Source organism: Homo sapiens, chromosome 11 (genome assembly GCF_000001405.40).
Source record: "Homo sapiens chromosome 11, GRCh38.p14 Primary Assembly".
Taxonomy (NCBI): Eukaryota; Metazoa; Chordata; class Mammalia; order Primates; family Hominidae; genus Homo; species Homo sapiens.
In genome coordinates this window covers 93,317,353-93,439,248 of record NC_000011.10, presented here as the reverse complement: position 1 = coordinate 93,439,248, position 121,896 = coordinate 93,317,353, and the positions used below count along the sequence as shown (strand labels likewise).

General features: G+C 37.2%; 1 protein-coding gene and 1 long non-coding RNA gene across 18 annotated transcripts, besides 3 other annotated features; one reads left to right on the top strand and one right to left on the bottom strand.

The window, feature by feature from the left end:
* Positions 1 to 778: 778 nt before the first annotated feature.
* On the bottom strand, positions 779 to 109,251 carry DEUP1 (deuterosome assembly protein 1). Of its 17 annotated transcripts, none has more exons than XR_007062456.1 (16): positions 108,477 to 108,507; positions 106,961 to 107,033; positions 83,707 to 83,878; positions 82,206 to 82,301; positions 74,955 to 75,089; positions 69,063 to 69,176; positions 67,969 to 68,211; positions 53,706 to 53,851; positions 50,124 to 50,229; positions 44,593 to 44,790; positions 42,924 to 43,010; positions 42,432 to 42,500; positions 30,822 to 31,018; positions 24,135 to 24,249; positions 4,209 to 4,455; positions 779 to 1,706 (listed from the first exon to the last, which is right to left on the bottom strand). XR_007062456.1 is itself a non-coding variant. In XM_011542631.3 (15 exons), the coding sequence occupies exons 2-15, from the start codon at positions 106,987 to 106,989 to the stop codon at positions 1,530 to 1,532; spliced, it is 1,884 nt and encodes a 627-aa protein (XP_011540933.1). In that variant the 5' UTR covers positions 106,990 to 107,033; positions 109,008 to 109,251; the 3' UTR covers positions 779 to 1,529. The 17 variants fall into 17 exon arrangements, 14 of the variants coding, with proteins under 14 accessions (XP_011540933.1, XP_011540932.1, XP_011540931.1 ...); XR_947798.3 differs by lacking the exons at positions 779 to 1,706; positions 4,209 to 4,455 and adding exons at positions 28,027 to 28,260; positions 41,899 to 41,990 and having other exon boundaries at positions 24,167 to 24,249; XM_011542631.3 differs by lacking the exons at positions 4,209 to 4,455; positions 108,477 to 108,507 and adding an exon at positions 109,008 to 109,251.
* Positions 17,333 to 17,972: an enhancer, noted in NCBI's record as "OCT4-NANOG-H3K27ac-H3K4me1 hESC enhancer chr11:93154443-93155082 (GRCh37/hg19 assembly coordinates)". NCBI's record gives its function as "activates a minimal SCP1, AML or CMV promoter by ChIP-STARR-seq in primed H9 embryonic stem cells {active_cell/tissue: H9 hESC(primed)}" and the evidence as "EXISTENCE:reporter gene assay evidence [ECO:0000049][PMID:30033119]".
* Positions 40,081 to 40,582: an enhancer, noted in NCBI's record as "NANOG hESC enhancer chr11:93131833-93132334 (GRCh37/hg19 assembly coordinates)". NCBI's record gives its function as "activates a minimal SCP1, AML or CMV promoter by ChIP-STARR-seq in naive H9 embryonic stem cells {active_cell/tissue: H9 hESC(naive)}" and the evidence as "EXISTENCE:reporter gene assay evidence [ECO:0000049][PMID:30033119]".
* Positions 88,533 to 97,474, top strand: LOC124902734 (uncharacterized). Its single transcript, XR_007062839.1, has 2 exons — positions 88,533 to 89,606; positions 96,159 to 97,474. It is a non-coding gene; the product is annotated as an uncharacterized LOC124902734 (long non-coding RNA).
* Positions 108,367 to 108,868: an enhancer, noted in NCBI's record as "H3K4me1 hESC enhancer chr11:93063547-93064048 (GRCh37/hg19 assembly coordinates)". NCBI's record gives its function as "activates a minimal SCP1, AML or CMV promoter by ChIP-STARR-seq in naive H9 embryonic stem cells {active_cell/tissue: H9 hESC(naive)}" and the evidence as "EXISTENCE:reporter gene assay evidence [ECO:0000049][PMID:30033119]".
* Positions 109,252 to 121,896: the final 12,645 nt, after the last annotated feature.

Below are 121,896 nucleotides of genomic sequence, written 5' to 3'. Positions count from 1 at the left end.
GCTGGGAGAGGGATAACATTAGGAGAAATACCTAATGTAAATGACGAGTTGATGGGTGCAGCAAAAGAACATGGCACATGTGTAACTATGTAACAAACCTGCACGTTGTGCACATGTACCCTAGAACTTAAAGTATAATAAAAAAGAAAAAAAAGAAACTGAGAGAGATACTTCCTCTCTGCCATGTGAAGATACATCAAGAAGGTGGCTGTCAACAAGCCTGGAAGTGGGCCCTCGCCAGACACCAGATTAGCTGGCACCTTGATCTTGGACTTCCCAGCCTTCTGAACTGTGAGAGATAAATGTTTGTTGTTTAGGTCACCCAGTCTATGGTATTTTTGCTATAGCGGGCTGAACTAAGACAAACCTCAAGAGCTATACAAATACATCTTTTCTTTTCTTCAAACGTCCAGAGCTATACAAACACATGTGGTCATGTCATCTGAAGTCTACAATGCTCTGCATTTTTCACATGAAAATGACACTTGGTATCTAATGGCATTTTGGTTTATCTTTCAGTATGATGAGATTGTTTCTTTAAAGGGAAATAGAGAACTGTAAAAGCTGTAGTAGGACTTACCTTCTTTCATAATCTCTCTTCATATATACATATATATATATATATAGAGAGAGAGAGAGACATATATATACACACACACACATATGTGAAACTCTTAAAGTATATTGTATTATTGCTGTGTATTTGTAACTCTGTTTTATTGTTCACAGCCATGCTATTACTGTTCTATACAGATTTAGCATTTATGCTTCAAGTCCATTGAATTTTACATTCCTTTATTGTATTAAAAACAGAAGTGATTACAAAGGAAAATGTAGCAACAGTAATGCTTTATATTTCCTTTATCTTGTTTGTGTCCATGAAGTAATTAGTACTAACAAAAAAGCGTTAATTTTTGGCACATATATTTTAGGTTTGTAAATTGCACATTCCATATACCTTCATTGTGTTGAAACAGACAGACATTATAAAGGTGAATGTAAAAACAATAAAGCTATAGCTTTTTTTTTCCAAAAAATTATAGAATTTTAGAGTGTTTACATAACTGGAAATACTTAAATATTTTTATTTATAAAATCCTTGAGTTTTCAAAACCAGTACAACTGAGCTGCCTTTGAGTCATTTGTATCTGGAATATAGCACTTCCCTTTCTCTTATTTTGTGTAGTTGCTGAGGAAATGGGTTTTCAGTATACATGATTCAAGTGGGGAAAAAAAACTGCATATTTGATTCCAAAATATTCCTTAGACTGGAAAAAAATCTCTTTTGGAATAGTCATGTTTATTTTATAGTAACTCTACAGCAGGACAATTTAGCATGTTAATGCAGAAATGTGAACAGCTTTATAGAACAAAATACTTACTATTTTCTAGCTGCCTTACGGAAATTATTTACTCAAGGAAACAGAACAGAATTTCTTGGTTTCATTAATCAGCTTTGTAAATATTTTGCCAGAGCTTTTTTTCTTGGCGGGGGTGGGGGGGGGAAGCAAATAAAAAAGTTTAAAAGCTCATATGTGTCTATTTTGTTTTAGCTTGGAGTATTTATTAAGAGTAAATTCTGTGTGTCTTTGCAGTTCATCAATATGTGTATTTAGAAGTTTTTCAAGTTCTTTTGCTCGTTTCTCTTCTTCCAGAAGGAAATGCTGTGCAGCCAAAGATGCTGGGAAGGACATATCTGGGGGAGACTAAAGAGAGAAAGAAAGAAAAGTGAGTGAGGAATACAGAGCTTTAAAAAATCTTCCCATTTCCAGGCATGCTTCATCCCTGACATACTGTCAAACACCGCAGCTCTTAATGAAAGAATACATCCTGGGCTGAATTCCCACTACTAGTGTAATTCAGTTACCACTAATGAAATCCTCAAGGAACTAAGTAAGACATCACAGCACCATTACATTAAAAAGCTCTACAAATGAGTGTTATATTGTCCAACTGCAAATGCAGGGACAATGCACTCACCATGGAACCTGCCTAAAACATGCTGCAATCATTTGCAAAGCCAATGATTTTCATTTGAAAATAGGCAACTCCAAAAAGCTAAAGTAAAGATTATAGTGGAATTGCACTAGACAGTTTATAGAGAAGAAAATAAGGATTGGCTTTGACAGGGAGAATCAATGCTTGGAGTTAGCCAGGTGAGAGGGCTGGCTGCATGATGTGTCTTGGGGTGGAGGTGGCTCCCTAGTAGGGAAGGCTTGATGCTGGCATGTATCTTGTTTGTCTTATCACAGAGAAGAAAGTATCAGGGACAAGTGCCCCAATTCCACCCTTCATGGTGACATGAAAATGCTATTTAATTGTTTGTGACCTGTTTAGTGCTTATTTAAAAAAAAATAAAAATCTGTGGCTAAAGAATAAAGGACAACATCAGATAATTTTACAATTCTTCGTTTTGAAAAGCCACATACAAAAATTAAGTAATTTTTTTTTGTTGGGGAAATCTGTACTTTAATTTTCCAGTTCTGTGGTTGCTATATTCTTCTTTGATTTTCATTTTGGTAGGAAGAATGGGACTTTATGTAGTGTTTGGGGAGTCGACAATCTGTATACATGTGAACCTTGTTAGGTGGATTTTGTTCACCAATCTGGCCCCTGCCAAAACTAGGGATCATGCAAATGATGGAGTACTGCACACTTTTCCAACCAGTAGGCCCAACTGTAGCTGCTGTGTCAGGGATAGTATCTCTACTAGAGAAGACTATCACAGCCTGGGGTAGATGGTATGCTACTATTGATCTGGCAAATGCATTATTTTTAATATTGGCAAATGCATTCTTTTTAATATCTAATAAAAAGGAGGATAGGAAGCAGTTAGCATTCACATGTGGTGGCCAACAATATATATCCATGGTTTTGCCCCAAAGTTATGTTAATGAAGCTGTCACAATAAATTCTGAAGGGGCCTAGCCCATCTGGACATTCCAAAGACTATCACATGGAACATCATATATTAACACTAACATCATGTTAATGAGACTTGATGAGCAAGAAGTGGCAAGTATGTTAAAGGGATGGAAAGATGTATGTACTCCAGAAGGTGAAAGATAAACCCCATAAAAGATTGGGGCTTGACACATTGTTTTTAGGTGTCTACTGCTATGTGGCATGTCAGAACATCCTAGGTAAAGCAAAAATTAATGCACCTTGAAAATGTTCCACCCTTGGATCAAATAATTGAATAATCTGATTCATTTATTGGGTGACACAGAAAAAATTTTTTTTTTTTTTTTTTGAGACGGAGTCTCACTCTGTCGCCCACACTGGAGTGCAGTGGCGTGATCTCGGCTCACTGCAAGCTCCACCTCCCGGGTTCACGCCATTCTCCTGCCTCAGCCTCCCGAGTAGCTGGGACTACAGGCGCCCGCCACCACTCCCGGCTAATTTTTTGTATTTTTAGTAGAGACGGGGTTTCACCATGTTAGCCAGGATGGTCTCGATCTCCTGACCTCGTGATCTGCCCTCCTCGGCCTCCCAAAGTGCTGGGATTACAGGCGTGAGCCACCATGCCTGGTGAAAAAATTATTTTGTGAGAAAGCCCAGAACTCTGGAAAGAAAGAGCTGTGTAGGAGGTTCAGGATAGGGTACAAGTAGTCCTGCTACTTTGGTCAAATAACTTGGTAGATCCCATACTAGAAGAATCTCTGGTAAAGAAAAATGCCTTGTGGAGCCTCTGGCAAGTTTCATCGGGAAAGCTGTGTTGCAGACCCTTAAGATTCTGGAACAAGGCTATGCTATCTGTAGCAGAAACCTATATACTATTTGCAAGACAATTCTTGTCATGCTGTTGAGTCCTGGTTGAGACTCCAGCAAGTGGACAGGATGATTTGATCCAGCCTTTGTCTTTGGCTACCTCAGTGGGAATTATGCATCATCCCAATACCATGATTTCCCCTTTCACCAAGGGTAATCCAGCTGCTATTGCTGTTGAATGTCTGACCTGCTTGCAACAGAAACCAAAGCTGAGCTCTTGATATGGCATCATCCCTCAAGGAGACCAGCCAGCCTCTTGGTGGCAACTTGACTGCAATAGGTCCCTAGCACCTTGGAAAGGGCAATGCTGTATGCTTATCAGAATGGATATGAATTCTGCGTGTTTGCCTTTCCTGGCTGCACCACTATCTTAGGGCTCACAGAATCACTTATCTGCAGACATGAGAGAGACCCTGCTTAATAGTAAAGGTACCTACTTTATAGCAAAAGAGTATGGCAGTGGGGGCACGACCATGGTATCCACTGGTCCTAACCACACACAGCACTATCCAGAGGATGCTAACATGATAGAGCTTTGGGACGGCCTCTTGAGGGCAAAGCTGAGGCACCAGCTTGGAGATTATATCCTGTGAGGTTGGGGTGCCATTCTTCAGGATGTGGTATAGACTTTAAACCGATGGCTGTTTTATGGTTCTGTGTTTCCAATGGGTAGAATACATGGATCTGGGAACAAAAGGGAGGAAGTAGGAATGGCTTCACTCTCTATCACTTCTGTTAACCCACTTGGAGAATCTGTGCTTTCTGTCTATGTATCTTTAGGCTCTGTTGTTCTACAGGTCCTGGCTCTTAGAGGCGGAATGCTTCTACCAAGAGACCTGTAAGAGTCCCACCAAACTTAGAGCTTTGGCTCCCATGTGGTCACTTTGGGCTCCTCATGCCAACAGATCAGACACACAGAGTGGAGTTCCTATATTGGCAGAGGTAGCTGACCCTAAGTCATCCTGAAGAGTTAAGATTGCTACTGCATAACAGAGGCAGTGAGGAATGTGTTTGGTACTCTGATGATCCTCTGAGGCATCTTTTGGTACTCTCATGCCCAATTTTAATTTTAATTGGCAAATACAGAAACCATATCCTAATAAGGGCATGGACATTAGGGGCTCACCCCAAAAGAAAAGCCACCTGGATCAACAGAAGAGTTGGCTGACGGGGAGAGGAATCTAGAATGGGTGAGGCAGTGATAGGTGTCAGCGACCAATTGCAGCATGAGGGGCTGTGGCTTATCTCACTAACTTTCCTCTCAACAGTTTTTCCAGAAATTATGACCAGCAAGAATCGTGAAGAAGCTATGCCTGAATGGAAGCTATGGAAGAAGGTGGTTCTGAGTGGTGCAACAGGTTGACCATGGTGGTTGGTCCCCTACCCGGATCCCCTTCCCCAGGCTGATGCATCTCTCCTCTAGCTGGGTGGGTGTTGGCTACTAACAGCTCACAGCTGGCTCCTTTGGGGAACTGCCCTCCACCGAACTGGAGGCTCCTGCCTCACCTGGGAGGCTGCAGTCCCTCCTCTGCCCATTTGCTATCCTCTCTGAGGCAATGACTGATTGATGGACACAGGGGCGTAAAATACCAAACTTTTTGTTTGGTGAGAACAAATGCTGTGGTGCAATTCATGTGCCAAGCTTCCTGGGACACCAGGCTATACTAGTTTGTAGCTCAGACCACATCTTTGCTTAATTTTCCTCCCCTTCCCTAGCCTGTCTCCTTCACTCTCCTCCTGAAAATACTAAAATACTCCCTCGGTAAATCGCTTTCACAAGAATCTCATCTCAGATTCTAGGAAACCTGATCTCAGAGAGATGACTTCCTAGATTCTGGCCTGAGTGATTAGTGACACTCATGCCATTTACTGAGAAAGAGAAAAAGGTAAAGGAAGCCATTAAGAGTAAGATATTCTTTCTTTCTTTTTATGGATTGATTGATTGATTGATTGATTTAGAGACAGTGTCTTGCTCTATTGCCCAGGCTGGAGCACAGTGGTGCAACCACAGCTAACTCTTAACTTCCAGCTCCTGGGCTCAAGTGATCCTCCCACTTCAGCCTCCTGAGTAGGTGGGACTATAGGCACACACCACCACACCCAGCTCTTTTTTAAAAAAGTTTTTATAGAAACGGAGCCTCATTATGTTGCCCAGACTGGTCTTGAACTCTTGGGCTCAAGCAATCCCTCTTGCCTTGGCCTGAGATTGTAGGTGTGAGCCACAGCTCCTGGCCTCTTACTTATTTCTGATTCATCAGGTTCTAGCACAGATTCTAGGCCAGTGTGTTTTCAATAAAATTTTTTAGTTAGTTTATGAATGAAGAAAATGGATTCAATTTTGAATAATAATGAGTTTGAGGTGACTTGAGACTTAAACAGACTCAAGTAAACAGTGAGATATGTCAATCTAGGACTCAGAATATAGGTCTGAATCAGAGAGACAGACTTGGAAGTTATAGATGACAAGGCCATGAGATTGACTGAAATTATCCAAGATAGGCAAGTAAAAGGAAAAAAAGAAGTTAAAAGATGGAGCCCTGAAGAATCCTTCATGTCAGGCATCCACCCACATAGCATGTCCTTGACACTATCATCAATGAGAACTGCATTATTTACTAATTGAGATTTAAAGCAACCTATCCATCATCCTTCCAGCATGCTTAATCTAGTACTCCCACGCCAGCATTTCTCTGACCTCATTTAGACTCTTTACTTTTCACTATCCATCATCTTCCTCATACTCTCTCTTCCTAACTCTGCTTATTCCCGTCCATCTCATAACCATTCAGCAACTTGTCCCTCCCTGTATCTTGTCTCTATCCTCATTACCTGGTAAACCCCTGTATCTTGTCTCTATCCTAATAACCTGGTAAAACCCACCCCTAATTAAGCTGGCCCATCTGCCCGGGTCTTGCCTACACCTGAGCAGCTGAATGCTGGAGCCAACAGGTTGGGGGTAAATTACTGCATGGACTAGTTTCACTTTAAATTCATGACCATAAATATCATGTGGTCAGTGAACACTGCAAGGCGATTCTATTGCACTTCCCTAGTATGTTCACTTTCTTACTCATTACGTTGTGGCCTGGCTTCCTCCTAGGAGTCAGAGGGGAGCTCCCTCATTATTCCACATCCATTTGTATCTGTAGCTGAATTTTAGGCCATCCTCCTGTTTCAGAAACTCATCCTTCCTCCTATACTGCAGATCCTATTTCTTCTTACCTCTCAGTGACTTTGTTTCTGCAAATGAAAGAGGACCCTCCTTGAGCCCCATCCTCTTCATTATCAAACTTTCCTCCTGTCCTTCAGGATTCCCATTAGGTCACTCAATATTATGACCCAAGGCTTTGTATTGGGATGATTTCTTTTTTATACTTCAGTATTTTCATCCAGTTCTATAGACTTAAATACCAACCATATGCCGATTATTCCCACATTTGTATTTCCAGCTTTGATCTCTCCCTCGAATATCAGATTCACATATCCTATTGACTATTTAATGTCTACGTTTGGGTGTCTAGTAAACATTTTAAACTTATATGCCCAACCTAGAAATCATGATTACTCCTCTAACCCTATTTCTTCCCTAGTCTTCCCATGTCGGAAAGTGGTATTAGCATCTACTCAATGCTCAGGTTGAAATCCTAGGAGTCATCTTTAATCACTCTTTTCTCCCACTTCCCATAAACAATTCATTGTCAAGTCTGGTCTACACACCAGAATATTTCCTGGATCTAATATGTTGCTCTATCTCCACTGCTACCAAGCCAGCATCATCTCTTGCCTAGGCTACTGAAATAGCCTTACAATAGTTGTCTCCTCTTCTACCCTTGCCCCTCTATAATTTATTCTTTATTTAGTAGTAAAAAGGATCTTTTAAAAATTTTAAACATATCTGTTTATTATTAGAGTAAAATAATTTGAAATGGAGTAAACAGACCAGTATTTTCCTAACTGAAACTTTAAAATGGCTTCCCATTGTTTTAAAATAAAATCCAAACTCCTTCCCATGACCTACTGTCCTCATATATCGGACTTCCCCTGACAACTTATCTGTTCCCTTTTGTTCCAGTCTCCCTCTTCCCTTCTAAGCTCCAGAAGGTCCCCCAACCTTTCTGGTTCTCATGCCTGCCAAACTCGTTCCTGCCTTATAGTTCCCTTACTTAAAACTCTCTTCTACCAGATCTTTGCAAGGCTGGATTTGCTGTTGTTTGGGTTTCACCTTAAATTTCCCTTTCTCAATGATAATTTTCCTGGCTACTCAACCTAAAGTAATCCCCCATACTTTCATCACTCCCTATCACATTACCTGCTTTTCTTTTCATCACAGCATTTATCACTATTTGATATTTTCTTTCTTTCTTTTTTTTTTTTTTTTTTTTGAGACAGTGTTTCGCTCTGTTGCCCAGGCTGGAGTGCAGTGATCCTATCTCGGCTCACTGCAACCTCTGCTTCCCGGGTTCAAGCGATTCTCTTGCCTCAGCTTCTGGAGTAGCTGGGACTACAGGCATGTGCCACCACGCCCAGCCAATTTTTGTATTTTTAGTAGAGACGGGGCTTCACCATGTTGGCCAGCCTGGTCTTGAACTCCTGACCTCAGGTGATCTGACCACCTCGGCTTCCCAAAGTGCTGGGATTATAGGCATGAGCCACAGCGCCTGGCCTTGATATTTTCTTATTTGTTCATTTATTTCCAATCATTAATTTTTCTCCTCTTGTTTGTTTTTGAGATAAAATTCACATACAATTAACCATTTCAAAATGAGTGGTTCAGTGGCATTTAGTACATTCACAATGTTGTGCAACCACCATCTCTATCTAGTTCCAAAATAGTTTCATTATCCGTAATGAAAACTCTGTACTCCTTAAGCCACTGCTCCTTGTTTCTCCCTCCCCACTGCCCCTGGTAACCACCAATCTACATTGTTTCAGTGGATTTCATTTACCTATTTGGCTATTTCATATACATGGAATTATACAATATAGCCTTTTGTGTTTGGCTTCTTTCACTTAACATGTTTTTGAGGCTCATCCACATTGTAGTAATTTTTGGCCTTTTTTGGCATAGCTGCTTTTAATGGCTGAATAATATTCCATTGTATGTATATATCACAATCTGATTATCCATTCATCCATTGATGAAGTTTCCTCTTTTTTTTTCACCATACTACTTATGTGTCTATCTTATTCAAAGACATGTTTAGAACAGGAACTGCCATATAGTTGGTGCTCAATACATGTTTATTTTATTTTATGAATAAATAACACTAATATTTAAGGGACAGAAATAGGAGGGAGAACCCTAGAAACAGGCTGGGAAACAGTAGCCAGAGGGTGGCAGGAGAATCAGCGGAGTATAGTGTCATAGAAGCCAGAGAACATAAGAGTATCAAGACAACAAGATTAAGAAAGAAAGATGAATACTTCAGAATGTGCATTTAATTAGCAACTAGAAGATCGGCAGTAGTCTTGATAGGAATGGTACTGATGTGGATGTCAAAATGCATTAGAAGATGGAAACCACTAGACCTAGAACAGTGGCTTCCCGTAGGATTTTTAAGGCCTCCATCACAGATTAGGTTCCCCATGCCCAGTTCCTAGAAGAGTTGAGAATTTTCTCTCCTGGTTACTCTGGAGGTTAGGAATTCCTTAAAAGAGTAATGTAGAATTTTAGAGATAGAAGGAAGCCCCATGTTATTAAATCAAATCAACAGATACTTCTGCATGTCTTTTATGTGCCTACTAGTGCTGACCCTATTTTAGGTGTTGGGTTACCACAAAAACAAAAATAGAAAACACCCCCTGCTTTCATGGAGCATACATTCTAAAGGAGGGAGGGCAAGCAACAAAATGTCTCATAGTGAAGTGCTATGAAAAAAGGCAAGATGAGGGGCAGGGAGTGAAGAGGAAGGTGCTATTGTGGACTGGTTGCTTAGGCATCTCTGATAAGGTGATATTTGAGCGGACACTAATTGTGATCCTAAAAATCCTAAAATCATCTGACACTAGCACAGTGGAGTATTTAGCAACTTTTTCCATTGCTTGACTGAAATATGTGCTTACTTTAAGTCCTTAGTGATCAAAGTTTTATTGATGCAGAATTTGCAAAGTCCCCTTAGAATTTCTCATAACTTAAATGAGGAATTTTATTTAGTTTACATTATTGGTATGTATTTTAGTCTGTTCAAATAATGTTGGCATTTTATGTTGAGATGAACACAAAAGAGCATTTCAGGGCTTTAGACATCTCTAATACTTCAAAAGCTAATGGTTTTAAGCATTCTTCTACCAAAATAGCTTAACTTTACTTCTAGTCTCTACTATTACAAGGCAAAACCAACATATAAGCAACAAAGGGCTTATATCAAGAATAGAAAGGATACCCATAAATCAATAATAATAAAGACAATCCAACAGAAAATTAAGTGAGGAAATTGAACGGATATTTTATAATGGATATCAAAATGGCCAATAAACATATGAATGGTGCTCAGTCTCATTATTCACCAGAGAAACATGAATTAAAACCACACAATAGGATCTTACTACACACTGACCATAATAGCTAAATTTAAAAAGGCCTATATTACCATGTGTTAGACAGTAGAGCAAGGACAACTCTTTTTCTTTTTAATTTATGATTTCACTTAAAATAACTTTTAATAAAAGGCTTATATATAAAAACAGGTTAATGATTGCCTATGACCAGGGTAATGAAATCAGTAAATACAAAAGAGATGAATTTCTTTTTCCACAGTGGTAAGGTTATTTCAAAATTAGATTGTGATTATGGCTGTCTGTAAGTACACTTTAAAAACTTGGAATTGTACACTTAAAACATGTGATGGTTTTGTTATAAAACTTTTTTTTAATTTTATTATTATTATACTTTAAGTTTTAGGGTACATGTGCACAATGTGCAGGTTTGTTACATATGTATACATGTGCCATGTTGGTGTGCTGCACCCATTAACTCGTCATTTAGCATTAGGTATATCTCCTAATGCTATCCCTCCCACCTCCCCCCACCCCACAACAGTCTCCAGAGTGTGATGTTCCCTTTCCTGTGTCCATGTATTCTCATTGTTCAATGCCCATCAATGAGTGAGAACATGTGGTGTTTGGTTTTTTGTTCTTGAGATAGTTTGCTGAGAATGATGGTTTCCAGTTTCATCCATGTCCCTACAGAGGACATGAACTCATCATTTTTTATGGCTGCATAGTATTCCATGGTGTACATGTGCCACATTTTCTTAATCCAGTCTATCATTGTTGGACATTTGGGTTGGTTCCAAGTCTTTGCTATTGTGAATAGTGCCGCAATAAACATACATGTGCATGTGTCTTTATAGCAGCATGATTTATAATCCTTTGGGTATATAGGGATCTAGTTCTAGATCCCTGAGGAATCGCCACACTGACTTCCACAATGGTTGAACTAGTTTACAGTCCCACCAACAGTGTAAAAGTGTTCCTATTTCTCCACATCCTCTCCAGCACCTGTTGTTTCCTGACTTTTTAATGATTGCCATTCTAACTGGCATGAGATGGTATCTCATTGTGGTTTTGATTTGCATTTCTCTGATGCAGTGATGATGAGCATTTTTTCATGTGTTTTTTGGCTGCATAAATGTCTTCTTTTGAGAAGTGTCTGTTCATGACCTTCGCCGACTTTTTGATGGGGTTGTTTGTTTTTTTCTTGTAAATTTGTTTGAGTCGATTGTAGATTCTGGATATTAGCCCTTTGTCAGATGAGTAGGTTGTGAAAAGTTTCTCCCATTTTGTAGGTTGCCTGTTCACTCTGATGGTAGTTTCTTTTGCTGTGCAGAAGCTCTTTAGTTTAATTAGATCCCATTTGTCAATTTTGGCTTTTGTTGCCATTGCTTTTGGTGTTTTAGACATGAAGTCCTTGCCCATGCCTATGTCCTGAATGGTATTGCCTAGGTTTTCTTCTAGGGTTTTTATGGTTTTAGGTCTAACATTTAACTCTTTAATCCATCTTGAATTAATTTTTGTATAAGGTGTAAGGAAGGGATGCAGTTTCAGCTTTCTACATATGGCTAGCCAGTTTTCCCAGCACCATTTATTAAATAGGGAATCCTTTCCCCATTGCTTATTTTTGTCAGGTTTGTCAAAGATCAGATGGTTGTAGATATGCGGCATTATTTCTGAGGGCTCTGTTATGTTCCATTGATCTATATTTCTGTTTTGGTACCAGTACCATGCTGTTTTGGTTACTGTAGCCTTGTAGTATAGTTTGAAGTCAGGTAGCATGATGCCTCCAGCTTTGTTCTTTTGGCTTAGGATTGACTTGGCGATGTGGGCTCTTTTTTGGTTCCATATGAACTTTAAAGTAGTTTCTTCCAATTTTTTGAAGAAAGTCATTGGTAGCTTGATGCGGATGGCACTGAATCTACAAATTACCTTGGGCAGTATGGCCATTTTCTTTTTTTTTTTTTTTTTTTCTTTTTTTTTTTTTTTTTATTATACTCTAAGTTTTAGGGTACATGTGCACATTGTGCAGGTTAGTTACATATGTATACATGTGCCATGCTGGTGCGCTGCACCCACTAATGTGTCATCTAGCATTAGGTATATCTCCCAATGCTATCCCTCCCCCCTCCCCCGACCCCACCACAGTCCCCAGAGTGTGATATTCCCCTTCCTGTGTCCATGTGATCTCATTGTTCAATTCCCACCTATGAGTGAGAATATGCGGTGTTTGGTTTTTTGTTCTTGCGATAGTTTACTGAGAATGATGGTTTCCAATTTCATCCATGTCCCTACAAAGGATATGAACTCATCATTTTTTATGGCTGCATAGTATTCCATGGTGTATATGTGCCACATTTTCTTAATCCAGTCTATCATTGTTGGACATTTGGGTTGGTTCCAAGTCTTTGCTATTGTGAATAGTGCCGCAATAAACATACGTGTGCATGTGTCTTTATAGCAGCATGATTTATACTCATTTGGGTATATACCCAGTAATGGGATGGCTGGGTCAAATGGTATTTCTAGTTCTAGATCCCTGAGGAATCGCCACACTGACTTCCACAATGGTTGAACTAGTTTACAGTCCCACCAACAGTGTAAAAGTGTTCCTATTTCTCCGCATCCTCTCCAGCACCTGTTGTTTCCTGACTTTTTAATGATTGCCATTCTAACTGGTGTGAGATGATATCTCATAGTGGTTTTGATTTGCATTTCTCTGATGGCCAGTGATGATGAGCATTTCTTCATGTGTTTTTTGGCTGCATAAATGTCTTCTTTTGAGAAGTGTCTGTTCATGTCCTTCGCCCACTTTTTGATGGGGTTGTTTGTTTTTTTCTTGTAAATTTGTTTGAGTTCATTGTAGATTCTGGATATTAGCCCTTTGTCAGATGAGTAGGTTGCGAAAATTTTCTCCCATGTTGTAGGTTGCCTGTTCACTCTGATGGTAGTTTCTTTTGCTGTGCAGAAGCTCTTTAGTTTAATTAGATCCCATTTGTCAATTTTGTCTTTTGTTGCCATTGCTTTTGGTGTTTTGGACATGAAGTCCTTGCCCACGCCTATGTCCTGAATGGTAATGCCTAGGTTTTCTTCTAGGGTTTTTATGGTTTTAGGTTTAACGTTTAAATCTTTAATCCATCTTGAATTGATTTTTGTATAAGGTGTAAGGAAGGGATCCAGTTTCAGCTTTCTACATATGGCTAGCCAGTTTTCCCAGCACCATTTATTAAATAGGGAATCCTTTCCCCATTGCTTGTTTTTCTCAGGTTTGTCAAAGATCAGATAGTTGTAGATATGTGGCATTATTTCTGAGGGCTCTGTTCTGTTCCATTGATCTATATCTCTGTTTTGGTACCAGTACCATGCTGTTTTGGTTACTGTAGCCTTGTAGTATAGTTTGAAGTCAGGTAGTGTGATGCCTCCAGCTTTGTTCTTTTGGCTTAGGATTGACTTGGCAATGCGGGCTCTTTTTTGGTTCCATATGAACTTTAAAGTAGTTTTTTCCAATTCTGTGAAGAAAGTCATTGGTAGCTTGATGGGGATGGCATTGAATCTGTAAATTACCTTGGGCAGTATGGCCATTTTCACGATATTGATTCTTCCTACCCATGAGCATGGAATGTTCTTCCATTTGTTTGTCTCCTCTTTTATTTCCTTGAGCAGTGGTTTGTAGTTCTCCTTGAAGAGGTCCTTCACATCCCTTGTAAGTTGGATTCCTAGGTATTTTATTCTCTTTGAAGCAATTGTGAATGGGAGTTCACCCATGATTTGGCTCTCTGTTTGTCTGTTGTTGGTGTATAAGAATGCTTGTGATTTTTGTACATTGATTTTGTATCCTGAGACTTTGCTGAAGTTGCTTATCAGCTTAAGGAGATTTTGGGCTGAGACGATGGGGTTTTCTAGATATACAATCATGTCGTCTGCAAACAGGGACAATTTGACTTCCTCTTTTCCTAATTGAATACCCTTTATTTCCTTCTCCTGCCTGATTGCCCTGGCCAGAACTTCCAACACTATGTTGAATAGGAGCGGTGAGAGAGGGCATCCCTGTCTTGTGCCGGTTTTCAAAGGGAATGCTTCCAGTTTTTGCCCATTCAGTATGATATTGGCTGTGGGTTTGTCATAGATAGCTCTTATTATTTTGAAATACGTCCCATCAATACCTAATTTATTGAGAGTTTTTAGCATGAAGCGTTGTTGAATTTTGTCAAAGGCTTTTTCTGCATCTATTGAGATAATCATGTGGTTTTTGTCTTTGGCTCTGTTTATATGCTGGATTACATTTATTGATTTGCGTATATTGAACCAGCCTTGCATCCCAGGGATGAAGCCCACTTGATCATGGTGGATAAGCTTTTTGATGTGCTGCTGGATTCGGTTTGCCAGTATTTTATTGAGGATTTTTGCATCAATGTTCATCAAGGATATTGGTCTAAAATTCTCTTTTTTGGTTGTGTCTCTGCCCGGCTTTGGTATCAGAATGATGCTGGCCTCATAAAATGAGTTAGGGAGGATTCCCTCTTTTTCTATTGATTGGAATAGTTTCAGAAGGAATGGTACCAGTTCCTCCATGTACCTCTGGTAGAATTCGGCTGTGAATCCATCTGGTCCTGGACTCTTTTTGGTTGGTAAACTATTGATTATTGCCACAATTTCAGAGCCTGTTATTGGTCTATTCAGAGATTCAACTTCTTCCTGGTTTAGTCTTGGGAGAGTGTATGTGTCGAGGAATGTATCCATTTCTTCTAGATTTTCTAGTTTATTTGCGTAGAGGTGTTTGTAGTATTCTCTGATGGTAGTTTGTATTTCTGTGGGATCGGTGGTGATATCCCCTTTATCATTTTTTATTGTGTCTATTTGATTCTTCTCTCTTTTTTTCTTTATTAGTCTTGCTAGCGGTCTATCAATTTTGTTGATCCTTTCAAAAAACCAGCTCCTGGATTCATTGATTTTTTGAAGGGTTTTTTGTGTCTCTATTTCCTTCAGTTCTGCTCTGATTTTAGTTATTTCTTGCCTTCTGCTAGCTTTTGAATGTGTTTGCTCTTGCTTTTCTAGTTCTTTTAATTGTGATGTTAGGGTGTCAATTTTGGATCTTTCCTGCTTTCTCTTGTAGGCATTTAGTGCTATAAATTTCCCTCTACACACTGCTTTGAATGCGTCCCAGAGATTCTGGTATGTGGTGTCTTTATTCTCGTTGGTTTCAAAGAACATCTTTATTTCTGCCTTCATTTCGTTATGTACCCAGTAGTCATTCAGGAGCAGGTTGTTCAGTTTCCATGTAGTTGAGCGGCTTTGAGTGAGATTCTTAATCCTGAGTTGTAGTTTGATTGCACTGTGGTCTGAGAGATAGTTTGTTATAATTTCTGTTCTTTTACATTTGCTGAGGAGAGCTTTACTTCCAACTATGTGGTCAATTTTGGAATAGGTGTGGTGTGGTGCTGAAAAAAAGGTATATTCTGTTGATTTGGGGTGGAGAGTTCTGTAGATGTCTATTAGGTCTGCTTGGTGCAGAGCTGAGTTCAATTCCTGGGTATCCTTGTTGACTTTCTGTCTCGTTGATCTGTCTAATGTTGACAGTGGGGTGTTAAAGTCTCCCATTATTAATGTGTGGGAGTCTAAGTCTCTTTGTAGGTCACTGAGGACTTGCTTTATGAATCTGGGTGCTCCTGTATTGGGTGCATAAATATTTAGGATAGTTAGCTCCTCTTGTTGAATTGATCCCTTTACCATTATGTAATGGCCTTCTTTGTCTCTTTTGATCTTTGTTGGTTTAAAGTCTGTTTTATCAGAGACTAGGATTGCAACCCCTGCCTTTTTTTGTTTTCCATTGGCTTGGTAGATCTTCCTCCATCCTTTTATTTTGAGCCTATGTGTGTCTCTGCACGTGAGATGGGTTTCCTGAATACAGCACACTGATGGGTCTTGACTCTTTATCCAACTTGCCAGTCTGTGTCTTTTAATTGCAGAATTTAGTCCATTTATATTTAAAGTTAATATTGTTATGTGTGAATTTGATCCTGTCATTATGATGTTAGCTGGTGATTTTGCTCATTAGTTGATGCAGTTTCTTCCTAGTCTCGATGGTCTTTACATTTTGGCATGATTTTGCAGCGGCTGGTACCGGTTGTTCCTTTCCATGTTTAGCGCTTCCTTCAGGAGCTCTTTTAGGGCAGGCCTGGTGGTGACAAAATCTCTCAACATTTGCTTGTCTATAAAGTATTTTATTTCTCCTTCACTTATGAAGCTTAGTTTGGCTGGATATGAAATTCTGGGTTGAAAATTCTTTTCTTTAAGAATGTTGAATATTGGCCCCCACTCTCTTCTGGCTTGTAGGGTTTCTGCCGAGAGATCCGCTGTTAGTCTGATGGGCTTTCCTTTGAGGGTAACCCGACCTTTCTCTCTGGCTGCCCTTAACATTTTTTCCTTCATTTCAACTTTGGTGAATCTGACAATTATGTGTCTTGGAGTTGCTCTTCTCGAGGAGTATCTTTGTGGCGTTCTCTGTATTTCCTGAATCTGAACGTTGGCCTGCCTTGCTAGATTGGGGAAGTTCTCCTGGATAATATCCTGCAGAGTGTTTTCCAACTTGGTTCCATTCTCCACATCACTTTCAGGTACACCAGTCAGACGTAGATTTGGTCTTTTCACATAGTCCCATATTTCTTGGAGGCTTTGCTCATTTCTTTTTATTCTTTTTTCTCTAAACTTCCCTTCTCGCTTCATTTCATTCATTTCATCTTCCATTGCTGATACCCTTTCTTCCAGTTGATCGCATCGGCTCCTGAGGCTTCTGCATTCTTCACGTAGTTCTCGAGCCTTGGTTTTCAGCTCCATCAGCTCCTTTAAGCACTTCTCTGTATTGGTTATTCTAGTTATACATTCTTCTAAATTTTTTTCAAAGTTTTCAACTTCTTTGCCTTTGTTTTGAATGTCCTCCCGTAGCTCAGAGTAATTTGATCGTCTGAAGCCTTCTTCTCTCAGCTCGTCAAAATCATTCTCCATCCAGCTTTGTTCTGTTGCTGGTGAGGAACTGCGTTCCTTTGGAGGAGGAGAGGCGCTCTGCGTTTTAGAGTTTCCAGTTTTTCTGTTCTGTTTTTTCCCCATCTTTGTGGTTTTATCTACTTTTGGTCTTTGATGATGGTGATGTACAGATGGGTTTTCGGTGTAGATGTCCTTTCTGGTTGTTAGTTTTCCTTCTAACAGACAGGACCCTCAGCTGCAGGTCTGTTGGAATACCCTGCCGTGTGAGGTGTCAGTGTGCCCCTGCTGGGGGGTGCCTCCCAGTTAGGCTGCTCGGGGGTCAGGAGTCAGGGACCCACTTGAGGAGGCAGTCTGTCTGCCCGTTCTCAGATCTCCAGCTGCGTGCTGGGAGAACCACTGCTCTCTTCAAAGCTGTCAGACAGGGACACTTAAGTCTGCAGAGGTTACTGCTGTCTTTTTGTTTGTCTGTGCCCTGCCCCCAGAGGTGGAGCCTTCAGAGGCAGGCAGGCCTCCTTGAGCTGTGGTGGGCTCCACCCAGTTCGAGCTTCCCGGCTGCTTTGTTTACCTAAGCAAGCCTGGGCAATGGCGGGCGCCCCTCCCCCAGCCTCGTTGCCGCCTTGCAGTTTGATCTCAGACTGCTGTGCTAGCAATCAGCGAGATTCCGTGGGCGTAGGACCCTCCGAGCCAGGTGTGGGATATAGTCTCGTGGTGCGCCGTTTCTTAAGCCGGTCTGAAAAGCGCAATATTCGGGTGGGAGTGACCCGATTTTCCAGGTGCGACCGTCACCCCTTTCTTTGACTCGGAAAGGGAACTCCCTGACCCCTTGCGCTTCCCAGGTGAGGCAATGCCTCGCCCTGCTTCGGCTCGCGCACGGTGCGCACACACACTGGCCTGCGCCCACTGTCTGGCACTCCCTAGTGAGATGAACCCGGTACCTCAGATGGAAATGCAGAAATCACCGTCTTCTGCGTCGCTCACGCTGGGAGCTGTAGACCGGAGCTGTTCCTATTCGGCCATCCGGTATGGCCATTTTCATGATATTGATTCTTCCTACCCATGAGCATGGAATGTTCTTCCATTTGTTTGTATCCTCTTTTATTTCATTGAGCAGTGGTTTGTAGTTCTCCTTGAAGAGGTCCTTCACATCCCTTGTAAGTTGGATTCCTAGGTATTTTATTATCTTTGAAGCAATTGTGAATGGGAGTTCACTCATGATTTGGCTCTCTGTTTGTCTGTTATTGGTGTATAAGAATGCTTGTGATTTTTGCACATTGATTTTGTATCCTGAGAGTTTGCTGAAGTTGCTTATCAACTTAAGGAGATTTTGGGCAGAGACAATGGGGTTTTCTCGATATACAATCATGTCATCTGCAAACAGGGACAATTTGACTTCCTCTTTTCCTAATTGAATACCCTTTATTTCCTTCTCCTGCCTAATTGCCCTGGCCAGAACTTCCAACACTATGTTGAATAGGAGTGGTGAGAGAGGGCATCCCTGTCTTGTGCCAGTTTTCAAAGGGAATGCTTCCAGTTTTTGCCCATTCAGTATGATATTGGCTATGGGTTTGTCATAGATAGCTCTTATGATTTTGAGATACGTCCCATGAATACCTAATTTATTGAGTTTTTAGCATGAAGCATTGTTGAATTTTGTCAAAGGCCTTTTCTGCATCTATTGAGATAATCATGTGGTTTTTGTCTTTGGTTCTGTTTATATGCTGGATTACATTTATTGATTTGCGTATGTTGAACCAGCCTTGCATCCCAGGGATGAAGCCCACTTGATCATGGTGGATAAGCTTTTTGATGTGCTGCTGGATTTGGTTTGCCAGTATTTTATTGAGGATTTTTGCATCAATGTTCATCAAGGATATTGGTCTAAAATTCTCTTATTTGGTTGTGTCTCTGCCAGGCTTTGGTATCAGGATGATGCTGGCCTCATAAAATGAGTTAGGGAGGATTCCCTCTTTTTCTATTGATTGGAATGGTTTCAGAAGGAAGGGTACCAGCTCCTCCTTGTACCTTTGGTAGAATTCGGCTGTGAATCCATCTGGTCCTGGACCTTTTTTGGTTGGTAAGCTATTGATTATTGCCACAATTTCAGAGCCTGTTTTTTTTTTAATTTTTATTTTATTTTATTTTATTTTATTATTTTTTTGAAGGTGTTTTGTTTATTTTTATTTTTTTCCCAGAAAATGGAAAACATGAGAAGGAAAATTTCTCATGCCAACATAAAGAGTAAAGAAGTCCAACTGTTGACATAAACACAAACAGTAATAGTTCTTTATACAGTACTTTGCAGTTCTTGAAAAACTTTAATATATTTAATCTCCTTTAAAACTTGAAACTACTCCTTAAAATGCCCCTTGAGATCGATTTCATCTCTGGAAACGGAAATGAGAAAGGCTAAATACCTTGTGCAAAGTCATGCAACTCATAGTTGGTGGTGCCTAGAAAATAAAACTAGGTGGTTTGACCCATTTCAATGTCAGCACCAGGGGAGGCAAAAGTGACTCCACTTTGAATGCTAATCTGCCATGTTGACTTCTGATTAGCCCCATGACTGCCTCCTGGTTTTCACTTTATTAATGTTTACTTCAACTAGCATAAGAACAAAGCAACCTTGATGCTATCATACAAAGTACAGGCTATGACACACAGCACATTCTTGCCTGTTCTGGAAGGTTGCCTTTAATTGTCTTGCTGAAGAGCGCATCTGCTTTCCTGAAGCTGTATAAGCCTTGGGTCTGAGCAGTAGCAGTGTGGGGATCTGCCTGTCTTGCTGCTATCCAAGCCACAGTTCTGTCTTTTTTTTTTTTATTATTATACTTTAAGTTTTAGGGTACATGTGCACAATGTGCAGGTTAGTTACATATGTATACATGTGACATGCTGGTGCACTGCACCCACTAACTCGTCATCTAGCATTAGGTATATCTCCCAATGCTATCCCTCCCCCCTCCCGCCACCCCACAACAGTCCCCAGAGTGTGATGTTCCCCTTCCTGTGTCCATGTGTTCTCATTGTTCAATTCCCACCTATGAGTGAGAATATGCAGTGTTTGGTTTTTTGTTCTTGCGATAGTTTACTGAGAATGATGATTTCCAACTTCATCCATATCCCTACAAAGGACATGAACTCATCATTTTTTATGGCTGCATAGCATTCCATGATGTATATGTGCCACATTTTCTTAATCCAGTCTATCATTGTTGGACATTTGGGTTGGTTCCAAGTCTTTGCTATTGTGAATAGTGCCGCAATAAACATACGTGTGCATGTGTCTTTATAGCAGCATGATTTATAGTCCTTTGGGTATATACCCAGGAATGGGATGGCTGGGTCAAATGGTATTTCTAGTTCTAGATCCCTGAGGAATCGCCACACTGACTTCCACAATGGTTGAACTAGTTTACAGTCCCACCAACAGTGTAAAAGTGTTACTATTTCTCCATATCCTCTCCAGCACCTGTTGTTTCCTGACTTTTTAATGATTGCCATTCTAACTGGTGTGAGATGATATCGCATTGTGGTTTTGATTTGCATTTCTCTGATGGCCAGTGATAGTGAGCATTTTTTCATGTGTTTTTTGGCTGCATAAATGTCTTCTTTTGAGAAGTGTCTGTTCATGTCCTTCGCCCACTTTTTGATGGGGTTGTTTGTTTTTTTCTTGTAAATTTGTTTGAGTTGATTGTAGATTCTGGATATTAGCCCTTTGTCAGATGAGTAGGTTGCGAAAATTTTCTCCCATTTTGTAGGTTGCCTGTTCGCTCTGATGGTAGTTTCTTTTGCTGTGCAGAAGCTCTTTAGTTTAATTAGATCCCATTTGTCAATTTTGGCTTTTGTTGCCATTGCTTTTGGTGTTTTAGACATGAAGTCCTTGCCCGTGCCTATGTCCTGAATGGTAATGCCTAGGTTTTCTTCTACAGTTTTTATGGTTTTAGGTCTACCGTTTAAGTCTTTAATCCATCTTGAATTGATTTTTGTATAAGGTATAAGGAAGGGATCCAGTTTCAGCTTTCTACATATGGCTAGCCAGTTTTCCCAGCACCATTTATTAAATAGGGAATCCTTTCCCCATTGCTTGTTTTTCTCAGGTTTGTCAAAGATCAGATAGTTGTAGATATGCGGTATTATTTCTGAGGGCTCTGTTATGTTCCATTGATCTATATTTCTGTTTTGGTACCAGTACCATGCTGTTTTGGTTACTGTAGCCTTGTAGTATAGTTTGAAGTCAGGTAGCATGATGCCTCCAGCTTTGTTCTTTTGGCTTAGGATTGACTTGGCGATGAGGGCTCTTTTTTGGTTCCATATGAACTTTAAAGTAGTTTTTTACAATTCTGTGAAGAAAGTCATTGGTAGCTTGATGGGGATGGCACTGAATCTATAAATTACCTTGGGCAGTATGGCCATTTTCATGATATTGATTCTTCCTACCCATGAGCATGGAATGTTCTTCCATTTGTTTGTATCCTCTTTTATTTCATTGAGCAGTGGTTTGTAGTTCTCCCTGAAGAGGTCCTTCACTTCCCTTGTAAGTTGGATTCCTAGGTATTTTATTATCTTTGAAGCAATTGTGAATGGGAGTTCACTCATGATTTGGCTCTCTGTTTGTCTGTTATTGGTGTATAAGAATGCTTGTGATTTTTGCACATTGATTTTGTATCCTGAGAGTTTGCTGAAGTTGCTTATCAACTTAAGGAGATTTTGGGCAGAGACAATGGGGTTTTCTCGATATACAATCATGTCATCTGCAAACAGGGACAATTTGACTTCCTCTTTTCCTAATTGAATACCCTTTATTTCCTTCTCCTGCCTAATTGCCCTGGCCAGAACTTCCAACACTATGTTGAATAGGAGTGGTGAGAGAGGGCATCCCTGTCTTGTGCCAGTTTTCAAAGGGAATGCTTCCAGTTTTTGCCCATTCAGTATGATATTGGCTATGGGTTTGTCATAGATAGCTCTTATTATTTTGAGATACGTCCCATGTATACCTAATTTATTGAGAGTTTTTAGCATGAAGTGTTGTTGAATTTTGTCAAATGCTTTTTCTGAATCTATTGAGATAATCATGTGGTTTTTGTCTTTGGTCCCATTTGTATGCTGGATTACATTTATTGATTTGCGTATATTGAACCAGCCTTGCATCCCAGGGATGAAGCCCACTCGATCATGGTGGATAAGCTTTTTGATGTGCTGCTGGATTTGGTTTGCCAGTATTTTATTGAGGATTTTTGCATCAATGTTTATCAAGGATATTGGTCTAAAATTCTCTTATTTGGTTGTGTCTCTGCCAGGCTTTGGTATCAGGATGATGCTGGCCTCATAAAATGAGTTAGGGAGGATTCCCTCTTTTTCTATTGATTGGAATAGTTTCAGAAGGAATGGTACCAGTTCCTCCTTGTACCTCTGGTAGAATTTGGCTGTGAATCCATCTGGTCCTGGACTCTTTTTGGTTGGTAAGCTATTGATTATTGCCACAATTTCAGATCCTGTTATTGGTCTATTCAGAGATTCAACTTCTTCCTGGTTTAGTCTTGGGAGAGTGTATGTGTCGAGGAATTTATCCATTTCTGGATTTTCTAGTTTATTTGCGTAGAGGTGTTTGTAGTATTCTCTGATGGTAGTTTGTATTTCTGTGGGATCGGTGGTGATATCCCCTTTATCATTTTTTATTGCATCTATTTGATTCTTCTCTCTTTTTTTCTTTATTAGTCTTGTTAGCAGTCTATCAATTTTGTTGATCCTTTCAAAAAACAAGCTCCTGGATTCATTAATTTTTTGAAGAGTTTTTTGTGTCTCTATTTCCTTCAGTTCTGCTCTGATTTTGGTTATTTCTTGCCTTCTGCTAGCTTTTGCAAGTGTTTGCTCTGAGCAAGGACAACTCTTATACGCTACTTGAGATATTCATTGGCTCCTACAGGAAAATAGTTTGGCGGTACCTACTAAAGCTGACCATATTCATATCCTATGACCTCGGTATTCCATTTTAGGTATGCATACCCAGTGGAAATGTATATACACATGCACCAAAAGACTCATAAAAGAATTTTTTGGCAGCAGTATTTGTAATAGCCCCAAATTGGAAATGACTCAAATGTCCATCCATAGTAGAATGAATGAATGAATTTTATTGTCATTGAATGTGGTATTTATATCCCATAGATTAGTATAGAGAAACAAAAATAAACTACAGCTGTATAAAACAATATGGGTGATGATCAATCTAAAAAACAAGGTTGAGAAAAAGAAGCCAGAAACAAAATAATATATATCATATGATATCATTTATATAAAATTTACAAGTTGGCAAAACAAATCGATAATGCTAAAAGTCAGGATAGTGGTTATGTCGGGAGCAAGCAGAAGTAGAGACTGGAAGGGAACATGAGTGGGGCTTCTGGAGTGCTGGGGATGTCTGATCATTACTTGGGTGGTAGTTACATTCCCTTTGTGATAACTCATCAAGCTGTCCATTTATGATTTGTACCTGTGTCTACACTTACGGCAGAGTCAATAGAAAAGATGTTTTAAACCAGTCCAAAAGATCACTGTAGCTCTTTAAAATATACGGATCCTTGAGGACTCATGGAATATTGAAGGGTGAGTCCCAAGCACTCGCATTTTTTTTAAAAAACACCATCTCCAGTAATTCTGGCCTGCATTAGAGGTTAATAATCATTGACTGAAACACTTTAGGAAATATTATGGATATCTTTTCCTTCTGTAGATAGGTATGGCCAAATGGCTCGCAGACCCATCTTGGAGTCCTATTCAAGGAGTGAGATTAAAAACAAACGAACTACTATGTACGTCAGTTTATTGACATCAGTGTAAGAGTAAAGCAATAACCCATTAAAGAAAAAAAAAGCCCACAACCAGCAACTCACCAGTGGGAATACATCATCATCACTAACCAAAGGACTTGTCATTTCTTTGGCTTGAAATGTCGAAGGTGGCAAGGGAGGCATTGTACTTCTGTTTGGCTCACAGTCATGACTAAGTCTAAAAGAGAAGAAATGGTTGTTGTTGTTGCTATCAAGGACACATGTTTATTTATGTAGCTAAGGATTTTAATCTCTCAGATGTCCAAGTAGGGGGAAAGCACAACAAAATGTTTGGGCTTGTTACCTGGGTGTTTCTTTGAATATGACTTTCCTGATGAATAATTTCTATTTCATTTAAAGGACTTAGAATGATTAAAAATGAAGCAGAAAACTTAACAACTGTTAAAAATATTTTGTGATCCTTATTGCCTATATTGCTTCCCTTTCTGTGTTATACTTTTCTATGTCTTTGTCATTTATTTTAATAATGTAAAGCAGTTTGAGAAAAGTCTCCAAACAGGTAATTACACTGTTGCCCTTGACAGTTCTAAATAGATACTCTTTTTCTATTCTCTTTTACACTTAACCTCACTGGCTTTCTTAACAGAATTATACTATTTTTTATGCTAAACAAGTCTTTTATTTTATTTATTTATTTATTAATTTATTTTGAGACAGAGCCTTGCTCTGTCGCCTAGGCTGGAGTGCAGTGGCGCGATCGCAGCTCACTGCAACCTCCGCCTCCCAGGTTCAAGAGACTCTCCTGTCTCCTGAGTAGCTGGGATTATAGGCGCCCGCCACCACGCCAGGGTAATTTTCTGTATTTTTAGTAGAGATGGGGCTTCACCATGTTAGCCAGGATGGTCTCGATCTCCTGACCTTGTGATTCGCCTGCGTTGGCCTCCCAAAGTGCTGGGATTACAGGCATGAGTCACCGTGCGCCCAGCCAACAAGTCTTTGAATAACTCTAATTTCTATAGATTTTGATAATTTAAAACATGCTTTCAATTTACACCATCTCCTAAGCTCCTCCAGTTACTAGTTGTGTGATCTTGAGCAGGTAACTTTATCTCTCTGTGATTTTAATTTTCTCACTTATAAAAGGGTTGTTATGAGAGTTGAATGATTAATATATGTAAAACACTTAGAAAACAATGCCTGGCACATAGTAAATGTTTAGTAAAGATTAGGTATTATTATTATTAAACTAATCTGATCTTCAAAATAACCCTAATACGCTGGATACTATCCACAGATGAGGAGACTAAGATTTAAAAGTTCAATTATTCGTCTAATTATTTACTTTTTAAATCAGAATAAATTGCTAGGAAGTGATGTCTTTAGATTTTGGACTCAAATCCAGATTTTCTTGACTTAAAAAACCCCACTATTTCAGTGAAAGTCATACAGCATGGAATTTGTTTGTGCTAAAACATAGGTTAGAAAATGAGACTGAAAACAATAACATTGAGATTTTGAATTTTGGTTTGTTGACTAAGCAAATGAATAAGAAAACATGTAACAAACCAATTTATCCTAAAGTTTTACAAAAAAGGTCCTAAAAGTATGGGCTGTTTGGGATTAAATAAATATCTTTCATGAAACTGAGGTTTAGATGTAATAAAATCATCAAAGAGGCTGGGCCCAGTGGCTCACGCCTGTAATCCCAGCACTTTGAGAGGCTGAGGCAGGCAGATCACGAGGTCAGGAGATCGAGACCATCTCGGCTAACATGGTGAAACCCCGTCGCTACTAAAAATACAAAAAAATTAGCCTGGCGTGATGGCGGGCGCCTGTAGTCCCAGCTACTCAGGAGGCTGAGGCAGGAGAATGGCGTGAACCCGGGAGGCGGAGCTTGCAGTGAGCCGAGATTGCGCCACTGCACTCCAGCCTGGGCGACAGAGAGAGACTCCGTCTCAAAAAAAAAAAAAAAAAATCATCAAAGACCATCAAAACGAAAATCCCTTCAATTTGAAATTATTTATTTTTACTAATGGTTCAAATTCTCCACAGGTATTGATTAGCCCTTTTCAAAGCCTTCATAGTTTAATTTAACCTAGTTAAAAAATTTTTCACATTACTTTTCTCTGGTCTTATCCAAAGACTATCTAATTTACAGACTTGTTTCTTATTATACAAATCATATTTTCAAAGCTATGCATACAAATAGCATTAAAAGTTAAGTGAGGCATCTGTAAATTAGTACACAAAAACAAATACAACATGTTTTCCATTTTTGCTTATCTTGAGATGTATCTTTTTTTTTTACTCATTCTCCCAAACTATAATTACCATGGAAACAGAACAGCAAATTAAACTGAAATAACATGGTTTATGATGTGCACCATAAGATGAAACATCTCACAATTCAAGTAGAATTATAACATTTGCATAGTATATCTGCATATAATCTTTAGCTGAACCTTTTGAGTGAGGTTACTGTCTATACTTCAAAGCACGGTGAAAAAAAATTAGTAGCGATTCAAGAAGTATATATCTCTCTGTTATCTCACAGAGATTTCAGGCAAAGTATTATTTGTGCTAAATTATCTAAATAATTATCTTAGTTATCCATTTTGCTTTGGATGTACAGATAAAGTTTTATGGTGTTAATTACTAACATTTATATAGGGACATTCTTTTTAGTGTAAGATCAATAAAATGTAGAGACGACATTATGAAGTAAAGTACTTTTGTTTTAAATCACCTTTATATCTGACAAGTTCTTCTTCAAGAATACAGCTATTCAAATACTTCATAAAACCACCTTGCATAAAGTGCTATGCATATCAATTTAAAAGCTATCTTAAAAATGATTTTGGAAGGCTTTTAATATCCTCTCACAAGCTGATCTGTTCAATGATCTTTTCCACAGGCCTATTCCAAGGCTGCTGCGTGATTTCACCAGGATAGCAGGCCCCAGTTGCTTTGCTGGGGAACAGAACTCTGTCCACTTGAGACTTGAGTCAACACTTCACAATTTTCAGCTTTGTTGGACATGTACATCCAGTCCTGTCCCTCCATTAATATTCCCCTTGGCCATAGGATAATGTCCTTAGCATGGAGCAAGATTCCTTCTTTACCTTTTTCCAGCCTCACCTTCCAACACTCCACTAAACTCCCTATTCCATGAACTGCTCATTGTTTCCTGTACTAGAACTGTCAACCTATGTTTTGCTCCTTATTGAGCAAAACCACAGTACAAACATTCTCAGATTCAGGCTTCTAGATGTCTATTCATTCCTTGACAAGAGATCTTGTGAGTGGTTATTACAAACCTGCTGACTGTGGTTTTTTAGTATTAGAAACTCTTAATTTATTAGCTAGACTTGAAGCCATTTTAATGATTGTTTGACTGCTAAAATCTGTCTAGTACATGATACAACTTTTAAAATCATAAATTCATTTTTAAGTATGTGTCTTATATAGAGATAAAACTCCATTTATTACAAAATTGATTTGTCATTAAAATTAGTTACATATTAATAGCTCTGGATACCACTACTCCAAATTAGCTTGTAAATTATCCTGAAACTTCAAAACTCTAACTTTTAAAAACAATATTTAAAACATCCACACCAAATTCAATCACCTCTCACTCATATTTTTTAAGAAAGTGCTAAGTAGCTGTCTTACTAGAAAGCAAATGCTTTAGAATATCCTAAAATGCTTCACATTTTAAGTGAGTGAGCATTAAAAACAACAAAACCGAGTTGCTTCAGAGTGAATAAAAGGTTAAGAATGTATTATATAAGTCTTCCTCAGTTAAAAGTAAGAATTGCCTTAAAATTAGACTATGAATCTTAACATTTTGTGGAACATTTTCTTCATACACTTTTATCTAAATGCTTTTTCCTTCCTCAAATACTTTAACAAGACCTCACTGCATTAGCCATTGATATGTAAAGATACTTTGTATGTTTTTGATTAATTTATGCCTAACAAATATACATACATAGTTTTTTACTGTTTCACTTCACTGAGCTGTGTTGTGAGGGAAAAAAAGATGATTTCATTTTTCAGTTGCTAGCATTAACAGAGAGATATCTGCTTTGCAGCTCTTCACTGGTGAGTTCACAGTGTCCTTGCATCTCAACAACTCTTTCCCCACAGTAGGATTTACATGGTAATAATTTATTCAGAACATTTGAAATACTGTTTCTTTTAAAAAACAGGTCACTGGAAAACACTGAAATCAGACAAGGCATTAAAACAAATTTAATGAAACTTTCAACAAATGAAACTGGCAGGACACAAGGCTTTGCAGCAGGAATAGCAGCCTAAACTGCTTATTAGGATAATCTCCTGCTGAGCATTTTACCTCTTATGTTGCTTTTTGTGTCCCCTACTGTCTTGTTTTTGTTAGATACTTTTAACACATTCTGTACTGCCTGACAAAGAGAAAAAAGGGGGCAACCCAAACAATAAAAATACTTTCTAAAAATAATAAAAGGCAGAGTAACTGTCTTTTTGTTTAAATAACAACACCTGGTATCTCCATCTAAAGCTTTCAAAGTTATTCTCAACTAGCACGAACAGGAAATAGTGTTCTGTACCCAGTGGGTGCTCAATACAGATCAGTGACTAACATACGCAGGTGACCCTTTATAGTGTTCTTCATGGGTTTGCTTTTCTCTCGCAATGAGGCAACTATATACAGTACATGGGAGTCATAATTTGACCAATGGAGAATGAATCCATAAGTACTCTGTAAAGCTTATTTATTCCATATTAGAACATATATTCTTACACCAAAATCAGGATTACACTCCTTTGGACAGATCTTCACATGGACACATTCACCAGAGAACTGGTCCATGGCCATGCCCAGCGACCTCTTTCATCCTTCCTACACTGCTTTTATCCTGCTGCTGCTGTCACTACCAACACCCCACCACAGCACCCCACCATGATGCTTTTTAGGGATGGCAGTCAGTCCTCCTTCATTCGCTTCTTTACCTGAAAAGGGTTTATTAATTTGGTACTTTTGAATGGTTACTGTTTCCTGCATGGGGCTACAATATATCCTTCTAATATACACATGGCTGAGGTGCTGAAAGTAGGACGGGGCTGTACTATACCCATAAGAATGTTGAACATCTGTTTTATGTTGAACATTTTTTTTTAATATATCCCATGGACCTACGGATTTATCTACCTGTAGAGCTGAGTATGCTTACTTAAAAAGATGAGTCTGGCACCACCTCTCCCCCACAGAACTATCTTTGAGGCTATGTCAGATTCAGCCATTTGTCTATTTGCCCAAATATACTTTTTATGTACCATAAGTTGTGGGAGAAATATTATTATAAATACTAACAATTTTGTTAGTAATAATGGTTAACATTTATGGAACTACAAGTTGTGTATGGTTTTTCTCCTATAATCCTTATGAAAATCTTACAATTATTAACCTTGTTTGTCAGATAGAAAATCGAGGGTGACAAAGGTTAAGAAAATTTTCCAGGGCTGTGAATATTATTTCTGTTATGTAACAACAAAATAGAAGGTTTTTCATGCTAACTATTATGAGCTTATGAGCAAATGTTGCAATGAAGTTGGGTCTGGACCTACTAATCTGCCGTTTCTTGGCACTATGAAATGAAATAATAAATTGATATCAAATATGTCTGGGGAGTGCTGCATACAATATCCCTTGTTGGACAATCACAGTGTAAGTTAACATATTAATGGCTCTGAGAAATATTGTATAAAATAAACTTGCTTATTTTGTTCAGCATTTTCCAAGTTTGGGAAAACAGTAAAAGGCTTTCAGAGACTTATGACTCCATAAATCTTTTATTAAAATTGAATAACTTAGCCTATTTTTATGCTTGATAGATTTTAATTTTGAATAAGACCTTTTACAGAGTATGGGAATAATGTGGACAGCCGATAATGATTTTCCATACACTTCTCTTCATTTGGAGAAAACCTCTTATACATCCATAGATTCCTTCTCTACAAAATGACCAATAATTTGTTGCCACTGCTAGAATGTCAATGGAAAGTGTATCTATTGGCTGGGTGTGGTGGCTCACGCCTGTAATCCCAGCACTTTGGGAGGCTGAGGTGGGTGGATCACTTGCGGTCAGGAGTTAGAGACCAGCCTGGCCAACATAGTGAAACCTTGTCTCTACTAAAAATACAAAAATTATCCGGGTGTAGTGGCGGGGGCCTGTAGTCCCAGTTACTTGGGAGGCTGAGGCATGAGAATTACTTGAACCCAGGAGGCAGAGGTTGGAGTGAGCCGAGATCACACCACTGCACTCCAGCCTGGGCGACAGAGCGAGACTCCATCTCAAAACAAACAAACAAACAAACCCCAAAAAACAAAAACAACAAAAAAAGAAAGTGTATCTATTATTGAAGGTAGGTGAAAAGTGACATGTTCCTACATTTTCTATTTTGTTTGAACAATATACCTATTAAAATCTAGTTTTCTCTGTTCCCATGACATCAAAAGTAAAATTACTTATCTGTATGTTTTGTATACCACCTCAGCTTCCAAAAAGATCTGAGATGACTAACAAACTAAAATCCACTGTAACACTCCACGCATTTCAAATCGACACAATTTCTTATAAAGCAATGTATCTAGCCTACATTATCTACTCATCTACTGCATTATCATTATAAATTTTAAACCACAGAAGAGAAAGCGTATAAAGTTATAATTTGAATTCTTTAAAAATAAATTTTAATTACATGTTTTTAAACTTATGCCCTTATATAATGGAGCCAGCATACCTCTCTTCATTTTGTTCCACTTTTATTTGGCTTTGATAGGCATATCTTCCTGTTTCTTCATAGGTGTTTTGATTAGTCCAGGTTGATTTTCCATTGACATGAAGTTTTGCAAGATCATTTCGGAGCCTTTCATTCTCATATTGCAGTTTATTAATAGATGTATGCCTTGACTGTTCCCTGTTAGTGAAGTCCATACTCTAGAGAATAAAATAAACTATCATTGAATAAACTGCCCCTTATAAGTAATGCATATTTTCTGTGTGTTTGGAGACTTGTGCTGGAAAGGCCCTTTCATTTGAGCCAAGTGATGTGGCTGTACTCTTGCTCACTTTCTAAATGCTCCTTTCCACCCCCTCACCTCCTCACAACAAGCAGATACCCAGAGGTAGCTGTTGTGGAACACATTTGCAATGATGTATGTATTGCATCATCCCCACTGTTGGATGGTGCAATACATACAATATTGCTCATGCCCCAAAACAGAAAAGGTTTACTCTATGCATTGTTGCTCTCTGTATCTATTTAGGTTGGTGCAGAAGTAATTGCGGTTTTTGCCATTACTTTCAATGGCAAAATTGCAATTACTTTTGCACCAACCTAACAGAACAAATTAGCTAGATTTCAAGTTTTTTTGTGTTCATAGGATATACCTTCTAGTGTTGATTAATAATGGAACTGGAAATAACATGCATTTAAATTTTAAAAGAATTTTCTTCTGATTAAGATGGGCATGTATTAATATATGGGCACATAAAATCATATATATGTCATTATAGAAAATATAAGGTATTAAGAACAAAATAAATATTCCATACTACCAACACTCAGTGATAACTGCTATTAACAGTTATATTTATATCTTTCTAGTCTTTTTCCTACCAGTAGAAAATACAATATCAACATAAAGTATCAATATAATTATAATGTATGCCTACTTAGAAAATTATAATCAATATACAGTCATATGTTGTTTAATTATGGGGACACATTCTGAAAAAGGCGACATCAGCTGATTTCATCATGTGATCATACAGTGTGTCTACACAAACCTAGATGGTATAGCCTACTACACACGTAGGCTGTAAGGTAAAGCCTATTGTTTCTAGGCTACAAACTTGTATAAGTATTTGTGTATCTGAACATACCTAAACATAGAAATTTTTATTTAAATAATAAATTCATTTAACCATTCTTCTATTGTTGAATTCAGTTTTTTTTTCAAAATAATTAACACTGTGTTGATTTCCTTATACATAAATCTTGTTCTATATTTCTTTAGCTAGAGTCCAAGGAGTGGGATCACTGGGTTAAATTGTGTGAATGTTGTTGAAGACCTTGATTTAAAAATGTCCAGCCCCCTCCCCTATAAATCTTATACATTTCAATCTCATAAATACCCACCACTAATGTATTAAGGAGCCTGTGTTACTACACTCACAACCATTCAATATTACCATTTCGTTAAATTTGCCAACTTGATAGATAAAAATAGTAACTTTTATTTAGCTATTAGTGAAGTAGAATATATATGTTTCCTGGCAAATTTTACTCTATCTTTTGTCAATTGTCTATTTGTGTCCTTAACTTATTTTTTCATTAGGGTGTCTGTGTTATTTGTATCCTTAGCTTATTTTCTCATTAGGGTGTCTGTGTTTTTCTTACTAATTTGAAGGAATTTTTTTTACATTAGGTGTACTAATCCTAAGTTACTGTTTCTTAAGTTAGTTGAAAATATGTTTTCCATGTGATTTTAAGTTTTAATTTTAGTGTGTGATATATTTTATACACAAAGTTTTTTACAATTTTTATTTAATGAAATCTGTCAGTCTTTTTCCCTTGTGACTTCTTCCTTGCTTTTATATTTTTTCTTTTCATCCTAAAAGCTAATATTCACTTGTATTTTCTTCTATTTGTTTTATAATTTCATTATTTTACATTTAATTATTTAGTTATTTGGTATTAATTTTGTACAAAATGAGAAAAGACTTAAAGTTAGTAATTATTGTAATTGTTCTAATCACATATTGATGAAAATATCTATTCTCCACTGTTGGATGATTCAGCAAATTATATACTAAATTAATATAGATTGCGGTCTGATTCCAGATCATTCCATCTTACTGATCTTACAGTTGAGATTGTGCCAGTTCTACACAATTCTGAGCAATGTATCTTCCTTATGAAGTTTCACTACCTGGTAGGAGACACTCAATTTTAGTGTGTCCTCAGAATAGAATATGAAGCATGTCTAAATTACAAAATGAGAGGTTTAGAGTAAGAATAAAGATTAGCTGAGGCCATTTCAATTAAACATAAGAAGTTTCCTAGGGAGTATCTAAACTTTTCACAGAATTTTAAAAAATAGGATATATTCTCACAATAAAAACTCATGAAAAATGCTCTAAATGATTTTACACAGTTCTTTCTACTCCTCAGATTCGAATATACGTGAGTTGTGTAGCTGCTGTTTAAACAATAGTTCTATGTTTTCAAAACGGTAATATTTTAGCATACAAAAATAACCTGAGTAAAACATCTTTTTCGAAGCTCCAAATATCTATGGTTCAAAGTCTATAAAACAATGAATGATTACAGCTTAGAACTAAGTTCCTAAGCTTAAAGCTTTGAGTGCCTTTCATAAAGGCATCCCATAAAATCATCCTAAGTTTTGTAAAATTTTTGACTAATTGCACATTGAAAATTATTTACATACTGTCATATTAGTATCAATAGTAATAAATAAGTGCAGAAATACATACATATTAGGTATTAAAATGTTTACATATTTCATTTTTTGCTTCAAAGGCCAAATCTGCTTACTACATTTTCCGCTTACTACCTATTATGGAGGTTTAGTAAATATGTAGCAAAGTCTCATTTTTGAATGGAAGAAAATGCTTCAGGAGGGCAAACTTTTCCACAAATCAATACAGGGAAGGTTATATGCTTCTAAAGCTACTGACCAAGGTGCTCTTTGAAAAAGGAAGGCCATTGAAGGTATTTCTCTGCTTATTAAGCTCTGCCTTTAGGATTTCTCAACATTTATTCTTTTTGAGAGGCATAAATGCAGATAAAAGAGCAATCTGTAGTCTCTTGCTTTAGAAGATAAAGGAGTGCTTATTCTAAAATTAGAGTAGATTTGTGATAAAAATAAAGGAGGCAGGGTCTTATACATTTTTTCCCTCCATAAGGAAAAATAACCATATGGGCAGACCTGGTTGAAAAGGGTTGAGAATAAGACTCAAAATTTGACTCTTAATAAGATATCTACCAGTCAAAGTACAGAATTCTTGATGGTCGGCTGCTTAGTTAAAATTTTGTTTAAGCTTTTCCTATAAAATTAGATTTAATCTGTGATTTTTTTTATCCAATGTTGGTTTAAAGTAATTAAGAATGATAATAATGATTTTTAAAACCCTGCAATTTCCTAAATGTACCATAATTAAATAAGTGTTGTGAGCATGAACTAAAAGAATTACACAGGTAATGTATTTGCATGTTTTACATTTAAGAGTACATTTTCCTTTACAAAACCCTTTTTTGGGTCCCTCTCATTTAATTTAATATTTTTCTTAAATGCATTTCTAATGATTTCAGGAATATATCCACCCCCACCTCTTGTGTTTCTAATGGATTCTTTTTACCCATTTACTCAACTTTTGTTTTCTTTCAAAATTTTAGAGTTTGATAGTTTTAATCCATTTCTTTATTCTTGAAATGGCAAAACCTCCTGGTGCTCATTTACTTCAACAGATTAGGATGAGGCTGGCTTAATTACTGAAGTGTCTAAATAATATTTTGCATGTATGGTTTTTCTTCTTATGCATATTTAACAGTAACAATTATGCTAAAAAAGCATTTTGACAGAAAGACTGGCTTTAATGATGTTTTGTAGTTGGTATGTTAATTTTCAGTACGTAAATGGATGTTTTAATCATTGTAAGGGTACTAATTTTTTATGTTACTATTTTATTTAGAAAACTTTACGGATGGTGAAAAGCAAATTAGTCCTCTTAAAAATTACCACAGATTCTGAGTTCTAATTAAATCTGATTTTATTACAACTTTCTTAAATAAAAGAAAAATTAATAATACAATTGAAGGACTAAGTAAATATGGCATTAAAAAGCCTACGACGATAAGCTTGATTATTTGTTAGCTACCCAAGAGCAGAATAAGAGAAAACCCTTCACTTTTCTCCACTATTCTACGTCCCTCACTGACACCCAGGAAACCTTAGATACCAGGTAGTTAGTCCCATCAGTACATTCCCCAAATGGGAGCTGCATAACCCCATGCATTCCTAGAACTGGGTGGCTGCCTGTGGTAAACTTTCATTCTCTAAGTGGAAATGAGCAGGCAGCTTCATAGGTAGTCAAGCAGAAAGATTCTCAAAGCTATAATTGGTTAGAAATAACCAACCTGAAGATCAGTAATTTCCTTGTAGAAAGGAAAAAGTTATTATTTTAATATTTTCCAAACAGCACATATTTTAGAAGACAAAAATAATGATGTAAATATCTTGTTTCTGTTGCCTGACGTAAAATTTCAGCACCAATTATTTAATTTTATATTTATGCATTCCAATTATTTCAGAAAGAATTAACTAATTATGGATTTTTTCCTAATTATGAAATTTTAATATATAATAGATATGATAAAGTTTTCTTCATTTCAATAAATTTTCTTCATTGAGAAAGGATAACCAAATAAAACAGCAGAAAGAGAAAATTAACTGATGAAACTAAAAATAATAAAATTAAGAAAAATGTATGAAAAGAATAATAAATCCAAAAGCCAATATTTTTAAATGCTAATAAAATAAATCACTTGTGAGTCAGAGTTAAGACAAAAAATAGAGAGCATGCTAAACTATACAAGCTTAGAAATAAGAAAGGAATTATAAACAGAATATAGAAGAGATAAAAAGAACTGTAGGACATTACTACCTTTAGTAATAATAAAACAAGTTGAAACTGATTTCCTAGAAAAATACAAATTACTGAAATAACCTACAAAGTACTTCTAAGTAGTAGTAGTGAAACTTGGATATACCAAGTACTCTAAAAGAGAGTGGAAAAATAATTGAAGATTTACCAGGTCCAGTTTCACAGCTAAATTCTTTCTAACCTTTAAAGAACTGATACTTACAATATTACTTAAACTATTCTAAACAACTCATAAAGTTCTCAATTTATATTATAAATATAGTATAACCTTAAAACAAGTAGAAAAAGAACCATATACAAATCTCATTTATACACACAGATTTTAAATTCTTCTTTTATTGATCCACAATAGATGTATTTTCAGAGTACATAGGATAAATTAGTACATTTAAATAATTTGTAGAGATCAAATCAGTGTACTTGAGGTATCATCACCTTAAATATTTGTCTTTTCTTTATGCTAGAAACAAAATTATTCTCTTTTGGCTATTTTGAAATGTATAATAGATCATACATATATGTTACCTAGTGTTGAACAATAGGTAATATTTCCAAACACTATACTTGTACCCGTTAACCAACTTCTCTTCATTCTCCCTTCCTCCCTATCCTTCTTAGCCTCTGGTAACCACCAATTTACTTTCTATCTTCATAAGATCCACATTTTCAGCTCCCACATATGAGTGAGAACATGCAATATTTGTCTTTCTGTGCTTCGCTTATTTCACTTAACATAATGACCTCTAGCAGTTTCATCCATTTGCTACAACTGACAGGATTTTATTTTTTATTTTTTATTTTTTCTGGCTGAATAATATTCCATTGTGTATATATACCACATTTCTTAATCCATTCGTCCACTGATAAGCACTTAAGTTGATTCTACATTTTGACTATTGAAAATAATGCTGCAATAAACACAGGAGTGCAGGTATCTCTTTTATATATTGATTCCTTTCTTTTGGATATATACCCAGTAGTGGAATTGCTGGACCATATCATAGTTTTAGTTTTAGTTTTTTGAGGAAACTTTATACTGTTCTCCATAGGTGCTATACTAATTTACATTCCCACCAACAGTGTATGAGGGTTCCCCTTCGTCCAAATCCTTGCCAGCATCCATTATTACCTGTCTTTTTAAATAAAAGTCATTTTAACTGGAATGTGATGATATCTGATTGCGGTTTTGATTTGCGTTTCTCTGATGATTAGTGATACTGAATTTTTTTTCATATACCTGTTGGCCATCTGTATGTCTTCTTTTGAGAAATGTCTATTCAGATCTTTTGGCCATTATTAAATCAAATTATTTTTTTTTACTATTGAGTTTTTTGAGCTCCTTATATATTTTGGTTATTAATTCCTTGTCATATGGATAGTTTGCAAATATTTTCTTGCATTCTGTGGGTCATCTTTTCACTTTGTTGATTCTTTTCTTTGCTGTGCAGAAGCTTTTCAGCTTGATATGATCCCACTTACCTATTTTTCCTTTGATTGCCTGTATTTTTGAGAACTTACACAAAAAAATCTTTGCTCAGACTAAAGTCATGGAGTATTTCCCTAATGTCTTCTTTTAGTAGTTTCATAGTTTCCTGTCTTAGATTTAAGTCTTCAATCAATTTTTATTTGATTTTTGTTTGGTGAGAGATAGGAGTCTAGTTTTATTCTTCTACACGTAATTACCAGTTTTCCCAGCACCATTTATTGAAGAGGCTGTCCTTTCCCTATTGTATATTCTTGAAAATACATTATTTTCAATATATCTAATTTTAGTCATTCTAGTGGGTGTGAAGTGGTATCTCATTGTGGTTATCGAAGATTAATTGGCTGTAAATGCATTGGTTTATATCTGGGTTCTCTATTCTGTTCCATTGGTCTATGTGTCTGTTTTTATGCCAGTCCCATGTTGATTTGGTTACTATAGCTTTGTAGTATATTTTGAAGTCAGGTAGTATACTGTCTCCATCTTTGTTCTTTCTACTTAGGATTTCTTTGGCTATTCAGGGTCTTCTGTGTTTGCATATAAATTTTAGAATAGTTTTTTTTCTATTTCTTTGAAGAATGTCATTGGCATTTTGATAGGGATCACACTGAATCTGTAAATCGCTGTGAGTAGTATTGTCATTTTAATAATATTAACTCTTCCAATACATGAGAATGGAATATCTTTCCATTTTTTTATCCTCTTCAATTTCTTTCATCAGAGATATATAGTTTTCCTTGTATATATCTTTCACTTCTTTGGTTAAATTGATTCTTAGGTATTTCATATTCTCTGTAGTTATTGTAAATGAGATTGCTTTCTTGATTTCTTTTTCAGATTATTCACTATTGACATATAAAAATGCTACTTGTTTTGGTATGTTTTTATATCCTGAAACTTTACTGAATTTGTTTATCAGTTCTAACAGTTTTTTGGTGGAGTCTTTAGGGTTTTCTAAGCATAAGATCATATCGTCTGTGAACAGGGCTCATTTGACTTCTTCCTTTCCAATTTGGATGCCCTTTTGTGTCTTTCTCTCGCCTAATTGCTCTGGCCAGGACTTCGAGTATTATGTTGAATAAAAGTGGTGAAATGGGCATCCTTATTTTATTCCAGATCTTGGAGGAAAGGCTTTCAATTCTTCCCCATTTAGTATGATGTTAGCTGTAAGTTTGTCATATATAGCCTTTATCTGCATATTTGTTTTTGGTATTCTGTGGGGGGAATGAAGCCAGCTTGCTTTCATGCCACCATTTTGAAACTGGAAGTCTGCAGATCTTCATTTCTAAATAAAATATTATCATATAGAATCCAATAGTATATCAAAATTCCTAAAATATGGCTATTATAAGTTTAGCTGTGCCACTCCCAAAAAGACATGTTGAAATCCTAACCCTCGGTACCTCAGAATGTGACCTTATTTGAAAATAGGGTCTTTATAGTGTAAAAATGAGGTCACTAGGGTGGGCCCCAATCCAGTAGGACTAGCATCCTATAAAATGGGAAAATTTGGGCACAGAAACAGACACATAAGGAGAGAGGATGATGGGAAGAAGCACAGGAAGAAGACAGTGGTACAGGGAGAAATCCATATGAAGACAGAGGATTGGGCTGATGTATCTACAAGTCAAGGAATGCCAACAATTGTTGGCAAACCACCAGAATTCAGGAAGAGGCAATGAAACATTCTCTTCTACAGGTTTCAGAGAGAGCATAGCCCTGCTGACACCTTGAATTTGGACTTCAAGCCTCTAGAACTGTAAGACAATAAATTTCTGTTGTTTCAAGCCAGCCAGCTTTTGGTACTTTGTTACAGCAGCCCTATCAAACTGAGACTATGACTAAAAAGGTTTATTCCAAAAACTCAAAGGTGGATCAATATTGGGGAATCTGTTAACCATAGTCTATTACACATCAATAAATTAAAAAACAAAACCCACATAACATCATATTTCCTAAAAAGGCATTTGATAAAACCAGCAGCAATTCTTAATAACAACTCTAAGTAAAATAGAAAAAGATATAACTAAGACCATAAATTAAGAACAAATATATGAAACAGGAAAACTCTAAAACCACATCATTTAAAATCAAAAACTAGAAAACTTTCCAGCAAGCACTATAATTATTTAACATTTTCTTGGAGTTTTTAGCAAATGGTATATGATCAAAAAGAAAAAAAACCTACTATGAGCCATGGAAAAGAGATAAGACTATCTATTTTTGTTGATATGATTTTGTATCTCAGAAAAGCCTAAGAAACCTCTAGTAAAAAGCCTACTTAAATTAATAAGATAATTTGTATTTTTTCTATATTAACAATAAGTTCCAAGATATTGAAAAAAGGAAAATATTTTATTCATAACAGTACTAAAAATTGCAAAACACTTGGGAATAAATTTTGTTATTTATTTTATTTTTTATTTTTTTATTTTAACAGCAAACTCATCCTTAAAAAACACCTAGGAATACATTTTAAAAGAAAAGGACATAACCTGTACAAAGAAAATGGTAAGATCTTTTTGAAAAACATAAAATATGAAGAAATGGAAAGCCATTCTTGGATGGAAAAATTTACTATAATGAAAATGCCAAATCAAAGTTAATCTATAAACTTACTTCAATTCCAAATAGGATCCAACAGGAAATTACTAGGAGAAACTAAATAAACTGAGCTTAATGTTTACATAAAAATTTAAATTTGGTTTCCATTTTATATCCCACGCAAAATAAATGGATTAAAGACTTGGATGAAAGATATAATAATCTTTGAAAAAAAACTGAAGCTATATATATTTAGAAGAAATATATATATATATGTAACAAGAAGACCCTGTTAGTCAAGGAAGGAAACTCAGAAGCTATAAACAAAGAGATCAAGTAGAAGTTTAAAGCATTTTGCATGGCCAAAAAAAGTCATAAACAAAGTTACAAACAACAGATTTGGAAAAGCATTGTTAAAAATTGACATGAGGGTGGACGGGGTGGCTCACACCTGTAATCCCAGCACTTTGGGAGGCCAAGGCTGGTGGATCACTTGAGGTCAGGAGTTCAAGACCAACCTGGCCAACATGGCTAAACCCCATCTCTACTAAAAATATATAAAAATTAGCTGGACATGGTGGCATGTGCCTGTAATCCCAGCTGCTTGGGAGGCTGAGGCAGGAGAATTGCTTGAACCCGGGAGGTGGAGGCTGCAGTGAGCCAAGATCATGCCGCTGCACTCCAGCCTGGGTGACAGAGTGAGACTCCATCTCAAAAAAAAAAAAAAAAATTTGACATGAAAAAGACAAATAAGCCAAAAGAAAAATGGGCAAAGGATATATCTAATTGATATTGGTACACATTGTCAATGAATATACAAAAATATGTTCACCTGGTACTCAGGGAAATGCAAATTAAAGAGCTATTGAGAAATTACTTTATAACCATCAGAATGACAAAAATTAAAAAGACCTATAACACCTATGCCTACAAGAATGAAATTTTAAAAGGTACTCATACAAAGATGGTAGACATATGATTTAACAATAGCTATTAAAATTAAAACACACATATCCTTTGAATTAGCAATTTTACTCCTAGGAAGCTATTCCAAGGTGTAAGTATAAGGATTTTTCTTACAGTACTGTTCATTCGGGCAAAACTCTGGAAACAGAGTGGAATAAATTATCCTTGAAATAAGTATAAAAATAGTTTAATAAATTTTGATACACACCATGGAATATTATCAAGCTATTATAAAAATAAAATAGGCTTAAATTAGTTACCTTGGAAAGATTCCAAGGGATACTGTTGAGTGAACAAAAACAGGACACAGAGAAGTACGTGTTATGATTCAACTTTAAAAAGATGATAAAATCCCCAAATAGGTACTATATGACTATATGTATATATATCTGAAAAAGTTTAAAATAATACATACCAAGTAGTTAACATGTATCATCTAGAGGAGGGGGTATAATGCGGGTAGATGAGTGGAGGAAAGAGGGAGGAGTAAAGCAAGCAGCAACAACAAAGTGACTGCACTAAAATTGCCCTTATGTAAGTTATGATTAAATTTATAAAAAATTATGTATATCTTATATGCTCATATATTTTTTCTAAGAAATTAGGAAAAATAAAGGGATGTTCATCTACTGATTTGTAGAGGTGTTCATGGACTGTCAAAAGGCAGTTTTGGAATAATGTATATATTATACATTTATTTCTGTAAAAGAACATTCAACCCATCTCCTCCTTATGTGTGCATATGCAAGCAAAAAGTTACAGAATGCTACAACAAACACTAATTCGTTAGCACTGGATAGCTTTGGATTGGGATAGGGTTGTGGATCATTAGCTTCTTTATACATCTCTGTGTCTGCTATTTCTTAAAAACACAAAAAGGTGAACAAAGTCAAACACCTAAAGGAGCCAGAATTAGGCAGGCTCAGTGGGGGCTGTGACGACCCAGAATATACACTTAAAAACATTCAAATTGAAATGTAAAAAAAATACAAATACCATTTTGTGAGTGAAAAAAGCACTCACGGAGGCAGGATCTGATTTAACTTTTTGTGTGTTCAGCATTTAGAAATAAAAATGTCATAGATGACACACAGTTTTTTTAATGTAACAAATAGGAAAATCACTTATGCCTTACTTTTTATCCATCTGTACTCCAATCACAGGATCCATTAACCATGCCCAAAGAAGAAGACAGAATGCTTCCAGAATGTTTGCACTCTTTTGATGCTAGAATATGGACCATTATGAGAACAAGTATATAATATCACAGAAATATAGTATCATAGCTTAAGGAGGGCCAATGGAGAATGTCTAATTCAACTCCCTCATTTTATAGCTAAGGAAACTGAGGCCTAATTAAGTAATTAACATATTCATCTCTTATCATTTCCATTCCTCATATGGTAGAAAATTATTTTAGAATTTTCTCAGAGCAAATAAATGATAAACAAGTTAACAATGATATTTCATTCATTCAATAAATAAAAATTCTCATATAAAATCAATTTTCTATTGTTACATTAAACAATTGAAAGGGGATGCACAGAGCCTGTTTAAGTTCCTTTGTGTAAACCTATAGAGCCATTGGTTAAAACCAGTAGTCCTTATCCTGAATAATTCATTTATTTCTCCCTCTTTTAAATCAACCAACACTCATTGAACACTTACTTTATGCCTGAGATGTGAGGTACTGGTGAAACAAACACCAATAAGACATGGTTCTCTGCTTGCCATCCACTGGGAAAGTGACAAGCAACAAAACAAGTCAGAACAAAATACGAACTAAATGTGGCATTCATTCTGACTGGGGTTTCAGGGGTGGCTTCGTTGAGGGGAAGATTGGCACTTGAATCAGGCCACATAGGATGTAGGATTTCAAAGGCAACAGCAAGAAGAAAAGCAAGGAAATAGCATGCTTGGCATATTTGAGGGAAATGATCAGAATTGAGCCCAATCCAACCAAAGAACAAGGGAGAAAACCAGACATTCCAATGTTCTAGCCTGAGGATAAAAGTAACCTCAACTGAAGCACAAGATAATTTACCACCCAACTCCTTCATGTCTAACACACAGCAAGTGCTCAATAAATGATGTCTAGGTTAATCGTGACCAATTCAGTAATCTCTTTGTTCAATTTATTGAATGATGTCAGCATATTACCATGTATTCTCCGGGGTCTAAATCTCCCATCATTCCTTTTAGATGTGTGTTTTCAGTTCTGACAGCTTTATATTTCATATCTGAGACCTGAAATTAGCAGATAAAAGGCAAATGTAAAATTCATAATAAAAACTCATAATTCTATTAAAATTTTGTCTTGTGAATACAAATATTTTCTAAGTGTAATGAAGGGAAACACTTCTTCGGTACGACCAATAACATTCAGGTATTCTTATTTAGTTCTCCTGTCTTTGGCAGGCACCACTTTACGTCTTTTTCTGATCAATGCTAAACTACAAGCATATACTTTCAATAATGATTCATTTAGTTTTGTCCTACAATCCCAAAATTCCATTTCTGGTTTCTATTTTCTATTGTATGCAAATTGTCACCAGAAAAAGCACATGTTAAAAGCATGTTTGAGTAACTGTCCATTAAATTTATTCAACACCTGATTAATTTTTACAATAGGCAATACATAACTTTCATGTTTAATTTTGTTCTGATATTTCTGCCAAAATTCCATCTTTTTTAGTGACTACTTCATTTTGTCTCTCAATTTATTTTATCTTTCCCTGATTTATTCTACTTGACAGGACTTGGATATGGTATCTGTCCTTTTACTTCTCTAGGACTCATTTCTGTATAAAACACGTGCCTTAAAAAGATTTAATTTTGTAAATTACCAATTTATGCTCATTGACAAAACCTAGAAAACGTACAAAAATATAAAGGTGAAAATAAAAATTATTCATAATCCAACTAGCCAGATCACTGTTAACACCTGTAAAATATCCCTGCCTATACAGGTACAACCAAAGAGATTATCCCATCTGTGCTGTTTTCCTGTGTACTGCAACAATAAATCACGGTTTAAGGCTTACAACTGGGCAAAGGCTAAATCTTTTCTGTTTTCATAATTCACGATTTTAGTCATGTTATTTGTGAAGTGACCCTCATATGCCTAGAAAATTATTAAATGATGCTCTCAAAACCTTTAGATTTGGGGTAAAAAAGCAGATAAACCCTGTGCTCTCAATAGTAGGCCATCCATTTGATCATGAGTAAGGGATGGAGGGAATTTAAAAAATAAATAGGCAGGAAGGAAAGGAAGGATGTAGAAGTTACTTGTAGTATTTTAACAGAAGAATGTTACAATTGCTGTTTTTCCTCACGTACCATGCTGTGCATTGACTGCATGTTCAGTAAATATGAACTAATTTTCATGTTTCAACATCCATTTGTAAAAAGCCTGAAAGAAATACATGAAGTGTGGGGGAGGGGTAGGAAGTGTTGAAGAAGAGCTGGAATAGAGACTTTTTTTTAAAGATAAAAATGTTAATGGAAGAGAAATACAGAAAAACATACTCAGGAAGAAATATTTGATTAGAGTGTACTGTGGGAGGTGATCAGAATATAGGTTACAAGAAAATGGAAAGATGAGATTTAATGAAATTGTCTTGCACTGTCATTTCCCTAGTCCTTTTTGTTGGTGACACTTTGTGTTATCTCTGAAAGGTTTTATGTAACACCACAAAGCATTTCTGTGAAGCTAGTCTCAGAAATAATACCAAGAAATGTAATGTTTTCATTAGTCAATAATGAAGGCTACTATTGGCACTGAGCAAGAATGTGCCCTAGACAAGTGCTATTCTGCCTGCTTGCATACCTTTTGTTTTGCTAACATTTTTTCTTTTATTTCTAATTCCATTTTTAACTGTTTTTCCAGAAGGGCAGCTTTCTTTGTGACAGTTGCTATAGTGATCTCCTTCTGATGAAGCTCTTCTGTTAGGTCAGAGATTTCATTCCTCATTCTTTCCTGCTCAGAGTTATGGTACTCTTCCACCTGTTGGAGTTGGCTTCTTATCTGCAGCAGATAGAGACTGGAAATATTATTGAATCCTTTTATTTATAGAGTAGCTTAAAATTTTACTGGCCATGTTCAGTCCTTCTATTCTGAAACTTTGTCAGGGCCCACTTCACCCTCCTTTTCTGATCAATGCTAAATTAAAAACAGATACATATAATAATGACTCATTACCTTTTTTCCTTCCAATTCCAACATTTCATTTCTCACTTCTATTTTCTGTTGTATGCAAATCATCACCTATGACTGATACTACTTTGATAACCACTTTGAGAGGAAGGTAAAGAAAGTATTATCAAGCATTTTCATGGAGAAAAAAATTGGCTTTAAAATGGTTACATGATTTGCTCAAAGTCATAAAGCTAATAATCGGCAAAGCTAGGACTGGAATCTAGGACTCTTGGCTTTAAATTCAGTGCTTTTTTAAAACTAAAATAGGCTGTACTGTTTGTAACTAAACATTTGTTTCTCAGAATCACATTACAGTAAACTTCAAACAATGTCTTCATGAAAACTCATCACTTCCCTTACTTAAGCCTCTTATTTTCTGAATCTTGGCTAAGCTTCCATGTTACAAACCTCTGGATTGTCTCTGACTCCTCTCCACCCTTGTCCTCCCAAACCTGGTCAGGCAATGAATTCTGTCCATTCTATTTCAACCTCTTTTAAGTCTTGCCTCTGTCTCCATTCCTACAACTGCTGTCTTTGTCTAGCCTCTTAGCATCTTTCTAGAAACCATTACTGTTTCTAATTCTTGAGACTTAAAGTACATAATCATCCGTCTAAAAAAAAATCATAGTCCATTGGGGAAACAGAAAAATAGACGATTACAACACAGTGTAGCAATTAGTGTCAGCAGTATGTAGTGGCAGTGTGTTTAACCCAGCCTAGGGATGACAGGATAGGATTCCCAGAGGAAGGGTCATCAGACCCAAAACTGAAGGATGAATGAATGCCAATTAGAGATGCTCTAGCCGGGCGTGGTGGCTTGTGTGGGAAGCTGAGGTGGGAAGGATGCCTGGAACCCAGGGGGCAGAGGTTGCAGTATAGTGGGCTGAGATCATGCCACTGCACTCCAGCCTGGGTGACAGAGCAAGACCCTGTCTCAAAACCCTGTCTCAAAAAATAAAAATAAAAAAAATAAAAAGGCATAGAAAAAAATAGAACATATAGATGCTCTATGAAAAGTAAAAACATTAGCCGGGTGTGGTGGCATGTGCATTCAGTCTCAGTTAGTCGGGTGGAAGGGGCACTGGGGTGGGAGGATCCCTTAAGCCTAGGAGGTCTAGGCTGCAGTAGGCCCTGATTGCACCACTGTATTCCAGCCTGAATGACACAGCAGGATCCTGTCTCAAAAAAAAAAAAAAAAAAGAAGGAGGAAGAGAAGAAGAAGGAGGAGGAGGAGGAGAAAGAAGTAGAAGGAGGAGGAGGAGGGCTCAGAGGAGGAGGAGGAGAAAGAAGGAGGAGGAGGAGGGCTCGGAGGAGGAGGAAGAGGAGGAGGAAGAGGAGGGAGGAGGAGGAGGAAGAGGAGGGAGGAGAAGGAGGAGGGATCCCAGGCAAAGAGCTCAGTGAGTGAAAGCATGGCACACTCAGTGAACTAAAAGGAGTTTAGGGTAGCTAGGAGTTAGCTGCTCTGAGAAATAAGGCTGGAGAGTTAAGTAGAGGCTAGCCACAAAAGAAACATGAATTTTCTCCAGGGCACTTTTTTAAAATGGATTTTTTTTTTCATTTCACCTTTAAACATTTCAGTATATATCTTTAAAAGAACAAGGCTCTCTCTTTTTTTTAAATGTAGCCAGAATGTTATTACAATGTCTGTAAAGATTAAGAATTCCTTAATATCATCAAGTATCTAGGCAGTATTCAAATTTAAGCTTGTCTCAAAAATATAATAAATGTTGTTTAAGTTTAATTGAATTAGTATCTAAACATGATCCATTCATTGTGACTGGCTCATATATCTTTTTAAAGCCTCTCTTTTTGTGTGTTCTAAGTAGTTTACATGCATCATCTCATTTAATCCCCACAATGTCTCTCTATTTTGCAGACTACTGTATTTAGCAGATTAGAAAATTAAGGTGCATAACTTTTCACATCACATTTCTTGTGAAAGGCAGTCTAATTCCAGGACCTGTGAACTATTGTGCTCTGCAACCTCTGTGGGAAGGGTCCTGGAAGGTGTGGAAGGTGGTTCACATTTGGAAAAACCTGAGTTTTAGGGGTTGACACCTACAGAGAGATTGGAAAAATCTGGGTTTTAGGGGATGACACCTAGAGTGAGATCAGAAAAAGCTGTGTTTTAGGGGATGGCACTTAGAGTGGGGTGACCTAACATGGAAAGTACACATGTCCAGAGGCAAATGTGATCACCATCAGGCTTTATGCCACCAACCCTTCCTTCATCTGATTCTATTCATATTACCAGCATATTCAGAGTTTCAGAGTTGGATATGACCTTAGAAATCACATGATCGAACCTCATCATTTAACAGATTTTTTTAAAAAAGAGTCACAGGAACGAGAACAAGGCGGAAACTAAGAGACACGAGCACAAGTATCCTAACCCGGAGGACAATATTACAAATCTCCTTTAAATCTCTTCTGTCTCCAAGTTTTTACCTTCCAATTTATTTGATGAAATAACACGGTCAGTCTATAGTTTGTCCCAGTATGGATTTTGCTGATCGCATCCCTTTGGCATAGTTTAACCTGTTCCACTTAAAATGGAACTTTTTTTTTTTTTTTTTTTTTGAGATGGAGTCTTGCTTTGTCACCCAGGCTGGAGTGCAGTGGCACAATCTTGGTTCACTGCAACCTCCACCTCCCGGGTTCAAGTGATTCTCCTGCCTCAGCCTCCCGAGTAGCTGGGACTACAGGTGAGCACCACCATGCCTGGCTAATTTTTGTATTTTTAGTAGAGACAGGGTTTCACCATATTGGCCAGGATGGTCTCAAACTCCTGACCTCGTGATCCGCCCACCTTGGCCTCCCAAAGTGCTGGGATTACAGGCGTGAGCCACGGCACCTGGCCAAAATGGAACTTTTAAAATATAAAAAAATGAATATACTACTGTGAAAAAGGAGTAAACTATTTTTATTATTTTCACAATATTTAGATGTTAACACAACATACTATACTGCAAAACTTCTTTCTTAATGAAAGAAGAAACTAATTTACCTGAACTCCAAATGACTTTTGGTTTATTGAAAATGTGAATGTTATCACAAAATAAATGGCTAAAACAGTTCTAGACTGGAAAAAAGGAAAAGAAATAAAATACTTGCAAGATTCATAATACATAGCTCTTGTTAGTTTTATTACAAAAGAATTAAAATGCTCTTCAGAAACACTTGGAAGCTTTTTTTTTTTTTTTCCTGAGACAGAGTCTTGCTCTGTCGCCCAGGCTGGAGTGCCATGGCGCAATCTCGGCTCACTGCAACCTCCGCCTCCCGAGTTCAAGCAATTCTCCTGCCTCAGCCTCCTGAGTAGCTGGGATTACAGGCGCCTGCCACCGCGCCCAGCTAATTTTTGTATTTTTAGTAGAGACGGGGTTTCACCATGTTGGTCAGGCTGGTCTCAAACTCCTGACCTGGTGATCTGCCTGCCTCAGCCTCCCAAAGTGCTGGAATTACAGGTGTGAGCCACCATGCCCGGCCACTTGGAAGCTATTTATATAAAATTCATTTGTTACCTTTTTTTTGCACAGCATTCTGGTATTTAGTGGCCTCCAAGGGTCTATAAAGAATTCTGTGCCTCATACTCTCTCCCACCATGTCAAAACTGTGCAAAGTCAGTAGATTCTTTATATTACTCAAAGTTTTATTACTTTATCTAAATCTATGAGGTTAAGAATCATGTAACTATACTTTAGGTGGCTTTAACCAATCTTTTATCATTCACTGGGGACACCAGTAAAAAAGAGTTTTTCAAAGTTATATTTTTAAGTCAGCAAAATAAATTTTGTGGGATTATATGGCATTAAAGTGTTCAAAATATATGAAAAATGATCACTGATTCATAACACCTTTTCTCTACTTAACCTCTGTTAGTTCTCTGACAGTCAACTCTTTGGCAGACAGTACCTGTCTTTCATATTATTGTGTTTCCTATAGAAATTAGCAGAATAGCTATAGTTCTCCTAGATACTCAACAAATGTTTGTTAAATTTGTACAAACAACTGAATTTATGACCCTATATATTTATGGGAAAATTTAGCCTTAATATTAACTCATTCTCTAAGTATTTAATTTACTGTGTGTCAAGCACTATGCAGTGCACTAATTGATAATTCAAAGCCACACCCAGGTTTATTTAACTTTTAATTGTTTAGATTTTATAGCATTAAATATTCTGCCTGATCCTCAAACCTAAAGACCAGAGAGGTGGAGAATAGCTATGATAAATTCACAGAAAGAAGGCCATTACTGGATTGTACTAGAGGGAGGAGAGAATCATACTCTTTGTAGGAGAGTAAAGAACCACAAGCTCTTTAAGGACAGTGCCCAGGACTTACTCATCCTTGTATTTCTAGCTCCAGCAGAGTTCCTGGCACATGTTAGGTGCTCAGTGAAAAAATGTGGGTGCAATAAATAACTACTGAGCCAATATTTACTAGATACTTCCTCTGAGCTAGATCCTATTTTAAGCACTTTAAGTGCATTATCTCATAGATTTTACCTTAGGGTAAGAGTATGGATACTGGAGCCAGATTGCCTAGATTGAAACATGGCCTCTGCCACTTAATAGCTGTGTAATGTTGAAGAAAGTTACTTTTTCTTGGTGCCTTAGTTTCCTCAAATGTAAAAGGAGGGTAATATTAAGACCTATTTCATTAGATGTTTGTGAGGAATAAATGAAGTAGGATTTCTTAAGTCCTTAGAACAGTTCCTGGCACATGTTAACTGCTAGTTAGCAGCTAACTCATTTAATCCTCATCACAAACTTATGAGGTAGGTACCAATTATTTCCACCTTAGAAATGAGGCTCCTCAGTATCTTGCACAGGAAACTTCTCCAAGCTTACGTGTGTGGTTGAGCACCAGAGTCTGTGCTCTCAACTTTCTTGCTATAAGCCACCTATCATGGAGCCTCCAGCCCTCCACCCTCCACGTGTCGTGGGCAGTCTCCCAGTAGCACAGTGATAACTTAAGGTTTGTGTTTTTTGTAGTCTCACACAGAAAAATGTCGGAATTAGCAGCTTGGTAGATTATCACCTTACAAAAAAATACAGAAGGAAAACAAAGGGAGTGAGAAGAAAGATTTTTTTTTAACTCCCTTTGTATGTAAAGAGTTCACATCTACCTGGAAGAATGGAGCTCATTATTTTTCATACCTTGTTCAATTCTTTTTCATGATTTGGTTGATCTTGCATCACTGAAAACAGCTCTTTTATTTTCCTTTCTGGTTCTTTAATAGAAGGCAAATAAGATGATTCAAGTCTACAAATTAAACATAAAATAATGATTAAAATTAAGCTTAACTTGATAAATTGTAACGATTATATTGTTAATTTAGACCATTACAGGCTGCGGAGATAGATCATTACTTTGTTGGAAACATTTTTAGTTACAGAAATTGCAAGTTCTAATACATTCAGATCCCATAAGTATTTACATCTTTAAGTGCAAATGGTTTCAATGGAAGAAAGGAAGCAATTAATAAGGAATTTCAATTATACATTAAAAATTGGCAGAATACTGGGATTGCATATGTAGATAAGATTTTGGGAAAAAAGAAAAGACTGTATGCTATAATAAAATAGCTTGGTAACCCATTTAAAAAAAGGAAACACACCCAACTTGCTAATGTATTGTGGAAAGGAACTATGTCATGAGAAGTCTAAGGGGAGCAACTGTTCTATAAAAGAGATAAAACATCATTAACTCTGACAGTCTAACCAGAGAGTACTCAAATACATCTATTCTTTGGCTGCTTAATTTATAAAGTGGAATTGCAACCACATATTAATATTAGAGGAGAAAAGCAGAAACTAGTATAAAGAGTATAATACCCACAGGAGGTTTGAAGATGTCTAAGCAGATAATGTTCACTTTCATATGAGACAAACCAGTGAAATAAAAATCACAAAAACACAAAAATAAAGATAACCAGGTAGGGGAAGCAGCATGCTTTCTACTGGAAGTCAGGCTTGACTATTCTGGAGGAGTCTGTTGTTTTGAGGAACATATCCACTTGTGAGTACAATTTTAGGTTTCCAGATAACTTTTGAGAAGATTTCACACCTTCAGAAATTTCAACCACACAAATAAAAAACCCAAATATGAGTAATGATAAAGAAATTGCTAATTTAAAGATTGAAAATAGAGGATCTGTTATAAAAGGTATTAAGTTGGTAGTGATATCCCTGAGTTACATGTATCTAGACTAGATTGCTTTTTTTGTGATTATCAAATATATATGTTAACTGTGGATAACAAAGTATATCAGAGTATAATATACTGCTGTAATGTTAACATTCAGGAAAAACCATCATTAGCATTTTTATGTGCGGTAAATATATTTTTCCCTATGCATATATGTGTGCAAAGAAATATACACTTCCCATATAATTAGAACATACTATACACATTATTTTTCAGTGTCCTTTTGTTTCCTACTTAGTAATATATTGTGAGCATTTTCCATTTTATCCAATATTCTCCTAAAATATTATTTCAGGATCAGTCTTAAGTTTTCATTATTTCCTATAATTTGAAATGAGTGAAAAATTTCCATATTTTTTAATTCTTCCTAAGCAATTTCAGGAAGTAGAATGCTGAATTGAATGCTAAAATCCTCATGGTGGTCTTGCAAAATTCAGTGAGTGAATGAAACAAATGTCAAACTCCAATGTGGACAAGTGAATAGAAGAAAACCGTAATCATGATAATATAAAATGCTAATGTACATGTATAAGGGAACTATTATTTGTCATGTAGAACAAGAGTATGAAATTAGTTTAATAACTCTCAGAACATATCAACCCAGGGTGCTTCTACAACTAAAAAAAAATAGAAAAAGCTAACAAAAGCTTAGCATTATTGAGAAAGTTTCTGAAAATGAATAAGAACATTACCATGCTACTTTTATAAAACTACTATGCATCTATTATCAGTAGTCTGGGGTATTTCACTTTGATACAACTACAAAGAAGCAACAGTCTAAATAAAATAAACCAAAACAATAAAGCTGATAGAACAGCATTCATATGAGAACAAACTAAAAAAATTAGACTCTTTTAGTGGAAAAGATGAAGGCTAAGAATTCTAAAATACAATGGAAGTTGTGAAAAGTTAAACTTATACCTTTTCATCAAATCTCAGAATTCTAGAACTGAATTCTAGGATAAGAAAGCTGTAGTCTGGAGACCAAAATAAATGCCAAGTTAAATAGAGGATGGTAAACAGGCAGAACAAAAAAGTTTTTACTGGCCAAATATATAAATAAGTGCAAGATTTTAGATCAAATAGTGTATTGAAGGGCTGTTGGCACTGTTTGGAATTCAGCATGGGTCTTAAGAGCACCATAAAAAGTACCTACAATGCTCTTCACAAAGCCAGAGCTAGACATGGGTTGATTGGTGTGCTCTTCTGTGAAATGTCTTATGTTTTTAGGAATATATTTTCTTCATGTGAAGACATTACTCACCATACTGGAACAGCACTACATGTAATAAATATCAGATTGATTAGTAATCAGTGATGATAGTATACATCTTGTATACAGAGCATTCGATAATGCAGATTGGCTAATAGGCATTCTGTCACCATCCTTGGTGAGACACACAAATAGGTCATTTTAGGGATCTTAAGTTGCCATTTGTTATTAAGCATAGACCTCAAAGAAATGCTAGCAGGTCTCACAACTTTGAAGGTCTCACAACTTTGAAGAAATAATTATTGCCTTTAAAACAATATAACAATCTTTCAATAAAGCATCCCTATTTGGCTATTCAATTTTTAAAATCCTATCATTGATCTGGCATTAGCTTTCTGATTTTGAGAAAGATTCAAGTTCTATGAGAATAAGAGCATCAATGAACTATTAAAGCAGTCAAACTGTCTATTCACACACACAAACATTTAACAATCCTCAGCAGTCCCATTTTGTTTGTGTTTATGGAATATACAATATCTGTCTGATTTCCTTTGTGTTTATGGAATATACAATATCTGTCTGATTTTAAAAGAGAAAAAAAAATCTGTTTTAAGAAGAACCCTCAATGGAACAGACAAGATGGCGAGTTTGGTGGCCAAAATAAATACAATATGTACAAGTGAAAATGTTGACATCAGGTATAGGCAATCAAAACAAAGGCATTTAAAAATATAGAATAAATCTTATTTCTCTGAGTATACATAATTGAATACCAGTTCTATACTATTTTTGTATAATATCTTTTTTTTTTTTGAAACAGGATCTCTGTTGCCCAGGCTGGTGTACAGTGGCACGATCACAGCTCACTGCAACCTTGACCTTCCAGGCTCAAGCGACCCTCCCAGCTCAGCCTCCCAAGTAGATGGGACTACAGGTGTGTGCCCCCATGCCCAGGTAATAAAAAATTTTTTTGAAGAGTCAGGGTCTCACTATGTTGCCTAAGGCTTGTCTTGAAATCCTGGGCTCAAATTGTCCTCCCACCTCGGCCTTCCAAAGTGCTAGGAGCCACCAGGTCTGACTCAGTGTGACAGAAATATCCATAAATCAGGACATGATATAATTTTCTAGGTAAGTGAAGATGTTAATTTTGAAAATGAAATAACCATAAATTTTATTTTTAATATTTAATATTACCCACTAATTAACATGTTAATACAAAATAGACTTTATATTCTCATTTCAAATATAAAACTCTTAAAAACATTCAAACATCATGTTTTGAACAGTTCTCTCAGATTGTCAAATATAAAGATTATACCTTGTTTTATTTCCTTGAGCATTTTGGCACTCTCCTATTTTTAATAATTCTCTGTGTAATTGCAATCGTTCCATTTCTATAATTCTCAAGAGATCATCACGTGACTGTAACTCACTTTTTACCTCTGAGAGACCTGCTTCCATGGCCTGAATAAAAACATCAAAAAATTTCATGCTCATTGTTGGTTATCATAACGTACAATGCATTTAAAAATATTTAACATCTATAAACCAGCCTAATTTTAAACAAACTGATATTTAGTCCTTTGCTTGTTCTGTCTCATAGAATTCCATTCCTTCATTTTTGTTTTCTTTTCTTTTTTTCTGAGATGGAGTCTCACTCTGTTGCCCAGGCTGGAGTGCAGTGGCACGATCTTGGCTCATTGCGACTGCCTCCCGGGTTCAACCAATTCTCCTGCCTTAACCTCCTGAGTAGCTGGGTTTAAAGGCTCGTGCCACCATGCCCAGCTAATTTTTATATTTTTAGTAGAGATGGGGTTTCACCATGTTGATCAGGCTGGTCTCAAACTCCTAACCTTGTGATTCTCCCACCTTGGCCTCCCAAAGTGCTGGGATTACAGGCGTGAGCCACTGCGCCTGGCCTCCTTCATTCATTTTTTCTAACAAATATTTACTGAGTTTTTATTAGGTGCTCTGGGGATACAGACACAGAACCTGTTCTCAGTGAACTTACAATCTAGTGGCAAAGACAAAGAATAATCAAATCATCACACAAATATGACACTGAGTGTGAATATGAAAGAATGAAACATAAAAGTATGAAGAAAGTACAATGCATGAAATTTTAATTAATACAAATACTTTCAAATTGTAAAAAGATAATAATCAAGAATAAGCTAATGGCAAAGCTGGCCAACAAAATGAATTATAAACTGTGATTCAACCCTTGCCCAATGGCAGCTATTCTTTAGTCAGTAACTGGAAATACCAGCAATCCTCTGGGTTCAATGTTTTATTTTGTTAATAAAAGAAGCTGGAACTAGGTTAGCAGTTGTTGGCAAGGACCCATTAGAAGAGAGTAGAGGTAAAAGGAGTGGTGTCAAGTTCCTAAGAAGGTGGATAGGATGACCCTCAAAGCACATTGGGAGAATTGCCTAAAGCAAAAGTAAGGCCCTCCTCTCTGTAACAGGAAGGAAGGAAGATGGAATGCAGACAAGTTTATGCATTTAGCTAAGGGGATATTAAGAGACTGGCTATCTCTTGGCTTCTATTTTCTCTGTGAAGTAAAAAGTAACATCATGTTCTAACAGTAGAAGGAGAAGTGCAGGGTATAGGAGTGATTTTTGAGAGTGGTGAAGAGTTTAAATGGCTTACAATGGCAATGAAAGAATTAGCTACTTGGAGAAAAAAAGCCGGATTGCTGGGCAGTGTTGAGTGCTCATTTGAGGTTGGGGACCATGGCCTGTTGGGTGATTTTCTGCAGCAGTACTTGGCTGTTCTCTAGGAGACAGCAATGGAAGAGTCTTTTAATATCATCAGGTCCCTTCCACACAATTATACAAGGAAATTAATGTCTTTAAAAAATGCCTGACTTATGTCATCAAATCCATTGCCATTTTTACAGATGAGGAAATTGAATGCCAGACTTGATCCAAAGTTACACAACTCATAACTACCAGATTTTGGAAGAGGAAAATCCAGATCTTTTGACTCCTAGTCCAATTAGAACATTCAGGATGAAAAAATAATCCCTTCCACTCAAAGTTAAATAGACCTCTAGTGTATTGGTAAAGACAGGATGGGAGGTTCTAAGGGCAAGGGTCTTCTCTGCTAGTAAAGGCTATAGAAAACACTATATTTTAAAAAATTGTTTGTTCAATAATTCTTAATATATAGATATACTGAATATTCATTGAAATATAATCAATATTATTGAATTATTAATAATATTCATTGAAATATAATCCACATACCATAAATTCGCCCATTTAAAGTGTACAATCCAGCAGTTTTCAATTTAGTCACAAAGTTGAACATCACCACTACTTTATTCCAGAGCATTTTCATCATCCCCAAAGGAAACCTGATACTCATTAACAGTCACTCCCCATTTTCCCCTTCCTCCAGCTCCTAGCAACCACTAATCTATGTTCTATCTCTATGGAATTGCCTATTCTAGATGTTTCATACAAATGGTGTCATACACTATGTGGCCTTTTGTGACTGCCCTCTTTAATGTAGCATAATGCTTTCAAGGTTCATCCATGTTGTAGCATGTATCAGTGGTTGATTCCTGTTTATGGCTGAATAATGTTCCACTATGTGGATATACCACATTTTGTTTATCTATTCATCAGTTGATGGACATTTGGGTTGTTTCTACTTTTTGATTATTATGAATAATGCTGTTATGAAAATTAATGTATAAGCTCTTATGTGGACATATGCTTTCTTATTTATTAATTCTTATACAGAAGTTCACAAAGCCTAGAAGAATAATTGTATAGAATATATAGGATATAATGAGTTCCCAGATAATTTATTTTTACCAAGCCTTAAATATATGCTGTTTTCCAGGAGGCCTGTGTTCAGTGAGGGGCATAGTAGCATTACTTTAGCCCCAGAACTTCCCAGCCACCTTGGAAATAAATATAAAAAGATTCAAATTGGTGACTTAATAGACTTGTTTGGATAAAGACTTGTTTGGATAAAGCCTCCGTTTTGAACAGTGGAGATTTTTCAGGCAAGATTAAACATTTCAATAATAAAAGAAATGCAAAACAATAGATTACCAATCAGAAATACAAATTGACTTAATGTGAATGTCTCCCATAACTTTGCCCAGTTGAAGAAGGCACTATGTGGGCTCCCTGGTTTGCAAATTTGCCACTAGGGAGCAATCAAATATGAAGTTGCATGTAGAAAAGTGCATCTGCTTTCACTTGGGGAAGGGGAGTCCACAAAAAGCTCTAACCTTAGGCCTATAAAATATAGTGTTGCCACAGGCTAGGGTTAGCTGAAACTCTGTAAAATATGGTAATAATAGAATATATTTGTTTACTGTTATTAGAAAATAATATCTGTAAGAGTGAAATTTGGAGACACCATTGACAGGAAAAAAGCTTATTCATGACCTAACTACACAGGTACAAGCATATATGTTAAAATTCAAACTTTTCATAATACAAATGAGTAATAATGATTTGACATGTGAATGAATATGCAAAGTATTTTACTTACAAATGACAGCATGTAAATTGGCTGCAAAAGTACAAGAAAAATTTGAAGGCTTTCTTGATATTGATAAATCTAAAATTGTTTTTTGACCTTGAATTCAAGATTAATACTAAATTAACACAAGAATTAGTGAATTGATTTAACTGAGATGTAGTTTTAAAATTAGTATGCTTCTGCATGAAAGTCAAATCAATTATTTGTGAATGTGGGTGCAAATATTGAGGAAAATGATTCTTTGGTACTTGACTCAGTTACTGGAACATTTTCAAGTTTGTTTGGAACAACTTAAGTATGTAAATCAACTTTTTTAACTGTAAAATTGTATGGGATCTAAACACAGATCAGGTACTTCAGATGAATACTTAGCATGTAATATGAGATATGTTGGAAGCATAAAATACACACCAGATTTTGAAGACTTAGTATGAAAAAAAGTAAAAACCTCAGTAACTTTTTATATGTTGATTACATTTTAGAATGATAATATTTTGGATATATAGTGGGTTGAATAAAATATATTGTTATGATATGTTAGTTTCACTCATTTTTCTTGACTTCTTTTAATTCGGCTAGTAGGAAAATTTAAATTATATTTGTGGCTTACATTATATTACTACTGGACAATGTTGCTCTAGCACCTTAATGACACATTAACAAGCAAACAAAAAAAGGTTAGCTTTTCTGTCATAGATATTAGAAAAATGCAGAGCAATCTATTTTTGTCATTAACTTCCCAGGAAAAATATTGCACATTTAAAAAACATGTAGAGTGTAGCATAATGAATAAATATATGCAATGAAATTAATAAGCATACTGACACATTTCAAGGTTGTGGAAAGACAAATGAGATGTGATTCATGTGAAAATTGAGATGCATCTGCTATTAAAGTGTGCCATAAACAAAGAGAATTTTACATATAAGAAATGACAGTAATTCAGATGTAAATTGTTGTCTTTTTGCATTTATGTGTATGATGTGGAACACTGTCACGACAGTTTTGTGAAAAGGGAAGAGAAACTTCTTTCCAAATACATATATTGGTTATAGTATCAGTTACCTCTAATTATTCCCATTTGGTAAAATATAAATTTTGTAAAACATGTTTAAAGCCCATCTGTTTAGTTAGAGGTTTGCCTAATGGTTTGAGAGGAGCAGTGATTCTAAACCTTCAAATCAACTATCAAATATAAATAATTGATGTATTTTCATTTAGATTTATCCTAAAGAATGAAACGTGAGTAAAATTTGGAAGTGAAACAGAGGAAAAGCTAAATTAATGCAATATATTCAGGATTTTTACCTAAATGGATGAAAAATACTTAGTGTTTTCCTGAGAGTAGAAATCTTTCAGACATCTTAAAGTTTTTGAACCAAATTACTTTTCAAAATCTTTTCATTAGTTCTACAACAGATTTTGTTTTTCATAAAACATGGTCCAGAATAATTTGATTTGATTTTTAATACATGTGATTCTTTTGTAAAATATAAAATGCAGATTCTTAGTTCAAATTTAATAATGGTCCTAGATCCAAGGATAACTAATTTTTTTTAAATGAACAAATACTTGTAAAAAAATAATATTGGTAAACTTCCTCATAGAAATCAGTATAAATATCAGTCACATTAAAAGTTGTTATTAGCTGGCCGGGCGCGGTGGCTCACTCCTGTAATCCCAGCACTTTGGGAGGCCAAGGTGGGTGGATCACAAGGTCAGGAGATTGAGATCATCCTGCCTAACTTGGTGAAACCCCGTCTCTACTAAAAATACAAAAAAAAAATAGCCGAGCATGGTGGCCGGCACCTGTAGTCCCAGCTACTAGGGAGGCTGAGGCAGAAGAATGGCGTGAACCTGGGAGGTGGAGCTTGCAGTGAGCCGAGATTGCACCACTGCACTCCAGCCTGGGCAACAGAGCCAGTCTCCGTCTCAAAAACAAAACAAAACAAAACAAAACAAAACCCAAAAAAACAGAGCAGGATGAAATTTCTCAATCAAGTTCTATCCACTAAAAATATGTGAGTCACAAATGCAAGCCACACAGGTAGTTGTTATTAGCTACGGAAAACATCACAAAATGAAGTTAGAGAATTACTAGTGAAGAATATGAGAAAAATGACTCACTTCAAAATTACAAAAGGGTTGATCAATTTTAGCACTATTGACATTTGGGACTGGGCAATTCTCTGTTGTAGGGTTGTCTTGTGCACTGTAGGGTGTTTAACAGCATCTCTGGCCTCTACCCACTAGATGCTGGTCACACTCCTTTCCTTGTTGTGGTGACCAAACATGTATCCAGGCATTGCCAAATATCACGTGGAAGGAAAAATCACTGCAGTATAGAGCCACTAATTTAAATGAAAGTCATAAAAATTAGGCAATGAGTACTGCTGTTTTGCAACCTTTAGTATAAGTAAAAAGACTTCACAATTATATTGACTTCTATGAGTAGCTGGATTTTAATTTTGTTAGTTATATTCAGGAACATTAATAAATTATTAAGTACATTAATATATAAATACCATAAGAAAAAATCAAAATAGGTAACATGGACTTTCCTTAGCCCAGGCAACCCACAGAGCCTTCTCAGGTGTGCATGTAAGCCCCTAGAAGTCTGTAGAAATCTTTGCGGAGTAGGAAGAAGTGTGGTAAGTTACATCCTGTTGAACTTGGGTCAGAAGAGTAAGTTAATTAAATAATATCAGTAAATGACAGGGCAACCTTGGCCAGCAGCTGGTTTGATTCTTCTTACTTCCTGCTACACATTGACTCCCAAGTTGCATGCACTCTCCCTCTCCTTGCCACCAGGAGTGTGTCATTGTGATAAGTGTGAGAAGCATAGGCTTAAGGCATTTATTTGGAGGGAGAGTAGAGATGGTGATCCTAGCTAGGAATGTTATAATAATGTTCCTCAATGTACAGTCTTTCCCTGTTTGCAGCATTTTTTCTTTTAACAAGATTCTCCATTCTACTTCCTGGAAAAATATAAACAATAAAGTTCTGAGGAGGAGAAAGGTGGAGTTGATCAAGGAAAGCATTATAGAGAAAGTCAGTCATACTGCCAAGAAAGAGGTACAGAGGATCTTTTTTTCCCCAAAGAATACAGGTGTAAAAGTAGCCACTTCTATCCCACAAGTGAGCCAAAAACAAAAGCTGACTCTCAGCCTGAAAAAGGGCCGCTCTTGGATCCTGTAAATGGCCCCAATAGAATTATTTTTGGGGATATTAAAAGGAACTGATGTTAGTGAAGAAGGTGAACTTCACTGAAGGGTAGAACCAGACTTGATAACTGGGCCTACTAGTGAAATATGTTTCAGGCAAACTAAATAGAACAGAGCAAAATGAGCCTGAGCAGAACATTGATTTGTATGGATCAAATCCAAAAAGACTTAAAGAAGAGAAAAAGCAGGGAAAAATGGCAGATGGGAGGCAGGACTAACTTGCAGCTCCCACTTGGACAGACATAGCAGTGTCTGGAGAGACACATCATGAACTTTTGCTCCAAGAACTACTGTAGGAACATGCCAGGAGGGCCAAGAGAATCCATCCCTAGGGAAAGTGGGAGAGCACCACATCAAGGGAGCACCCCATGGGACAAAAGAGTCTGAACAACAGCCCTTGAGCCCCAGATCTTCCATCTGACATAGTCTACCCAAATAAGAAGGAACCAGAAAAACAATTCTGGTAATATGACAAAACAAGGTTCTTCAGCAACCCTGAAAGATCACACTAGCTCGCCAGCAATGGATCAAAAACAAGGAGAAATCTCTGAATTGCCAGAAAAATAATTCAGAAGGTCAATTATTAACCTACTAAAGGAGGCACCAGAGAAAGGTGAATACCAACTTTAAGAAATCAAAAAAGAGAAATAGATAGCATAAATTAAAAAAATCACAACTTCTGGAAATGAAGGACACACTTAGAGAAATTCAAAAATACACTGGAAAGTCTCAGTAATAGAACTGGACAAGCAGAAGAAAGAACTTCAGAGCTTGAAAACAAGGCTTTCAAATTAACCCAATCTGACAAAGACAAAAAAGAATTTAAAAAAATGAACAAAGCCTCCAAGAAGTTTGGGATCATGTTAAGCAACCAAACCTGAGAATAATTGGTGTTCCTGAGGAAGAAGAGAAATCTAAATGTTTGGAAAACATATTTGAGGGAATAATTGAGGAAAACTTCCCTGGCCTTGCTAGAGATCTAGACATCCAAATACAAGAAGCTCAAAGAACACCTGGGAAATTCATCACAAAAAGATCATTGCCTAGGCACATAGTCGTCAGGTGATCTAAAGTCAAGATAAAGGAAAGAATCTTAAGAGCTGTGAGGCAAAAGCATCAGGTAACCTATTAAAAAAAAAACCTATCAGATTAACAGCAGATTTCTCAGCAGAAATCCTACAAGCTGAAAGGGATTGGGATCCTATCTTTAGGCTCCTTAAATGAAACAATTATCAGCTAAGAATTTTGTATCCAGTGAAACTAAGCTTCATAAATGAAGGAAAGATACAGTCTTTTCCAGACAAACAAATGCTGAGAGAATTCACCACTACCAAGCCAACATTAAAAGGCACTCTAAATCTTGAAAGAAATCCTCAACATACACCAATATAGAACCTCCTTGAAGCATACATCTCACAGGACCTATAAAACCATAATGCAATGAAAAAAATAAGTATTCAGGCAACAACTAGCATGATGAATATAATAGTACCTCACTTCCAAATACTAACGTTGAATGTAAATGGCCTAAATGCTCCACTTAAAAGATACAGAGTGGCAGAATGGATAAGAATTCACCAACCAAGTACCTGCTGTCTTCAAGAGACTCACCTGACACATAAGGACTCACACAAACTTAAGGTAAAGGGGCAGACAAAGATATTCCATGCAAATGGACACCAAAAGCAAGCAGGAGCAGCTACTCTTACATCAGATAAAACAGATTTTAAAGCAACAACAGTTAAAAAAGGCAAAAAGGGACATTATATAATGATAAAAGGACTAGTCCAACAGGAAAATATCACAATCCTAAACATATATGCACCTAACACTGGAGCTCCCAAATTTATAAAACAATTACCACTAGACCTAAGAAATGAGATAGACAGCAACACAGTAATAGTGGGGGACTTCAATACTCCACTGACAGCACTAGACAGGTCATCAAGACAGAAAGTCAACCAAGAAACAATGGACTTAAATGATACCCTAGAACAAATGGAGCTAACAGATATTTACAGTCTATGCAACAACTGCAAATATATATTCTATTCATCAGCACATGGAACATTCTACAAGAAAGAACATAAGATAGGCTACAAAACAAGTCTCAACATATTTAAGAAAACTGAAATTATAGCAAGTACTCTCTCAGACCACAGTGGGATAAAATTGGAAATCAACTCCAAAAGGAACTCTTAAAACCATGCAAATACATGGAAATTAAATAACCTGCTCCCAAATGATCATTGGGTCAACAATGAAATCAAGATGGAAATTAAAAAATTCTTTGAACTGAACGATAATAGTAACACAGCCTATCAAAACCTCTGGGATACAGCAAAAGCAGTACTAAGAGGAAAGTTCATAGCATTGAATGTCTACATCAAAAAGTCTGAAAGAACTCAAATAGCAAACCTAAGATCACACTTCAAGACACCAGAGAAACAATAACAAACCAAACTCAAACCCAATAAAAGAAAATAAATAACAAAGATCAGAGCAGAACTAAATGAAATTGAAACAAAAAAAATTCAACAGATAATGAAACAAAAAGATGGCTCTTTGAAAAGGTGAATGAAATCAATAGACCATTAGCAAGATTAACCAAGAAAAGAAGAGAGAAGATCCAAATAAGCTCAATTAGAAATGAAACAGGAGATATTCAAACCGATACTACTGAAATACAAAAGATCATTCAAGGCTACTATGAACACCTTTACAAGCACAAAGTAGAAAACTTAGAAAAGATGACAAATTCCCGGAAATATACAACCCTCCCAGAGTAAACCCTCCTAGATTAAACCCTCCTAGATTAAACTCCTAGAAGAAACAGAAACTCTGAAAAGAACGAGAGCAAGCAGGGAGATTGAAATGGTAATATAGGCCGGGTGCAGTGGCTCATGCCTGTAATGCCAGCGCTTTGGCAGGCCAAGGCGGGCAGATCATTTGAGCTCAGGAGTTCGAGACCAGCCTGGCCAACAACACAAAAATACACTAAAAAATACAAAAATTACCTGGGTGTGGTGGTAGGCACCTGTAAACCCAGCTCTCAGGAGGCTGAGGTAGAAGAATTGCTTGAACCAGGGAGGCAGAGGTTGCAGTGAGCCGAAACTGCACCACTGCACTCCAGCCTGGGGAACAGAGTGAGACACTGTTTAAAAAACAAAACAAAACAAAACAGTAATATGAAAATTGCCAACAAAAAAGTCCAGGACCAGACAGATTCACAGCTAAATTCTATCAAACATTCAAAGAAGAATTGGTACCAATTTTACTGACACTATTCTAAAAGATAGAGAAAGAGGGAATCCTACCTTCAATCATTCTGTGAAGCCAGTATCACCCTAATATCAAAACCAGGAAAGGATATAAGAGAAAAAGAAAACTACAGACCAATATCCCTGATGAACATAGATGCAAAAACCCTGGACAAAATACTAGCTAACTGAATCCAACAGCATATCACAAAGATAATCCACCATGATCAAGTGGGTTTCAAATGAGGGATGCAGGGATGGTTTAACATATGCAAGTCAATAAATGCAATACACCTCATAAACAGAATTAAAAACAAAAATCACATGATCATCTCAATAGACACAGAAAAATTATGTGACAAAATCCAGCATCCTTTTATGATTAAAACCCTCAGCAAAATTGGCATGGAAAGGACATACCTTAAGGTAATAAAAGCCATCTACGACAAACCCACAGCCAACATTATATTGAATGGGGAAAGCATTCTCCCTGAGAACTGGAAGAAGACAAGGATGCCCACTCTCAGCACTTCTATTCAACATAGTACTGAAAGTCCTAGCCAGAGCAATCAGACAAGAGAAAGAAATAAAGGGCATCCAAATCAGTAAAAAAGAAGTCAAACTATCTCTGTTGACTGATGACATGATCATATACCTAGAAAACTCTAAAGATTCATCCAAAAAGCTCCTAGAACTGACAAATGAATTCAGTAAAGTTTCAGGATACAAAATCAATGTACAAAAATCAGTGGCACTGCTATACACCAACAGTGACCAAGCTGAAAATCAAATAAAGACTCAACCTCTTTTACAATAGTGCAAAAAAAAAAAAAAGAAAAGAAAAAGAAATACTTAGGAATATACCTACCCAAGGATGTGAAAAACCTCTACAAGGAAAACTACAAAACGCAGCTGAAAAAAATCACAGATGACACAAACAAATGGAAACACATCCCATGCTCATGGATGGGTAGAATCAATATTGTGAAAATGACCATACTCCCAAAATCAATCTTCAAATTCAATGAAATTCCCATCAAAATACCACCATAATTCTTCACTGAATTAGAAAAAAATTCTTAGAATTCATATGGAACCAAAAAAAGAGCCTGCATAGCTAAAGCATGACTAAGCAAAAAGAACAAATCTGGAGGCATCAAATTACCAAATACCCTATACTATAATGCTATAGTCACCAAAACAGCATGGTACTGGTATAAAAATAGGCACAGAAACCAATGGAACACAATAGAGAACCCAGAAATAAACCCAAATACTTACAGCCAACTGATCTTTGACAAAGCAAACAAAAACATAAAGTCTGGAAAGAACACCCTGTTCAACAAATGGTGTTGGAATAATTGGCAAGAATAATTGGAGAAGAATGAAGCTGGATCCTTATCTCTCACTTTATACAAAAATCAACTAAAGATGGATCAAAGACTTAAATCTAAGACCTGAAACCATAAAGATTCTAGAAGATAACGTTGGAAAAACCCTTCTAGACATTGGCATAGGCAAAGACTTCATGACCAAGAACCCAAAAGCAAATGCAACAAAAACAAGGATACATAGATGGGACCTAATTAAACTAAAGAGCTTCTACACAGCAAAATAAATAATCAGTAAACACATAACCCACAGAGTGGGAGAAAATCTTCACAAACTATGCATCTGACAAAGGACTAATATCCAGGATTGATAAGGAGATCAAACAAATCAGGAAGAAAAAAACAAACAATCCCATCAAAAAGTGGGCTAAGGACATGAATGACAATTCTCAAAAGAAGATATACAAATGGCCAACAAACACATGAAAAAATGCTCAACGTCACTAATGATCAGGGAAATGCAAATCAAAACCACAATGCAATACCACCTTACTCCTGCAAGACTGGCCATAATCAAAAAAATAATAGATGTTGGTATGGTTGTGGTGAAAAGGTAACACTTTTACCCTGCTGGTGGGAATGTAAACTAGTATAACCACTAAGGAAAACAATGTGGAGATTCCTTAAAGAACTCAAGGTAGATCTACCATTTGATCCAGCAATCTAACTACTAGGTATTTACCCAGAGGAAAAGAAGTCATTATATGAAAAAGATACTTGCACATGCATGTTTATAGCAGCACAATTTGCAATTGCAAAAATATAGAACCAGCCCAAATGCCTATCAATCAATGAGTGGATAAAGAAAATGTGGCATATATATACGTATATATATATATATATATATATATACGTATATATATACATATATAAATATATATACGTATATATATATGTATATATATATGAATACTACACAGCCATAGAAAGAAACAAAATAATGGCATTTGCAGCAACCTGGATGGAATTAAAGACCATTATTCTAAGTGAAGTAACTCAGGAATGGAAAACGAAACATCATTTTGTTATTGCTCCTACTTACGTTCTCACTCATAAGTAGGAGCTAAGCTATTAGGCTTCAAAGGCATAAGAATGATGTTGGGGGACTCAGGGGAAAGGGTTGGGGGTGGTGAAGGATAAAATACTACAAATTGGGTACAGTGTAAACTGTTCAGGTGATGGGTGCATCAAAATCTCAGAAATCACCAGTAAAGAACTTATTTATGTAACCAACCACCACCACCTGTTCCCCTGCCAAAAGAAGAAGGGACAAAGCAGAGAATGCTTTGGTTGGCACTGGATGACCCCAAGCCTAGAGGAGAATACTTGGGAAGTACCAAGAACAACAATTTTCTTATTTACTGAATGTGATTCTGATGCAGATTCCAGCAGTACAAAGACAGCTGCAAAATGTAAGTATAGGTTGCCTTTAAATAGAAAGCATGACCAGTTGTCATATACTTAGCGAAGCAAAAGGCAGCAGCCTCTGAGAAGGAAAGACCCCATCACTGCATGACCCGCAGTCATGCAAACACAGCTCAGACAGTCGGAGGTGGGCTGATGCTAAGCACTTAGAAGCCCCTAGGCACCCTCTAGAGCAGATGAATGAGTGCTAACCTCATTTATATTAGAATGAAGCCAGAGAAAACACCATCAATACCTTTGCTATTTCCAGACTATTTCTGGCTTCCTCTGCATTTAGTGTTTGTAGATTAGCTTTCTTTATTGGTTTACATCTGTATTCTAACTTGTATTAGAATAAGACCTCCCTCCTTAAAGCTGGAGTTTGAAGTGGGGAATATGTATGTCTTACAATTGCCTCTGAATGGGAGAGACTGGGAGCCTTGAATTCTGTCCCTTACCAAGCATGGGGAAAGAGGAACATAGAACAGTAGATGCTGGCAGAGAAAGAAGTTAAAGGACTAACTCCCTATATAATCCCAAATATGATGTGGCACGGTGGGGGAATGAGGAGTTGGCTGAGGACTAAGAAATGACCCTGGGAGTTTAAGTGGCAAAAGATCTTGGGGTGGTATATCTCAAGGAAATGAAATGGAAGTTCTCAGGCAGTGACCTTACCTCAATCATGTATGCTAGGTAGACGAGGGAATAGAGTGGGGAAAAGATATCGGCCAACTGTCATGGAGGAAGTGATAGAAACAGGCTGAATATTTGGAGGTGGGAGAAAAAACCTAAAATGGGAGATAAAAGAACGTCTCAAGTACTGATGAATAAGAAATACATATTTTGGGCCGGGCGCGGTGGCTCACGCCTGTAATCCCAGCACTTTGGGAGGCCGAGGCGGGCGGATCACGAGGTCAGGAGATCGAGACCATCCCGGCTAAAACGGTGAAACCCCGTCTCTACTAAAAATACAAAAAATTAGCCGGGCGTAGTGGCGGGCGCCTGTAGTCCCAGCTACTTGGGAGGCTGAGGCAGGAGAATGGCGTGAACCCAGGAGGCGGAGCTTGCAGTGAGCCGAGATCCCGCCACTGCACTCCAGCCTGGGCGACAGAGCGAGACTCCGTCTCAAAAAAAAAAAAAAAGAAATACATATTTTGTAAAGAAATTGGTAATGACCAATTTTGATGAATGCTGTATAACCTTCCTAAAGGTTGCAAGAAATAGACAAAAAAGAAAAAAACATTATTCAGTTAAGAAAAAAAATTAATGCTTGTTAAACCATCAATCATATTTGTCAATGTGAAAGTTACCTAAAAATAAATTCTAGGTTACTGTTTGATAAATGATTATGATAAGATTACCAGTGATAAATCACTGGAGTCATCTCCATAGCTCTCACTGAGGTTACTAAATTGTTGAACCCTTCACGATTTCCTGTATCTTTAACCCAGGATTCTTCTGAGTCAAAGAAACACAGGGTAAGAGAAAATAGTGGGGGAAGAGGGTAGTACATGGCTAAAGGCATAGAGGTCCGTAAGTGACCACTATTATATTGCACTGGTAATACATTATTATTATGCCACCGCAGAACCAAAGTGCACTCTAAGTGTGGTAACATACTTATGGGATTATTGAATCTACGCATCAAGTGCGAATTACTAAGAGGAAATATGAATGGAATCTTCACATATATTAATAATAGAAAACTACCATTCTAATCATTCTAATCTCTATATGTGTTACCATTTATACAAGTCATGGACAATATTAGTTGAAAAAAAATTAATCTTCACCTGGCACTGTCTTTGGTACATTTTCAGTTCTTGCAAGAGCTTCTGATTTTCATCTTGTAATTTATTCCTGCTTAGTGCTATCTCATTTACAGCTGATTTCAGTTTTTCAATAATGAACTCATCTCTTTCATTGATTTCACAATTGGGATCTGGGTCACATATCAAACGAGGAATTTCAGAGCTGCTGTCTTCTAAGCACTGTTTTTTACCATTTAGTTGAGTTTGGTAACTTTGTGCCTGTTTCTGAAAAATATAAAAACTGTGTAACTCAAATGAAGAATGTCATATTTAAGCTTACATGAAGTTCAAGAATGATAGAAAAGAATTAGTAGGAATATCTTTAAATATGTTACTACATAATGAAAGTTGGGTCTTTGTAATTCAGTCTTATATTTGTTTTAAAATTTCAATTTCAGATGGCATATAGAGAAAATATATTTGTATAACCTCAGAGCAAAGATGTAGAGTAGAGAAGGAGGTTAGTGGTAGTAAAGCCATACTAAGCAAGAAAAAAAATCTAGAAGGTGTAAAAAATTCAATTATACAATGGTTGAAAAAAGTCTATAACCAAAAATAAATAAAAACAAACAATTTGATTGTAGGGGAAAAGTTGTCAATGCATGTAACAGAGTTAATAATTCCTAGTGTACAAACACTTCTACACATCAATAAGAAAAGGGCAAACAATGCAAAAGAAAAATGGGCAAAGTTTATGAATAGGCAATTCACAGAAAGACCTGAGATAGGCTAAAAAGTATATGAGGAGATGTTCAGTCTTACAAGTAGCCAGGGAAATACAAAGTAAAGCAAGCAATCGTAAATTCTTTGAGTGCCTTGCCTGTAGGCATGCAAAAACATATGCTATTTAATGACACAATAACAATGGAATTTTAAATAGCTCCATCCTTTGAGACATGTAGACTAAACTCACCATTAACAGATATTCTATGCACTTGTGACTGTACCCACCTTTGGACCTACTCTCGTTTTTTCTTAGTTGGCATGTCTGTTTGTAAATAGATTACTGGTGAATGGTAAAGATACCAATATTTAACTTCTGCTTTTGATTTAGAGAATAGTATTAGATAACTTACCTGAAACTGATTACACTTCTCAGATAATAATTTTTGTTGAGCATCTAAAGAAATCAGATGAGTCTGATATAATATCTCTTGCTTGTCCCATTCTCTTGACTTTGCTCTAAATTCCTTTTAAAAAGTGGGGAGACAAACATATTTAAAAATGTTATTCATTTTAAAGTACAGCAAATAAGGCTTCTTTCATTTGTACATCTTCATTCTGAGAAAAAAAAAGTAAATCCATTCTTTTTTTTTTTTTTTTTTTTTTTTTTGAGACGGAGTCTCGCCGTCGCCCAGGCTGGAGTGCAGTGGCGCAATCTCGGCTCACTGCAGGCTCCGCCCCCTGGGGTTCACGCCATTCTCCTGCCTCAGCCTCCCGAGAAGCTGGGACTACAGGCGCCCGCCACCTCGCCCGGCTAATTTTTTGTATTTTTAGTAGAGACGGGGTTTCACCGTGTTAGCCAGGATGGTCTCGATCTCCTGACCTCGTGATCCGCCCGCCTCGGCCTCCCAAAGTGCTGGGATTACAGGCGTGAGCCACCGCGCCCGGCCGTAAATCCATTCTTTACCTATTAGGGAAAACAAACAAAAGAAAAGGTGTCAAATCATTCATGTTGGATTTTTTACCATCTCTAATTTTTGCTAGGAAAATACAGAATTTGTCACTTATTGTTAAAAATGTAAAAAGTCTGTCTTATAACAAATACTTATTACTAATAAGGGAATTTCAAACAACTTTTTTTTTTTTTTGCATTTGCCACTACTTTCTTTCTATTTCTTGACACGAAATATTTTTTCCTTCATTCACTCAGTTGCCAAATTTCTCCTCTTGTTTTTTTAGAGGGTGGGGCTTGGACTTATTTAGTGACTATTAAGGACTGAATGTTTGTGTCCCCCACAACAAATACATATGTCAAGCCTAAACCCCAAAGTGACAGCATTATGAAATGGGGCCTTTGGGAGGTAATTAAGTCATGAGAGTGAAGCTCTCATGAATGGGATGAGTGCTCTTATAAGAAGAGCTATGAGAGATTTTGTTTCCTCTCTCTTTCTTTCTCCCTGCCATCTGAGGATACAAAGAGCAGACAGCTATCTGTGAACCAGGAGAAGGGCCCTCACCAGAATCTGACTATGCTGGGGGATATGGTTTGGCTCTGTGTCCCCATCCAAATCTCACATTGAATTGTGATCCCGAGTGTGTGTGTGTGTTGGGGGGTGGCTGGTGGGCACGGGGGTGGTTTCTTTTTTTTCTTTTTTCTTTTTTTTGAGATGGAGTCTCGCTCTGTTGCTCAGGCTGGAGTGCAGTGGCACGATCTTGGCTCACTGCAACCTCTACCTCCCAGGTTCAAGTGATCCTCCTGTCTCAGCCTCCTGAGTAGCTGGGATTACAGTCACGTGCCACTACACCCGGATAATTTTTTGTATTTTTAGTAGAGACAGCATTTCACCATGTTGGTCAGGCTGGTCTCAAACTCCTGACCTCGTGATCTGCCTGCCTCAGCCTCCCAAAGTGCTGGGATTACAGGCGTGAGCCACTGCGCCCAGCCTGGTGGTTTCTAGCAGTTTAGCACCATCTCCCTAGTGCTGTCTCTTGATAGAGTTCTCATGAGATCTGGTTGTTTGAAAGTGTGTAGCACTTCCCCCTTTTCTCTCTCTTTCTCTCCTGTTGGCCACGTGAAGACATGCCTTGCTTCCCCTTTGCCTTCTGCCATGATTCTAAGTTTCCCAAGGCCTCCCCAACCATGCCTCCTGTACAACCTGTGGAACTGTGAGTCAATTAAACCGCTTTTCTTCATAAATTACCCAGTCTCAGGTAGTTCATTATAGCAGTGTGAGAATGGATTAATACACAGGCACTCTGATTTTGGACTACCAGCCTCCAGAACTGTGAAAAATAAATGTCTGTTGTTTATGCCACCCAGTCTATGGTATTTAGTTATAGCAGCCTGAACTAACTAAGACAGTGACTTTGCCCCTTGTGGCCATGGCCAGGCCTCATTTAGGCAGTACCAATTGGTATAACTGGGAAAGAAATGGTAGAAGCAGGTTGATAAAGCAGGATCAGTTCTTCAAGTTTTTGCTCAAGTAGTGCAGTTATACAGCATGATTATCTGTTCATATCTTAATAACATGAGCAAAGGATATAGCTCTGGGGATGCCAAAGAAGACATCGCTGCTTCTCCATTTTGCCTAGGGCTGACCATTTATATCCTATCTTTCTGTCCAGGCTTTAAACAACTTGAGGGTAAGGGCTCTTTATTACTTTTGTACCATTCACAGTGCCTGACAAAGTGCCAGGTGCCACTTATATTACATGAATGTACGAACAAAAACATGGTACAGTATTGGCATTTCCTAGAATTTAAACATTCTCAAAAAATGTTGTAAAGAAAACAACATGGTTGGAAACAAACTTTATAGCTACTAAGTCCATGGCTGTATATTATTGCATATAGAAACATGGCATGAATGTAGTGATGTTTTCAACCCTCAATTCAGTAATATTTATTTAGCAGTTAATGTCCACCAGGTTCTGTGGAAAGAAGAAAATCTGGAACTATTTCATAATTTAAAAAAATTTTTGAAAGAAAAAATCAAGGAATATATAATAAAGTAGGGAACTATACACACAAACAAATAATTTTACAATATGTCAGTATGTTAAGTACAATAATGCTGACACATAAAAGCCATGCAGAGGATTTTATGATTATCTTAGCTATTTCCCACAATATATCAAATTGGAACAGTTCATTATAGTCAGAGTGGTTACTATTGTTTTGAAGATGGTTGAAATGACTGGATTGGCAATGCTGGAAAACAAATGCTAATTTAGAGAATGAAAGCTTTATTTTGTTAAAATGAGAAGAACATGGCATTTCATATTTTCTATACAGAAATAATTTTAAAGAACATTTAAGGAAATTTTAGTTTTTAAAATCCATAAGTGCCTAAACAATCAGTGAAGGAAGGCTATAAATTAGGAAGTTTTTACTTTAATGAAAGGTGGGTGACCTGATATTAAGTGATGGTATTAAGGCCGAAGAAGAAATATGGAAAGACCCTCCACATATAACAGTAGCTCATGATAAACAGACTATATTTACTATGATAAATGGAGATAGTCCATTTAAAGTTATTGACTTCGATTCTGACATTCGACATACAAAAATTAGGTACATAAAAACAGGGTCTTTAGCAATAATGGCAAATTTATAAAATGAGGTTCTAGTAGAAAATAGCTAACATTTCAAATTAATGCAATCTAGATTTAAAAAATTTCTGTTTACTTTTAATTTAAAAAGGAATCTTTGGAGTTAGAAGTCAAATTTTGGGCAAGATTGACTTAAGCTGTTCACAGGTTTTAGATAATAGAAATATTTAGCATTTCTTACTCATTAACCTCAAATAATCTTGAAAATAAATATTCCCCAGGATGTTTTAGAGGCAGAAGCATTAACCTCAACTTCTTATAAATACTACAACAGGTAGAAGCGTGGCCAAGAATAGCTAGAAATGTGTGTCACAAACATATCAGCAGGTGCTTATGACAATCCTGGCTTCCTTATTCTTCTCAGATGTACTGGTTTCACAACTAGCGAGTCAGCGCAATATATCCAATAGTATGGAACCATGCAGGGACCTAGAGAGCTTCATAAGGGTTTTTATAGAGACTGGAGTTGTCACGATAGGCTTCAGAGGGTCTGTAGATTTGCCTGGACCTCCAACAGTAAGTTCTTCATGGCTGGAAAAGTTTTTCTGGATCTTTAAGGTTTAGAGTGGATCAGGGTCATTAAAATTAGTTTCTCTTGATAGCTGTATTATTAGATGTTTTAAAAAGCCCTCTAATAAATATTGGAGATGGTCTTTAGTGATTACTATATGTTGGAGACCTTCACCTGTAAAACGGTTTTAACTTTTTATTATGAAGATTTTCATACACACAGAGTAAAACAAACCTCCATGTACCCTTCACCCAGTTTAACTACCATCAACTTAGTCCATCTTTACTTCTCCTATCTCTTCACCCTTTTTTGTTGGTATATTTTAAGGTGACTTCTAGACCTCGTGTGTTTTCATCCCTAAACGCTTCAGTGTGCATCTAAATTTTTTTCACCATAACAACAATGTTACATATAAGGTATTTTAAACCCCATTTACTGATGACAACATGGAATCTTGGTGAGGCAAACAACTTGCCTAAAGGTCACAGGGCAAACACATGAGTCAGGCAAGGCCTGTTTTCAGTTATCAGTGATCATGTTCTTTGACTACTACATGTGGTACACTGCTATTACTATACTTCTATTAAACACCTCAAAGGTAAAACAGGTTTACCTGCAGACTAAAACTGGAAGGGCCAATCTCTTACACATTAATTTATCAGATGGCTATAAGTAAAAACAGGTACATGAAGTGTTTTTATAATTATTTCAAGTTAAACTGTATATCTGCATAGAGTCTTTAAAAACTTTTGTGTAAGTGCAAACATATCAAAATATTTTGCTACTAATTTCCACTATAATTTCATTACATATATATAACGTAAATATTTAGTTTCCTAAATGTAAAATGTGCATACACAAAGTACTTGATACTAACTTAAGGCTTTTTTTGTCTGAAAAATTTTTATTAATGTAGTTCTCCCACAAAAGCCCATGAAAAGTCAGTCGAATGGAATATTAGTGACTCAATCTCTTCATTTTCAGTGAAAGCACATGTATATTACAGTGCACATCTATCGGCATCTTCCATGAGGTCAGGATATTTCTGAAGCCCGTCTGGTTGTACCACTGCAAGAGCCTGGGAGTACAACACAGTGCATTTTCCTAGAGGGCCAACTTACTTAGTGATGGTAAGTTTGTTTTTTTAAAAAACTATGTATTATTCAGAAGCATGTAAAATGTGCTGGACTTTTAAAGATTAAAATCTAGGACTTCCTACAAAGATCTTATAATAAGCCGATTTTAGGGCTGTGATCCCGGATTTAATTTTTTTCTGCTCTTTAAGATATTTTAAAGTAGAAGGACTTTTTAATTAAAGATGAAAAAGTGCTGGCAAGGGGAGGGATGCTGGGGTTTAGGGCTTGAGAAAAATGAAAGAAATTAAGTGGGATAACATAAGGGTCAACTTGAAGTCAATTAAAAAATAATAATTGGGCAGTACTGAGAATCCAGGTAAAAGTAGATGATAGGAATTTATAGTGTAATCTTTCTGCTGTTCCATGACTTGTAGGAGGAATGCTCAAGAACACAGGGAAGAAAAATAGCTGGTTTGTTTTTTCCAAGGTTGGAAAACGAAGAAGATAAGAATAAGTGCATCAACGACACAGTGTATTTTTAAAGTTTTTTGTTTTTAATTTTTGTGGGTACATAGTAGATATATATAGTTATGAGGACATAGTGAATTTTTTTTAGAGACCAAAATTTTAGAAATTCTGAATGCTTTGGGGCAATTGAATTGGAGTGACATTATGCCTTTAAAGAAAAAAAACCATGAAACTTCAAGCCCTGTTTTAAAAACTGTGATGAGGCTTCATTGGGATTTAACTACCTAATAGCTAAATGGCCATTAAAAGATTTATTAGATATTCACTTTAACTGACCCCAGGGGTGTCCTTCAATTTTACTCAACAGCTGCAGTTTCTTTTGACTTTTTTGGCTCTTTTTTTTTTAATCTCCCAAAATGCTGATATATGCAAAAGATGTATACATCAAAGTGATGTTTTAATTCACTAAGTGCCTGAGGGGAAGGTGCACTAAGAAAATATATTCAGTGAGAAGTTAGTTTGTAATAGTGTTTATTACCACAACTGAAGACACCATTGTGGACACTAGAGACAAATAGCCCACAACAATAGGAATCAATCTTTAATACACATGAAGAAACTAAGATAATATATCTCACCTCTAATTTCTGGTTCAAATTGCTCAGTTCAAAGGGTATTTCTTCTTTAAGGTGTGGTAATTCTTTTCGTGGAACTTTGTTTTGTTTCATCTGATGTAATCTCAGTTTTTCAAAGTTATTTGTTAGTTTGGAAAACTGTAAATCACAGAAAATGTTAACATTTTACTATTACCAATTATTTCTAACCTGATTTCACTATATCTCTTTTCCTGTGTACCTCTTTGAAAATTTGTCATGATTAGAAAGTGCAGTAAAGCTTAAATGTTTCAATTAGTGAAGACAGAACCAGTTATTAAAACTAAATTATTGAAGCTGAACACAATTCAGCTTTCATGTAAACTCGAGATTCATTAACTGCACAGTTAAACAATTATTCACTTGATAAATGGCTTGTTCAATTTTGTTTTAATCATATGCAGCAAAGCTCACAATTTTTTTAAAAAACAAGTTTTTTTCTTACTTTTAGTTAGTGCCGTCTTGTGTTTACAATTTTAAATCCAGTAAATCTACAAAATAACTAGCTTATACCTTACTTAAGAAAACAGAATATGTATTAATTTAAAAGACATAAGTAACATAAGCCACTTATTCATGTGGATACGTTTAAATAAATTTTAATATCAAAATTGATCTAATATTTTTCTTAATGATAATTCTTTTTATAACATTGTATTATTTTTTCCATTTCCTGTTCTACCTTCAAATAATAGATTCAAAGTAGCATAGTTTATGAACATTTGTGAGGAAATTTCTATACTCATGTATCTGTTTTCAAATGTGTCTTGTTTACACATTTTATTTTAAAATAATTATAGGTTTACAGGAAGTTCCAAAGTTATTACTGAGGTCCCAGGTTCTCTTCACCCAGTTTCCCCCAATATTTACATCTTATTGAACCACAGTACATCAAACCCAGGAAATTGAAATTGGACCAATATATGTATATAGTTCTATGCCATTTTATCACATATATAGATTTATCTGACCACAACCACAATCTAGATATAGACTATTCTGTCACCACAAAGATCTCCTTCATGCTATCCCTTTAGAATCACACTTAGTCCCCTCATCCCCCAACCCCTAATCCCTGAAAACCACTAATTTGTTTTCCATCTCTATAATTTTGAGAATGTTATAAAAAGAAATCATACAGCACATTACCTTTTGGGATTGTATTTTTTTCACTCAGCTTAATGTGAAAGCCATGCATGAATTCCTTTTTAGTGCTGAATAGTATTCCATGGTATAAATGTATCAGTTTGTTTAACCATTCATATATTGAGACATTTTGATTTTTTCCAGTTTTTGTCTACTGTAAATAATGCTATGAACAATGGTGTCTACTTTATCAGATTAATTAAAGTAGCCACTTCTGCTTTTTTCCTCATAATTTTAAATTGAGATATAATTCACCTACTATAAAATTCACCTGAATAATATTCCATTGCATAAATACACTACATTTTGTTTATCCATTCATCAACTGATAGAAATGTGGGTTGTTTCCACTTTGAGATATTATAAATAATGCTACTGTGAACAGTTACATAGAAGTTTTTGTGTAGATACATGTTTTACTTTCTCTTGGGTATATACCTAGGAGTGGAATTGTTGGATCTTATAGTAACTTTAATAACTTTTTGATGAACAGAAAAATTGTCTTCCAAAATGGCTGTACCATTTTCCATTCCCATTCACAATACATTGGGTTACAATGTCTCCATATCCTCTCCAACACTTGTTATTTTCTTTTTTATTATAACCATCCTAGTGGATGTGAATGGATATTGTGGTTTTGGTTTCCATATCCCTAATGACTAATGATGTTAAGCATTTTTTATGTGCTTATTGGCCATTCATATATCTGCTTTGGAGAAATATCTATTCAAATATTTATCCATTTTAAAATTTGGTCATCTGTCTTTTTATTATTAATTAGTAAGTTATTCATATATTCTAGATACTAGTCCCTTATCAAATATATGGTTTACAAATATTTTCTCCCCATTGCTGGGGGTCTTTTCACTTTCCTGATGGTGTCCTTTGAAGCACAAAAGTTTTAAAATTTTAATGACATCAAATTTGTCTAATTTTTTGTTGCTTGTCCTTTTGATGCCATATCTAAGAAACCATTGCCTAATCCAAGGTCATGAAGATTTACTCCTATGTTTTCTTCTAAGAGCTTTTTAGATTTAGGTTTTACATTTGGATCTTTGATCCATTTTGAGTTAATTTTTGTCTGTGGTTTAAGGTAGGGCTCCAACTTAGTTCCTTTGCATGTGGATATCCTCTTGTCATTGCACCATTTGTAGAAGAGACTAATCTTTCTTTATTGAATTATCTTGGCACCACTTCTGCTTTCTATTAATATTTGCATGGTATATTTCTCCATCTTTTTAGTTTCAACTTGCCTATATAGTTATATTTGAAGTGAGTTTGTCATTTTTTAATTTATTGTCAATCTCTGTCTTTCAGTTGGTGTATTTAGACCATTTCTATTTAATGTAATTATTGATATGTCAAGGCTTAAGCCCTTTTTTGTTTCCTGTTTGTTCTCTAGCTTTTGGTTTCTCTATTTTCACTTTCTTGTCTTCTTGTGAATTACATGAGCATTATTTTAGAATCCATTTTATCTGTAGTGTTTTTGAGTATATCTCTTTGTAGATCTTTTTTAGTGGTTGCTGTAGGTATTACACTATATTTACATAATTTATCACAGTCTATTGGTGTTTGACATCTTTCCAGTTCAAGTGTAGAAATCTTACTTTCCTTATGTTCTTTTACTCTGTTCCATTTATAACACAATTATCTTAGTGTTTCCTGTACATATACTGAAAACCATATTAGACAAGGTTATAATTTTTTGCTATCAAAAAATTTAGAAAATACAAGAGGATAAGGAAAGTCTATTGCATTTCCCCCCATGTTTTTTACTCTTTTTGGTGTTTTTACTTCTTCGCTGATGTCTTAAGATTCCTTCTTTATCATTTCTTTTCTGTTAAGAGAACTTTCTTTAGCCATTCTTTTAGGGTAGGTCTGCCAGCAACAAATCCTTTTAGTTTTCCTTCGTTTGAGAATGTTTTAATTTCCCCTTCATTCCTGAGGGGTATTTTTGCCAGACATAGAATTCTGGGTTGAAAGCTCTGTTCTTTCAGCACTTGAAAGCCTCCATCGTTTCCAGAGAGAAAGCCACCATTATCAGAATTGGTTTCCCCAATAGCTAAGGTGTCATTTCTCTCTTGCTGCTTCCAAGATTTTTTTCTTTGTCTTTTGGTTTTCAGAACTTTGACTATGATGTGTCTTAATATGGCTGTCTTTTGATTTATCCTGTTTGAAGTTCACTCAGCTTTTCAATCTGCAGGTTTACTTTTTTTTTTTTTTTTTTTGCTAAGTTTTGTAACTTTTCAGCTATTATTTCTTTGAATGCTTTTTCACCCTCCCCATCTTTCTCCTCTCCTTCTGGGTTCTCTGATGATATAAATTTTAAATTGCTTGTTATCATACTACATGTCCCCAAGGTTCATTTTCTTTTACTCTTTCTCTCTGTTGTTCAGATTGGATAATTTCTATTGTATTATCTTCGAGCTGATTCTTTTCCCTCTGTCCTCCTCATTCTGCTTTTAAGTCCATCCATTGAGTTTTTAAATTTGGTTATTATACTTTTCAGTTATAAAATTTCTAATTGGTTCTTTATATTATTTATTTGCTAAAGCTTTATAATTTTTCATTTATTTCAAGCCATATTTGTAATAGTTCATGGAAGTATTTTTATAACAGCTGCTTTAAAATCAGATAATTCTAACATGTGGCATCTTGGCCTTGGCATCTGTTGAGTGTCTTTTCTTATTCAAGTTGAGATCTTCTTGGTTCTTTCTATAATGAATGATTTTTATTGATACCTGGACATTTTTGTGTATTGTGTTTTGAGACTCTGGATTTTATTCAAATATTGTGTTTTAGCAGTCCTCCTCTGACAATTTCTAGAAGGGAAAATGGAGTGCCCCTTTATTACTGCCAGGGGATAGTGGATGTCCAAGTCTTCACTTGGCTTCAGTTGGTATCCAATGGGAGGTGCTCCTTATTATTGCTGATTGGAAGTGGGAGTTCAGGCTCCCCACTAGTCTTTCACTAATACACTTTGATTGAAGGGGCATGGGTGCCTTGTAACTCTTCTCACATGGCCTTCAGTGATACTATAGTGGGGGTGGGTGAACTTGTCACCACTAAGCAGTGGTGACTCCTCAACAGCCTTCCTATGATACCACCCGAGAGTAGACAGGGAGAGGTGCCTCCTTACCACCAGGTAGGTGTAGAAGTCCAGGCTCTCCAATGTCACGATGGGTTGATGAGGGCCTTGTTAATGTCTAGTGAGGATGAAAGTCCTGGCTCTCCACTCAGTCTTCTCAGACATTACCCAGGAAAGAGGGCCCGGGTTACCTTGTTACAGCTTAGTGAAGGCAGAAATCTAGGTTTTTCCACTAAGCCTTTGTAGGTGGCAGTGGGGCTATAGTTTTTGTTGTTGTTGTTGTTTGTTTGTTTTCTGTTTTATTAGGCTGGAGTAGAGAGGTTGTTATCTAAAAGTGTATTATCTTGGTAGGCTGTCTCTCTTCTGGTCTTTTGGCTGGAGAGAGCAGACTTTCCTTGGGGCTCTTTTTGTTTGTTTGCACCCATTGGCATAACTGGTTTGCCAGCTTCTGTTACTCAGTCTGAGATATATGAGGCAAAAACAAATCCTAGGGAACTCACTATTGTGACATTCTTGAGTCCCAAGGTCCTTAGCCAATCTGTCTCTTCTCTCCACTTCTCAGAGTCTTATGTTGTTTTATAAATGATGTCCAATTTAATCGGAGGATAGGGAAGAGTATATCTATTCCACAAGCAAAAGCCTCAAATTTATGTACTTGAAATTATAGTTTTATAATAGTTAGAAGGAAAAAAAATAACTCCTTTTTAAAAGGAAAGCAATTTCTAAAAGGAAGCTTTGACAGAGTTGAGTTATTCAAGGCAGGGTGTGGTAAAGTGTATCCTTAAGATGTTTCAGGAAAATGAAATTGTAAATAAACCAGAAATTTCAAAGGAAGAAGCTGTAGAGTGAGCTGGCAGCAACAAAAGCATGTTAGCCACAAGATACCATTTTCTGCTTAGAAAAACAGCATATTACTAGCTTTATGCAAACCGAATCAAGTACATAGTACTTTTCTTTTTCTCTCTTTTCCCCTACTTTCCTCCTTCCTTCTCTTTTGCTCTCCTTCCCTTTCTTCCTCTTTTTCTTTTAACTAGAGAAAAAGAGAAGCAGAAAACTGCAGTGAAAATAGGTGGCTCTCAACAATAATGTAGCATTCCCAGTGTATTCCACGAAACCCCTGTTTACAGTGGTATCAGAATGTTTTAGCTTAAAAAAAGAGAAGAGGCTGGGCATGGTGTCTCACGCCTGTAATTCCAGCACTTTGGGAGGCTGAGGTGGGCATATCATCTGAGGTCAGGAGTTCAAGACCAGACAGGCCAACAAGGCGAAACACCATCTCTATTAAAAATATACAAATTAGCTGGGTGTGGCGGTGCGCACCTGTAATCCCAGCTATTTGGAGGCTGAGGCACGACAATCACTTGAACCAGGGTGGCGGAGGTTGCAGTGAGGGGAGATCATGCCACTGCACTCCAGCCTGGGCGACAGAGCAAGACTCCATCTCAATTAAATAAATAAATAAATAAAAAGAAGAGCTCCATTGTCCAATATCTTTGGAACACGATGGATTGGAAAGGCTAAATCAGTTTGTTTAAGGCAGGACTTCTTATGGCCTGTAATATGCTAATGTGTACCCTTAATCTCCAGGAGGGGAGGAGTCTTAACTTGGCCAGCATTAGCTTAAACAGCATTTCCTAAACTCACAGTGTTTTCCACAGAACAAATTTTTATTAAGTTACCATAAAGATATTTTTTGGTTAGCACTGAAAACCAGCCATCAGCCAAATAATAAAATAGAGCGGCAAAGCATCAAATGGCAAGGATTCATATATTAAATGACTGCTTGGTGCCTGTAAACAAAGCCAAGAACTTTTTAACACGATGAAAACATACCCAAACAGAAATGAAAGATTTGGAAAGCAGTGACTGAACTGGTTAAATACAACTTAGAGATGGCACCTAACTTTCTAGATTTCTGTGTGGTTTTCAAACCTACTACAGATTGTGATCTCTTTATTTATATTGACCAATATGTAATGATTTAATGTTTATGTTGTTGTTTTACAGCCTTATCTTCATAGAAAAATAAAGGTTGAGGTGACTTACATGCTAAATGCTCAGAGTCTAAGCTAGTAAAAACCATATATAATTTTATAACTCAAGCTACCATACAGTGGCAGTTACTTGAACTATAGGCAAAATGTCTAGGTAGACTAAGAACTAGTCTTGTAAAATCATCTGTTAAATGGCATCAAATGTTTCATATTTCAATCTTAATGGCTTAATTACCTCCTAAAACGTATTTAAAAAGGTTCAGTAATTGCTTAGGCTCCTTTAATTAAATTATCATATGTGAAATATTTGTACTCCAAAAAAAGTTGGTCATAAAGTAAAATTTCATAATCAAACCATATTTCCCATTGATTCATTCACTAAGTTAAGCAAAGATATAGCATCTACTACATTTGACATACTCAAATGATTATTACCCTACGTGCTATCTGTGGTAAAGAAGGCATTTTGTGTGCCTTCTTTGTGTGAAGATACAGGGATAAGTGAAAAAGAAATCTGTATCCTTCTCAATACATATGCAGAAGCACTATCATGTAAGAAACAGTCCTACCAGTAACAAGGTAATAAAGACCAGTTTTATTATTTCAATTATCTATTTCATAACAGCAAACTTCCACATTTTAAATTATCACAGAATTGAGAACATCTTTATTAGATAGTAATAACCACAAAAAATAATTGTTTTTTGTTGTTGCTCACAGAATTATTTTTTGTGAGCTAATTATTATTTAATTCATCAACAAGTCTCTTGAGAAATAGAAAGCCATTTGTCTACTACTGTGCTAACAGAGGCACAGAAAATATAGCAAGACAACAATCTAGTAAGAGACAAAATCAATGCATATAAAACAGGGAAAGACATGACCAAGCTTATAATTAAAATACAAGACATTTGTTTATACTGAAAACAGTTTAAAGTTAACACAACTCTACAGGTAAAAAAAAATATATCAAAATGTGTGATATTAAATTATAATAAGTTTTCTTACTTGAGCCTTTAGGCTTTGTAGTTGTCCTTCATAATTCTGAGTCATTGCTAAATTACATTTTTCCAGACTGTCCAATTTCTGTCGAAGTAACCCTACCTGCATGAAGAATAAAATTTAATTTTGCTTTTTCTAAATTTTGCCTGACAAAATCAGAAAATGTGCAAAAGAGAAGAACAATTCAAATAAAATGGCTGTACCAAACCAAGAGTAAATATTTGTACTGCACTTCTTAAAATAGCTATCAATAATTAAATTCACAAAAACCAAACATTGCTAGCACTATTCCACAAGGTACACATTAGGACAGTACGGATGTTTAACAAAAGATCCTTATCATCATCACATTTAAAATTCAGGGTTAGAATTTACTTTGCATTATCCTTTTGGGAGGCTATGTCATCATTCCAAGCAAAACCTCTACCAATATAATTCAGCTTTTTTTTTCTCCATTACCTTCAAGAGGATCTCTGTTTTAGTGGTATTATGAAATAATTGATACATTTTTATAACAACTAATACATTAAAAAGAAAAAGAAAATTGTCTAAGAGCAGTTCCTAAGGATTTGGCTTATATAATTTGTCTCTTTAAAAGGCAGATGAGGCACTTGTTTACATATCTGTGTCAGTATACATATAAAAGCTAAAAGAAGAAGAATGCATATGCCATGTTTTGATGACCTACCTCTACTGTGAAGGAAAACTAGATGCCAATAACTAAGTTACCTATGCCAAACAATAATATAGTTAACTATGCCAAAAAACTAAGTTCCACTGAGAAGTCAATAAAGGTAGAAAAATGGTTGATGAACAAGTTAACTAATGATGTTTTGTTACGGTATATAACTAGCAAACATTTCCTTTAAACATTTCTTTTCCCAAAAGAAAAACTCACAGACACAAAGTCCACATCAAATAAAGCATATGGTTTTCCTGAATGCCTTCGCAGGCCTGAGAGCACTCATATATTCTTCTATGACCACCAGCTTGGCAGTGAGCAGCCTAGAGGGACTAAGGGAACTCCTCTTAAGTGGGTGTCCCAGGTATACACACACCCCTTTACCAAACTCTTTTCTCCTTTGTCCTATTATCAATTCTTGACATCTTACTTCTATTTTTTCCAGCATATTCAAAGAAGCAAATGTTACTGAACTCTGCCTTGTCCACAGTTTTGATGACTACTTCTTTGTTTCTGCAGCAGCAAGAGTACTTACATCTTTACTTGCAAACAATATTTTACATATATATTAAATATTTGCTTACTTTTACAGATGGCATTGACACTATGTATCTGTCTCTATCAGCAAACATCTATGGATTTAGGTTCTGATTTTCACTTATTTGATATAATACATTTAGCCTATAATTTGCTGACAGAATTTCAAGCAATAAATGCTGTTGCTGATGCCTGATAAAAAGTATGTATAATAAAAACATATTCTGATAGAATACTATATGTAACAGTCTGATGAATTAGCAATTTGTTAACATATGTATTCAGTACCTCTTGACCTTTCTGATCCAAACAAGTTTGTGCATTTGCCAATTCTTGATCCCGAAGATCTAATCGTGTCTCCAAAGCCCGCATCTTTCTTTCCCAATCCATTTTCTTGTTGCTTACCATGATGTCAATTTGTTCCATTAATTCCTGAAGCTCAGCCTCACAAGGAGAAGTTCTGGCAATTGTAGGAAAGTAAAATACATTTTAAAGTAGTGAAATGTGAGGGCAAAAAAAATTATTACATTGCTCTGCATAGCTTGAACATTATTTCCTGAAATTGTTCAATTATTTAAATAGGAATAAGTTCAAAAGCTGAAGGTTAATTTTTAAAATTAATAAAGCCAATTTCAGAACTAACAGTGTATATATACTTAATTTTTTAAAATAACATTGTTTAGAGTAGGCTAATTCTAAGGAATATGCTAATTAGGAAAAATTATAAGACTTAGCTTCAGGATCAATGCTCTTCCATATAGGCATACATATACCTATGTCTATCATAACTTCAGAAGGTTTGACAGAGGCAAACTGGGATATCATTCCTGTCTGTTAAGGACAGAAGAGCAAGCCTGGGCTAGGTAGGATGAGATTCAAGGGTACCAACTGGGCTATAGTATGGCTCCTCAAGGAGAGGAATTTGGCATGATATGGCTGGTGTCTGTTTCTAAGGAATTGGATCAGGCAGTGATATAGTTTGGCTGTGTCCCCACCAAAATCTCAACTTGAATTGTATCTCCCAGAATTCCCACATGTTATGGGAGGAAACTAGGGGGAGGTAACTGGATCATGGGGGTCAGTCTTTCCTGTGCTATTCTCATGATAGTGACTAAGTCTCATGAGATCTGATAAGTTTATCAGGGGTTTCCACTTTTGCTTCTTCCTCATTTTCTCTTGCCTCCATCATATAAGAAGTGCTTTTTGGCTCCCCCCATGATTCTGAGGCCTCCCCAGCCATGTGGAACTGTAAGTCCAATTAAACCTGTTTTTCTCCCCAATCTCGGGTATGTCCTTATTAGCAGTGTGAAAACAGACTAATACAGTAAATTGGTACCAGTAGAGTGGGGCGTTGCTGAAAAGATAACCGAAATGTGGAAGCAACTTTGGAACTGGGTAATGGGCAGAGGTTGGAACAGTTTAGAGGGTTCAGAAGAAGAGAGAAAAATGTGGCAAATTTTGGAACCTCCTAGAGACTTGTCAATGGCTTTGACAAAAATGCTGATAGTGATATGAACAATAAGGTCCAGGCTGAGGTGGTCCCAGATGGAGATGAGGAACTTGTTGGGAACTGGAGTAAAGGTGACTCTTGTTATGTTTTATCAAAGAGACTGGAGGCATTTTTCCTCTGACCTAGAGATTTGTGGAACTTTGAACTTGAGAGAGATGATTTAGGGTATCTGGCAGAAGAAATTTCTAAGCAGCAAAGCATTCAAGAGGTGACTTGGGTGCTGTTAAAGGCATTCAGTTTTAAAAGTGAAACAGAGCATAAAAGTTCAGAAAATTTGCTGCCTGATGATGCAGTAGAAAAGAAAAACCCATTTTTTGAGGGGAAATTCAAACCAGCTGCAGAAATTTGCATAAGTAGCAAGGAGCCTAATGTTAATCCCCAAGACCATGGGGAAAATGTCCCCAGGACTTGTCAGAGACCTTCACAGCAGCCCCTCCCATCACAGGCCCAGAGGCCCAGGAGGAAAAAGTGGTTTCATGGGCCAGGCCCAGGGTCCCCATGCCGTGTGCAGCCTAGGGACTTGGTGCCCTGTGTTCCAACTGCTCCAGCCATGGCTAAAAGGGGCCAATGTAGAGCTTGGGCTGTGGCTTCAGAGGATAGAAGCCCCAAGTATTGGCAGCTTTCACATGTTGTTGAACCTTCAGGTGCACAGAAGTCAAGAATTGGGGTTTGGGAACCTCTGCCTAGATTTCAGAAGATATACGGAAATGCCTGGATGCCCATGCAGAAGTTTGCTTCGGGGCGGGGCCCTCACAGAGAACCTCTGCTAGGGCAGGGCAGAAGGAAAATGTGGGGTAGGAACACCCACACAGAGTCCCTACTGGGGCACTGCCTATTGGAGCTGTGAGAAGAGGCCACTGTCCTCCAGACCCCAGAACGGTAGATCCAACAACTTGCACTGTGCACCTGAAAAAGCCACAGACACTCAATGCCAGCCTGTGAAAGCAGCCTGGAGGGAGGCTGTGCCCTGCAAAGCCACAGGGGCAGAGCTCCCCAAGACTATGGGAACCCACCTTTTGCATCAGCATGACCTGGATGTGAGACCTGAAGTCATAGGAGATAATTTTGGAGCTTTAAGATTTAGCTGCCCTGCTGGATTTCAAACATGCATGGGGCCTGTAACCCCTCTGTTTTGGCCAATTTCTCCTGTTTGGAATGGCTGCATTTACCCAATACCTGTACCCCTATTATATCTAGGAAGTAACTAGCTTGCTTTTGATCTTACAGGCTCATAGGTAGAAGGGACTTGCCTTGTCTCAGATGAGACTTGGGACTGTGGATTTTTGGGTTAATGCTGTAATGAGTTAAAACTTTGGGGGACTGTTGGGAAGGCATGATTGGTTTTGAAATGTGAGGATATGAGATTTGGAGGGGCCAGGGTTGGAATGATATGGTTTGCCTGTGTCCCCACCAAAATCTCAACTTGAATTGTATCTCCCAGAATTCCCATGTGTTGTGGAAGAGACCTGGGGTGGGGAGGTAATTGAATCATGGGGGCTAGTCTTTCCCATGCTATTCTCGTGATAGTGAATAAGTCTCACAAGATCTGATGGGTTTATCAGGGGTTTCCACTTTTGCTTCTTCCTCATTTTCTCTTGCCTCCCCCATGTAAGAAGTGCCTTTCACCTCCTGCCATGAATCTGAGGCCTTCCCAGCTATGTAGAACTGTAAGTTCAATTAAACCTCTTTTTCTTCCCAGTCTCAGGTACATCTTTATCAGCAGCATGAAAACAAACTAAGGCAGGCAGGTATGGGGAGATACTGTAAGTCTTTAGACAGTGAGGTTACTAATAGTCATACACATAGTAATATCTTGGGTCCAGGAGGGTTTATTGAGTTTCAAACAAAATGCTTAGTATAACAGCTAGGACTATAGCAACTGTTGTTAAGACAGATTGGTAAGTGCTCTCACTACAGAGTTCTTTTTCAAAGAAGCTGAAGCATTCTCCAGGGAGCTGGTGTAAGTCCAGTCACTCAGACTGGATAAGCAGGTAGTTATTGAGGTCTTACACTTCAGCCTAAGGAACATACAAACGTCCAGATTAGAAAAGCAAGTTATTTCAGCATCCATTTCAATGATGGTAGTGAGGCTTCTAATGTATTTGTGTGGCTGGGAGGAGGACAGGAGGGAGAGGCAGGTGCCACATGACAGCATTTCCTCCATTTAGTTTCACCAAATCAGAATTTTAAAGCTAATTAAGGATCATTTAGCATTTTGATAAAACTCAGGCTCAGAGAGGCCCAAGATCACACAGCTAATTAATGGAAGAGCCAGAACTAGATCCTAGGCAGCTGCTTCCCATTTAATGTGTCTTCCTGTATACCACACAGCAAAAGACACAGTGTTTTGAATAAGAACATGCTTGAAAAATACAGTACAAATTTGCTCCATTGCAATAAGGTTAGAAACAGATATTAAAATCCAAAGAATTTAGAATTTCCAGAATCATTTTCTAAGATATCCAGAGTCAGCCCAAAAAGATGATGTTCCTTTGGTTTATTCAATATGATATTCACCAGTTTTGACATCAGAGAGGTTTGTTTTAAGTACAAAGTGCCATTCTGAAGTCTTCTCCTAGCATTCCTGGAGGAATGTTAGGCCCAGAGGCTTTCAATTTTTACTTAAAACCTAAAATAAATCTGACAAAAGGATGTATACTAATTCCTCTATAAATAACTTGATTGAATTTTAAGATTGAAATTTAATTGGAATTGTAGGGGGAAAGAATAGAACTATGGCCTGGTGTTTCCACACCATTTTTCTTTTTCATGACAACATGTATCACCTTGTACTGTAAATAGATTTTGTCTATTTTTTCCACTCTGAAGAAAAAGAACTATGTCAATGTAAGCTCTAGGAAAAAATAACTATATCAGTCTGGTTCATTACCATCTCACCAGAGCCTAGTATAGTACCACAGCACATAGTAGACGCTCAATAAATCTCTAAAGAATGAATGAGTTCTTTTAATTGCTAACTTTTGGCATGTAAGAATGTACCATGCTAAGGAAGTTAAAATAAGGCCTACAGCAGAGTCTGGACATAATGTAATCTACTCAATCAATATTGTTCAGTGAATGAATGGTTTATTTCCTGGTTATGGTTATGCTATGCAGAAGTTAGAATGTTAGACTCTCAGGATGGAAGAACTCTTACAAGTCAACTAGTCCAACTACCCCAACTACCCATCCAGTGTTTGCATTCCCTCTATGAATACATATATATTTTTTACATATATAAGCATATATAATATATATAAAATGTATATATTATGTGAAAATATAATATATGTTTATTAAAATACATTTTTATATGAAAATAAATTTTCATATAAAAATATATAATTATATATATAATTTTTTTTGAGATGGAGTCTCGCTCTGTTGCCCAGGCTCGAGGGCAGTGGCACAATCTTGGCTCACTACCACCTCCGCCTCCTGGGTTCAAACGATTCTTCGGCCTCAGCCTCCCGAGTAGCTGGGACTACAGGCATGTGCTACCACATCTGGCTAATTTTTTTTTTTCTATTTTTAGTAGAGACGGGGTTTCATCATGTTGGCCAGGCTGGTCTCAAACTTCTGACCTCAGGTGATCCTCCCGCTTCGGCCTCCCAAAGTGCTGGGGTTACAGGTGTGAGCCACCGCACCTTGCCCCTCTACAAATATTTCTTAAGAGAATCATCTATCATACACTACTGATCAGATTCAGCAGGTCTAGGACAGACCCTAAGATGCTGCATCAGTAACAAAAGTATCAAGTGATTCTGAAGCATGCCAAAGTTTGTGACCTGTTTTTCAATATCACTGCAAATAAGTTATCCATCCTAGGTCTGAATTCTTCTCTTAACAGGTAACTACTGTCTGAGATTGTAGCTAGACAGTAATGTGTTTTAGACAGATTTTTTTATATTGAAGAACTTTTCCATCCATTGGTCCTAATCTGATCTCAATGATTCCACTGAGACCATTCAGGACAAATGCCTTTTCAACACAGTAGACTTTAAAGTACTGAATACAGTCATCAGTGTGTCAAATACAGTTTTGAGTGTACTTCCTCTTCTTTTGTCAGTGTTCAATATTAGAGACTGAATATATGGATGGACAATAATCAGACCATATGACAGTAGACTCTGACCCATAATTTCTGCAACAACACAACCAGTCCAGAAAGCCAAGCCACAAAATCTGCAGCAATTGTCCCAAAATGGTCAGGGCTTGATCACTGACTGCCATCTTCCCTAATTTCTGTCCCCACTTCCAACTCAGGACAAACTAGAGAAAGCCAAATATACTCCTCAAAACAATCCCCTAGGGTGCCCCACTTTTAGTTATTCTGTCTCCAGCCTCTACATGCCAACACCCTCCAATGAGGGCACACCTGAACCCTTTTCCCTTTTTTTACCTTAAAGCTTTCCCACTCCTCTGCCTCCCTTTGAGTCTCTGCTAAATGCAAGTGATAGTGGGTGACTCCCTTGGTATAGCAAGCTCTGAATAAATAAATACCTTCAGTTGTTTTCATTTGGGTGGTCTTTATTTATTTCCACAAATATTTTTATTTCCTTCTATTGCTCCTAGAGATTTTTTCTTCACCACTCTATACTCAGTATCCAGTATACTGCCTGAAAAATACTAGATGCTTAATACACATTTGCTGAATGAAAAAAAAAGGATGACTATGGTAAGATTTTCAGACCCTTCTAATTCTAGCTCTTCTTTGAACAAGTTTTTTTTTTTTGTCAATTTCATCCTTGAAACATACCATTTGGAACTTTAAGATAATACCACAGGTATGGTCTAATCAGCTCAGAGGGGGTCTCACAGATCCTTTGGTTTAGGTGCCATATACTTTTATTTAACCAGATGGAGATCACATTAGTTGGATTTGGGAGAGGAAAGGGTAAAGCAGATATCACATTGTTTCAAGGTGGGTTTATTCTTATCTAAAAATCTTATTTCTTTTTTATGCATGCTATGAGTAAGCCACCTTTCACTATCTTGTGCTTGTTTAATTTTTTGAGAGGAGGGGTCCAATGGTAGAGCTGTGTATTTATCCTTATTAAATTTCAGCTTGATAGTTTCAGTCTTTCATTGTAGGTCATCATCACTAGTTCTTTCAGCAAACATTCATTAAGCACTGTGTAAGGTACAGGGAAAACAGAGACAAAAGAGCAATTGCCTGTGAATAGAGAGATTTGCAAGGCAGGCAGGCAGAATAAAAGACTGATGAATATATGCGGGCTTTCAAAAAGGAGGCATACTGAATACAGACTTGCAGAGGGTAGGCTATCACAGAGGTCTTCCTAAATGAGGTAACATCTGAGCTTATGTTTGGGATCCTGTTTCTATCAGAGAATATATTATCTATATCTATATCTCCCAGCTTTGCGTGAGCTGCAGACTTGATAAGCATTACCTGCTGCGTGTGTATGTATATATATACATCATCAGATACATTGCTATAATGATCATATGACTTGTTAGCCAAACCAGGACAATTTTGAAAGTGAAAGGAGCACTAATAATAATTATGCCAGCACACTAGGTATAAACAGTTACTGTTCTGGACAAACTGGGATTCAGGATTAGCTTACCCACTAACAATGGGAAAACAGAGGTGCAGAAACAAGTTTGTGGGGGAAAAAGTCAAATTAGAAATCAACACTAATAAATTCGCTCAAAACCGTACAATTACATAGAAACTGAATAACCTGCTTCTGAATAACTTTTTGGTAAATAATGAAATTAAGGCAGAAGTCAAGAAGTTCTTTGAAACTAATGAGAACAAAGACACAACATGCCATATTCTGTGGGACACAGCTAAGGCAGTGTTAAGAGGAAAATTTTACAGCACTAAATGCCCACATCAAAAAGTTAGATCTCAATTTAACAACTTAACATCACAACTAAAATAACTAGGGAATCAAGAGAAAACCAACCCCAAAGCTAGCAGAAGACAAGAAATAAATAAAATCAGAGCTGAATTGAAGAAGACAGAGACATAAAAAACAATTCAAAAGATCAATGAATCCAGGAGTTGGTTTTTTGAAAAAAATGAATAAAAAAACAGCTAGCTAGACAAAGAAGAAAAGAGAGAAGATCCAAATAAACACAATTAGAAATGACAAAGGGGAAATTACCACTGACTCCACAGAAATACAAATAACCGTCAGAGAATATTATACATACCTCTATGCACATAAACTAGAAAATCTAGGAGAAAAGGATAATTTCTGGACACATACATCCTCCCAAAACTGAGCCAGGAAAAAACTGAATCTCTGGGCCGGGTGCGGTGGCTCATGCCTGTAATCCCGGCGCTTTGGGAGGCTGAGGTGGGCGGGTCACAAGGTCAGGAGATGGAGACCATCCTGGCTAACATGGTGAAACCCTGTCTCTACTAAAAATACAAAAAAATTAGCCAGGCGTGGTGGCACGCGCCTGTAGTCCCAGCTACTCAGGAGGCTGAGGCAGGAGAATGGCGTGAACCTGGGAGGCAGAGCTTGCAGTGAGCTGAGATCACGCCACTTCACTCCAGCCTGGGCATCAAAGCAAGACTCCGCCTAAAAAAACGAAAAAACAAAAAACAAAACCCCCCCAAAAAACTGAATCTCTGAACAGACCAACAATGGGCTCTGAAATTGAATCAATAATAAATAGCCTAACAACCAAAAACAGCCCAGGACCAGAAAGATTCACAGTTGAATTCTACCAGACATACAAAGAGCTGGTACCATTCCTACTGAAACTATTCCAAAAAATTGAGGAGGACAGACTCCTCCCAAACTCATTCTATGAGGCCGGCATCATCCTGACCAAAACCTGGCAGAGATAAAACAAAAAAAGAAAAACCTCAGGCTAATATCCTTGATGAACATAGATGCAAAAATCCTCAACAAAATACTGGCAAATGGAATCCAGCAGCGCATCAAAAACTTATCCACCACGCTCAAGTAGGCTTTGTCCCTGGGATGCAAGGGTGATTCAACAAATGCAAGTCAATAAATGTGATTCACCACATAAACAGAACTAAAGACAAAAACCACATGATTATCTCAGTAGATGCAGAAAAGGCTTTCAGTAAAATTCAGCATCATGTTAAAAACTCTCAATAAACTAGGTTCCAAGGAAACATACATCAAAATAATCAGAGCCAACATCACACTGAATGCGCAAAAGCTGGAAGCATTCCCCTTGAAAACAGACACAAGACAAGGATGCCCTCTCCCACCACTCCTATTCAACATAGTATTGGAAGTCCTGGCCAGGGCAATCAGGCAAGGGAAAGAAATAAAGGGCATCCAAATAGGAAGAGAGGAAGTCAAACTATCCTTGTTTGCAGATGACATGATCCTATATCTAGAAACCCCATAGTCTTGACCCAAAAACTCCTTAAGCTGGTAAACAACTTCAGCAAAGTCTCAGGATACAAAATCATTGTGCAAAAGTCACTAGCATTCCTACACACCAACAACAGTTAAGCTGAGAGCCAAATCAGGAACACAATCCCATTCACAACTGCCACAAAAAGAATAAAATACTTAGGAATACAGCTCACGAGGGAACTGGAAGATCTCTACAATGAGAATTACAAAACACTGCTCAAAGAAACCAGAGATGACACAAACAAATGGAAAAACATTCCATGCTCATGGATAGGAAGAAACAGTATCACTAAAATGGCCATACTGCTCACAACAATTTATAGATTCAATGTTATTCCTGTTAAGCTACCTATGACATTCCTCACGGAACTAGAAAAAAACAGAAAGAAGTTCTTTAAAAATTCGTATGAAAGTCTAGGTGCAGTGGCTCACACCTGTAATCCCAATACTTTGAGAGGCCAAGGTGGGCAGATCACTTGAGTTCAGGAGTTCGAAACCAGCCTGGGCAACATGGTGAAACTCTGTCTTTACCAAAAAAATACAAAAAATTAGCTGGGCATGGTGATGTGCACCTGTAGTCCCAGTTACTGGGGAGGCTGAGGTGGGAGGATCACTTGAGCCTGGAAGGCGGAGGTTGCAGTGAGCCAAGATTGTGCCCTGAATTCAAACTATACTACAGGGCTGCAAGAATTAAAACAGCATGGTATGGGTACAAGAACAGACACATAGACCAATGGAACACAATAGAGAATCCAGAAATAAGGCCACACATCTACAACCATCTGATCTTCAACAAACCTGACAAAAACAAGCAATGGGGAAAAACTCCTTATTCAATAAATGGTGCTGGGAGAACTGGCTAGCCATATGCAGAAGATTGAAACTGGATCCCTTCCTTACACCATATACAAAAATTAACTCAAGCTGTATTAAAGACTTAAATGTAAAACCCCAAACTGTAAAAACCCTGGAAGACAACCTAGGCATCACTATTCTAGACATAGGAATAGGCCAAAATTTCATAACAAAGACACCGAAAGCAATAGCAACAAAAGCAAAAATTAACAAATGGGATCTAATTAATTTAAAAGCTTCTTCACAGCAAAAGAAACTATCAACAGAGGTAAACAGACAACCTACAGAAGGGGAGAAAATATTTGCAAACCACGCATCTGACAAAGGTCTAATATATCCAGCATCTATAAGGAACTTAAATTTACAAGAAAAAAAAGCAAACAACCCCATTTAGAAAATGGTCAAAGAACAGACACTTCTCAAAAGAAGACATACATGCAGCTAACAAACATATGAAAAAAGGCTCAACATTACTGATTGTTAGAGAAATGTCAGTTAACACCATAATGAGATGCCATCTCACACCAGTCAGAATGGGTATTATTAAAAAGTCAAAAAATAACAGAAGCTGGCCAGGTTGTGGAGAAAAAGAAACATTTTATACACTGTTTGTGGGAGTGGAAATTAGTTTGATCATTGTTCAAGACAGTGTGGTGATTCCTCAAAGACCTAAAAACAGAAATACCATTCAACTCAGCAATCCCATTGCTGGGTATATACCAAAGGAATACAAACCGTTCTATCATAAAGACACATGCACATGTTATGTTCACTGCAGCACTATTCACAATAGCAAAGACAACGAATCAACCTAATTGCCCATCAGTGGTAGATGGAGTAAAGAAAATGTGGTTCATATATACCATGAAATACTATGCAGCCATAAAAGGAACAAGATCATGTCCTTTGCAGTAACATGGATGGAGCTGGAGGCCATTATCCTTAGTAGACCAGCAAAGGAACGGAAAACTAAATGTCACATGTTCTCACTTATAAGTGGGAGCTGAATGATGAGAACACATGGATACATAGAAGGGAACAATAGACACTCAGGCCTATCAGAAGATGGAGGATGGGAGGAGGGAAAGCCTCAGGAAAAATAACTAATGGGTCCCAGGCTTAGTATGTGGATGATGAAATAATCTGTAAAACAAACCCCCATGACACAAGTTTACCTAGATAACAAACCTCAACATGCACCTTTGAACTTAAAAAAAAAAAGTTAAAAAAAAAAAGGAAAATTACAGCCTTTGGGGATAATTTTATTACTTCCATTTTCACATTGGCAAGACATGCCATTATGACTTTCAGAAGTGTTTTATCAGCTCCCAAATCAATGGGCATATTTTCTAAAATATTTAAGCCATAAAAATATTTGGACAATTTGAAAAATAAACACAGCATGAGAAAAATTCTACTAAGAAAAATAAGTAATTAAATGCTACATTTAAACAAAGGAGTGAATTCAGTTTGGAATACATGAGATATCTAAAATAGAAATGGGTGTGGAGCGTGGGAGAGGGGTTTAAAAGACAGATATGGATGTCATCATGGAGAAAAAGAAGGGAAGGAGGGAGGAATTAGGAAGAAAGAAGCATAGAGAGGAGAGACAGGAGACTATGTCATGAAACATGGAATAGTCTATGAAAATGAGTTTTCAAAGGCTGATAAGCAGTTAAGTTAGGTCTTAACTTTTTCAAAATCTTTTACTGAAACTCACTCAAAAATATATTACATACTTATTTGCCTTAGTTAATAGGCTATACTAATATAATTTAACTTTTCTTGGTGGCTCACAGACCCTATTCTGCACACCAAATCCTGTATCAGACCCGAGACATACACAAGGTCAAATGGGGAGAACCCCCAGCAGAAGTCCTAGAGCCCACTTTCATAGATACGTCTGTGATGTCAGTCTGCTCTTTAGTCAACTGTCTGTTCTAAAACACTAAAGTGAAAGATGTATTATTTTATGGTTTTTAGGTCATAGTTTCATGAAAACTCTTGTTTAAAATTAATTATTGAGTCATAGACAAAAATAGCTTTTCCTCAAGCACTTTTTTGTCATCCAAAAAATGTTACTGTCATCATTAGTGTTTGCTAACTTAGCAGCATTGAAATGCCTATTTTTATTACATAATTGAGATGGTGGCTCACATTCAATCCATTCATTTCCCTCATTTGCAATAAGCTTAATGTTGGGACATGGATAAGGTATAAACCTCATTATTCTAAAAAAAAGTGCTTAAATGTACTTATAAAGGCCTTGTTCTAAAGGCTTCATCATAATAACAAGGACATATTTATAGAAATAAAGTACAACGCCATAGCCTCCAAGTCCCTACCAATTGTTTTATCAGAATTATAGGCTCATACAAATTTAAAGCTGCATTTTTTTATGTTCTAAAAAGAGCAGAAGATCTGTTAAAATATTTGTATTACAGATAAACTTTTTCTGTCATAACTTCTCACATTCTAAGTAACCCCTTGGTCCACAGATTAGAGGAGAGAAGACAACAGTGAAATATTAGCAGGCACTAATCTCTTTCTTCAGGGCGATCTTTATATTTTTCTAAAAATACAAATAGCTTCACTCTCCTCATAAACTTATGTACCTTAATTCCTATTGCATATTGACATACATAAATGTATGATGCAATTAATAATAAACAAATGTTGATCTACACATGTATTACTGGGTTCTGTAAGCCAGTCTCTAGGACAATTAAGTTCTTTCTTGCTAGAAGATCTATTTGATGAGTGACTGCAGTGTTAGTGTGTTTGAAGGTAGTTATTTTACCCTTTTTCTATTAAACCTGGAGCTGGCTGTTTCATTGGATCCCACAGGGAAGAATTAGGCACACATTGATAAAATCTGTTTTCTAATCTAGACAACGTTTTAATTAATATACTGCTTTTGGAATGTCAGAAATTTCAGTGAACCTCATTCTTATGCCAGCTAGCTCTGATAACTTCTAATTGTGTATCTGCAGCTTAAGCATCTGAGTTGAAGACTTCTATGTCCAACCATCTATTCAACACTGACATGTCCAGAGGATGGCCAGAGGCACCTCAAACTTCACATGTTCAAAACAGAGCACTAGACTCCCTGCACCACAAACCTGCCTCCACTCCAGTCCATTCCATCTCTTTAACTGCTGCCACTGCTACCAGTTGCTCGAGATAAAAACCCCTCATGATCCTAGATTTGTGTTTCCCTCAAATCCCACAACAACAGTAAGTCCTACTGGCACCACCTCCAATATATATCCTAAATTCTGACTGCTTCTCACCATAAACAGTGATAAACCTTGGTCCGAGTCAGCCTTATTGATTCTCTCCTAGTTTCCTACCCAATATCTATCCTTCCTTTGTTCCATACTAACAGAACTTTGATATTATTCAGAGAGGAAATGCAACCAGCTAAAGAAACAACCACATTTCCCAGTCTGCCTTGAAACTAGGCATGGACATGTAACAAAATCTGTCCTATGAAATATAAGTGGAAGGTGCCAAAAGGCTATTTAAAAGAGGGCTGCAGCAGATATTGTGGGTACCCTACACATCCCTGATGGTGACCACTTAAGGACACATGCCTGGTTTCCTGTGGACAAAACTTGCATTCCTTTGCCTCAGTGCCTTCTCTTGCAGCTAGAGTCCTCTTTGCTGCCTCTGTGACAAGTCAGAAGTGACAGAGAATTAACCCTCCCAGGAGCAACTTTGGTCAATGACTGTGCGCTATTGGTGTGTAAATATTCACTTTTTACTTGGCTGGGAGAACTCTTGTGGGGTGTGATTTGTGCTGGGTTCCAGAGCTTCCCCGTCAGGATTTGACTCAGTCACCCACAGTGGTAGCCGGTAACCTGCCTTCCCTGTTTCACTTCCTATTCCCATATGAAGTAGGCTGAAAAATTGTCCCCAAAGATAATCAGGTCCTAACCCTATAAACTGTAAATGTTACTTAATTTGGAAAAAAGATCTTCACATAAGTTAAGAATCTTGATATGGAGAGGTTCACGTAAGTTAAGAATCTTGAGATGGCAGTGGGAGATTTGACACACAGAGAAAAAGAGGAGATGAGGATGAAGCCGAGAAAAACCCGAAGATGCTGGCCTTTAAGATTGGAGTCCACAAGTCAAGGAATGCAGGCAGTCACCAGAAGCTTGGAGAGACAAGGAAAAGATTCTCCCCTAGAGCCTCTAGAGGGGGGCAATCCTGCCAACACTTTGACTTTGGCCCATTGATACTGATTTTGGGCTTCTGGCCTCTAGAACTGTGAGTGAATAAATTTTGGTTTTAAGCTACCAAATTTGTGGCAATTTATTATAATAACCATAGGAAACTAACATACCGCATCTTTAAGAGACAGGGTCTTACTCTGTCATCCGGGCTGGTGTGCAGTAGAGCAGTCATACGCAACTGCAGACTAGAACTCCTGGGCTCTTAACAGTTGCTATAATCCTAGCTGTTATACTAAGCATTTTGTTTGAAACTCAATAGACCCTCCAAGACCCAAGATATTACTATGTATATGACTAATAGTAACCTCACTGTCTAAAGACTTACAGTATCTCCCCATACCTGCCTGTATTAGTTTGTTTTCATGCTGCTTTCCCTGAGACTGGGAAGAAAAAGAAGTTTAATTGAACTTACAGTTCCACATGGCTGGGGAGGCCTCAGAATCATGGCAGGAGGTAAAAGGCACTTCTTACATGACGGAGGCGAGAGAAAATGAGGAAGAAGCTCAAGTGATCCTTCTGCCTCAGCCTCCTGAGTAACTGGGACTACAGGTGTGTGCCACCACACCCAGCTAATTTTTTTTTTTTTTTGTAGAGACAGGGTCTTGTTATGATGCTGAGGCTGTTCTCAAACTCCTGGTGCCAAGCAATCCTCCTGCCTTGGCCTTCCAAAGCATTGGGATTACAGGCGTGAGCCACCATGCCCAGCCTACACCATATCTTCATATCCCAAATAAACAATGTATATCCAAATTCTTATCTCAGAGCTGGCTTCTCTAGGAACCCAAAATAAGAATGCTGCATACACTGTTTTGTTTTTACCCACTGCCTTCTCTCTACTTCCTTCTTGGAAGGCAGATATGATGTTGTAGATGGTTCAGCTATCTTGAAACAATAAGGTGACCACAAACAGCTATATACAGGTGTACATACAGGCAGCTTCACTTGGACATACGACAAACGTCTTCACTTGGATATATAACAGGCATCTCAAACCAAGCTTGCATTTTCTCCAGTCTTCCTTATTTAATAAATGACAATTCTGTCCCTTCCAGCTGTTAGGCCAAAAGTCTTTGGACCATCCTTTGTTCATCATCTTCTCACACACTCCATATCCAATCCAGGATCTATAACATTGTCAGCTATTTCATGAAAACAAACCCATTTGTCACTATGTCTACATCTATCAATCTGATCTACTGTCATCTCCCACAGCTTAGCTTGTCTGCCTTTTCAACCCTTACCCTCCTATGGTCTATTCTTCCCATAGCAACTAGAGCGAGCCTTTTAAAATATTAAGTCAGAAAATGTCACTCCCTTGCTCAGAGTCCTCCAGTGACTTCCCATTTTACACAGTGAAATCTGAAGCCTTGACTAAGGTCTGTGAGGCCCTTCAGGACTTGGCCCTATTTGCCTTTCTGAGGTCATCTCCTACCACTTTCCCCCTTGCTTCCTCCTCTCTAACTGGCCTCTTTTCTGTTCCTTGAAAACGTCAATCATGTTCCTGTTGCAGAAGCTTTGCTTTTGCTGATTCCTCTGCCTGGAATGCCATTCCCCCAGATATCCAGATGTCTACATCTCTCACTTTTTTTAGGTCTTTCTTCAAATGTCACCTAACCAGATTTACTCTGTAACTCTCTATTCTCATAATCTGCTTACTTTTTCTACATAGTGATTATTACCACCCCCAACATAATATAGATTTATTTATTTGCTATAATCTGTTTCCCTCCACTAGACTGTAAGCTCCAATGAGGTCTCTGATACCATCGCAGAGCCATAGTATCAGCTCTAAATTTCCCACCTCCAGAAAAATAGGAACCCTAATTTGCTTGGGTATTATATTACGAGCTTCTGGTTTTTATTTGAATTTTGTGTTTTAGCAGACCCCTTCTGACAATACTCCAGCAGGGGAATAGAATGCCACCTCATTACTGCCAGACAGTGGTGGAAGTTCAGGTTCTCGACTCAGCCTCTGTTGCCACTTGGAGGGAGGAACTCCTCATTACTGCTGGGTGGGGGTGACAGTTCAGGCCCCTAGTAGCTCTGCACTGATACCACCTTGGCTGGGACGGGTAGGGATGCCTCATTACTCTTTCCTACGTGGCCTCCTCCGACACTGTGTAAGGTGGGTTCCCTCGTTATCATTACCACTCAAAGTGTCTTGCGTTCCTTTGCTATGGTAAGTCTCCCTTGGGGTTGTTGGTGATTTGAGGCAAGATTTGGATATTCCTGAGTCCCTGGGCCATTGCACCAATTATGCCTCATATGCCACCTGTTTCTAATATAAATGGATAGCCTCTATGGGTAATTTGACTAGCTGTCCTTTATAAGCCAGCTCTTTTGTTGATTCATCTTTTTATTTTCCTATTCTTGAACCATTTTAAGTAGTGTATAACTTGAAGATTTATAAGATTAGCATAAAGTATTTGCATTTTCCCCTTTCTCCTTTTTAGAGAAAATTTGGAAACCATTTCATTGCATGGATTGTATAGTGCACCTAGCTGTGTGCTGCTCATCTTGTACTCTAGCATTTGTACAGATTATAGGTATAGTTACTCCACGGCACTATGGGTTGGCCAGTGGATTTCCCCATAAATGGCTATGCCATATATGTTTGTGCTTTAATATGGCAACATGTGAAACATATTTCTGTCATTCTATAACACTTTCTATTATAAGAAGCAACAATAACTTAATAATTGCTTTTAGAGGAAACAGGGAATAATAGCCAAATGTATCTTCTGATTTCAAGACACAACCTAACTTAAATAACATTTAAGGGTGAAAACTGTGAGTCTTAGTATGTTACCCTTGGAGAGTCCATGAAAGCACATGGGTATGTTTTGTCCCTGGCTGAAGCCATTCCTATGTAACCATTCCCCATACATTCTCCAATTAAAAAGGCAAGTCCTCAATACCCCAAGTGTATCTATGAAAATAGTCCTGGATTCTCTTCATTTTTTCACACCCTGCTTTTATACAACCTCATTTCTATCTAATTCTGAACTCTTGATTCAACTCTTCTCTAGTCTTTTGAAATTGGTATTTATATTTTATTTCCCTGTTGTTTGACAGTTTATTGCCTTTAATAAGCTGTCATTCTTTCAGTTCACTCATTCATTCAACAAATGTTGACTGAGCTGGGAGCAGTGGTTCATGCCTGTAATTCTAGCACTTTGGGAGGCCAAAGTGGGAGGATTGCTTGAGTCCAGGAGTTCAAAACCAACCTAGGCAACATAGTGAGACCCTACCACTACAAAAAACAAAACAAAAAGATTGCCAGTCTTGGTGGTGTGTACCTCCCAGCTACTCAGGAGGCTGAGGTGGAGGATTGCTTGAGCCCAGGAGGCTGACATTGCAGGAAGCCAAGATCACACCACTGTACTCCAGCCTGGGTGACAGAGCAAGACCCTGCCTCAGGAAAAAAAAAAAAAAAAAGTTGACTGCATAATTACCCTATGTCAGGCACTGTGCTTGTCCCTGTGGTGTGACAGAAGAGAAGACAAAACATTGCTGAACAGAGCTAGGGCCCCTGGAATACGCTGGCCTATAGTGTTATAGGACCAACTTCTTAACGTTCTTATTACCACTGATACTTGTGTTGCTACTTCTCTTGCCAGCTTTTCTATTTTTGTCTCTATTTCTCCTTTTCCTTCTGCTTCTTGAGTTCAAGGAGGGTACAACTTTTATACTAACTGCTGTCCAATGAGACTGCTTCTTTCTTTTGGGGAGAGAACAAACGCACTCATCACATATCTGTAATATTCATGTTTTTAGCACTTCTCTGTTTCACCAGTGCTCTGATTAGAGGCTCACAAAGTCCCAGGTGGTTCCAAGGTGCCATACAACTAAGCACCATAGACAACCAGGTCAGGTTAGGTGGGATGCACCTGATGTACATATCTACATTCACACATATCAGATTTTTAAGAAAATGTATGTTGTAACTAATCTTTTGTAAAGATTTTCCTGTGAAACGTATGTGCAAATTTATCCTACACAGTGGTACTTTTTCATCTTTCCTTAAACTTACTAGCAGTTTGATTAGGTCTCTTGTAGAAATCTTCCCTTTCTTTCCTTATTTCCTTCCTCCCTCTCTCTCCTTCCTAATAACTTTCCTTCCTTTCAAAAACATGCATTTAATTCCTACAGTCACTCAGCACTGCTAACATTTCAGAGTCTACCGTCAAGTTTGACATGTCAGGATTTTAACCCAGATGTACTTTACTTTGTTTCTTCTTCAGAGATACAAGAAACTGGAAGAACTTGTCCAGTTTGATTACTCTGGGGAGGAATATACGTGTATATGGGGGGAGGTGAATAAAGTATGAAGAGAGGGAGAGTAAGGGGGTACAGTCTGGGCTAACCAGAAAGCAAGGGAATTAACCAAATTTAAAAAGAATTTTCAATGTGCAAAAATAATATATAATTTATTCAGGTACCAATATGTTGACTTACATCAGAAAAATTAGATTTTATTTTATAAACTGTAATTAAAACTGTGTTTAACTCATCAAGAACCTGGTAAGTAAAGTTATGATTCATAAAGTCAAGAACCTGGTAAGTAAAGTAAAGATGATTAATATATCTCAGAGGGAAAGAATACTTTAAGGGTTAAGAAAGATGCACACAAAAAGAGTATAGTTTTAAAGGACCTTTTGAATCAGATGCAAGAAGTTATGATTTAATATTCATCTACCTTGGTTCTTTGAAAATAATGACTTTCACAGCAGATAAGAAGAATCTGGTGGATCACGTAGCAGTACCTAGATGTTTAGGAAGCATTTGACAAGATTCTATGAATGAGATCAATGGCTAAGATAAAAGTCACAGAATAAAAGGTACAGTAAAAGATTCAGTAGAGAAAAATGAGAATTTGGTTGAAGATGTATGCACACACATTTTGTTCCCTCCCCAAATCCTACTAACACAAAGTAAAGGGATATTTTTAACCTAGAAGGTCAAACCTAGAAGGATAAAAATAACAGGAACTAGCAGTGGACAAAGCCAAGTAGCAAACCAACTAGATACATCTGGAAGTAGCAAGTGAGTGTCAGCCTGAAAACAGGAGGAATGGCTAAGAAGGGGTTGACTCCTAGATCTCCTCACTGGCATTCGAATCCAGGCATATTCTCTGGAGAAGCTAAAACAGAAAGGCTCTGGACTGGGGTTGGGGAACACCAGGTACAGTAGATGGCAGGACCACTGTACTGGAAACTGGGGGGGTTAAGGTCAACAATGTAAGTCTGAATTCAGCCCCCTCATCCTTTTCAGCTCCCAGAATGCTGGTATACTCTCCAGGTAGGAAATTAGAATTCTCTGGAATCTGATTAGCCTGAGACAAAAGACTGAAAGAGAGTGACCTGGGGTCCTGCAAGGAAACTGCCTAGTCTGATGACTATGGAGTAAAGACCACTGTCAATAAGCCCGCTGATATGGTTGGCTCTGTGTCCCTAACCAAATCTCATGTCGAATTGTAATTCCCAGTGTTGGAGGAGGGGCCTGGTGAGAGGTGACTGAATCATGAGGGCGAACTTCCCCCTTGTTGTTCTTGTGATAGTGAGTTCTCAGGAGATGCAACTCCCCCCTTCTCTCTCTCTCCCTCCTGCTCTGGCCACATAAAACATGCCTCCTTCCTCTTCGCCTTCTGCCATGATTGTAAGTTTCCTGAGGTCTCCCCAGCTATGCTTCCTATTTGTTTTTTGGGTTTTGTTTTTTGTTTTTGTTTTGAGATGGAGTTTTGTTCTTGTTGCCCAGGCTGGAGTGGAATGGCACAATCTCGGCTCACTGCAACTTCCGCCTCCCGGGTTCAAATGATTCTCCTGCCTCAGCCTCCTGAGTAGCTGGTATTACAGGCATGCACCACCACACCAGGCTAATTTTTATTTTTAGTAGAGACGGGGTTTCTCCATGTTCGTCAGGCTGGTCTTGAACTCCCAACCTCAGGTGATCCACCTGCCTTGGCTTCCCAAAGTGCTGGGATTACAGGCGTCAGCCACTGCACCTGGCCTCTATTTGTTAATCTAACCATATGCTATTTATATGTGGAGAAAAACTTGATATGACCTAAAAAAGGTTGAAAACAAGGTGATGAACAAAGATATTATTGATTAAAGTAAACTAAAAAGAAAGCAGGGATGGTAATATTAATATCAGGCAAAGTAGAATTAAAACAGAAAACATTAGTTTATACTTGTGCTATATTTTATAATGTTAATCATATAATATGCTGAGAAGATATACGCATAAACCTTGACACATCAAGCAACAGAACACTGAAATATGTAAACCAAAAATTGTTAGTAATACAAGAAGGACTAGACAAACTACAATTATAGTGAAGATCTTCCTTAGAATTTGACAGATCAAATAAACAAAAATTAATGTAACTGTACTTGAAAAACACAAGTTAAACATAATAACAACAATTAAAATGTTTGATTATATAACTTTTTTAGCCTTTTTACTCAACCAAAAGAGAACATACATGTGTTTTCAAATACCCAAAGGACATTAATAAAAGTTGATCCTGCAATAGACTACAAGAATAATCTTAGTGAAATTGACAGAGTCAAAATCATATAGTCCATATCCTATGACTATGACAGTAGAAAGATTAAAAAGTAATAATAAAAAGATAACTAAATGCCCCTTGAAATTACATTTTGTAAATATCTCTTGAGTCAAAGAAGATATCAAATTTGAAATGATAGATTATTTAGAAAATGATGGTGAGAACACTAACCCTATGGCAGGCAGCAAAGCTGTGCTCAGGAGGAAACTTACATGCTTTTATTATTTAAAGAAATCATGAAATCCAGAAATCATGAAAATAACTGAAGCACATTTTTCAACCCATGGGAACAAGATAGAATAAACCATAAAAGGGAAAACTAGTAAGTAGAAATTCATGAATAAGAAAACAAAAACAAAGCAAAACCTAGAGAAGGTTTTCTTAAAAAGGCCAATAAAAGGGATCACTTATTCTATAATTATGTTCTGGAAACACACTTTAAAAACAAAAAGAACAAACATAAAATTGAGTTTCAATTACAAGGAGTTTAGATTATTATGGCACAAATACAAACACCTATAATTGGAAGAAATCATGGATAAATTAACATCAAACCCGGTTATAACCATGATATCAGAGAATATTGATTCACTCACACTGAAAATGTTCTGTGGGAAAGCTCCCACCATAGGCCTTGGCACTTTCTGCTCCTGCTCTGTGTAATCTTTTCCCCAGATATAATCTCTGCTCGAATGCTGCCTTACCAAAGTATCTTTATTTGACCACTCCATTCACACTCTCTATTTTTCCCACCCTTAGCCTGCTTTATTTTTCTTCATATCACCATATGATACAAATTTATACGTTTATTATCTGTCTCTTCCACTATGGTATAAGCCCCTTGAGAAGAAGTTGTCTATTTTGTTCACTGCTACCTTCCTGGTGCCTAGACCAGTAAGTAGCTCACAGTAGACTCTAAATAGGTATCTGTTAAATGTAGGCTGCTCCACAAAACATTACTGTATATGTAGATGACATGGTTTAATAAGCTACATAACAAGTCCCTGATGATGAAGTTTTATTGTATTCATGATCTAGATTTATACATAACTCTCAATAGCATGTGGGACTGAGGCAATGCCAACCTGGGGTCTCCATGCTTTGGAGACCGTGGTAGGCAGTGTGTGGACCCATGTCTACTGTGATGAGTGGAACAGTACCTCAGGAAAACCTCTAAAAACTCTCATTAACTTGGGGGGTTGTAATTACACCATACCCAAACAAGTTCTACTGTTCCTTACTAAATTCTAAGTTCTTTAAAGACAAGGTCTGTTTCTTAAATGACTCCATGGCCTTGGATTTGTAGGAGTGAAGTGATATCTGGGACCCAACCTTAGGTTCAACATCTTCAATCTGCATCTTAGCTCTTAGTGCTATCATCACACCAGGGACCCAACACATACTTAACCCAGAATCCTAACCTGGCTCTGCTATGGATACCAGGCAGGCTGCTCCCTGCATCTCATTGCCATCCATTTCCAATGTAGGAAGGAACACAGGGATTGGAGCCAGGCATACCTGAATTCAAATCCTACTTTCTCTACTAACCTGGTGTATATTCTAGGATGAGCTCCTGCTTTTTTTGTCTTTCTACCTTTCTGAGCCTCAATGTGGTAGAGGATGCTAGTTTTTCAGCAATATCCATTCTTCCTCCTTTGTTCTAGAACTTCTAAGCTTCATCTGGTCATATGGCTACCTAGTTACAGACCATATTCCCCAGCCTTTCTTGCTGCTAGTTGTAACTCTGGGATAAAGTTCTGGCCAATGGAAAGTGAACAGAAGCGAGACCTGCCATTTCCATGTTATACTCCTAAAAGAAAAGGTCTTACTCTCTCTTCTTGCCTTTCTCCTTCCCTATGGAAGGAGCACAGTCATGATGGCAGAGCACACTTATGATGGTGGGAGCTGAAACAACCACTTTGGTCCTAGAGATAGAAATCATTAATGAAGATGGCAGAGTTGCCAAACCAATCCTGGTCCGTGTATCTTGGGTGAGCGCAGCACCTGTGACGACTATATGAAACAGACATAATCTTCAATCTTATTTAAGCTGCTGTTTTTGGAGTCTCTTTGTTATAAGAGCTTAGACTGTACTCGAATATATTTACTTTTCTTAGTTGTAAAATGAGAATAATACCTAGCAGGGCTGTTGTAAGAAGGAGTATGCAGTGGGAGCTAAAAAGTGATAGCTATGATTATTATCCAAACTTGTGCAGCTTTCTTTCAGCCTGACATCAAAGTTATGGTCTGGGCAGAATTTCTGAAAGTGAGACACCTGAAGTGGTGTGACTAGCGCCAAAGTCAGTTGCAATCAAGATTAGGCACTATACAACCACCCCTTCACCCCTTCATTCCCCAAACTCTGTGTTCAGCCAGTGGTCAGTTGGCTAGTGAAACAATAGGAAGAGAAAACTCTGTGATGCAGGTAGCAGGTAAAGAGTTAGGACAGATATTTGTAAACAGGAATTTGATTTTCTACAATGACAAATGCTATACAAATTTTATTCTTATCTCTTCGTGAAACTTTTGGTAAGATATCTAGTTCTTGATGATGTTTTTACGGAGTTGCATCTATTCTCAGGCTATGTTTAAGTGTTGAGTTCAGCCTTAAGGGGCAAGAGTAGAGGGAAACTTGAGATACTCAATGCGGCAAAAAAGGAGCAAGCTGGCGAAGAAAGGTTGCATTGTGGTAACAGAAGAGCACACGAGGCCTGCCTCCGCATCCACCACCCTTAGATATTGGACAGTCACTAAAAGTTGGAAAACAGTGATTTTTGAGTGCAGATCTGTAGTGTCAAAATCAGAAAGTCTCGCATTATAATCCTTAATTACAGTCACTTCATATTTCCTCTCATCCGCCTCACCAAAAATAATTGGCATATCCTTCTATTAATAGTAAATTTCAAAATTCATGTGTTCTCAGGAAGTTTTTGGCACAGTTAAGCACATACTTATTAAACAGAAATTTCTCAGCACTTACCCCATCGTATTATGGGCTTGGTTCTCCATGTCAAGAAACTGCTACATCTGGTTTATATTTCTTGATTTTTAATCTGTTAGGAGGAAAATGATACAAGTTCCTAAAATGTTTATATTCTTTAACCTATAAAACATGAAAATTTTGCTACTGGCAAAAACCATTTAGTATGAGTTTTTCTGTGTAGTAGCTCTTGATCCTACAAAATATAGAAACCTGAGTTTTCTGTTTTGGTTTTTTGTTTGTTTTTTGAGACGGAGTCTAGCTCTGTGGCCCAGGCTGGAGTGCAGAGGCACGATCTCAGCTCACTGCAACCTCTGCCTCCCAGGTTCTAGCGATTCTCCCACCTCAGCCTCCTGAGTAGCTGGGACAGGCAATCGCCACCATGCCCGGCTAATTTTTGTATTTTTAGTAGGGACGGGGTTTCGCATGTTGATCAGGCTGGTCTCGAACTCCTGACCTCGTGATCCACCCACCTCGGCCTCCCAAACTTGAGTTTTTTGTTTAGCGACCCCTATGCATTTACGATATTGACTTAGTGATTTATTGAAATATGTGGTACGGACTAAAATGAGCATCCATTTACTACTTATTGAATAATAGCTTGTACTACGTTGTTCGCAAACGGCTCAGTACATGAGAATGAGTAAAACAGAATTCCCATTAAAAGAGAAATTCTAGCCAGATGTTCTCAAACTTTCTATTCTTGTGGTTCCCCTAAAGGTGTGCCTTTATTTGAGTACATTCTTTCTTTGGCCCTATCTGGGTTTTGTTAGGATGACTATAACTATGAGATTTAGGACAAAAAGGCTAAGAATGCCTTTAAAAAGAAATCTTGAAATTCTTCAATGGCTCTATGGGCACTGGCTCACCTCTTGACAAAATAGGGATGTTAGCATTTGCCTAAAGTAAAAAAAAAAAAAAAGTTTTTCTCAGTAACACAATTTTAGTTAAAAAATAATCTATGACGATAACTGGAGAAAGTATTGAAAAGGACTTCAACTCCTCCGAATCACTGAATAAAAGTCAATTAAAGAACATTCAAGGAGGTAGAAAGAGGAGGAAGATTCGAGCTCACATCACTTCCAAATCGAAGAGTTTTAAGAGAGACCCTGGAATTAAGAGAGACAGAGCGGAGAGGAGCAGGGATGGTGAAGGAAAACTTGACCAGAAGGAGCAGACCAATAAATGGTTTTGTAGATTCTCAAATATCTCACTTAAACGTCAGGGAAACTGAGGCACAGACAAGTTAAGTGGCTTGCCCAAGGCCACACAACTGAAGCCCAGTCCTTCTAACTTAGGGCGCAGCTCTGCTCTGGATTTGCAAGCGCGGGCCTCCCCTCCCAGCCTCTGTCCCCGCGCCACGCGCCCCTCCAGGACCCGCGCTCGGTTCAAGCCCAGCCTCCCGCAGAGCGGCCGCCCTTTTGGGGTTCCCCTGTCCCGCTCGAGGACCCGCGCAGCCTGGCCTTTGGGTGAGGGTCAGGGGCGAGGCGGGGCCGGGAAGGCCAGGAGCCATTACCTGCGCTGCGCCGCGCTCGCCCGAGAGGTCTGAGGCGAGGGCGCAGGACCGCGTATGTCACCTCCCGCCCCGCCAGGCCCGCCCCAAGGGGCCCCGCCACCCGCCGCCGCGCTCCCGCCGCCTGGGCCCTCCCGCCGCGCGACCAACGAGGCAGTTGGGCCTCTCCCTCCCCGCGCGCGGCGCCGCCGCGTGTTGCCATGGGGACGTCGCGGCCCGAACTCGTGGCCGTCGGAGTGGGGGATGGGCGCGGCGGCGGCGGCAGGCGCTGCCCTGTGCGGCTCCTCGGCTGCCTCCAACCTCACCCCGCGCGAGCGCGACCTCGCTGTCCCGCAGTTATACGTCCAGTGCCCCCTCTATTCTGGGTCCTTTCCTCTTTGTAGTCCCACTGCCTACCCCAAGGCTGGGCACCCAAGCTGCAGCCCGGAAATACTTGTTGAATGAATGAACCAAATAGATCACGAAGGAACTGTAAACCGCTGGGGAGTTCATCATCCAGGTTCCTTAAATCCCCTTGGCCCTCTTTCCTCTTACCCAAATTTGAAGTGGCATGAAAAAGAAATAAACTTCGGGTAAAGAGAACTGCTTTTATCTCCGTTCACCCTAGCGTCTTCCAGCTGGGAGGAGCTGGATTTCACCGCTCAGCCCCTGGTTCCTGTGGTGATAACAGCATCAGCTTGTACCTGACTTTCCCGTCAAGCGCGATGGGTCCTTAAAACACTGCCAGTCAGGCGAACGGACAGTGTTGCCTCCCTTCAGGGAGAAGAGAATAGCTTCTAAGAGGAGAAGCTGGAACGAAACTCAACGGGACTGATTCCAGATTCTTTCCTTTTTCCACCAAATTCCAAGAGTCATTGATGACAGATTTTCTGTCTCCATTTCATAGAGGAAATAATAGGAAAGAATATATGTTTTCCAACTGACATCTTGAGTGATTTGTTTTAAGCACTTGAATTTTGTATTTGATTTATTTTAACCAAATAATTCCTTCCTAACACATGGAGTCGACTACTTAATTCTTAAAGTCTTTTATTTGCACTTTACTTTCATCACTTTAACGCTAATTTGCTACTTTAATATTCTATGAATTTAATGCGCACCCACATCCCTCCGTCCAGGTCCCATCTGAATTTTATAAAACCATTATGCTGTTTCTTGACAAATTGAGCTTCATAGATGAATTGTATACGGTCACCTGGGATATCAGTTCTAACAGGTGTTTCATAGCTCTCATGTTTGCATGAAGAGAGTGACTGTGTTATCTTAACTTGAAACTTTTCATTATTCTGAAAACGCGTATATTCTTTATTCTTATCTGAATTGAATGGGTCAATGTATTTTTTCTAACCCAAGGAAGGGAAAATGGAACTAGGAACGAAATTTAATGAAATCTCAGGATGCCCAAGATCACTAAGGCTATGTAACATTGCTAAGTGCTTCCATGTTCATTATTTCTTTAGAGGCTCAGAAATACACTCAGCAAGTGTATCAGGTGTTATTAATAGCTTCTTTCAGAAGATTAGGAAACCCAGGCTTAGAGAGAATGAAGGATATGTCCATGGATTTGTCCATGGATTTGCACTTGAAATGGATGATACATCAAGATGTAAACCTAGATCATCTTACTCCAAATCCAGTGTTCTCCAAACATTAAGGTTGAGTCGGTTTCTTTAGCAGTCAGGATCTTCCTTAGCAAACTGTAGGTTTAATGTTTTCCTTTTTTTTTTTTTTTTTGAGACGGAGTCTCGCTCTGTTGCCCAGGCTGGAGTGCAGTGGTGCCATCTCGGCTCACTGCAAGCTCCGCCTCCTGGGTTCACGCCATTCTTCTGCCTCAGCCTCCCGAGTAGCTGGGACTACAGGCACCCGCCACCACGCCCGGCTAATTTTTTGTATTTTTAGAAGAGACGGGGTTTCACCGTGTTAGCCAGGATGGTCTCGAACTCCTGACCTCGTGATCCACCCGGCTCGGCCTCCCAAAGTGCTGGGATTACAGGAGTCAGCCACCGCGCCCGGCCAGGTTTCATGTTTTCACATAGAAGAATAGGTGCAGGGGAATGCTTGCAAAAACATTTAAGAAGACACATACTATAATGGATTTTAGGAAAATTTAAATATAGAATAGGAACATCCCATTCAATTTAATACGAATAAAGGTTTTCATTTCAGGATGAGAGTTAAGATTTAAAATGCAAATACCTGTTCCCTACCCTGCTAGTAAGAAGTAACAGTAAAGACTTGAATTCACCTTGAAATGTCCTTATTATTAGATATTTTCAGGTAAGTTTGTTTTGAAAGGGATGAGACCAGGAAAGCTCCAGTCTAAAGGAGAGGAAGAGTGTGGCCAGGGTGGAAATCTTCCTAAACAGGGTTAGTGAGAGTTGACAAGAGAGCTTAGTCATGAAAGAAAATTGGAGGACATGGCAAAATGAGGATAAGATAAAATGTAACCGGAAATGGTCAAAGGAGAATATAGGGGGCATAAATGGATGAAGAATAAGGATGACCTTTGGAAGAAAAGCTAAGGGACCAATTATAGGGAATAAATAATAAAGCAATAGGCTAAACCTTTAAAATTTAAAAACCTTCATAACAAAATCATTTCATGGGAAAATTTATAATAGCAATATAGTAAATGAATGTGCAACTTTAGCATATGCGTGGCTATATAAAATAACTTCATGTCTGTCTTTGTATCAACAAGGAAATATTTATTTTTATATTTTTTAAAAAGCAAGTTTAAAAATTATATATATTCATTATAATTTTAAAAACTAAGTATACCATTATGCATAGAACATACCTTAAAAATTTTTTTAAAACAATTATGATGAAATAATCATAGAATTGTAAGAAACTGTAGAGGAGATACAGTCTAACCCAGGGGTCCCCAACCCCTGGGCTGCATACTGGTACTGGCCAGTGGCCTGTTAGGAACCTGGCCACACAGCAGGAGGTGAGCAGCGGGCAAGCATTACGGCCTGAGCTTTGCCTCCTGTCAGATCAGTGGTGGCATTAGATTCTCATAGAAGCGCGAATCCTATTGTGAACTGCACATGCCAGGGATCTAGTTTGTGCACTCCTTATGAGAATTTAATGCCTGATGATCTGACATGGAACAGTTTCATCCTGAAACCATACCCCCTGGTGCCAAAAAGGTTGGGGACTGCTGGTCTAACCTCTTCATTTTGGATGTGAAGAAACTCAGATCCAAAGAGTTATAATTATTTGATTAGTCTCATTGTTAGTTAATGGCAAACATTTTCAAAGGAATTTTCTGGAGATGCTTAATACACATTCTAGTTGAGAAAATAACCATTCAGCAGGAAGAGATTCAGTATTTAGAACTAAGATCACCTAGAGCAGCACTGTCCAATGGAAATATAATGCAAGCCACTTGTATAATTTTAAATATTCTAGTAGTCAAATTTTAAAAAGTAAAAAACAGATAAAGTTTATTTTAATAACACATTTATTTCATCTAATATATCTAAAATATCATTTTAACACCTAGTCAATATAAAAATTATTGAGATATTTTATATATTTTTTGCATAGTTTTTACTTAAAGCTGAATCAGTTCATTCTGGCCACATGTAGGTGCTTCATAGTCACACATGACTGGTGGCTATCATATTGGACAGGGAAGCTGGAGAACATGGGTGCCTGGTCAATGTCCTAAAGCTCTTCATTAAAGTGTGAAGGGCAATGCAAAGAGAGAGATTCTTAATTATTTGGGGGTGATTTGAGAGAGATTTTGAAAATGTCCTACCTCAGTATCCTTACCAACCTGCTCTGGGCTGCGATAGGCATTAGACGTCTGAAGAGAAATACATAAATTTGAGCCCTTAACCAGGCAGCATGAGGCCTTTCATTGTGTCATGCCTGCTAGGCCTGTCAATCATCACTATCAGGGCTGCTTCTCCTCCTGATGGGACTTTAGAAGCGCCAGGTTTCACTTGAGGATCAGAAAACAAAGCCAAATTCTTTGAAAAAATGGCTATTATGATTTCTAAAATTCTCTACTTTTACTTTTTATGGACTTTTAGAGTTTCGACACTGTGGTTTTGAAAATGTCATCCTTTTTCAGATATTAAGGGGAGCTAAAGGAGAAAGATTTTTGTATAGTCGTGAGCTAAAGTTTTAAAGATGTAATACTTATTTCCTGGAGCCATTCATGACTAGGACAATGTTGAAGTGAAAGGGCCCTAATGGGAAAAACAAATTTGTAACCAGAGAGGAAAGTTGGGCCTGCCTGCTTAATGGCCTCTTTTCACTTGGGTCAACTTCTTCTCTGAGCTCAACTCTGCAGAAACCTTTCGGGTCACTAGCTAATATGATGGAAATTACTGGGTCAAAATATAGGAAAAGACATGAACCTAGAGAAGTGAGCCCAGCACTTAAGGCTGCTTTCAAAGGCATTTGATGCTCTGGAAGAAACAGCTGCAAAACTGAGCAGCCGTTTGATAGTCTTGTGAAAAAAAGGGGCAGAAGACAAAGCCTGGGCTCAATAAATAAATAAACATCCCCTGTCTTTAAGCTGGGGCTCCAGATGACTTTACCCTCAGGAAAATGGTGAGGTGGAAATAAATCGGTACTCCTACTGACTCACAGCCAGCTTGCAATCATCTGTAATTTGGGACAACCTCCATCTTTGAACTCAGAATAGGGTCATACTAGACTGGTAGGTTAAGATACCTGGAAGAAGCAAGCAGGAATTTTCCTAGAAATAACTTCTCAAATACAAAGGCCAGAACAAAAAGAAAAATAGAAATTCTAAAACTAGAAAAAAATTACTAATAACCAAAAATAAGAACACAACAGATATGAATAATGATAGATTTGGTACAGGTGAAGGGATAACCTGTGAATTGGAAAACAGAACAGAAAAAAGTATCCAGATTGAAAAATAATAAAATATTTTATTATGAAGTTTTTTATAACTTTGGTACTTATTAATAGAATTATTTGTTGTTATGAAAGTAAAAATAGATAATATATGTGCAAGTATTTAATACATGCCCTAGCACATAGGAAGAACTCAAAAAGTATTTGTTGAATTTGAAATTTAAAAAAATTAATTTGTTGATTTTGCAGGTAATCTCTGTCATCTTATATAACTTCCATTTCTTTGCCAAAATTTTCAAGCTTCTCTTTTACTTTTTTATTTCAACTTTTAAAGCATATTAATAAGAATTTTCTATTTTATTTTGCGTGTTATGATTCCAGTCTCTAAAATATTTTGGATATATTACTGCTAGCTCTTACTCATGTTGTCTTTTTTCTTGTGTGGGTTTATAATTTTTAACTATGAGATACTTTTGAGGGGAAGCTTTATTTCTGGGACATCTTTGAGGCCAGGATGGAGGCTGAATTTTTTGATTTTGCATTTTCTTATGAGAATTGTCTGGGGGTATCACCAACTCTAAACTACTTTACATTAATTTTTTTTACAGGAGCTTTTCCAGACAACACAGGTAATATGATGAATGAAAAATAAGTGTTAGAGTCAGCTTATGATACAAATTTCCAAAACTTTTTTTTTCCTTTTCTTAGTTTTTCTTCACCCAGTGCCAAAGTCAAAATAGGCATGTTTTCTACTGTTGAATTTTTCTGCCTTTTTAAAAAAAATCAGCTTTTTATTTTAGAACAGTTTTAGATTTACATAAAATTATTAGCATAGTACAGAGGGCTCCCATCTACCCCACATCCAGTAGCCTCTATTATTAACATCTTACATTAGTCTGGTCTATTTGTTACAATTAATAAACTGATACTGATAATATTAACCAAAATTAATACTTTATTCAGATTTTCTTGGTTTTTACCTAATGTCCTTTCAGTTGCAGGACACCACACTAAATAGTGGTCATGTCTCCTTAGGCACTTTTTGGCTGTGACAGTTTCCAAGAGTTTTGTAATGATCTTGGCAGTTTTGAAGAGAGCTGTTAGGTACTTTATGGAATGTCCCTTAATTGAAATTTGTCTGCAGTTTTTCTCATGATTAGATTGGAAGGAAACTCACAGAAATTAACTGCCATTTTCATCACATTGTATCAAGGGTACATACTATCAACTTGATTTATGACTGTTGATGTTGACCTTGATCATCGGGTTGAGATGGTGTTTGTCAGCTCTCTCCGGTGTAAAGTTACTCTTTCCCCCACTTCCATACTGTACTTTTTGAATGGAAGTCATTGTGTGCAGCACACGCTTCAGGGGTAGGGAGTTATGCTCTGCCTTCCAAAGGGTAAAGTGTATATATCAATTATTTGGAATTCTGCATGGAAGATTTGTCTCATCTCCCACATTTATTTATATCAGTATGGACACATGGATATTTATTGTATACTTTGAATTATAATCCAAGGCTACTTTGTTTGAGAAAATAAACAAATTTAGTTTCTCATATTATTCCAGCTGTGGTCATTGGGAGCTCTTCCAGTTGGCTCCCATGTTCCTTTGACATACCTCATCATTGTGGGATTTTTGGTTTTGAGAACTTCATTACTTTCTATCATTATAGGATGTCCCAGTCTCATCTTGTATATGTATATTTCCTGCTCCTGCAATCAGCTCTGTCTTCAGGGAGCACTTATTAACAATGAATTATAAACCAGTACCTGGGCACTAGGAACACTCCTTGCGACTTGATTATTCTTGTTCCTAAACCCTCTCAGCTGACAGAACAAGGAAATATATTTGTGTAATACTGACCTTTGTATATACAAATAACTGTAAGTATTTCTATATGTAACCATTTGTATCTAAACAGACATGAGTTTATCTAAGCTAAAAGGACATGAGTTCACACTGTTATCTCCAACTCTGTTACACAGATTGTTCTAGCTTCTTCCCCTTACTTATCTGTAAATTCCTACTCCAATGGTAAAAAAGTGGCTTCCCATGATCTTCCATCCATTTACTTAACTGCACAACTGCTGTATAGGTGTATAACACTAACAGAATTGTTAACCTGTACCATATGGAACAGGACATTATCAATTAGAGTACAGTGCATATATATAGTAAATTTTGCCTTTAGCCTCAATAGATTTCACTCATTTCCAAAGTTACTTAAATCAGTACCTTTTCCGTCTTCCTCTTTTAGTGAAGTTGTTTTACAAATCTGTAATACAGTTAGGATGTTTTGTCACATTCTCCATTCTCTTTTGGGATCTTCTGGCCTCCTAAATATTTTTTAAATTTGCATACACTAAGGTTCACGATTTGAGACTCATTTACTTTTTTTTTTTTTTTTTTTTGAGACAGGGTCTTGGTCTATTGCCCAGGCTGGAGTACAGTGGCATGATCTCAGCTCACTGCAGTCTTGACCTCCTGGGCTCAGGCAATCCTCCCACCTCGGCCTCCTGAGTAACTGAGACCACAGGCATATGCCACCATGCTCAGCTGATTTGTTTATTTTCTGTTGAGACAGGTCTCTCTGTGATGACCAGGCTGGTCTTGAACTTCTGAGTTCAAGTGAATCTCCTGCCTCAGCCTCCCAAAGTTTTGGGATTATAGGTGTGAGCCACTGTGCCTGATCTTATTTACTTTTACAGTGAAGGTAGGCTTTTGGAATCCCAGTTTTATGCAGAAGTCTGTTGAAATCTTCACCTGGGCTGGTCTTGGGCCCTATGTCTTATTATCCTTCTGCACGTAGCCACCACAGTGTAAGCAGAAACACTCAGAGCAAAAGTTTCTTTTAGCATTCACTCCCTTGTTGGGGTTCCTCTTCTCACTTCTCACATAACTTAGGTTATGAAATCTATTGATTCTATTATTTCATTCAAACTCAGTAAGATATTTACATTTTTATAATGTTTTATTTGTTTCAATTAGATTGTTCAGCGTATCTAATCAAACATGCTACCAGAATTGGAAGTCCTTTTTACATTATTTAATTTTTAAAAAATATTTCATTATCTATAAACATCTTTTAAGTTTCCTCAGCTCTTTATTTTTGGAAACAAAATGGGGAAATTATGAATGAGTTAAATAAATAATGATTCAAGATCAGATTCCATCTGTTATAAATAGTGATGTTCGAGAAAAATTAAAGAATACAATATAGCCACTTATAAAATAAGAGAACATGTCTTTAAAATACATTTAGAACAAGAGTTTTGTATTAGGAAATTCAACTGTTATTTTTGTTGTTATTATTTAATTTTACTGAAATGACTTCCATGAATTGAGAATTAATTTCTGTATATCTCTGAGTGTCATGTTTTCTGGTTACCCTATAAACAATGTTAATATGCAGTTGGCTGAATAAAATTGAGCTAGGAATATATGAGCAAATACTTCAAACAAATATTAATAAATAAACATTCTGTCATTACCTTGAGACTGCGGCACCTGTTTTAGAGAGATACCAATGTTTTACCCATTTTAGTGTCAGCCTTCAATGATCAGGTGGAACAACATGCAGGCTGAAGAAAAATGACTCTCAGTGTCCTCATTACTTAGGTTTGTGCTGTAAGACCACTCGTCATGTTGCCACCATTATGCCTTTTTTTTTGTTTTTGGTATAAAGCATGTTAGCATTGTTGCTGCTGCTGTTGAATATATGTGGTAATACCTATTATAAAACATTATTCTAGGACACATCTGAGGAACATGAGCTTGCCACATACAGTAGAAAATAACAACAACAATTTTTTCTTTTCCTTTTCCCAGACTAAGATTATAAAACTCTTAGACATGTTTCAGTTGCTTACACATGAAACCTAGTTCATAATGTCCTCACATACAGTAGCATTTATTCCCCATATGGTTGCACTTCAAAATGCAATGATTTTGTAAAAACCTTGTTAGAAAACAACTTTTGATAATTTTGGGGAGTTATCTTCTCTAAAGAGTAAATTTACATCATTCTGTTGGAACATTTCAGAATGTCACCTGAAAAGGATACCTATCTTCAGTCTGAGGTGACCTCAACACCCAGAAACCCAGATTATCTCTGAAAGTGTGTAAATTGCTTTGTAAAGAAGGCATCAGTCTAATTATCACAGTGTTGTGTTAAAATCCACCATGCAGTCCTATTTCTGAACTGACTGGGAGAAATTCCTCAGCTTGACGTAAATCCTCAGATGATAGAGAGCAATCATTGTGAGAAGAAACCACATTCCCTTTTCTTTCTCTTTTCATGATTAAATGTTTCAATTGCATTTTCTTATTTTAACTAGGTATCAGTCACTTGCCCGTTGATAGCTGAATTAAGTTTGTAAACCATGAAGGAAAGGAAAATGTTTTTTCATCTTACTTAATCTTTTTTTTCATTCCAGTACTGATTGAAAAAAGAATCAATAGCAGTAAGCCCTCCCAGGCAGGAAAAAATATTTAATTTCATTTTACATCTTTTAAAATTGTGAATATTTTTCTTTTCTTGAATCTTCCTCTTTTTTTTGAACATACAATATGAGAAAACAACTCTACAAATGATTTATTTCTAAGAAAGCCAGCTGAGCATTGTAGAAAGAATGTGGACTTTGCATTCAGACAACAAGAATTTGAATCCCAAATCTGCCTTTTAATAGCTAAATGAGTATGGCTAATTTATTTGCCCTCATCAAAAATTAGTTCCCTTGTTTCTACAGTGGGAATAGCAATACTTACAGGACTGTAGTAAAGATTAAATTAGGTCAGTTATGTATATAACACACCTATCAGGTAGCGTCATTATTGTTATTGCTATTATTACTATTATTTATTATATAACTATTCTGTTGTTTTAAAAAATATTCAGAGAGAATAAGTATATGGCTTCCTTTAGAAACAAATTAGCCAGAACAAGTTGTAACGATAAAGAGCTTACCCAGAAGACACTTGAATGGTATATATTGAATAGTGATAAAGGGGAAGTGAAAAGATAATTAAATTAATTGATTGCTAAAGTATTTTTGCCCAGTTAAAAGTCAAAACTAGGGGGTTAAGTGAAGACTTTCTGCATGTCTGAATTTTATATATTCACTCATTCATTTATTCAAAACTGCATATTTATGTAACATTAACTATATGCTAGGCATTGTGAAAGAAGAAAGATCAAGGGTTAGGAGCATGCAAAGAGAATTTCATCTAAATAATTATAGTACTTTTTTCAAACCACAAACATACAAAAAGATGTTCACTGCCACCAATAGTTAAATAATATAAATTAATAAAATTATAAGATACTTTCTCTTATAGGATTGCAAAAAATTAGAAAGACTAGTAACATTTAAAATTGGCAAAGATACAGGCATACTCTCATCCACTGTTTGGAGGTGTGTAAATTATTACAATTATTTTTGGCAATATTTGAGTAATTTGAAAATATTTATCTAAATTTAAAATGTGCATAGCTAGCAATTCTAAGAATTTATCTTACAGAAATAATATCATGGGAACATAAAGATATCTTTAGATCTAAAGATATCTTTAGAACATAATGATATATTTTCTCTTTAGGGACAGAGAGGGAGCCAGAGAGGTTTACTGCAGTATTGTTTATAATCACATAAAAGGGAAGGAGGAGTGCAACAGAATAGTATATTCCTATATTTACACTCACATGTCTGTTGGCAGAGGACCTTAGTCCCTTACAACATGGACCTCTCTATAGGGCTAATTGAGCATACTTATGCCATGGCAACTGACTTCTTGCAGAGAAAGTCATGTAAAAGAGAGAAAGATATATGCTGCCCCCACAAAAAAATAATAAGTAATAAGTATGTGAGGTAATGCATATGTTAATTAGCTTAATTTAGCCATTCTACAATATATACATATTTAAAAACATGTTGTACATGGTAAATACATACAATTTTTATTTGTAGTTTAAAAACTAATTAAAAACAAGAAAGCTGCAATACCTTTTATGACCTAGTCTCAGAAGTCACACAATATCATTTCTACAATATTCTGTCAATTAGCACTGAATCCCCAAATCCAGTCTAAGCTCAAGAGGTGGCAAATTAGGCTTCAGTTTTTGGAGGGAGAAGTGTTGAATAATCTGTGGACATATTTTAAAACTATTCCTCTTTGTCCTCTGGCTACAAATTATTTACATTCTTCATACATGGAAAATATATTCACCCTCTTCCATACCAACTCCCAGTGCCAGGTCTTAATCTTTTACAACATCAGCTAAAAGTCTAGAAATTTGCCATCTTAATCAGACCTAAATGTGAATGCGGCTTCTCTAGTGTTTTTTAAGTGCAGCTCCTTGAGTACAGTGCCTTTTAACTCAAGGCCTGTGGGTTTAAGAGACAAGTTACCCACATACTCATCCAACATGCATAAGATAACTGTAGACAATCCTGTTCAAATAGTGGAAAAATGGGAAGCCTAAAGCAATCACTGGTCCATAGCAATTCTGAAATCCACCCAGGCACATGTTCAATGTTTCTTGATTCTAACTCAAGGAACTTCCTAGGAATGGTTCTCCATGGCTCTTGGCTGTATCCTTTGGTTTATTGGTTCTCTCCTCTGATTAATCTTTCCTTCCTCTTGAAAGATAGACTGTTTTGGAGCTGTGCCGTTTTCTCAGGAAAACTTTGGAATTTCAAATACCTCTTTTCATTGTGTACTATCTCTGTTCCCTTCAGTCTAAGCTGATGGCATTTCTGTCAATATCATTATTCTTAGAAACTTTCTGAATCCCCTATGAACCTTATTTGAGCTCACTTCATTAGACAAAAGTCATACCCCAAAATATTTTCAAGGAAAGTTATTCTCTACTTTGGGCTTCTGCTGAACTGTGGAAGGACAATACCCTTAAGCTTGTTCAAAGCTCTGTTGTTTCACTGAGTGGTTCTCAGAGGCACCATCTTACATCTTTCTGAGGTTGTAAACAAAGTATTTTGCAGCCACACTCTCATCTTCATCTCTGGAACATATCTTTCCATCAGTGCCCTGAATTTGATTTTTGCTGGGAAGCCATGACTTTATTTTAGGTTTGTTTGCCATCTAGAGATGGTGGAGATTTTCAAAACTATCAAGTAATGGCTTCTCACATTTAGCAATTCTTCTTTTAGTTTATCTCCTTCCTCTCACATTCAGTATCAAGAAGAAACCAGGTGAAATATTCAGCACTTTGCCTGGCTATCTCCTTGGGAAGATCACTCAGTTCATTGGATATATTTTCTACTTTCCACATTACCACAGGTAATAGTATTGCAAAATTTCTGCCACTATATCCTAAGGATCCCTTTTCTTCAGGTTCCAATAAACTTTTTCTAACTTTTCTTTTAGCTTTTACCTTTAGCCTTCCTATAGCCATCAGGCTTCTATTAACAGTTTCATTAGGCTTTTTCTAATACTCTCCCTTAAAGCCTTTACAGCTTTTGCCCACATCCAGTTCCAAAGACACATCCACAGTTTTATGTATTTATTATGACAGCACCTATTTTGGGGTGTCAAATCTGTATCAGTTATTTTCTGCTGTGTAACAAATTACTCCAAAACACAGTAGCTTGTAACACCTTTTATTATGTCACAGTTTCTATGGGTTAGGTGTCAGGGGGCAGCTTATGTGGGTGGTTATGGCTCAGGGTCTCTCATGAGATTACAGTCAATGTGTCAGTAAGGGCTACGGTCATCTGTAGGCTTGAAGGAGGCCCAAGGACCCACTTCCAAGATGGCTCACTCACATATACATTGGCAAAGGGCCACAGTTCTTCACTGGCTATTAACGGGAAGCCTCCATTCCTTGCTATGTTGGCCTTTCCTTACGGCTGCTTGAATGGTCTCACGACATGGAAGTTGGCTCCCCCAAGAGTGAGTGATCTGGGAGAGAAAGCAAGGATTGAGCCGCAATGTCTTTTATGATCTAGTCTCAGAAGTCACACACTATAACTTCTGCCACATTCTGTCTATTAGAAGTGAGTCACAATGTTCAGCCCACACTCAGGAGATGGGGGTTAGGTTCTAACCTTTCACCTAGAAAACGTTGATATATTATTATGTAAAAAAACAAAGCAAGTTTTATATCTATATGTATAACATGATTCTGTTTTGGGAGAAAGCAATCTAACCTTGCATACATGGGTAAAAACATAAAGATTTCTTGAAACCTACAGACCGAAATGTTGATAGTTCTTACAGAGATATGTTAGGCAGTTGGAATGAGCCTAGTGAGACATAAGAGAAGAAGAATGAGTTTTAAATATTACTTTTGATAGAATATTAATTTATGCATTTTAAAATTTCTACTTGTGTTTTTCCATGTTTTAAAAACTTTCTAAAATAAGCATGTGTAGCTTACACAATTAACAACTGTGCTTACCAAGAGGAGAATGTTTACTCAGCTATAAATGTTGAATTGAGATTGGAGGACAATGGACATGAGGGCATGATCCACCAGAAGTCTCAAGATAATAATCAAGTGTGCAAGAGAAAAATAATTTAGTTACTACTGAAGATCTGATTTGTTCAAAGTAGA

Coding starts and splice junctions, on each gene's coding strand:
- DEUP1 (XM_011542631.3), bottom strand. CDS start 106,989: ATGGAGAACCAAGCCCATAATACGATGGG. Junction 53,852..67,968: donor TGTACCAAAGACAGTGCCAG/GTGAAGATTAAT, acceptor GTTTTTATTCAG/GCCATGGAAGCAGGTCTCTC. Junction 42,501..42,923: donor TAGACCCCGGAGAATACATG/GTAATATGCTGA, acceptor TCACTTTCCCAG/TGGATGGCAAGCAGAGAACC.